Source organism: Pseudorasbora parva, chromosome 13, assembly GCF_024679245.1.
Source record: "Pseudorasbora parva isolate DD20220531a chromosome 13, ASM2467924v1, whole genome shotgun sequence".
NCBI classification, from domain to species: domain Eukaryota; kingdom Metazoa; phylum Chordata; class Actinopteri; order Cypriniformes; family Gobionidae; genus Pseudorasbora; species Pseudorasbora parva.
Window position 1 is genome coordinate 32,497,151 of NC_090184.1, and position 123,774 is coordinate 32,620,924.

The 123,774-nt window shown below is 37.8% G+C and overlaps 6 protein-coding genes across 11 annotated transcripts; 3 read left to right on the forward strand and 3 right to left on the reverse strand.

The window, feature by feature from the left end:
• Positions 1–6,282: 6,282 nt before the first annotated feature.
• sec22bb (SEC22 homolog B, vesicle trafficking protein b) lies at positions 6,283–17,875 on the reverse strand. 2 transcript variants are annotated; one of them, XM_067412713.1, is made up of 5 exons: positions 17,645–17,875; positions 9,579–9,688; positions 9,306–9,466; positions 9,071–9,217; positions 6,283–7,514 (listed from the first exon to the last, which is right to left on the reverse strand). In XM_067412713.1, the coding sequence occupies exons 1-5, from the start codon at positions 17,717–17,719 to the stop codon at positions 7,360–7,362; spliced, it is 648 nt and encodes a 215-aa protein (XP_067268814.1). In that variant the 5' UTR covers positions 17,720–17,875; the 3' UTR covers positions 6,283–7,359. The 2 variants fall into 2 exon arrangements, with proteins under 2 accessions (XP_067268814.1, XP_067268815.1); XM_067412714.1 differs by lacking the exon at positions 17,645–17,875 and adding an exon at positions 9,797–9,829.
• A 2,977-nt stretch (positions 17,876–20,852) lies between these two features.
• Positions 20,853–26,443, reverse strand: npl (N-acetylneuraminate pyruvate lyase (dihydrodipicolinate synthase)). Its single transcript, XM_067413985.1, has 12 exons — positions 26,305–26,443; positions 26,061–26,130; positions 25,896–25,969; positions 25,718–25,805; positions 24,075–24,132; positions 23,768–23,843; positions 23,565–23,657; positions 23,263–23,411; positions 23,112–23,158; positions 21,725–21,809; positions 21,599–21,638; positions 20,853–21,047 (listed from the first exon to the last, which is right to left on the reverse strand). Exons 2-12 carry the CDS (start codon positions 26,126–26,128, stop codon positions 20,902–20,904), a joined length of 924 nt encoding a protein of 307 aa, XP_067270086.1. The 5' UTR covers positions 26,129–26,130; positions 26,305–26,443; the 3' UTR covers positions 20,853–20,901.
• A 637-nt stretch (positions 26,444–27,080) lies between these two features.
• edem3 (ER degradation enhancer, mannosidase alpha-like 3) lies at positions 27,081–43,315 on the forward strand. Of its 3 annotated transcripts, XM_067413987.1 has the most exons (21): positions 27,081–28,280; positions 28,367–28,412; positions 29,599–29,699; positions 29,782–29,821; positions 29,923–30,035; positions 30,150–30,300; positions 32,459–32,593; positions 34,819–34,924; positions 35,043–35,140; positions 35,452–35,577; positions 35,651–35,734; positions 35,836–35,919; positions 36,108–36,232; positions 36,396–36,570; positions 38,729–38,874; positions 39,438–39,582; positions 39,679–39,870; positions 40,019–40,184; positions 41,151–41,336; positions 41,523–41,570; positions 42,140–43,315. In XM_067413987.1, the coding sequence occupies exons 1-21, from the start codon at positions 28,168–28,170 to the stop codon at positions 42,436–42,438; spliced, it is 2,679 nt and encodes an 892-aa protein (XP_067270088.1). In that variant the 5' UTR covers positions 27,081–28,167; the 3' UTR covers positions 42,439–43,315. The 3 variants fall into 3 exon arrangements, with proteins under 3 accessions (XP_067270088.1, XP_067270090.1, XP_067270089.1); XM_067413989.1 differs by lacking the exon at positions 41,523–41,570 and having other exon boundaries at positions 42,146–43,315; XM_067413988.1 differs by lacking the exon at positions 41,523–41,570 and having other exon boundaries at positions 27,082–28,280.
• A 614-nt stretch (positions 43,316–43,929) lies between these two features.
• zgc:92140 (uncharacterized protein LOC447854 homolog) lies at positions 43,930–83,845 on the forward strand. Of its 2 annotated transcripts, none has more exons than XM_067413990.1 (6): positions 43,930–44,119; positions 59,461–59,584; positions 77,152–77,237; positions 79,027–79,097; positions 81,199–81,259; positions 82,298–83,845. In XM_067413990.1, the coding sequence occupies exons 2-6, from the start codon at positions 59,494–59,496 to the stop codon at positions 82,337–82,339; spliced, it is 351 nt and encodes a 116-aa protein (XP_067270091.1). In that variant the 5' UTR covers positions 43,930–44,119; positions 59,461–59,493; the 3' UTR covers positions 82,340–83,845. The 2 variants fall into 2 exon arrangements, with proteins under 2 accessions (XP_067270091.1, XP_067270092.1); XM_067413991.1 differs by lacking the exon at positions 43,930–44,119 and adding an exon at positions 49,925–50,043.
• Positions 83,846–88,347: 4,502 nt separating this feature from the next.
• On the forward strand, positions 88,348–115,840 carry colgalt2b (collagen beta(1-O)galactosyltransferase 2b). 2 transcript variants are annotated; one of them, XM_067413993.1, is made up of 13 exons: positions 88,348–88,486; positions 91,196–91,483; positions 103,375–103,485; positions 104,487–104,604; positions 104,762–104,896; positions 105,370–105,574; positions 106,400–106,519; positions 107,317–107,390; positions 107,550–107,656; positions 107,784–107,916; positions 109,702–109,829; positions 109,929–110,135; positions 113,450–115,840. In XM_067413993.1, the coding sequence occupies exons 2-13, from the start codon at positions 91,254–91,256 to the stop codon at positions 113,721–113,723; spliced, it is 1,842 nt and encodes a 613-aa protein (XP_067270094.1). In that variant the 5' UTR covers positions 88,348–88,486; positions 91,196–91,253; the 3' UTR covers positions 113,724–115,840. The 2 variants fall into 2 exon arrangements, with proteins under 2 accessions (XP_067270094.1, XP_067270093.1); XM_067413992.1 differs by lacking the exon at positions 88,348–88,486 and having other exon boundaries at positions 91,056–91,483.
• A 535-nt stretch (positions 115,841–116,375) lies between these two features.
• mpeg1.2 (macrophage expressed 1, tandem duplicate 2) lies at positions 116,376–120,654 on the reverse strand. Its single transcript, XM_067413994.1, has 3 exons — positions 120,172–120,654; positions 118,013–119,545; positions 116,376–116,901 (listed from the first exon to the last, which is right to left on the reverse strand). The coding sequence occupies exons 1-3, from the start codon at positions 120,610–120,612 to the stop codon at positions 116,737–116,739; spliced, it is 2,139 nt and encodes a 712-aa protein (XP_067270095.1). The 5' UTR covers positions 120,613–120,654; the 3' UTR covers positions 116,376–116,736.
• Between the last annotated feature and the right edge of the window lie 3,120 nt (positions 120,655–123,774).

Below are 123,774 nucleotides of genomic sequence, written 5' to 3' on the forward strand. Positions count from 1 at the left end.
TTTTGTCTAAAGATGCACACTAGTAATGTTATTTTCTAAAGCACGTTTATAAAAATAAAGAAAAGTCCTAATTGAGCTAAGGCCTTATCCTGGCTTGATCTAAGCCCTGTCTGTGAAACCGGACCCATGTGTGTTAGTATGAGAGAACTCCCTGTAATGTTTGAACCAATTTAACTGCACAAATAAAACGATTTCAACAAAGAATTAATGTAACAAGCTTCTCAGCTTTTAAACTTTCAAAGTGCAGCACCAGTTGACTTCTACTATAAGTGCCTTAGTACATTTGCACAATATGCTTTTTTTATGTTTAAAAATGCTTTTAAAAAAAAATAAAAATTTCTGTGGCAATCAACATTATGCACACACGTTGTTCGAACCCTAGTTAATCAGACAGATGAAATACCCCTACATATCTAACCCATTACTGTATGTTCCCATACGGCTGATGAGTTGAACATACAAGGTTTAGTGTGACCTCGGTACGAGGGTCACTCCCTTTAGTGTGTGTAATGGAGATTGTGTACACACAGGGTGAAGGGGCATCAAGCTTCAGCCGTCAGTCTTGTTTCAGGCTCGGTGAGGGTGGAGGGCAGTTCCCAGGCCCCCATGTGTACGTTGGGGGGCAATAACTCACAAGCTCCCTCAGAACTTCCTCTTTCGTCCCGGGTTTTTACGACCCCTGTAGACTGGAGTACAGCTGCTCGGGCTCTGCGGTGCGAATCGAGGGAGCGTGAGAGAGGAGAAACAGGAGGAGAGACAAGACAGCAGGAGAGCTGATGGAGAAAGGTGAAATCACAGTGTCAATTTGAACAGTGAGCAAGAGAAAGAGGAAGCCTTAAGATGCAAGCTATTTTCTGAGAAATATAGCAACCAGAACCAGAACTACAATATGGTTACAAAACAAGGCACATCGTGTGAGAATGGCACTATAATGATGCGGTGTGATTTATGATGGTTAAAGTGTCACCATAACAAATGAGAATGGCTTGACAAACAATTCTCATGCGAATGAGTTATTAGATGTGATATTACAACCTTTATCAATTCAATAAAATGGACCCCTTATAAGTTTTCCACCATATTTATACAAGAAATAACATACAATGCAACTTATCATATGCCACTGTCATCATAAAAAAGAAAGATATCCAACAAAAACCCTCACCACCGCCATGATGCTTTTTTTTTTCAGAAGGTATTGTCCATTGGTGAAAGTCAAAAAAGCCTTGAACTCTCCTTCAAAGAAAGTCAAACCGATATTTAATAAAATATAATTTAAAATATATTAAAATAGAAAATGCTTAAATTGTAATAATATTTCTCAATATTAATATTTGTACTGTATCTCTTATCAAATAAATACAGCCTTGGTGAGCATAAGAGGTGTCTTTCAAAATAAAAATGGTACAATATCTCATTTATTTACACTAGTTAATGCAAATAACCATGTACTAACAATTAACTACATTTATTAACCTTTGTTAAATGAATATTTCACCCCAAAATTAAGATGATGTCATCGATTACTCCCCCACTTGTTGTTCCAAACCTTTATGGGTCTTTTTCCTCTGTTGAACACAAAATTATATTTTAACAAATGTTGGTAAACAAACAGTTGACGGTATAGCCATTGACTTCCATAGTATGGGAAAAAAATACTATGGAAATCAATGGCTGTCAACTGTCAGAAAGTTAACTGCATAATTATATCAACTTGTTAACGGATGCAACTTTACGTAAAATATATTACCAAATGCTAAATTTAACATGAACTAAGAATATTAAGTATTGTTCATTGTTAGGTAATGTAAACTAATGTAGTTATGTAATTACCAAAAATCCTACCAACCCTAAAACCTTTGAATGATTGATTGATTGATTGTGTGTGTGTGTGTGTGTGTGTGTGTGTGTGGCCTAGACCAACAAAAGTAATAACTACAATGGTATTTTGACAGAAAGTTCAGATAACATGGTACATTTTCATAACACCAAGGCCTGGTTTCACAAACAGGGCTTAGGCTAAGCCAGTATTAGGGCTTGTCTGTGAAGTGGTTTAAGTATGTAAATACAGAACCATCTACTATAATTTACTCTCTATGTTTTCTTTCATTTTGTACCTAGTCTTGTTTATTTGCCATTCCTCAATAAAACTATTTCAGTGACTTGTTTACAAATGTCACTAACTTTCCCTGCAAACCGCTCTGAGACAGTGTGTGTATATGTTTTTCTAGCCTAGTGGGGACTTCAACTAGCTAGACTTCAACACTGAACTTTAAAAAAAAATGAGAAAAAAATGAACTTTATTCAAGCAATTCATCTTGATTTAACACCATTATATCAGGTTTCTGGTTCAAATGTAATTGATTCATGTTAAACTGACTTAAAACCGTTACTCTTTGACATAACTTGATGTGTTTATTTTGAAATAACATGATTCAATCAAGTAAGCAGAACAAACAGGACTTTCCCTTCCCATCATGCTTTGCAAATGGGCTGAATTTGGAGAGTAAATGTTTAAATGAAGTGCTATTTTATGCATTTCTAACGAGATGAGAAAATGGAGAGACTTTTTAATGCTTAATGTTTTGTTTTGTTGTTATTTAAAAGTTTGTGTTATATTAGTGTTTTTGGACGTTACCATTGTGGTGAAGTGTAGAGCATGTGCTTGGGCTGAGGATCTGCTAATAACAATTAAAGTTGTTTTAATAATTAAAAACAACTACTTTGGGCATGTCATGGGTGTAACAAAACCATCTAGCCAATACAATCTTGTAATGTAAAAGGTTTTGTAAATATTGTAAAAAATAGCATTTCACAAAAAAAAAATAAAAATAATAATAAATCTATTAAACTGGATTACTTGTTTTTTTTTTATATTCATTTCAGAGTAATCAAATGTAATAGTTTTGGACAAAATTAAGAATGTTAATCTGATTTAACTTAATTTATCTGTTCATGTTATGCTGGTTGAACATCATCCATTGTTGTTAAGATAATGTGGTGTAATCACATGGAACCACTGTCCACGATTAAATCATGTTCAAACCAATGTGCTATTTTTTTTGAGAGCACAGACTCAGGTCACTGTGGGGACCTAAAATGATATGGGTATAAAAGCTTATAAATCATACAGAATGAGTTATTTTGAGAATGTAAAAATGCAGAAAGTTTTGTGTGATGGGAGGTAGGGGCAGTGTAGGGGGATAGAATATATGGTTTGTACGGTAAAAACATTACATTTATGGCGAGGCCCCAGAAAGATAGAGCACCAGTCTCTCTTTCTCTCGCTTGTTTGTGACATATGAGGACACAAATGTGTATAATGACATGAGTATGACATAGGTATTACAAGGAGAGGGGGAAATATGAGGACATTGGCCATGTCCCCACTTTATAAAATGCTTATAAATCATACAGGATGAGTTTTTTTTTAGAAAGTAAAAATGCAAAATGTTTCCCTATTATGGGAAGGTTTAGGGGTAGGGGCAGTGTAAGGGGATAGAAAATACAGTTTGGACAGTATAAAAAGCATTACATTTATGGAATGTCCCCATGTCACAAAAACAAATGTGTGTGTGTGTGTGTGTGTAATCAGTTTATGGTGCCGTTAGGACGTGTGCAGTATGCACGACCCCTGATCACACCAAGTATTTTAATCCAATCGGCTTCGTTTTCACATGACTGTCATGCACCCCTGCCACCATGGCAACAGAAAAGAGAGAGACGAAAAGAAAGTAGAAAAGAGAGCAAGAGATAAGAGAGGCAAAATGTTCCCTCGCCTTCCTATCCCCTTCAATTGTAATAAGTCTGGACTTAATACAAGTATTAGTTCTGAACCTTACCATATGAAGCCCATCTTGTAAATGAGCGTTTGGCTCTTGTCCGGCCCCATCTGTAGTAGGCTATCTCTAGCTAATTTCAAGCAGCGTTGATAATCAACAGTATGCAAACACCTCCCGTCTCATACAACTTCCCTGCAGTGTCAGATAAGGATCTTCTACAAAGTTGAATGTGAGATAGAAAAACAGATACACCTTTTTCTCAGGTCACAATGGCACAGAGCGCATCCCAAGGTTTATAACATTTTCAATCAATCAATTCAACAAATGTCTGTCCGTATGGAAATTACTTTTACTATTAAAACAGAGCATGATATTTTCTGTGTAAAAAGTGTGTAGGAGGACAAATAAAATTGATGGTGACCGCAGGGTCGTGAACAAATCAGCTAAATCTGCTTGTGCCCAAAACGAGTGTTCTTGTGAAGAACATAGCTAAATGTGCATAACTGAGTAGGTCTGTCTGCAAACTTCAAGGAAAGCTGCTGCTATAAACGCACAAGTTTCTTATTTATTCATTCATTTCTGCGAAGAAAAACATTGCACAGTTCAAGGCCTGGCAGTGTTTATCAGCAGGTCAGACCAAGCAAACTCACACTTCCCCCTCTGTAAAGAGAAAGGGGTGAAGAGTTTAGAAGCATTCATAGGGTTGCATTGTGGTTGGTGATGCACGCTACCGTGGCAGCTTCTCTTTTCGACTAAATACCCACTTCCTGCACACACGGAGACATAACGGAGTAAGAACGTCAGCGTTTCGTAGTCTCTGCAAAAAAAATTGGTTAACACCTTTTTTGCAGCCAGACTCTAAAATCATCTCCCCCTCTCTTGGTTTCCTTCTTACTGAAAACTTTGCACAATAACGGAAATCATTTAGCGCTCGGGCCGAGAACAGGAAGGTTTTGCATAGTCAAACGTTTTTAAACTGCATTTGGGCGCGCTCTGGTGGTTGTGCAAAGACAGCGTATTTACAAAAATATGCACACTGTTTTAATTAATCAAAAGAAGCGAATATCACTATATAAAAACTAAATAAAAACATGAAAATAATGTAGCCTCACATGAAATCCAGTCATCCGCACACGAGTTCTGTCTAGGAATAGTACCGTATTGTCTTTAAAAGACACGTGACGCAACTCTCCGGTGTCCTGAACTCTCCTGGGGTTCTGGAAAGCATATATTTTGCACAGTGATCTGATAAAAATCTTTTTAAAGCAGTTTCCAAACCATTAACATCTTTTCCAAATGTCTAAGTAAAATTTGACAGAAACTACTTTTATTGGAAATGAGACATCTCCACAATAAGCATGCTACCACCCATGGCTGAGAACTTACCGGTAGTTGTAAAAATGTCCTTTTTCAGGGAATTTTATTATTATGATTTTATTTATTTATTATTATTTTTTAAGTTTTTACAACTGTAATGGTAACCAATAACGTCTGCTTCTGGCTTCTCCCCATCCTCCCTTTATAATTGGAAATTATAAACACATTACTTGTATAACTAAGGATGTCAAGTTAGAAATTTCCATCTGAGTTTATCAGGTCATGCATTTCAACCATAATTCTAGTGAACTAGTGTGAACATATGTAACATGTAAAATTACATAAAATGGCCTGGTTTGGCAGCGGAAACCAAAAAGCCACAAGCCAATGATACCATTTCTCTAGGTATGAGAAACTAGTCTAAAGATATATATATTTTTAAATGCCATCTGTAAAAACTAAAAGAAAAGCACCAAAATAATAATAATATATATATAAACATTTTTTGTTTAAATACTGTGAGATGGTTTGGTGAGCTGAACAAATGCTCTTCTGATGAGCATTTTAGCCTCATCCTTGACATGAACATCTTGTTGGTTATTTGGAAAGCACCTGTTGCGTGCAATCATCTCAAACATCTTAAAAACAGATTATTCCTTTGCCTCCCATTTTACTGTAAATGTTTAGTAGTAAAAATGTTCTATTTCAGGGAGGTTCTTACGTTTTTTTTTTTTTTTTTTAACTTCATCAGGGAGTTAAAAGTTTATCGGGGAACCGTTTTTTGTATTTTGCTTCTGGTAGATGATTAATACCATGAGAAATCCCTTGTCAAAGCGTCAAAATACTGCGTGTACCTTTAACTTGTCAATGTTTTCCCCCTGTTCATTAGTAATTACGACCATGCCATTTAACACAACATTTTTAAGAGTGTCATGTTAGAAATTACAATCCGAGTTCATGTTTTCCCATTGTAATTCTAAAGAACTAGTATGACCATACACATGAAATGACAAAACGAATGGCCTACTTTGGCAACAAAAACCCTAAAATACCGTACAACCATTTCATAAGGTACGATTGATGGAAACCTTGTATTCAGACTAGTGTATCTACTAGTCCAAAGATTCAAAAACACATGCAAATGCCAGAGGGAACTGTAAAACAAAGAAAATGAAATAAAAACTGATTTTGAATAATTTTATTTATACTGGTTTCGTGAGTTGAACACATACTCTTCTGATTAGCATTTTAGCCTCATCTGGTTCGTTATTGTGTTTAATTCATCAATGCACGCAAAATACAGACTAATGTAAACTCTGAAAGAAAAAGCAGTAGTAACCCAGGTCAGATATTGATAGCCATGCAATATCTCAGATCCAGATACACTGTATGTAGTTCTAAACTGCACTGGATTACATCTGACCCAAATCAAAGAACGTGGCAGGCCACCACTCTCCCCTGACACTAGTTTCAATTATCTGGTCTGTATTGAGTAACTGGAAATGACCGCAGTCTCCTCACAGTTCAAGCGATGTTTGTTGGGCAACTTTTGCACCAAAAAAAAAAAAAAAAAAGTTCCATGAAAGTATATTTGAAACCAATTCAAACTAAGACTTAATAAACATCTCCATTTCATCAGACTTTCAGAGATATGAGTTGAATTCTTGTATGTTTGGTTAATAGACAGGAGACTAACTGGGCAGTCAGAAATATTGTGCTGATAATTGGGGGACCGAAGCTCGTCTTACATTTACTCCCCTTGCTGGAAGGAAATTTTTCCGAATGTCCATAACATGAGGAGCATTAAGTGGTCAGTGGAACTAATTCTATCCTTTTTTCAACCCACAATGTGCTGAAACTTCAAAACTGAATGAATCCATTAATGAATCATTAATTCATTGGTTTGGGATGCACTGCTAATCTATGGTACTGTTGTACAGTATATAAGATTAATTTCCATGAATGGATGGAGTTCACAAAGACAAACAGGAAAGCACGTTTTCATTCTCTCTTTTTTTCATTCACACACTCCAAGCAAGCGCAGACAAACTTCTGTGTAGTTCATAAAACAGTTTACCAGTGAGGATCAGGCTAGGGACTCAACGGCCTGTTAAGAGGGAAAGTGCTGGATCTGACAGTCTTTAAGAACAGGCTGTGGCTTTTGAAACACAACGCAAGCTTGTTGTCATTTGAGAGTCCTTCTGCTTTTCACCTGTAACCTTCTCAAGAGCCCCTCTTCCCTCCGTATTTCCACGACACCTCACAGCCACCAGAAGCGTATGTATACGATCAGCATGATAAAGAAGACTCCACCCGCAGCTAGCTTAGCGTAAGTGGAGCGAGTGTTCAGGTACTTAGCGTCACTTCTGTATTTCTTGGACAGGCTGGACAAGTTGCTGGCCTTGCTGTCCAATGCTGAAAAAAAAAAACATGGAGAAGAAATCTCAGAAATACTGTACACAACTTTGCAGGTTTTGCTAAGGTATATTTAACCTTTTCAAGCCAATGATTATTTTAATCAACAAAATGACTACCATTTAAATAATTGTTTTTAACAGAAGTCTAATGCTTTATTTGACTAAAACTACAGATTTATTTAATTTGTATTACAATTTAAAGGGATAGTTCACTTTGAAATTAAATTTTTATATGTTTTAGCTTACCTCATGGGCATCCGAGATGTAGGAGTATTTGGTTCCCCAGTAGTTTCAATTTTGATCATTTTAGGTCAAACCGTTCTTGTCTGTGCCTCACATAATGCAGGTCTATGGTCACCACCTCAAAGAGCATACACAGAGAAGTCCAAATTAAACAATCCCCATCGTACTTACACACTGATGGCCTAAGACACGAAACGAGCGGTTTGTGTGAGAAAACGAACAGTATTTATATCGTTTTAAACACGGACGCGTGCCCTCGGATCAGTCGGACGTAGGGGTGTACAAGAGGTAAAAACGATATAAATACTGTTCGTTTTCTCACACAAACCGCTCGTTTCGTGTCTTAGGCCATCAGTGTGTAAGTACGATGGGGATTGTTTAATTTGGACTTCTCTGTGTATGCTCTTTGAGGTGGTGACCATAGACCTGCATTATGTGAGGCACAGACAAGAACGGTTTGACCTAAAATGATCAAAATTGAAACTACTGGGGAACCAAATATTCCTACATCTCGGATGCCCATGAGGTAAACTAAACCATATCAAAATTTAATTTCAAAGTGAACTATCCCTTTAAAATAACTGTTCTCATTTTAAAATGTGTTTTATTCCTCTGATGGCAAAGCTGAATATTCAATGTTGAATACAGTTGTGCTGATTATTTGTTTTTTTAAATTGAGTGTGACTGTGATTCACATTTTTTGTGGCATTCATTTTAAACAGAAATGTTTTGTAACATTGTAAACGTCACTTTGGATCAATTTAATGTGTCCATGGCATAAAAAAGTATTAATTAAAAATAAACTTTATTTTGAACTATAGTGTAGTGTTAGAGATAATATATTTGCATTTGAACCTATATGAGTTTTATATTCATGCAGTTACATTCTTTTTAAATTAAAATAAAATGTAAACATCATAAAGTCATTAAAAAATTATGGTTCTACAGCATCATATACTTGAAATATACATTTTTAATTCACAATTTTTTAAAGCAAGGACAGTAAATACTTAAGCTGGTTAACCTGGGTTGAAGTGACATGAATATTGTATTCGACATGCTATAAATATATATATATATATACTTTTTAAAATAATATATATATATATATATATATATATATATATATATATATATATATATATATATATATATATATATATATATATATAAAATAATAAAAGTCATATATATATATATATATATATGACTTTTATTATTTTAAAAAGTAAAAGTAATTTTATATGCCCTGAAACAAAACAAAAAAAAGTCTTATGAAAAAATAATCTAGCTTTCACCAGCATTATTTACCAGATAAGGCCTCTCCCCGCTGAAGAACTTCCTCTATGTTGGCCACCATGATTCTCTGTACATCCTGTAGCTCTGTGTTGATGTTACTCAGGTTCCTGCGTGCTCTGCTGTCGATATATGACTTTTTGGTCTTCTGAATATAAGTATCTTTGGACAGATAGGAAAAATTAATTAAAAGGTTGTCTCTTGATAGGAAGTTAATGAAACTCAGGCTATCGAGAGTTAGGGCTATTACCAAACTCTATGAAGGAGTAGGGCCTGGAGACTGTGGGCACTTTCTTGCCATGTTGTTCGTGGAACTCTGCCTGCAGATCTTCCAGATAACCGAAGGCTAGCTTTTTAGAAAACCCAGCCTCACAGAGAACCAGATAGCAAACGCCTTTCTCAATGACGTAGCTTTGAAAAGAGATGCAATTCATTAGCAATGGGTTACTGTGATCTTGAAATCAAAAAAGTTCCATACTTATGTTATTGGCTTTAGTGTAGTTTTAATATACTGTACACTTACTGAAAGGCCATTGATCCAGCCTCTAAGGTGCATCTGTTGGGACTCTGTTCATTTAGTTTGCGAAAGAGCTGTTTGGCTTGGCTCTGATATTGCTGAAGATCTCGACCCATCTAAGGACAAAAGTGCACATTTATTAGATAAGACATACTTAATCTTACACGGATACATTTTACTCAATCCTCTTAAGAGGGTTTTCACAAATCTAAAGGTGAACAAACCTTTTCACTTCCCTTCATGGCAGCATGAAAGGAGGAAACGTAAAGATGTTAGACCTTAATCGAATGACTGCTATAAAAGGTAATGAAACTGCTGGGCATACATTAAAACCCTTTGGAACCAATATTTTTTTCGTTATTTTTGCAAGCTAAAATTGATTAACATAAGAAATAATTTGGTTTGGAATTTATGTTGTGTTAGGCGTAAACAGTTTATGAGCCAAGAGTAGTAGCGAAAAATGAAGACCAGGAGTCAGGAGTGCAATTAATTAAAGAAAAATGTACTGAAGAATAGTTTGCAGTTTCATCAGCAGAAGCCAGCTTCAAGTATCACAAGGAGTTTGTCATGCTCCCTCTCTCCATGTCTCGTCACCCCGCCTGACATACGTACAATTGTCCCAACAGTTATACTGTTTTCAAGGTGTATCCATGTCATTACTGCAAGTTGAATTATTTTGATTTTCTTAGAGAAAATACACAATCATGGTAAATTTCGACACATTGGCTCTCATTTATCGAAAGTGGGTACACCAAATTTCCAGCGTACACCTTGCGTACACCCAAAACCACGGTGACTTTGAGATTTATCAATATGGACGTTGGCGTACGGCACGCTCAAATCCTACGCCAGCTCAGGAGGTGGTGTACGCACGTTTGGAGTTAGTGCGAAAATGCGCAGAAAAACAATTCCTAACACCACAAAACGCACTGACGATATGCTATATTATGACCTACTGTATAAGACAACAACAACATAGTAATTATAAAGTTCGGTGTTTATTTTTGTGCAACGTAGACTTCAATGTTTAACTTGTGTGACTATAGGCTACCAAAGCATTTGAGGCATTTATTCCTCCAGTTGCGACACGGACTGAATAATTCAGACTGACAAAATAATAAAAATTACATTCTTCTTCTTTTAAATAATAATAAAATAAGTAATAACAGGGAGTCAGCCCATTGATTTATGTCCTAATCACTGCCCTGACTAGCGGATTAGTGAGATGATTGAGACGCGCCTGATCTCCACGTTGGAGAAGTTTCGCTTCTTTGCCGTCTTCTGTGTATCCATGGTGTAAAATGAGGGCGTGGGGGAGGCGGAGACTTGAATATACAGGGGCGTGTTATTCTAATGACGATCGTTTTCAGCCGCGGCATTTATCAAGGGCAAGTATTGCGTACACCTGGATTTCAGAGGTGCGCACAGCTTCATAAATCAGGCGGTGAGAGGAGTGTAAGCATAATCTTAGGCCAACATATGCCTGTTTCCACGCAAGATTGATAAATGAGGGCCATTGTCAGTTAATCTGATTCACATCTCCATAGACGGGTCCCTTGTGGATGCTTTCACCCTGGAATTAGACCTGTAGTGACCTTCCAGATCAAGACCAGGCACCAGCATGCCCAGAACAACAAGTCCACTCATCTCTTAGGATGCCCTTTAGACACCTTCTCAACACTGATCTGTAAGACAGAGTATTGCGCACATACACAGATACACAATCCCTCCAAGGTTAGAGCTGATTAAGCTCCAGTTCTAACTACAATTTTCCCCAAAACATACTGATAACGTGTGCTTTCTCTCAGTGAGTGGTAGACAGTAGTTATACAATATTCATCTTGACTCTTTAGTGTTTCAGTAAAAGAAAATATAAAATATAATAAATTAAATGAAAGACAAATCCATATTTCATATCTGGAAGCCTGGGTAAGTGAGCAAACACTGTTTCTGCACTCCTGACTTGTTAGGGGTGTGTGATGCCTCCAAAATCCCAACACACGACACCTTGTTGCTATCAAGTGTTTAGTGACATCACACATCTCTAGGCCAGACCCTCAGTCACTCCTCAGAGACCAAATACACTATATAATTATCATTATAATAATATAGGAAGAAAGATATTGATTAAGGCTTTGATTAGGAATTTAATTAGGTATTTTTATTAATCCTATACCTATTCCTATTTTTCTTTATGGATTTGGTCGCAAAATGCACATACATAAAAGATGCATTGCATCAGTTTCTCCAAATATAGCAGTTCATGCTGCACACAGCATACATAAGACCGAATCACATACTCTTTGTGTTAAAGACAGGGATGCACCGATATCACTTTTTTTCAGACCAAGTACAAATACTTACATTTGAGTATTTGCCGATACCGAGTACCGATACAAGTACTTAATATACATATACACATATACCATACATACATAAATACATATACCTCAGGCTTTGCATGTGTTGGTTTTCTCTGACGCTTGCGGCGGCTTCAGATAAATGTCCACGAAGGTGAAGGTGGATTATGAAAGCTTACATAAAACGTTTCTGTTTTCTTACATGTTATGTCAAACAAGTATAACAATTAATGACAAGGTTTTTGTGATTTTGCCGTCCGTCATGTGTGCAGCTACTTTTCATACACGAGAAGCGCATATTCATCCCGGACACGCAAGTAGTTGCCATGGTAATAAACAAGTAGTTGCCGAGGTTAATTGTGGACTAACATTTATTTGAGGAAATCTGTTTATGATAGAGGCTATTAGATTTGACATATTAGTCCTGTGCTGTCCATTGAACGTTGTTGATTTGAATCAATATGTCTATAATGGCTGACGTTGCTTCAGTGAACATTCAAGTTTAATACAGTGATCATAATGCAAGGTGAGCATTAGCATTCCAATTAATCTATTTTTAGTGGCATTCAAGATGGCAATTGACTATTCATACTGTACTTTCAAATAGATCGCACATGCTTACTAAACAGACTTTTACTTTCAACACTGCTCACTACCGAGAGGTATCTGCGTGACGAGAGGTTCAGCTTGGTTTATAGCCTACTCGCCACCGCGTCCTCACCTCTATGGTCTACACTAGTGAGGAGTTGCGCGTGGCAAAAATGAACTCATCGCAGTCGTGCGTGTTGAAAGCGTGAGACCCCTTTTCACCTGGCGGTGTGTACAGCGAAGAACTCTCCACACGTCTCCGCATCCGAAGGTGCGTTAAAGTGGTATCGGGAGCGATTGTATTGGGGTAGTTTTACGAGTACGAGCACTTGAGCACAGTATCGGACCGACACCCGAGTACTGACTGGTATCGGTGCATCCCTAGTTGAAGAGGAATAGATCATTTTAATTTACACTTCTACAAGGTCATATATGCCTACATAGTTCTCTGGATTACAGAAACATCCCATAATATGCACATTACAGGGACAAAACAACCACAAAATTAATCTGGAAATTTCTGTCAGTTTGCTTGCCTCAAGTCATTCAAAACTAGGTAACATACAATACCATTAAGAGATGCATTTCACACTATGAGGTTGGTCTATACTATCTGCTCATACAGATGTAATGTATCGTATATAGATGATGACATGCAATATAAAGTATATCTGAATGATGCCTTTTTGACGCTTGACCTGGTCACTATACATTTTACAGAAAAATAGAGCATTCGACTAAACATAAAAACTCATTTTGTGTTGAAAACAATTTGGAACAATATGAAGATGAGTAAATGAAGACAGAACTTTTCAGTGAATTAACATTTTAAATAGGCCTACCGTTATTTGAAATCAACGCATTGAGTTATTGAATGAATATCTAAAATGGAGTACAATAAAAATTGGGGAAAAGCACCAGGGTTTATCCTAAAGCCCTTGACTATATACATATATACAAAATGTATATGGAAAAAAAAAAGAAAAACAAGAAAATGAGCCAGGGATTAACCAATTTTTTGGAAATACTGCACATTTAGTGATTATATATGACTTCTTTTACTGGCCTCATATGTTAAAGGCACAATACGCAGTTCTGTGCAGCTAGGTCACCTATTAAAAACAAAGGCATAGCTTGATGACAAGAGATTGACTGCGGATTCAAGGGAGTTGTCGTCTTTGTTTACAGCCGGTGGAAAAGAATATGGATGACACTCGTGCAGAAATCTTGTTCATGGATGAGATTATTAACATAGTAGTATGAAGCAGAGTAGGGACCATTTATAGGCGACACATGGACATGGTTCGTGTCGTGGTTAGAAAAAGAGGCTTATTTCTCTGAATTTAAACATTCTTGGAAACTCTGGGTCTGAGATAATGCAAATTCACAATTGAAAAAAAAAGACACTGTAGTGGTTTTTGGATATTTTAATCCAAAAATCTTACATATTGTGCCTTTACACATACTGCAAATACAATTAAATAACTAAAGTACTTTGAAAATGAAGTTCGAAGAATACACAGGGTTCGTACACCTTTTCAAAGGTCAAATTCAAGCACTTTTCAAGCACTTTCAAGGTCAATTTTAATGATTTTTCCAGGACCTAACACCGCTGTAAATTACATACCAATACATTGTCAAAATTATTATTTAGTACACTTTATCATCACATTAAAAAGATAATAATACTATAAACAGCCAAAATCGTGTTTCGTAAAGCAGCAGGATCAGATATTTAACCAAATCAAGTTTTATTTCTTTTAAATGTATCACTGTCTAAGTAGATTTTGCTTACTATCTGACCTGCCTTTGGGGTAATTGTAAAAACAATTACCCTAAACAAAATCACTCGACGGGTTCACTTAACTTTCAATTCATTTATTGAACATTTTAAAAATGAAAACATTCGTCTTTGAGGTAGACAGTCAATCACATGTACCTCATTGACCTTTTCTATTTTTAATTTAAAAAAATGTGTGTGTGTATGTCTATTAAAAGTCTAGGCAATCAAGTATTTCTTCTGAAGAGATCACTTTATATGATCAGTGAAGAGCAGCAGGTGATCTTTTGTCTTTTTGTAGTTTGAATAACTGCTGCCCCTTTAAGACCTGACGCGAGTGTGGAATCAAAACACTGTTCCTGTTACTCATTCTTCTGAACCGTTTACGGCTGTATTTAGGTTAATACACACCCAGATGAACAGTGTAACATTTTTTGTGTGTATTTGACCATTAATTAGCTGGGAAAAGGAGCTATTTTTTATTTTATTTACATGTATGTCAGAGGTCGGCTTTATAACGGTATGTGCCCACTTCAGATATGAGCGCAAAATCTGCAGGAATTTGTAGAATTATGTGTCTAATCCCGTGCAAAATTCAGACCGATCGAAAAATATATCAATATTTTTGACAGCACTAAGTTACTTGTTACAAAGCCATCTTTTCAGAAGTGAGTGGGACAGAATTTTTTTTTTTTTGGACCAATATAATTTATTGCATCTCTTGCTTTTAATTGGGCAAGATATCAAATACACTGCTGAACAATAACCACTAATTAATATCTATAATATTATTCTCCTATTTTTTGTGCCAATTTTATAATTGGTTTATATACTAGCCTACACACACTTGTGCATTAAGACTCCATAGACTTTATGCAATGTAAAAAAATATATATATTCTAATGTAAACCAGCTGTTCTCTGTGTGAATATATAGTAAAGTGTGATTTATTCCTGTGATCAAAGCTGAGTTTATCATCATTACTCCAGTCTTCAGAGTCACATGATCCTTCACTAATCATTCTCAGATGAGGATCTGATGATCAACACACATTTATGATTATTATCAGTTGTGCTGCTCAAAGTGATGCTTAATTTTTGTGGAAACCATCTAAACATTTGTGGTAAAATTAAAAAAGAGAGAAATTAATACTTTTGTTGATCAGACATGCATTAAATTGATCACAAGTGATATTTTTAATATTACAAAAGATGATAATTTTTAATGAATGCAAATAAATGCTGTCCATTGAACTTTCTATTCATTAAAGAATCCTGAAAAATAACATGTAGGCTATCATGGTTTCCAAAACATTTTTAAGCAGCACATCTGTTTTCAACACAGATAATAATCATAAATGTTTCTTGATTATTAAATCCTGATATGAGAATAATTAGTGAAGGATCATGTGACACTGAAGACTGGAGTAATGATAAATTCAGCTTTGATCACAGGAATAAATTACTATATATTCACATAGGAAAAAAGCTGTTTTAATTTGTAATAATATTTCAAAATATTACTGTTTGAACTATTTTTGATTACATAAATGCAGCCTTGGTGAGCAGAAGATACTAAACATTAAAAGCTGTATTATTCATATGATAGCCTATACTTTATTGTCATCAATACCCTACATTGAGATGGCTTGAAAAACACACATAAAGCATATATTGTCGCAATCGTCTGATTGTCGTCGTCACGTTTCATCATCATAACGATTGTTTTCCTTCAGCTGCAGCTCCAGCGTGACTGGATATTACGAATCCACTTTTGGACGTGAGAGAGCGCCTCCTCATATTTAGATGCGAATAAAATGACAGGTCATGCATAGATTATTTTTTGTCTCTGAATTTAAATCTTGATGTATTCACATTGGTTTCTATGTAAATACATTTGACCGTGACCTCAAGAAGCGCGCAATCAACCGAGATTAGAGAGAGCTGTTTTTAGCGTCCCTGTTAACTTGCCCGCCCCCGCGCAGGTAACGCCGGTTCGGATCCCGCTCGGAGCGGGTCGACTAGCATCGGTGAGACCCAGTAAAAGTGCGGGGGACGAAAATACATTTTATTAAAAGTGAGGGGGACACGTCCCCCCCGTAATCTACGCCCATGGTTACTTGTATGATCATCTGACACTATTTTTATGCACTGAGCTAATGTTTAGGTTTAAATTTGTGGCTACGTTCACTGCCTATTCCACAAATGAACATGCCATAACGGACATGCTAATCTTACATTATCACATTATACATATACTCTGTCACTAATGCGAATTCCTAGCTAGCAGTTAATAGCGCAAGTTAAACAAATAGGCGCTAATGTGTAGGCTATAGTAACGTTAAACTACTTTAGTTAGCTTACTTTAAAGTCTATGACTTAGCCTACCTTTCATGTGACTCGAAAGAGCAGACTCGCCCATATAGTGAAAAGCTGCATGTATTTTTGCAAACTTTACAGGAGACACTTCGTGGGGTTTGTGCCAGTTTGATCCAAAATTCGTATTTAGCATCTTTCAGCCAACGTTCAATGTCAATGAAACGACAACATGGGGGCGGAGTCACACGGAAATAGACAGGCAGATCGCGAGCACAGCAGGTTTCATTTTAGGCTCTCCAACATTTTATTTCTACATTTAATAAACGAACTATTTAGTCAGATAGGTATTTGTTGTAAAAGAAATAGTTACAATTTCAAGCATTTTTAAGCACCTTATCCAAAATTCAAGCACTTTTCAAACCTTGAAAACACAACATCAAAATTCAAGCACTTTCAAGGATTTCAAGCACCCGTACGAACCCTGAATACAATTATGAAAACAGTTATCAGTTAACAGTTATCTTTCGATTTTTATGATGTTGGTAACTTCTTGCTTGTTTTTTTGTGTTTTTAAACTTATTTACTTAGTGGTGTTTCAAATGGAGGGTGAAGACAAATGGAGTAAACCAGGTGTGAGTTCGAATCAAGACGGAAGAGGGCGCTGTTACTCATCATCAAGAGCACTCAAATCATACGATTCCATCTCTCTGTGTGACCAATTACAGCTTTCTGAGAATAAACGATGGAGATTAATATTATAGATAAATATTTACTACGCTGTTAGATTCCAAATAAAGTATCAAGTATAAAGTTTCAAACTAATGTAAACTCTACAACAGAGGACTAATTACTGCATTTTGAGCGAATAAAGGCCAGATTAAAACAAATATCTGATAACTAACGTTATACACTTTTAGAAGAAAACGTGATGTTTTCTAGGCATAGCTCTTTAATTTGTGACATCTACAGCACACATAGGCCTAGTGTAAATGATATATAATCAATGATAAATCTCTGAGCTCATACCTGCTCGTCCTCCTGCATTGAAGCGGCCAGCGGTAGTCCATCCGCCAGCCGAGCGATCATTGTCAGCAGCACCATTTTGCTGTAATGTCAGTTTTACACACAGCAGGTGTATGTGGACTGTGTAGTGCTTAACAGCTGTAAAATGTCTGAGTATGGATTACAGCTTCACAACACTCCTCCGTAAACTACGCTGAGCTGGCCGGAAATACGTGAATATTCGGCGCCACTGTATTATTGTCCCGCAGGGTTTTACTTTTTTTAAACCACTATCTTTAGTTCCGCGTAGTATTTGACTGACATTAAATGACATGGCATTAATTCAATCAAATGTAACACTTTTACACTGATATAATATTTTGTAATTTATCATTTAAATCTGACCATTATTACATTTATTTTGTATTAGGCCTATATGTTTCACCAAGAACACATTCATATGCAGATTAGATACATTGTAGAGGCCATAATGGGAAAACCCGCTTATGGCCATTTTACACACATATATTGCATATAGAAAAGCGATATATCTAATCATTCTGTTATATCTTTTATAACATTGTTGAGAATCATCTTTATACAAAGTTTGATAAACAAATTCTGAAACCTATGGATTGGTGCCTATTTGTGTTTATTCATGTCATTTTATAAAAATGAAAGAGTCCTAGTGTCCACTACAGAGGACATAGCATAACTTGAGTACAATATGATTTCAATATGATTCAATTTTGCATGTCTCCTCAATCGAACACACCTGATTCAAGACATCAGCTTATTAGTAGTGACTCCAAAATCTGGTGTGGGTGTGGGGTATGTCAGACAAGGATACACAATTTATATATATATATATATATATATATATATATATATATATATATATATATATATATATATATATATATATATATATATATATATATATATATATATATATATATATATATATATATATATATATATATATATATATATATATATATATATAATACAAAATACAATACAAAAATATTTTTCCTGGTTCTCAGGAGGATATGTTCAACATGGAATTTTACATAAGTATATTTACATAAAATAGCTTAAACAAAATAAATATTTAGTATTTGTGTGCTTACTGTGTTTCAGTCCCACAGCATTACATGGATTTTAGCCTAACCACAGATCTTTATTTAAGTTTAAGCAATATAGTTTAAAGGGATAGTTCACCCAAAAATGAAAATTCTGTCATCATTTACTCACCTTCATGTTGTTCCAAACCCGTATTATTTTCTTTCTTCCGCTGAACACAAAATAAGATATTTTGAAGAATTTTTGTTCCATCACTTGTTGTGTGCTTCCATCTGCTTGGTTTCAAACATTCTTCCAATTTTTTTTTCCAAATATCTCAGAATTTTCATTTTTGGGTGAACTATCCCTTTAAGCTTATTTCTGATTCCTCCTAAGATCACATCAGTTGTCCACAAATTACAGATATCAGCATCTCAAAAAGAGATGAATAAGGTGTTGTGTTATAAATCATAACCCAACAACACTATTTTGATATTAATCGGTTTTCTATTTCTTCACGTAATCTCTCAAATCTCACATCAAATCTCTCCTTAAATCAAAACCCCTAGAAGGAAGGGATGGGTCATTTATGAAGGCAATGGGTGGGAGAGAAAAATATGAAGGGGTTAAATTTGAGATGTTATAGATGTTACAAAAGCCATTTTAAAAGTATATTTCAAGATAGTATGTGTCCAGTTAAAGACAAACCGTCTCTAATTTGTATTCAGACAGCTTTTTCTAGAGGAAATGTGGTCATGACATGAATTTTAAATGTGCCCGTTGCAGACACTTTAGTTTCCTTTGTATTCTCCCTGGGAGGAAATTGTTAAATGTCGTTCCTGCTGCTGCATCTGATAGACGTTCAATATAGTCAGCACTAAAACCACTGATTAGGGCAGGGGTTTTCAAACTTCACGATGCCAAGGACCCCCAAATATGAGAAACCTTTATGGGGGACCCCCTTCCTAAAATACATCTATATATTTATAATAATAATTAAAAAAAACTTTTAAACTGTTAGATAAATAGTGTGACATTATAAATACAACATATTGTTTCCAATCTTAAATTGGTTATACTTATTGTATGTATTAACCTGAAGAAAAACATTTTCAATGAAAATGTACTTGTTTAAGCAACTTTTTAATAATGTAGTTCTTTGTAAGCAGCTTGTATACCATGTTAAGAACCCCAGTGAGCAAGATAAAGGGACTATAGTGAGAAAAACTCTCTAGAAAGATAAAAAAAACATACAAATCTTGAAAGTATGTATATGGCAAACAAGGAGAAACAGTTAGAAATGAAACCATTAGATTGTTCAATAGACTCCATTTTTGCTTTGTCTTTTAATTCTCTGAAATTTTCTGGGGACCCCTTAGAACCTTCTGGAGGACCCCTGGGGGTCCCCGGACCCCAGTTTGAAAACCCCTGGATTAGGTGATGATGCAGTCTAGGCCAGTGTGTCCTGAGCTGAATCCTGAGATAGTAGTAAACATGGAGCATAACCACTCCTACACCATTTCCACAGGTACATCATAAATGACTTACGACTTTCATACAGGTTTGGAAATTTAAAATAAAAAATGGCAGATTTCATTATGAGGGCAAATTAGAAATTCAAATGAACACCTTACATTGAATAATGAATAATAATCTTTTTTCAATTTCAAGGTACAGAAAAGGTCCCTTTTTGTATGTAAATCATGCAAAACTTACAAATTTACAAACATAAGAAACTTTTTTTTATCATGTTGGTCCATTTACAATTACAGTAATTAATACAGTACTAAAAAAACAGAAAATATAAAAAAAAAAAAATTATATGTGTGTGCTTTAACACATGTAAGCATAAGATAAGAAAAAACAAAAATGTACAAAAAACCTGAACATTTAGGTATAAAAGAAATCAGCAATGCTGTTGATTATTCTAAAAAAATTTGGGTAATTCAAGTAGGTTAATTTATATATATATATATACTTTCATTTAAATTTTATTAAGTATATAAAGTAAATGCTAAAGACTATATATGTTCACACATGTTAAAATGCTAATAAAGTATAACGTACAAAATGTAAAAACCATGCAAATATAAGATACAGTACATCAACATACTGTAGTGTAAAAAAGTGGCAGTTTACGGTTTGATAACAGTACAAACAATCCCCCCCCCCCATTTTCATGTAGGTTGTACTTTGCATTTGCAGTACTTTGTATTTTAATGTCTCTGAGAGAAGTCCTTGATTTTCTGTGCAATAGCCTGGGCCTTTGAGACGGGGCACGGAAGCAGCGGGAGTCGGGGAGGACCCAGCACTAACCCTGACACTTCACTCATCACCTGCTTATTCACAGCCACATCAAAACCTGCAGCACATAAATTATGAAATAAAGTTATTGAAAAGTGCCATTTAATATGCACATCAACAAAAGCAATGTCTTACCCTCACAGTTGTACTGGGAGTAAAATACACTCAACATTTTGGGGTCAGTATGATTTTATTTTAAAGGAAATGAATAATTGAAAATGAATAATAAAGAGACAGTCAAGACATTTATGTTACAAAATATTTCTATTTCAAATACATTCAAGTGTTTCTGAACTTTCTATTAATTAAAGAATCCTTAAAAAAATGTGTAATGTTAACTGTTTTGACATTGCTTAAAAGAAGAAAAAAAGCATATTACAAGGATCGTGTGACACTGGAGACTTGATTAATAGCTACTAAAAAAATCCAGCTGTGGCATCACAGGAATAAATTACATTTTAAAATATATTAAAAAAGAATCGTTATTTTAGATGGCAATATTTCACATTTTACAGTATTTTTGAACAAAAATATGCAGCCTTGGTGAGCATAAGAGCAAAAATCTTACCAACCCTAAACATTTAACAAGGCGCTGAACAGTCAACTCACCAAGGTTTTTAGCAAATGCGATGACATCCATAAATTCAAACTGTAAACAGAAGCAAATTCATTACACTGAACATTAATTCATTAAACTGAAAACATGCTGATGAAGTAAAACTGATGAAGATGTACCTGCAGGGCTCTGGACTGGATGAGGTTGCCGTTATCAAAAGCAGAAAGCATCTGGTTCACTATGTGTCCGAGGTAGTTATATGTGCTGGAGAGGAGAGATAAAATGTTACATGGTCTTCAGCAATGCATTATAGTTTTTTACGTGTTTCCATCCACCCATTTCTATGCAAATTTTGGGATATCGCCATAAAAATTCTGGATGGAAACAAAAACTCAAAAGTTGCAATAATTCCAAAAAAGTGCATTAAAAAAACACATGTGCTCACTAAAGGCAGATAATTTATTTAATCAGACAAGTAGACATGTGGATAAATTATTATGAAAACATATTTACAGAATAAATATCTCGATGCACAACAAAAACCTCACGTCATGACTTGCTTTAACAGAGGATCTGATTGGATAACTGGATTAACCAGTGAACCAATTTAATTGCACAGCATGTCAAAATTTGGTTTGATCATTCTGAAATGCCTGAGCCAAAGTCTGTCATTAGATTGATTTGGTATAATGACCTGCCAGAAGTGTCTCACACGATTGCTTTCCAAAACACCAGTCACCCGCCTCCGAATGCAAAATAACATGCCAGCGATTATAGCATTTTGTCTCTGTGCTCTGAGGTGCGAGTTATTTATGATGTAAAAAAAACATGTTGGTGCAACAACTTACATTTTTATTACAGATATTTTTCACCAGTTTCCCAGAAAGTGATCATTTTGCTCACTTGAATGGGATGAAGGTTTTAAAGAGACATTCCAATTTTGCGCATAAGTTACATTTGCAACTTTGTACAGAAACATAGCTAATGTATTGTCAGGAACCAGGGCGACATCCGAGAAATAAACGCATGTTGATGCATGTTGGTAACAAGCAGTAAACCTCCCCCAGTTTCTGTTGAAGCCAATACGGAAGTAACTTAAACTGAAACTCCTCAACTGGCCACAGGCTCCAGAAAGGAGCATAATGTCATTGAGCCCCATTTTAAAATTCTCAAATTTACAGCAGAAAAAAACATGTTAACAGCCTGGTACAAATTGTGATTTTGGTCTATACGGCCAATTTTGCCCTTTATGACAACTGTGAGGGGGGTGATTTTTTTTTAATAACTTATTCATTTACATTATATAAAGCCTTAAAGTTCTCCATAATTAAGAGCATGGTTACTTTGAGTGACAGGTGGACAGTCATTTATCCACTGTCTGTTAGTCTTTGCGTCATCTAAGCTCCGCCCACATCCCGCCTCTTTGCCCATTTTCTTTTATCTGGGCGTGACGCGCGATAACGTGCTGGCAAGATGGCAACGGCCAGCTCGTCTCTACTTTACACTCGTCACGTAACGGACACTACATCCATTTTTTTTTTTTTACAGTCTATGGTTGGCACTCACCTTCCTACTGCTCCATGAACACCTAGTACCAAAGCTCCCAAGAGTTGCTGTGTAACAAAGTGTGAAGCAAAACATGTCAACTCAAAAACTGCAATTATTTCAATTACACTAGCAGGAGAAATGCAGTAGAGGAATGAGTGAGATTTCATACCTCATCTATTCCATACAAGACAGACCAGTTAAGGGACTGACAGTAACAGACACACTGTCCGAGATCCCTCAGGTCAGCACCACTGTATTTCACTCCCTGAAATGAGGGGATCATCTGCTCTATCCCATTTAGCACATCAGCTGCCTCCACTGAAGAAAATAAATAAAGAGAAAACGGAGACTAGAAAGTCACTCATGCGAAGCTGACTTGTTTAAAAATGGAGTATTGTGCAATTCTAAAGAATGTACAAATGTTTAGTGTTTTGACTGTCAGTAATAATGATGGTGTGGGGCTGCACTTACATTCAACGCCTGTCATGCTTGGAATATGATAATAATACATTGGAAGACCTGGAGCAGAGTCGCTCACTTCCTTTATAAACAACCTCAATGCCTCTGTGAAAAGAAGAAGGCCATTTGTTTTATGCCAATTACACAAAAGCGCATTTGGTAATACATTTAACATAAGATTAATTAAGCAGAGTTTAGGAAAAGGGGATTAAAACCTGCATTAATGGGTTTGAAAAAGGAAGGAGAGATTACTGCTATGGCGTCGGCCCCAATACTGGCGGCATGCCGAGCCTGAAGGAAAGTAAAAAACATTCACTCAGCACTTTTTTAACAGTCACGAGGAGGGATATAGCTGTTTGTCTGCACATGCCTCAAACATTAATGGATAAACAGCAAATGGGAGTAAAGATGTATGTGGGGCTGCCATTATGAAAATAAAGTGCATTAAGAAAAGTGGTATATTCAGTCAAAAAATGCAGACAATGTACGTGAATAAAAGGGGATGTGAAGCAGTGTGCTCACCAGTTCTTGAGAGTCTTTTATGCTCATGCAGCCAACATGAACAACCACTTGCTCAAGCCTGAAAATATACATACAGTATAAAGAAATTAAACTTTGTCTTGCCAAGACAATTATATTTTTATACATTATATAGATATTTAGACATTATTACTTATTGGGCCAGTTTCACAGACAGGGCTTAGATTAAGCCAGGATTAGGCCTTAGTTCAATTATGATATTTAAGTAGCTTTTATAAACGTGCTTTAGAAAAAAACTGGTGTGCATCTTGAGACAACAAAACAATGGTTAACATCTAAAAATATGTCAGTGCAAGTTGCTTTTAGTTAAAACAGCTCAAACATGGATTTTAGTCCAGGACTATCTTAAACATATTCTATGAAACCAGGGGATTAGGAATAAAACTGCTGGTTGTGGTGGAAATGTAAAAATGATACAAATATTGACATTTGTTATGATTCCTCCTGGATTTGTCTATTTTAAAATGGAATGTCTTAGTCAGCAAAATCCATACAAGAAATAAAATAAATATGAGTAGTAGTAGAAGATATACGATGAGGGCACAGCAGACATAATGACTTTTGCATAATAATAATAAAACAGTTTTCTTTTAACATTGGGTGCATCCTAATCAGCTCCCTAGTTCAGTAATCAGGGCACTGATCAGAGAATCGCAGAATCCTTCCAGTGCACTGAATGGTTTGCTCCCTAAAAAGTCCCACAATGCACCGCAAAACCCAGAGTGCATCTATGCTCCCTTAACGGAAGTTCTGAAGCACGAAACACAAATCACGTGAGCTGACTCACTACACATAATGACAGATGAGGACACATGATATATCTTAGAAAGGTAATGAACACAATCTAGCTAACATATTTAATTTATTTACGGAATACTGCATGTGTATGTAATAAGCAAAGTATTTATCATAATGTATTATTTTAAATAACATTACAAGTAATGTCGGAAAGACACAAATACCAGTAATGATGTTGTACAATGAGGATGTTGTCACGTCGCCACGCAATGACAAAAATCGTAATTTATTGACAAAAATCGACGATTATTCCCATGAAATTGTAATTGCGATTATTATTTGCGATTATTACAATTTACTTTGAATGATGTTTTGAATAGCTGTATGCCATAGTTTGAAGCGACTTTGCCATATTGTTATATAAAAATAAACTTTTTAAAAACAGCATTAAGCCTCAAATGTCAAATATTGGTTTATTGGTTTCTTTAAAATAAATAATTAAATAAATCTTAAGATAACCTGTAGAAGAAAGAAAAAAAAAAACATCTTAAGCACACAAAATAATGTAATTGGGCTTTTTTTTTTTTGGTAATTGCGCCTTTGAACGATTACATAATTGTGACACCCTTATTTTTAATCACGATTTCAAATTTGATTAATTGTGCAGCCCTAATCTGTATCCCAATGTGTAGTGGGCCAGTGTCTTTACCATAGATATTTATACATATCTTTGGTCTTTACCGTCCTTACTAGTGCCCGAACTTGTGTACACGATATACTGAATCACGAGCTAGGGAACTGAATGAGACACCCATTGTGTCAAAATTCAGTTAATTTTCCAACAGCTGGGAGCCTGGGACATTGACCATAAACAAAATAACACTCACTTCCCCTTTCCATGTTGGCACCAAGCTGCAGCAAGCTGCTTCCTTTCGTCCACAGTTAGAGAACAACCCTCACCTGTTGTGCCGTTAACTACCAAAAATGTGGTTTAGATTACAAATTATAATGATAATGACATAGTGCCATATTCCCCAAAATCTTGAATTAACAGGGTTGACTTACCAAACACACTCTTGACATTCTGTTTTTCTATGAGGTAATCAATGTATGGTCCAATTGCAGAGAGATTGACCTCCCTAAAACAGCAAAAGTTCAATATGACTAAAGCATTGTAGGCAACATCAGTAAGATTGTGTAAAGCTTTTACTGAAGAATGAATTATTTCACCCTTCTGCTGTAAGTGGTGTGAATGTAGCCGCAACGAGACCAGTGAGCTTTTTTACGCTTCGAGACATCTCTGCATACACAACAACGAGAAAACCTACTGACCAATTCCACTGACATGACATTAATGTAATCAGATTGTCCCGAAAAGCTAGATTTTCTTTCGCCAAATGGCCACATAATCATATAAAACTTGCCCGACCAAATACATTTGAGTTCAGACCATATTTAAAAGACAATCGCTTACCTTTCTCTTTCGTTGGCTGAAAGCTTTAACTGTTAGCAGTATTTATTCGTCACTGTACTAGTAGCTACTTGACGTCACTGCACGGGGCTACCATGTGATGTATGAAGCAAGCGTGTTATGCCTTCACGTGCCATCGGAAATTTCATAATTCCCAATTCTGAAGTCGAGATTGCGAGCTCATCCCATTCAAATTTTGAAATGGGAGGGCATTCATATTTAATTTCTACCTAGAAAACTCGTATTTACGATAATTCCGAGACTATGTGAATGCGGCATTATGGTTATAACGTCTTAAAAAGATTTTTTTACAAGCAAAGATTTTTTTTTAAATACCTACTTTTATAGAATTCTTATGTGAAATAGAACATTTAACTAAATCACTAAGAATAATTAATAATCAAAATAATCAAAATGTACTTTTTTGAAGAGCTACGACGAGATCGTTCACGTACCGTAAATGTTATTCATTCATTCATTCATTCATTCATTCATTCATTCATTCATGTATTTATTTATTTATTAATTTAGTTTCGTTCCTAATTTTTTGATACGGGATTTTTTCTTGCAATAAAAACAACATTGAAAAGTAAAACATGTGGTGATAGACCTGCATTATGTTAAAAATGTGTTGTAATTAATTAAAACAATTTAAGTACTCTTACGTTTTTGTTTTTATTTTGTATCTATAATGTTGGGCATGCTGGGAATTGTAGTTTCTACACCACACCTTTGACGGGGCGTGTACTCGTGTACTCCGCGCTGCCCGGATGCGGATGTTGACGTCTGCCTGTGATCTAACGTAAAACTGGAGAGATGATCATTCAGTCAGCGACTCTGAGAGAGCCCTCTGGCCCTTTGTATTACACCTGATAGAAAATCATTCTTACAAGGAATATTTTTATTTGCCAGATTCTGGGAGCTGAATGGACCATCTAGTCACACATGGATGATCGAAGAACAGATTTAAGAGGTTCTTTCCGCTAGTTACAGCAGCGTTTCTGCCACAAAAACATATGCCCACTGGTGACGAGCCGAGCTGTCATCGACGGGTTAGCCGGCGAGCTAAACAACAAAGCGAGACGGGTTTATAAATCTTTTTTCCTCAAATCATATTGACAACATTTCGCTGTGTATTGTATTTTTGAATAACGCCGTAGGATTTTCTACATGGTTTAAACTTGTTTCTAGGATCACGAAGATGTGATTGGGACCCGCATACTATCTAACTTATTGCTATCAGTTGTAGTGGGATCAATGCGATGCGTTCTCTCTCCTTCTTTTTGGGCATGTAAACTGCTGATCGTGTCACCCATGGTGATGGTTGCTATTGGAGACAAATCATCTTTTTCCATGACCCCATCTGGAGCTCCTCTTGAGCCTGTCTCTGCTGGGGATCTACAGTGATGTAATTTTGTTGTTGTTTCATAGCTTATACTCAAAAGAGAGTAGCATGCAGATGTGTCACATGGGTGCCAACGTGCTATCTAGGTGACAGGCAGGTGTGACAACTGCAGCTGACTGACCAACACTAATGAAACGTGTCTTGATCGGTCTTTCTTAGTCATTTTGTAACAGACGCTAAAAACATCTCAGAAATGCACCGGAGCTGCATTCATCCAAGAGAGACGTTTAGATAAGAACAGGAACTATAAAGTTATTGAGCTGGAACAGTGAATGCATTCAAATGCTGTGGGTGTTACTGAATCTGGCCTGCATCGTATTTTCTTTACATTCAATTTGAAAATGATGGATCAGAGGTGGCGGAACTCTAACTTGGTGCTAAGTAAACACATCTAAGACAGGAAAGTTTTGCCTTGGGTGTCTTCATCTACACAAAGGTTGAGAAACCAGTGGATTAGAGCCATGCGGACGCTTCATTCTTCAACAATGTTGCCTGCTTGTTGGCTGCTGTTTTTTATGGGAACCTCTATCAGGTTGTCAGAGACCATGAGCAGAGATGAGAGGAACAAATTGAGGTATGTGAGGACACATGAAATTATATGATTCAACAAAATGATTCAGAACTGTTTTTCTTAATTCAATAAATGCCTTTGCTTCTCAGGAACCAAGTGGTGGAAATGTTTGACCACGCTTATCAGAACTACATGGTATGTACACAGTGACACTTGTTGACAGCTGGGTACATACACAGAAGTTTTAATACTACTTTTCCATCAGCCTCCAAAGTTCTGTGTAGTTTTTCTATGTACAGCCTCTCATACTCACCAAGGTGGCATTCATTAAAATTAATTAAAATACAGTATAACAGTAATATTGCGAAATAATATTACATTTGTTTAATGCATTATAGAATATTGTATTTTTTCTTGTGATTACGAAGCGAGTTTTCAGCATCATTACCCCAGTCTTCGGTGTCACATAATCCTTTTAGAAATCAATCTAATATGCTTCTTATTATCAATGTTCAAAACAGTTGTGCTGCTTAATATTTTTATGGAAACAAAATGCATATGCATTTCTGGTCACACTTAATTTTTTTATGTGCCGTCGTAACAGTGTAATTACTTAACTAAGTTATGAGTAATAGTAATCAACAACATGTATCAACATGCAACAAAACATCTTTATAGGTGTAGGGTTAAGATTTAATTGCATGTGATTATGTATAATTATGCATCATTTACTTTTATTACTACATTAAAATCATTTCACGTCTGTAATTTGTGATTACAGCATATTAAATGAACATTTCTTTCTGGTTTGGATGTTTTTGTCCATACATTGAAAGTCAGTAGGGTCCAGTGTTTGTTTTCTTCGGACCCCACTAGCTTTCAGAGTATGGACAAAACAAATTTTGTATCATCAAAAACCGTTTCTGAAACATTTTCCAAAATATATTCATGTCTCCCAGAAGAAAGAAAGTGATACAGACATGGAGTGTTAAGCAAATGATGCCTGTTTTTTTTTATTTATGGATGAACTATGGTTTAAACATCGCTAGTTTGCCATCCTTTCGAATGGAATGCAAAAACTTTGAAGCTTATTATCTCAAAACCGTTCAGAATGCAGATAGAAACTTATAATTCCAATGTGGCGAATTGTGAAATACTTCCCAGAAGCCTCTGGTATGCCTAGAAGTGTCTCTAAGTAGGTTGGAAATGTAAAATGTATAAAATGTAAATGCAATAGTCTGCTGTTTATACCCCCTTCTCCAAAAAAAAACAGGAGTGTTGTAAGGATAGAGGAGGCAGATTAATATTTGAGGGAACGGCATTATAATTAAAATCTGTCTGGTTTTATTTCATTTCATCTCTGTTCTTTTCATTTTGACAGGACCATGCCTACCCCGCAGATGAGCTGATGCCTTTGACTTGCCGTGGGCGAGTGCGTGGACTAGAGCCCAGTCGAGGGGATATAGATGACGCCCTGGGGAAGTAAGTCAGTTGGAGATGTTTAATTAATTTTTTAAGGAAATGTTGAAAACCGAGATGAAAACGCGTTTTCCTTTTCCGTCAGGTTCTCCCTCACCCTCATCGACACTCTTGACACTCTTGCAGTGAGTAACATCTCAAACAGAACTTGACACCTCTTGCAAACACTCATATGTACATTTAAACCCAAGGTTGTTTGCTCATGACCCGTTCTGACATCTCACAGCTGTTAAATAAGACGGTGGAGTTTGAGGAGGCGGTGAGGAGAGTGGTGGCGGATGTACGGTTGGATAATGACATTGTGGTGTCTGTATTTGAGACCAACATCCGGGTGCTGGGGTAAGACATCTCTGTCAGAGTTTCAAAATGGACTGATGTATTAAAAGACTACATTTTAAATCTATATAGTAAATTGTGGCTATTTTGCTTGTTTAATACGTTGCTTGTTTTTAGTGGACTCCTGGGAGGCCATTCCATGGCCGTCATGATGAAAGAAAGTGGGCGAATGCTCTGGTACCAGAATGAGCTGCTGCACATGGCCAAAGACCTTGGACTCAGACTGCTGCCTGCATTTAACACCAGCAGTGGCCTACCTTACCCTAGAGTGAGTGAACGCACGCATGACCTTGCAATGCATATGCAAGACGAATGATTCAAATGTCACCACTGGATTGAAAATATGTTGCTTTTTTGTTGATTCGGATGCTGTGGTTTGTTGAATGTCTGCCTCAGGAAAATGCGCTCTTTAACTGCACGTCTCATCAACAGACCATTCTTAACTTTTTACACATCTGTCTTGAATACCTGATTCTGATTGGTCTATTAAGGCATACTGCAATCAATGGAAAAAAACGCTGCTAAATTAGGTTTTATTGACAAAGTTCGGGATGAGCATGTTCAGATAATCAACTTAATTAGCACAGGAGGAGCACATTCGGTTAATCAACCTAATTAATGAGATAAGAGGTATATATACAGCAGACTTTTTTCTCCAGCGTCCCTCCACTACCCCATCTTCTCACTTCTATCAATTCCTATATCAACCTGCGATGGAGGGAGTTCTCTGGGTTCAGGCCAAACTCCAAGCTCAGAGCCCTCAGACAGCATGCCAAATACGCATTACCTTCATATGTGTGAACTCGTGAAACTGAATGTTGTCTAAAGCCCAATGTATACTTTTTACGAGTACGCGAGGGTCAGCGTACAATGCGTGTGATGTGAATGTTCTCATCAGAAGAATATGTGCATACTGAACGCACACCGCCTGATTTTTGTAACCGGTACGCCCAGGTCGCATATGCACATTTAATTTGTTTTGCTGTATTTACATGGGTTGCAACTCAGAGAGAGATTGCTTAAAACATTGCATGCTTCAAATGCCTGTGTACACGTACGAGTCAAAAGAAGTATACTTTGCAAGGCTGTGCGTTCGACTGTGCGCATATGCTTGCGTACACAAAAAAAAACGAAGTAAACTTTCGGCTTAAGAAAACATTTCCTGCATAGAGCCTTGCTAATTTCATGACTTGTGATACTCTTGTGCAATACAATAAGGTTTCATTTGTTGACATTAGTTAACTACATTAGTTAACATGAACTAACAATTAACAATACTTCTATAACATTTATTAATCTTTATTAATGTTAATCTCAAAATGTATTAGTCATTTTTTTAAAGATCAAAAGTTGTATTTGTTGACATTAGTTAATGCACTGTTAGATAACGTGAACATTTTTATTATCTAACTTTAACAAAGGTTAATGTTAGTTAATAAAATGCTGTAAAACTGTATATGGCTTATTGTTAATTCATGTTAGTTACTGCATTAAGTAATGTTAACAAATGAGACCTTATTGTAAAGTGTTGCCTATAATTCTTATATAATAAATGAAATAACCTACTTTAATGTAATTCTATTAACGCTAATGTCCACTTTAATATTAATCCCCCATTGTTTATTTGTTTGGAATAAATTTATACTTTTATTTAGCAAGGACACAAAAATGATCAAAAGTTACAATAAAGATATTTGTAATGTTACAAAAGAGTTCTATTTCAAATAAAGTTCTTTTGAACTCTCAGAAGTATCCAGAAAAGTTGTACATATCAAAAATATCAAACAGCCCAACTGTTCTCAATGTTGGTAATAAAAATAAATTATACTTGAGCACCAAATCAGCATTAATGTGCCATCACAGGAATAAATAACTTTTTAATATATATTAAAATAAATAACATTTATTTTAAATTGTAATAATATGTCACAATAATCCCAGCCTGATCTGCCGCCGATTTGTTTTTGCCCTGCAACTCAGTCTGGAAAACCTTACATTAATTTCTACTACTACTGTTACACTTTTGCGGGAACCAATCACAGACTGGCTCATCCACCTGGCACGCCATTGCAAGGTTTAACACTATGACGGATAGATAAGCGATGGATCGTACCTGTTATTCACGCCTCTTGTGGTCTTATTGGTTGAAGGACTAAACAATTACATAAAGTCATTTGAAAGTCATTTCAATGTCTAATCTTAAATTGAGCTTGTTCTGGTGATAGCCAGACAACAATATTACTACTGTATTTTGAAATGTCGCCTTGGTGAGCATAAGAGCTTTCTTTCAAAAACAGAAGAAAAAAAAAATCACTGACCCCACACTTTTGAACGGTAAGTATATATTAATATAAACCCTGCTGTGGATTCTTCGGTGATAAATCACCTCGATTATGACTCTTATTAATGATTGGTTACATTTAAAGGTGAACCTGCGTTATGGAGTCCGTGGACCCGAGACCCGTACAGGCACTGAGACGGACACCTGCACCGCCTGTGCCGGGACAATCATCCTTGAATTTGCAGCCTTGAGCCGCTTTACTGGGGACCCCATATTTGAGGTAAAATAGCACAATTTGTTGCAAATGTTGAGTTTCTGAAGGTATAACATATAGAAATGTCCTTAAATGACCTCCAGATTAATATGTATTTCTTATGGCCCTTATTAACCTCCAAAGAAATGTTTGAAAACCTTGCTTTCTGTATAATTCATGAAATGTTTAATCTGTATCTGCAATGTAATAGCCAGAGATGCTGGTATGGCAATACACTTATGCACTTAGTTCACCCTCACTTCTTCCTAGTGTATATGAAATTCTTCAGACAAATAAAATAATCTACTTATTTTTAAAATGTCCTGGCTCTTCCAAGCTTTATAATGGCAGTGACTTCTTGTGTAATTTTTGAAGTCCATAAAAATGTATCAGTTCATCATATTACTGCTCCACACGGCTCCGGGGGGTTAATAAAGGCCTTCTGAAGCAAAGTGGGGCATTTGTGTAAGAAAAATATACATATTTAAAACTTTATAGAAATATAAAATATATTTTATATATCTTTATAAAATATCTACTAGTTTCCGGCGGTCAGCGGAACGCAAGTTGAGTTACGGTGAAAGAGTAACCCTTGACCCTTGAAACTTTGATGCATGCACATTAATGAATGCAAAAGGGCAGATGATAGAGCAAAGCACCGGTCATGAATTAGAAGTCTAAAACGAGAATTTTTAAAGAGGAATGGCGGAGGATTGCGATTATAAGAGAAGAGGGGCTTGAGTTTGTTGTCCAGCCTATCTGTAAGAGGCGTCAAAGCTTGCTATGCTTTTGTAAGTCCCACTGACCGCCGGAAGCTAGTTATTGTAGTCTATAAAGTTTTAAATATGGATATTTTTCTTACACAAACATGCTACTTCGCTTCAGAAGGCCTTTATTAACCCCTCGGAACCATGTGTAGCAGTTATATGATGGACAGATGCACTTTTACGGACTTCATAAATGAAAACAAGAAGTCACTGCCATTATAATGTTTGGAAGAACCAGGACATTTTTAATATAACTCCAATTTTATCCAAGTTTATAGAACTATCCCTTTAAATACTACTACTACTACTACGGTATTATTCATGTTGACTTAAGCCTAGTTCAGACTGCACGATTTTCAAACTCGTCGGGTCACTGCTCTATTCACACTGCATGACTATCTGGGGTATCATTCAGTCACTGCTGTGTTCACACTGCACGATGGTTTGACGACAGAGGAGTTCACACTGCATGACTGAACAAGAGGAAAAATCGCCGACAACTCTCTCTCTCTCCGGTGCGCAAACTACGTTTCCCAAACACACGTGCGATGTGCCGAGTAAACAACGCGAGATCACACGTGCATCAGACCGGAGTTCTCGCGCGAGACTTTGAATTGTTGTTTAAAATGATAAACTGCACAACGTTTGCTTCAAACTGTATGTGCGCTGATTTGTGGAGAAAAAGAAAAAAAAGATTATGGCGGAGGAAATTGTTGGAGAGACAGAGGGAGCCAGGATTGTGTTCTGCAAAGACAGTTTGAGGTAAATAAACAATTTTGTAATGCGCTGCTGCTGTGGCTGGATGTGCAAATGTTTTGCCTTTGTTTCTGTTTGATAGAATTGTAAATATATCTATTAAAATACTGAAATTCTGCTCTATAACTCCTCCCTGAACGTCCTGCTGCCCTGTATCTCGCTCTTTCATTGGCTGTCGGTCATCGCCGATGTAATTTTCAGTCAGAACGCTGTTCACACAGCAGGAGTTTGAATCGCCGACAGCTCCAGATATTTAGCATGCCAAATATCTCACCGGCGTCGGCGACTCGTCTGCGATTCTCTCTGATCGCGTCTTTGATTATTCACACTGCGTGATTGTCACTCGCGTGCACGAGCACCGATTTGCCTGTGATCTCGGGCATTTGTCGGCGATTTCGCAAAACCTGTCGGCGACTCAAAATCGGGGCAAAAATCGGGCAGTGTGAACTAGGCTTTAAGCATTTAAGATCACCAAGCTAGTAGAAATACTGTTGTTATTGTTTTGTAACAGCGTAACTAACGTAATTTCAGCCAAAAGTGATGATTCCTGGAATGTTTGTATTCATTCAGTCTACAGAATGACAGCATATATCTCAGCCACCATTAGCATTACCCTTTGGTGTTGTGTATTATGAGGCCAGGAATGTTCTCATTTTGTGAGGTGACGATGACTAAATCTATTATATAAGCCAGTATTTAGGGGTTGGTGTTTCGTTGTATTGTTCGCAGGCTCATGCGAGAAGAGCTCTTGACTTCCTTTGGGAAAAACGACAGAGGAACAGTAACCTAGTGGGAACAACCATCAACATCCACTCAGGAGAGTGGGTCCGCAGGGGTGAGGCTAATCCATACCAAACAACCCAAAACATAAAACAGCTGTGCTCATATACAGACAAGTTCGACTAAAGTCAAGTCGGAAACATGAGGTTTGTTTGTAACTGTTCTTTTAACAGACAGTGGAGTTGGAGCAGGCATAGATTCCTATTATGAGTACTTGATGAAGGCGTATATATTACTGGGAGATGACCAATTTCTGCAGCGCTTTAACACTGTGAGTATAATTCATTCTTTTCTTAAAGTCATCATAATCACCTTTTCGGCTTGTCACCATGCAGTCTTATTTTTCAAGCCCTTTTATCATTTTGAATGATTATTTTATATTTATTTTATTGCTTTATTTTTTTGTATTTATTCAGAATAGTTTATTCAGAATAGAAGCCCTGGAGCATGTCGCCTGTAATTGTAATTGTTCATACTTAAGTCGTATTGACTTGCATTTTAGTTTTGTCTGCCATGAAAAAATGGTTCTCTTTGTCTTGTGTCTGTATTCATGAATTGTGATCGTTTGGCATATTTTTTTAGCACTATGCATCCATTATGAAGTACATCAGCCAACCTCCTCTGCTACTGGACGTCCACATCCACAAACCCCTGCTGCCAGCCCGCACCTGGATGGACTCCTTGCTTGCCTTTTTCCCAGGATTGCAGGTGAGAAATCAGTGTTGTCTTTGTCTCTCTGAGTTTCTTCCTGTCCATTATGATTGAGTTTTGCTGTTTGCAGGTGTTAAAAGGAGATATCCGGCCAGCCATAGAGACACATGAAATGCTTTATCAGGTTACCAAGAAACACAACTTCCTTCCTGAGGTAGATCCTCTTTTCAGCTGTCTGTCTTTTGAATATCATCACGGTCTGTGGTTTATAAACTCTTCCTGACTGCCCTGCTCCCCCACGTACTGTCTCGCCAGGCATTCACCACTGATTTCAGGGTTCACTGGGCTCAGCACCCCCTGCGGCCAGAGTTTGCAGAAAGCACTTACTTCCTTTATAAGGTACAAACTGAGTTCTCAAACAAATCTCAATGCAACATCTCATTTACTGTCCATCATTTTCCTTATCAACCTGCAAATGTGACCCCCTTCACGCTGCATTGCTTCCGCGGAAGTGCATTCAACCGTGTATTTTCATTTAGTGAACCATGGGGACATTGAGAAATGTAAACTGTGAATTTCCTCTGAAGGCAACCAGAGATCCATATTACCTGGAGGTGGGCCGCACCGTACTGGAGAACCTTAACCGATTTGCTCGAGTTCCCTGTGGCTTCGCTGCTATGAAGGACGTGAGGACAGGAAGTCACGAGGACCGGTAAAAATCTGTGGATAGTTAAAGAGGATGTTGGTTAATGTGGTATATTTTTGTACAAATAGTATGAGTGGATTTTGTAAATTGAGAATTTACGAGTAAAGAGTGGGTGGCAAGCTGTCTCATGGCATATTTATTTCTCTTCATCACCGCCCACCTGTTTCAGCATGGACTCGTTTTTCCTGGCGGAGATGTTTAAGTACCTGTTCCTGCTGTTTGCTGAGGAGGAGGATTTGCCTTTTAATGTGGAGGACTACATCTTTACGACAGAAGCTCATTTGCTGCCTCTCTCCCTCTCCACTGCCTCAAACTCACAGGCGCCCCCTGTCGTCAACAATATGGTACTGCACACAATCACAATAGAAGTTCTGCTTGCCTCTTTATATGTTGTAACACTGGTCAGAGTTGACTTTATTCACAAGGATGCTTCTAGGGTTTCTGGGACCCGTGGTTAATTTGTAATCCGGGCCCCAACCCCCAATTATCTTATCTTTTTGCCACGTGTAACAACAATCATTATCTATAAGCATAGCAATTTTTGCATATTCAATTAGAGAAAATGAACTAAATTGGAAAGTTTATTACATTTTTAACTATATACAAATAATTACATAGTGTACACAGTACAACACCATTTTACCGTCTCATACACAGACGCTATTTAAAACCTCTTTCTGGATGTCTTATAAGCCGTCTTATAAAATAAACTGTCAACTTCAAATTGAAATCAAGCCGTCTTGCTAGTTGCTATTTACCATTTAGTCTTTGAGAAATTGAGGTAGTTTTTCACTTGATTAAGCTTTCTGAAGACTCTCTTTTCACTTGCAACAGGCAAAGTGCAAAATATCCGCAGTGCACACTACACTGAAAATCTGAAACTACATCTTGTAGATTTGATTGAACAGCTCAAATATTATTATTATTAATATTATTATTATTATTATTATTATTATTATAAATAATTCACTGTAGGGCTGTCACTTTTTATTCGATATTTGAATATGCATTCGAACATGACGTGAAATATCCGTAATCGAACTAAATAAATAAATAAATAAATAAATATAAAATAATAAATAAATTAAAATAATAAATAAAATAAACTGTTCGGTTCTTAAAGTGTCATGTAGTGCAATTTTTTTTTACAGTCTATAGGTGCATTTAATCAGTTTAAAAGTCCAATCCGAATGAAAATGCTCCATATAAACACCTCGGAATAAAAATGCCCTAACCGACTGAAATTGTAATCGGTTTGAGAGGGGTGGGATAAACCTTTTTTTATGAACCGACCACATGAAAAATGTAATTATAATAGTAAACGACCTGACCTGATTATTTTCAGTGTGTGTCCTTATATGACGTGCTGACACCAGGCTATAATGATGACAAGAGAGGAAAGTACATTTTTCTGAGGGGTAAACTTTTTATTTCGTAAGAAGTTATGAAGATAATGTTGGAATAATGACACAGACACAGACTGGCTCTCATTTTGACAGCATTTGTCCCAGGCACTTTTTACTTCAACTGCACCTGACAGAAGAATACATTTTTGAGATGATTATTACACTTTACTAGCCACTTTACAACAAATAAATAGCTTTTATAAAACAGTTTAAGTTCTGATGGTCATTGAGAGTTGCATCCGTGAACACATTGTAGCTGCTGGAAAGGACAGCGTGAGAGCCACACTTGATCCAGATCAAGGTGATAGATTAGTGTTTCTAGCAAACAATATAAAGAAATGAATTAGGCTAGGCTATAGGCTATATTCTCTGCTGCTGTTTAAGTTGTCACATAGCTATTAGAATATATTCGAATACATTGCTTGATATTTGATATCCGTTCGAATTCGATTTTTCTAAAAAATGACAGCCCTAATTCACTGAGTGAATATTAAGTTTAACACACCAGCAGCTCCAGAAAGAAACAAGAATCATCAAATAAGTGGTCTGTTCTGAACTAGAGAAATAAATAAGTTCTATTCATGAATGAATCATTCAGACTTGTTTGAATCAGCAAGTTTCTTCTTTTCATTGAATCAAATGATTCAATTACAAATCAGACATCAATACAACGCTTATTTTATAAACTCTACCGGGACAATTAAAGCATATTTATAGGACACAACATCGTAAATTTCGATCAATTCCTCACAGAGAGTGGTTCGGAAAGCCTGAGTATACATCACTGAACTAGTTTTATTGTCGTTTGGTGATTATTTTTTTCCCCCCGATTTTATTTTTTAAAGCTCAGTGCACCAATTACTATGGCTCGATTGCATGGAAAAACATGCATAATTGGAAATATTGTTAAACTTCCAGTGGATAAAAACAGGGTGAGTAATTAATAGAATTTCTTTTAATTAAAACAGCCTTGGGCTAGTTGCCCATGTTTACTCATCCAACTCTTAACATTATGCAAATAACTAAACACATTTGCACTGGTTGTCTACTGTTTTTGTTATAAAATGTTGATCCAATATCTTTCTTTCACCCCCAGGCTGGAGAGGAACTTGATGACTCAAATTTTGAGTGGACTTGCCCTAACACCCGCCTACTCTTCCCTGATCCCGCCTACCCACGCAATCTCCGTGAGCCAATCAGGAGCGCAGTGGATAAGAGTTGTCCTCGCCCAACCACTCATCGGTGAGAAACTGATATAACCATCTGGTCTGTTCAAATAGCATTTTACATAATTATATACGTTATTGTGTGTGTGTGTTTTTGTGTGTTTTTGTGTGTGTGTGTGTGTTTGTGTGTGTTTTTGTGTGTGTGTGCGTTTGTGTGTGTGTGTGTGTGTGTGTGTGTGTGTGAATGTATTATATTGGTCAAAAGTTTAAAATTAAGATTTTACTGTTATGTTTACTAATACTTTTATTCAGCAAGCATTAAATTGTGTGACAGTAAAGACACAATGTTACAAAATATTTCTATTTTGAAATAATACTGTTCTCTAAACTTTTTTTTTTAATCAAACAATCCTGAAAAAATATCATGGTTTCCACCAAAAAGCAGCAAAAACACGTTTCATTCATATGATTATGAACCATTAATAATAATTAAGCACCAATATTAATTGATAATAATTGAACACTGAATCAGAATATTAGAATGAGGGTAATAAATAAAATAAATAAATACAATTAGTAAATTGTTATATTTTAATATAAAAGATTTTCAAGATGTCATTGAATCTTTTCGTCTCTCAGAGAGCCTGGTATGGGCCGTCCTCCTCTTAGGGCTCAAGACTTCATGGCCAATAACCCTGAACATCTGGAGCTGCTGAGGCGGATGGGTGTGAGTCTCATCCACCTAAAGGATGGCAGAGTACAACTCGTTCAGCACGCAACACAGGTACTATACAGAGTCAGACCAAGAGATATAAGTAAAACTATATCACTTGTATTTTGTATCTGTAGTTTGAAACTTAATTCCTTCTCCCTCCTACAGGCGGTGAGTGCAGTCGCTGCAGAGGACGGCATGCGTTTTATGCAGGAAATGATGGAGCTCTCCAGCCAGCAGCAGAAAGAACAGCTTCCTCCACGAGCTGTTCAAATAGTGTCGCACCCCTTTTTTGGTAGAGTGGTACTGACCGCAGGCCCTGCGCAGTTTGGATTGGATCTTTCCAAAAGCAGTTCTGGAGTGAGTATGATTAACTCTGACCTTTTATTTTCTTTCTCACTTTTTTGTGGCTATTTCTGTGCCGTTCTGGGTTAGTTCTTGCTAAAGGGTATACCTTTTTTAGTCATGCTGCATAGTGTATTCTGTTCTCTTTTTCCCTCTTCCTCAGGTACGTGGGTTCGTAACCATAGCGGAGCCCTATAATGGCTGTTCTGAGTTGAGTAACGGTGAGATTGTGGCAGGCCGCATCGCTCTGCTGCAGAGAGGCCAGTGCATGTTTGCAGAGAAGGCTAGGCACATTCAGAAAGCTGGGGCCATCGGAGGCATCGTCATCGGTGAGAAACGTTTTAGGGAGTCAGTCATTTACTCGACCTCAAGTTGTTCCAAACCATTGTGAATTTCTATTGAAAACTAAAGAAGATATTTTGAAGAATGTCGGACCGTAGATGGACCCCATTGACTTCCATAGTATTTTGTTCCCCATACTATGCAAGCCAATGGGATGCATTAACTGTCTGGTTAGCGACATTCTTTAAAGTATTTTATTTTGTGTTCAGCAGAAAAAAATCATACAGGTTTGGAACAACTTGAGGACGAGTAAATGATGACAGAATTTTCATTTTTGTGCGTACTATCCCCTTAAAGGAATCTATTTCAGGAGTTTTTAATACTTGTTGATGACAAGGACCCCCACATGTGATCATTTCCTTACAAAGGCCCCACTCCTTAAAAAAACTAAATGGTAGCTCAAGCTAATTATTAAAACATTATCTGGAAATGTATTTTGTATTAAGTTGTGTAAGCAGTGTATTGTTTCCCCTCCTTAATGTTACATGTGCTATACAAATTAATCTGAATTTAAAAGTTTTACTTCTCACACTGAATATTGTTCCAAATCACTTTTGCAGTTACGTTGACAGCCCTAAAATTACATTTTGTATTTTTCCTCTCAATTTTTTTTACGGCCCCCCCAGAGCCTTTTTATGGGCCCAGAGAGTCCATCTGGACCTCAGTTTTTAATGTGTATTGTATTATATTTTATGTGTCTTGTATTTTCATTTATGCATTTGTACAGTTATGCGATTTAATGCGTTTTTGGTTATTACTGTTTAGCTTTATAATTTTTTTTTCCTGGTTTAGTAATTTTAGTACTTGAATTTCAGATCTGTAATTTATAGATTTATCTTAGCTTTATTTCAAGTACTAATTCATAACAATAACAACTGTTTTACTGTACTGTACAGAATGAATTAATGTTAGTATTTATGTCTCGCTCTTCTTGTTTTATCTCTTTTGTTTAGATGATAATGAAGGCAGCAGCAGTGATACGGCCCCATTGTTCCAGATGGCGGGAGATGGTCGGAACACTGACGATGTCACTTTACCACTCCTCTTCCTGTTCCACAAAGAGGGCAACATCCTGTTGGAGGCTCTAAAGGAGTACAAGGAGGTGGAGGTGCTGCTCAGTGACAAAGCTAGAGACAGAGGTGAGACAATAAATGTGAAAAGAGGGTTAATATGTGAGGAAACCCTATGAGGTTGTGCACGATGTATCTTCAGCTTTCATTCCTTTCTAATTACTCTTCCTTCATTACTCTTCCCCTCTGTGTTTGTAACTGTTTTCTCTTTCCACTACTTCTCTTTTTTCACTACTTTCCTACTTGGATGAGCAGAAGCCATATTTAAGGGGAAAGCCCTCCCGGGCTCCCTGTTGGATGGCAGTAAGTACCCCTCCTCCATGGGTTTCCCTTTATGCAGCGAACCCAATTGTTTTTAATGGTGCGTTCTAGTCTTGTCAGAATGATTGTATTTATGAGTTGAACACACATGAACGCTTTCACAAAGTAATTCTGAGCTCACAGTTGTGGGTGTTTCAGTGAGAAAATATGGCAGACGCAATAGATGAAGCGTCTTTATTGACAGTACTTCTTTTTCATTTGTAATAAAAGCTAAGTTACATGTGCAAATAATATATTTGTATAATGTATACCAATTCAATTTACAGCACCAAAATGGAGCTAATTTTGTAGAAGTAGAGTTAAAAAAATCTTGCTGCCTTTTTTGTGGAAAAGGTTCATCGCTATCGACCAAATTGAACTTCCCAACTCGTGAATACAAAATTCTCAGGAACTTGAACACGCCATAAAATTATAGAGTTCTATTAGTGCAAAATCTGCATGTTCCTTTTAGCTGACAACATCAAATTTTTTGATGACGATATCATCATGTGCCACACATCCATCATACTGGTGGATTTCTTGTGGTTCATTCAATTGATTTCTTTTTCAAGGTACAGTTGGAGCAGTAGAAGAGGACTGCTCCACAGAGGAGAAAGACCACAGTTCCTCCACCTCCTCAGAACCTGTCGACCGATCACAAGTCTCTACTCAGGAACAGACAGTAAAAGACTCAGTCGCGGGGCAAGATTCGGTTCAGCCGGTGGAGGGACTCGGCAGTTATGTCCCCGTGGACGTAGGGGAGGAGCCTGCTGTGGACAGCGACTCCGGCAGCCAATCGGTGGACTCGCTGATGGCTGATTGGCAGGAGGACTTGGAAGCGTTTAAGCAGATGGAAAAGGATGAGCTTTGACATTGCCCTCCATCTTGGACTTCGCTAGCATGTCCCAGCCATAACACAGACTGAGAAATCAGTTCTGTCGAACAGGGACAATAGTTGAGATAGGCGTGATTAAGAACTCTGACTCAGAGAGCTCATTTTCTATGGCCAGTTCTCAGGGGCTTCATTTTGATTCAAATACATCCTGTTTTCTTCATCTGAACGCTGGCAACTCTATTCCAGATTTCACCCACACATAACAACTTATCTCTTTCTCTACATGACTAGGGTACACAATCACTCCTGTTTTTGTCTTCCTCCTAACAAATGGATTCTCTGATTATTGAAGTGCAGGCTTAATTCATCAGTGCTGATTAATCTTCTGAAGGACTGATTAATGTAATGCCTGATTTAACTGTGATGAATTGCTTTTTGCAGTAGGACTCATTTTTGGTTATTGTCTCAGTTTGCAGGGTCTGAAAAAAAAGAAGATTTGAGATCCTTTATGGAATGATATATGTGTATGTTTGAGTGTTTGTATGTATGATTATTGTTTTTAATTAGTAAGAGAATCAGCCTGGGGCTCTCATAGGAATGGGACCCAAAGTTCCAAAAACGCTCCTTTCATCCTTCCACCAAGTATTTAATGGTCTTATACATTCAGTCCAGCTAATGACTTTACAATGAGGTCGATGTTTCAAAGAGAAGCATTAAAGGACCACGGATGATAACTTTGCATGTCAGTGACAGAATTTTTTTCCAAGGATGGAGACATGTGAAGCATCCTAAAGGATCCGCCAGAGGACGCTATTGCTCCGTTGCTTCCCCAGTAGCTAATTAATTGACTGGGAGACCGTGCCAGAGGGCATGACACGTGATAAGCTCAATAAAATCGATTTGACAATTTTAATATATGACTCCTTTTTTATTGGATAGACTTTCTATCACGTGTGATATTTATGACGGGAGCAGGGACCTGATTCAATTTTAGCTTAATGAACTTGCGCATGTAATAAATGAAAGCAGTAGGTTTAAAAGGTTGTATCAAAGTGTAGGCTACAGTAAAACACTCAACTTGGCTGCTGAAAATTACGCTTTGCCATCATAAAATTACATGATAAAATATTAATAATAATTATAATTTTTTTATTATTTAAAAAAGGAACATTATTTTAGAAGACATTTAAAGTTGTAATAATATTTAACACTGTTTTACTACGGATAAATTGACCCCAAACCATTGAACAGTATAGTATTAATAAATGTAGAAGAGCAATAAATACAAAAACTATATATATATATATATATATATATATATATATATATATATATATATATATATAGTATGATAAATAAATTATATGAACAGAAGATCCATATATAAAGAGCTAGGTTTATTAAATATTATTGGTCAAAAAACTCAAAATCATAGTTTCTTGAGACTTTTTTTAAGACATACAACTGGAGGTGATGAGGGGGAAATGTTAAGGATAATTCGAGTAGTTCCTCCCCTCCTACGTCTAGGCATGTGGTTGGTTTGCCACACGGGCTTCAGCAAGATGGCTGCAGTTCCTCGAACAAATCAGGAGTGTAGGCTGTAAGCCAGCGGTCCACATCACATCACTACACCAGCGCTTATTCCTGTGTCCGTCAGTGTGTGTGTATATGTGTGTGTGAGCCGCCGCCAGTGGACCGAGCGGGTCACTTCTAACAAGTGAGTGTTTCCCTGTCATATTTATGCATTTTTGCGCTGATTCGGGAAGTGTTTGTGTTAATTGTTACATGCAGACCGTTTGCTTCTCTTTGTTTATTGTCTTTGGTGAGTCGAATCCGGGTTCAGCTATTGACTGGTTCTTCTCTTTTGCATTATCAGTTCTATCTGATCTTTGAACAGGCTGCATTGTGGTTTGGGCTGTGTATCAAAACCTAGTGTGCTGCCTGTCTACACAGCATTTTTGGCATCTTAGGAATCATTTTTGGGCGCCTATGATACCCGAAATCCTGCCTAGGTAGGCAGTTCACAAGGTTTTCAGACACAGCCATGATTAAGACAGGAATAGGTGAGATCAATGGTTGGTTAATGTCATGTGTCTGTCACATCGAATGGTTTATTTACACATGTATTAGTTTTGTTTATCCCCCTTTTTTTTACTAGTAGCTACAGCTGAAATGGAAGTAATGAAAACAAAAGACACCTGGGTTGGCATGCATGCACACGTACACACGTACACGTGTGTCCACACTGTCCAGCGGGCAGACAATGCGCCCTCTGTCTCTGCCGTGGCGCAGCTGTGTGTGCCCTTCTGTCAATGTGCTTTCATATGCAGTATTTTCTCTATAGCGCGATTTCAATGACGGTGTGTTTTGAGTGTCAGACTAGGGGGGATCTATGGGGGATAAGCGATGTTTGATTGTTAAATTAATCATTCCTCTTAGTGTTATTTTTTTAATGAATCGGTTTAGAGAATCGTTAATGAATCGGTCCGAGCCTTTGTCGAGTCAACTGAATGACTCAACCGAGAATGTGATTTAGCCACCCATGTCTGTTCTTTTGTGTTCTTTTGCGATCTTTTGTGATGTCTGATTCATAAACTAATCGTTCTCTAGTCGATTAATCGGATGAAGGATTCATTAATAAATTTGACTCGGTTCAAGCTTTTTTCAATGAGCTTGACTCATTGATATGAGAATTGCCTCTTTCAAATAGGTTCAACTTGCTGCTATCTGTCTTAAAAACTTTCTGACTTTCTGGAACCGATCTAAGAGTCCCTTACTCATACTGAGAACTGACTCTTTCGGTTTAGCCTAGGATCATTCAGAGTAGGACATTTCTCAAAAGCATCATAACATTACCCATGACTCTGCAAAGAGATCTCTACCAAAATCAAAATATTGAATAGCAGAATTCTATAGGACCCTAGAGACGATTCTTATGTTCTCCAAAGGCAAACTGATTTTTAATGTCAACATACACATTTAACTGACTTGCTGTAAGCTACATGGGTTGTTAATCGGTTAGTGCTTTTGTTGAAGATTTAAATCCACATTATTTTAACTTCTTCTTTGAATTATTTAAGTTTAAAATAGGTTTAAGAGTGGTATTGCTGGTAATATAATGACATTACCCTCTGCAAAGAGATCTCTACCAAAATCAAAATATTGAAACGAGCAAATCATGCCAAATTAACTCTTAGTGGCCACCAGTTTTGAAATGTCATGTTCTGCGACGGGACATTTGCATATTGCCTTCAGAGCAAGACAATAATGAATAGTTATACATTATTCCGTCATAGGCCCCGCCCGCTGGCATTCAGTTACTTAACGCTGGCGTTTGCGTACACTGGATCTTGTCGCATCAAAACCAAATAGAACCCATTACAATCACTGCCGCTGTATACGCTTGATACAGTATACAGATGTGCATTCAGTTTCTGACATGCATCTGTTGACAACTGGACAAATGGAAGAGTGAAAGAATGTTTGCTTAAACAGCTCTTTTCATCTCTAAAGATTTCAGAAGGATCCCAGTGTTGGAAATTATAATTTTAGATAGAAGATCATAGTGAATGTTGAAAATAGTTTTCCCATTAATTTTTTTTTAAACATTTGTTGTGCAAAAAAAACTTATGCACATTATAAGTGAACCTCAAGGAGAATATTCAGTTTCCTTTAAATATAGGTAGATCTTACACAATACAGGTTTTTTTTAACATATTTGATTTACAATGAACCAAGAACTGAGTGGATTTTCAGTACAGTTTAATGTAAAGGAAAATTAGATTTAGACTTAAGCTGCTTTGTTTTTATAGGCTGATACATGGCCGCAACAAAGTGACACAAAACCAGAATAAACGGCCTTAATCAACACTGTAATTAACAACAAAATATGCTTATAGGAGTAGGACAGGAATGTTGTAGAGTAATATGCCAGATTGGGATGACAGGAATCACATGAAGATGTAAAAGAACTGCCATTTTTATATCTGAAACAAACTGAAAGAACCAATTTACAAAAACGATACGTACTTTGCTATGGGGGGGACACGGCCAGCTCTGTAGCTCTCCTTCTCTTGATCTCTCATCAGTCTGACACCTCCATCTGTCTCTCTCTCATCCATAAGCAGTGTGTGTGTGTTGCTTTGCGCACATATGGCTTTTGTTCTGGTGACTGAAGAGGATGAATGGCTATTAATAGCAACTGTGGGTTCTCCTCTTGGTCAGTCAGTTTCAAGCCTCTCCACCGCCACCGCCACAGCTCCCATCTCCCTCTCGGTCTGTTTTATTCAGTTTCTCCTGCTCGCTTCACAGGACCTGAGAAAAGCGACCCAATTAGCCCATGGGGTTATGATGCAATATCAGGGTGACATCACTCAGAGAGGAGGTTTCCATAGCTACCAGAAGTCTATATGTGGGAGGTTCCTGTTGCAGTGTTAGAGCTCTGTGTGGTGTGGTTCTGAAGACCAAGGAATTACATCTTACTTTTATTTTAGTATGTTGACAGCACTACCTGATCCGAAGGACTCTTTTACAGTGTGGGGTGGTTTGGTTGTGTGGTTAAAGGAAAATTTTCATCATTTACTCAACCTCATGTACTTCCAAACCTCTGTGACTTTCTTTATTACGTGGAACAACACAAATGGAGATGTTTAGCAAAATTGTTTAGCAAAATCTTCTTTTCTTTCCATATGAAAGTGAAATTATATAAAAAGTCCATATGACTCATTCTGCATGTTTCATGCTTTCTCAAGCTATGTGCCTTGTTTTGTTTGAGGAACGCATAACTCAGTTACCCTCTTAATTAACTTCCATTCTCCTGCAGATGTCAAGAATATTCTTCATTGCTTACAAAATATTTTATATAAACAATACAAGAAATATATAACAATGTGTCTTATGACTGACCTGAGTGAGTTGGTAAGAAAAATATAGTTTTGAATAGATATGTACCGAAGTCAATAATCAATATATTGGCTAATAAATCTAAATACATTTTTATATAATTTGAGATCCTGATTACAAAAACAAGTCACCATTAAAAACAAACAATTATAATGTTACCATTTTCATTTTTTGTAGACTATATGACTGACTTGTGCTGCACGTTGCACCTGTATTTTCCTTTTTTGAAGTGATTCCGATCACATTTCAAGCAATTCAAAACCATCATGGCAAAGTGCATATCAGAAGTGTTCCAGCCAAAGGAAATAATTCATTATTTATCTGCATTAATATATTGGCCAAATTTTCTTATCGGGCCAATAATATAAATTTAACATCAGCTGATTCCGATATGGTGTTCGATATATCCCTAGTGCATCACTAGTTTTGAATGCCAGCTGCTGGTGTTTATTATTATTATTATTATTATTATTATTATTATTATTTGTATTAATTAATATTGTATAAGTGTAACTTATATTTGTGGTTAGTTTTCATCTATATAATAGATTCTTTTATTAATTTATATTTAATATGTAACCCCAACCCCACACTTTTCGTACTGTATTTTAGGGTTGTACGATATATCGGCCACCATATCGGTAAAGGGCGATATATTAAAGCAGATAAGTAATGGATTATTTCCTTCACCCGTGGCGTTTCAGATGTGCACATCATGGCCATCATAGCCATCATGGTTTTGAATAGGCATTAAATTACTTTAAAAAATGGAACATATGGTAAGTACATGTGCAGCGCAATCTGACATATAGTCTACATAAAATAATAATGAGAACGATATAATTGTGTGCTTTGGACATGGCTTTTAATGGTGAGACTTTTGTTTTTGTAATCAGGTTCTCTAGCCTAGAAATCTAGACGCACCTTAGCGGCAGCAAATATAATCTGCCCGCGAGGGTCGTCTAGCAACTCTCAATACTCTTCTGAGCTGTAAACGCCAAACTCTGGTCGCGCCAATCACATCGTGTATAGAGTCGGTGGGCGGGGCTTAACATAATGACGACGGCCGAGTTGCTTGCTTCTAGTAAACACAGAAACTGGCGAACGACGGTCTTTCGATTCAGCTTTGACCGCGACTCTGTAAGACTTGGAGTTAAGCTTTTCTCTGAGAAAAGAACAAAGAACGGCACTGAAGTCATACTTAAGAAGGGAAGATGTGTTCGAAGTTTTGCCGACCGGATACGGCGAATGTTTAATTTATCAACAAGCTCCGTTTCACCTTCGTTGCTCTTGTTGGTTGTAGCGCTATCCTATCGCATGCAGAGGGAGTTTGAAAGACAACCGTTTATCCCGCCCTTCGGATTGAGCCCTGTCAATGGTGAGTTTCCAGACCAAACATCTTGATGTGGGTCTGGCTTGTCAGGCTACAGGTTCTCAATAATTATATAACAATTTGGAATTTAGATTTATTGGGCAATATATCGGTTATCGGCTTTCAAATGTAAAGCGTTATCGGTTGTCGTATCGGCCAAAATGTTCATGTCGGTGCATCCTTAGTATATTTATACTGAAAACAATAGTGTTGTTGTTTTTCCCCACATTCATTTAGACAAAATTATACAGAATTTTAATACTAGTAATTTATCGGTTATTGCCATAACATGAAAATTAAAAAATCTGGCCAATAAATATTAACTTGTTAAGCCTCATATATTATTTATGTCCAGTGAATTGCGACGACTGCTATATACTATATAGCTGCATACTCTTTGAGCCTTCCTGCCTTAAAGCATTGATGGAGTCAATTACAAATCCGATAATCTAAAGATGGCGCAGCGTGGTTAAGAGGGGACTGTTTGAGGTTGAGTATTGTAACACCTTTTGTTCCACGGGGTGGAGGTCAGGCTGAAGGCTGCGTGTGACTAACCCTTGACACAGGTAAAACTTCCTCCTCTGCTATTGTCAAACATGGACGTCCTCCTCCCTGCATCAGGGCACTGCTGTCCCAAATGTACGTGCTGAGATGGATGATCACACTCTTATGAATGTTTAAATAACAGTGTCGTCTACTACCTGTGTCATTTAGATGACATTTTTAAACCTTATTCAAATTTTGCTGAATTAGTAAACATTTTGTAAAGGGATGTAAATGAGTTTCGCACAGTGGGAGGAAATTTTCATTTGGAGACTTTCAAGAGCTCATTAGAAAGCTGTGTGTATACTTACAGGAAACCGGCAGACCAATTATGCAGCAGCAGGCAACAGAATTGGTATATAATAGATGGTTTTCTAATTTCAAATGAATATTTATAGGCAGAATTAGGGGGCGCTTGTCAGCTTTATAGAGATGGATACGGAAAAATTAGAGACCTGACCCCGGAGTATATTTCCTCGAAGCTGTAGCCCCGTGTGTGTTTGCTGGAAGAGAAATTGTACTTATTAGTAATTGCAGAAAAGAAATATGCGTTGATTTGAAGATGGTGATATATTAAGATTCTGTTTCGCTCGTCATACTAGTGAGAGGTGTAAGAGGTATGCGCTTATGAGTCATTAGGTTTTTTTCTGAGAGTAGTGGCACAGACGCAAAGCTTTATACGAATGCGCATTGAGGTGACAGGCTCAAATCGGTTGCTGAGGGGTGAAGTCAGTGTTTGAGTCAGTCAGATATAGGCGGTGTTGGGACGGCCCTGAGTGGTACGGTGTGACAGTGGATGGACAGATTGATTCAGACTTCTGCAAGTAAGATTTCCACTCCGTCTTGGCTGCGTACACTGGCACTTATTCATGAAATACGAGTAGAAGGAGTTTTTGTGTGAGTAGTATGTGACACCATTCTTCAGTAAATTGTCTCATTTCTGCTCAATGGGACGGTTTAAGAATGGATTTATGAACAATTTCTGCAATGTGTATTTAAGGGCGAGCTTATTTTTTGACCTTAAAACAGCTGTGCTTATGTTTGCTAGCTTAAACTGTCAACACAAATTGAAATTATTGATCGCTTGAGTTCCCTCAAAAGTTGGAGGTAGTGTTTGGAAAACCTCTATGGAAACTGCTTTTTACGGAAAATTGGTTTTCTTGTGTGTATTTCAAACTTATAATTTAACCACAGCTATTAAACACGTTTTGTTAATTGAAATAAAGGTAAATAATAAAATATAAATTACTTTCAGTTCATCAAAAATTCTAAAACAAATTTTTCACCCAAAACATTTCTGTTCTTTGGAACTTTCTATTCATCAAAGAATCCTGAAAAAAAGGTTTTTACACAACTGTTTTCAACATTGATAATAATCATAAATGTTTTTTTGAACAGCAAATCATCATATTAGAAGGATCATGTGATTTTGTTTTACAGAAATAAATTGCATTTTAAAATATATTCAAATAGAAAAAATATTTTAAATAATAATATTTCAGTGTTTTTTAATAATATTTCACAGTATTGCTGTTTTTTTATTTTAATAAAATAAATGCAGCCTTGGTGAGCATAAGAAACTTCTTCTAAAAACATTACAAATCTTAATCAAAAACTTTTGAATGGTATTGTACAAATTGACAAATATATAGCTCTATAGTTGACTATTCAGTTGATCAAGTGATTAATCACAGGATTACACAATTATTATTAGAATGGAAGATTACACAATTAATCACAACAATTATTAATAATTATGACGTAGATAATTTTTAGGTAGTTGGGGTTTTCTTACATTTTTTTGGCTGTTAGATTGTATGCTAGTGGTCTGCCGGGTGAAGAATCTGAGAACCACTGCTTTATTTTTAACTGATGTTCTGGGTATAAACAGTTACAAACTGCCAGCTTGACCATCTTTGACACCTTTATCTTCCCATCTGTTTTTCGGTCTCTTTACTTCCTCTAACTTGATCTCTCTGTCTCTCTCTCGGTTGCTCGTCCCCCACTCTTCTCATGGCTAAAGAGTTTCCTTTTTAAACAGTAGGTCTATTATTTTAACATCTATCCACCCCCAAACCACCGCTCACCCTGCTTAAGACATAAAGAAGGAATGAAAGAGAAAGAGGCTTTAGTCTTAAGATAATCATGACAGCACTGAGACATTTTCACTGTGTGTCTCGGCAGGCTGTTTAAAGTGGAACAGAGTTAATGCTCTAGCCGTTGTGGGTGAGTAAATGTTATGGTGGGGACTGCTGTCCTGCTCGGTCGGTCACAGGCGGAGATGAATGAATGGGGTCTCCACTGGTTCCTCGGAGATGGGGTTTGGTGTTTGTGTTGTCCCGTCTCAGCTGAGCTTCTGTGCACTTGTTTTGTTCTTCCCATGATTCTTGTTCTCTCCCGATCAGCCTGTTTTTCAGGGTGAGCGGTGGCTCAGGCAGCTCTCAGCCCTGCGGCCTGTTGGAGGGTGTGTGTGTGTTGTAGTAGTAGTGGTGTGATGCTTACTTGACTTCATCTTTAAGGCTGTTGCTTAGAAAGTAGGTTACTCATTTGTCCTCCACACATTTTCATGCTATTTTTTTTATAATTTCCAAAATTAGGCCTGTCTCGATAGTCGATAAATCAATTAATCGCACGATAAAATATAATTTGATAATTGATAATTGCCATTTGCATGCCTTTTTGTTTTCCTCGTCTCTCTCGTTGACTGCGCGCGCCTCGTCCATTTGGGGAGATGTTTATACTCGACGCGCAGACCGGGTGCGGCGTGATGAGACGTAATTCTCGGCCAGCAGATTCGTCTGGAACTCATGAGTCATGGCTCTTCGGTTGCGGAGCCACACATTAAGTTACGAAATTTTACGTGTACAACGGCAAGTGAAATGGGGTCTCGCGCACTCTGCGGCGACGTCATTTTTGCCGCGCGCACCCTCGCGCTCGAGCGGACGCGTCGTGTATAAACGAGGCTTAAAGCTACACTGAAGTTTGATAAACGCAAATTAATTCTTCAGTTCGATCTCTGTGTGCTAAAAAGGCACATAAGTTCCTGTAGAGATGGCAATACACATTCTCCTTTTTTTGCCAAATAAATGAAAAGCATGTCAAGAGACTAGCTTTCCTCAGAGATGGTCAAGTTCAGTTTGTGCATGATTAGGCTATGATATAATTTTTTTTTTGTAATACTGTAACCTAAATTGTGGATAATTAATATATCATATGCTGAAGTACATTTCTGGATTTTGAAAAAAACAAAAAAACAAGAACCGTACAGAATGGAAAACCGTGACCCTAAAACCGTGATAGAAACCGAACCGTGGGTTTTGTGAACCGTGCCGCCCCTAATATGCTCCTAAAACACAATCATCCGTTGAGGTTTTCATCCATTTTATTTATTGTTTTTGGTACTTATTTAAATATTATCATTTATCGCAATCATTTCTTGGTCAATTTATCGTCCAGCAAAATTTATCGTGACAGGCCTATCCAAAATATGCACAAAATCTACAATAGGCTTTTGCATTCTGACGTCTTCAAATTTATCCATCTGACTTTTTTTTATTTAAAATTATGATTTTTGTCTGGTTTCTATGTATAGGATAAGTACAAGTACTAAAACAATGTTAAAGTACTGTCACTCTTGATCAATGTCCAACATAACACTAAATGTATTCTTTAATAAATCTCAAAATGAAAATCTATTTTTCTGTACATGAAAATGGCATATTAATGCATTTTTTAGTCTTATTTGAATTTTAACAAAATAGTTTAGAATTTTTATATCAGCCATTTATCAGTTTAACTTGAAAAATTATTATCGGCCTATTTTGTCAGTCAGAATTTTAATAAATGCACCCGATATCAAAATGTAAGGCCATCCTTTCATCCTTTTTTTCCAAGTTTCAATGTAAAAAAAAGTAACATTTTGGTGATGATTATGTAGGTATGAATTTAAACTAATTAGCATATCGTGTTAGACGTCACTGACTGGTCTTCAACCCGTGTCTTCGGGCGCATCATTGCAAACCTCATTTTGATGCAGAATATATAGACCACAAACAAACTGAAATCTTTGTCAAAAACATGCATGAATTTCAGGTGCATTCATTAAGTAAAGGTTCCAACCAATAGCTGTCATTGTAAGCCTATAGCACAACTCCATGAATTGCCTACACCTTGGTAAATGACCATTAATAATTTTTAATAATGCGCACGAATAATAACGTTCATAAGCATATCTCAAAATTCTCCATACACTATTGAAGTGCTAACGTTGACAGGGTTAACGTTAGCATGCTTTAAATAAAAAAAACTGCTCTGCTACTCAGGAATGCAAACTCACCATTATTGCAGGAATGAAAGATCGGGTCCTTCGATGGATTATGGTGCCCGAACCCATATGACTTTGAACGGTGACCGTGAACATTTTGTTTACTTTGGCCACAGCTATCATTACCAAGTGCGAACCGCCGACTCTAAAAAAGTTTTTTTTTTTTTTAAACCACACCAGCGGCGGCATTTGGCGCAGGCTATAGTGTGACATCTGTTAACCAAAAGTGTAAACATAGATAAGGTCACAGGTTTTTATTTAAAAAAAGAACGTAGCCTTCATTTGTATGTAGGCCTAGACAATTTATATATTTGCAATACTTAGTAAAATATACAAAAGCAATGAAATAATATTAATTATAAGTTGTTTGAGGAGTAAAAAAGGACATTGGTCAGTCTTAATGTAAATTTACAACCGGCAAGTCGGTCTGACTAAAAAAAAATTTGAGTCGGTACTAAATTGACAGGGTCGGTCGGGTTACGCAAACAAGAATATTTTTAAGGATGACCTAATGTGTCTGAATAATTCTCCCATTCTCTTGAACACTTGGCATGAAACACCCTTTTCCCCCCATAAAACTGTTGCTGCTGCTGCTGTTGTTGTTGTTGTTGTTGTTGTTGTTGTTGTTTTTGCCTTGGAATCATAGCTTTTGTTTGCATCTGATTAGAGTGTTAGTGTGTTTTAGTCATCAGGAAGGGTTTAAGCCATGTCCTATTGACACAGATTTGACCATTCCTTGACACCACATGACCTGTAAAGCAACACACGCAGCTGGGATTTGATCTTGGTACATATACGCATTACGCACGGCTTAAAAGTTACAGAACACAGACGTCAACGATCTTTCTGTCTGCGTAAGAGAAAGTGAACCTGACACAAGTGCCCAGATGGTTTCTTGTTTAAGTGGAAAAGAATTTGACGGGACTCGGGTAGAAATCGTATTAATTTAATGTTTCATTATTGTAGTATGATGCAGGGTGGGGCTGAAAGCCATTGGAGCGGAACGAGGCCGCTGGAGCGATTGCATGAGGCTTGCGCGACAAACGGCTCGAGAGCATTGGAGCTTTTGTTATGGAGATGACCATTTCCGCTTTGTATTGGATACATTTGAGTGTGTTGAAAGCTATAATGCTACTCTGTGCTTTCACTTGCACACTGACTGCTGTAAGCTATATTAGGCATGGTAAAAACATGGTACACGTAGTAAATTTAAACTGATAAGACTAACTGTGTTGAGCTATATAACAATGATTCGTTTTCTGTTGATGAATATATCCAAACAGTTGTTCATCTGTCTAATAAAACACGTAATAGATTAAGCATGTTTTCTATGGTTTCTACTGAAAGGTGCCACAAAGACTGTGTCCTGGATAATATAGCTTATTCCTCTGGATACAGCATTCTTGGAAACATTTGGTATAATGTAAGTACACAATTCAACCAAATATATAACATTGTTCTAGTTTTTTTTTTTTCTTACATATTTTGCCTTCCAAAGTTTCCAAAAAAACATTTTCACAGCAATGCTGTTAACTATTTTCGGTTCCCTAAAGAACCTTTTCTGTGATTAGTTTTTAAAAGAATAATTTATTTCTGTGTAGAAGTTTTTTTATAAACAACCTTTTGTGGAATGGAAAGTTTCCATAGATGCTAAGGTTCTTCATGGAATGCCAATAAAGAACCTTTATTTTTAAGAGTGTAACATACAATTCTTCATGCTTTTCTAATTTATTTGAAGGGGACAATTTATTAAAACATGATTTAAAAACTGTTAAACTGAGCTGAGGGGACTACTCTTATTGGTGGCTGAAATCATTATTAATTTAGCCAATATGTATTTGATCAGCACTTATGCAAGTACCTGAACATATTTAGACCTTCGCAAATAAAGGCTGTTCCAATACTGAGCCACTTGAATGGATAACACTGCTTTCAGACCCGAGATGGTGTAAATCTAAACACTTCCTCGTCGAAACCCCCTACTGTGGGTGATTTTTATACTTTCACAGGCTTTTTTGGGATGGCGTATCAAACCTCCGCAGCCTTCATGGGTAGATCTTGTTTACTCGAGACTCGCAGCAGAGAGCGGTCGGGCTCATGGGTGCGCACATACGCGCTCACTTTTCTCTCGCCTGTACACCTGGTGCTTTGTCCTGTGCCCCGTGCTGCTAAAGGCAGAGCTAAACACTGCCCCTCCTGACAACTTCAAACGAGGAGAGAGAGGGGAGGAGGAGTAGCCGGCTCTTTTGATCTTTCACTCTTCTGTTTTGTCTTCTCTCAATTTGTCTCCCTCATTTCTGAGTCACTGATTCTGGAGGTGTTTTTATATGGAATGGCTGCAAAACATAGTGTGCTGTGATGTATTTTTGTAGGCCAAAACGGAGGTTAGAATCACATGGGTCCATCACAAAGGGATTTCGCTTTTGGATTATTGCATAAGGTCTGTGACCAAAAAAAGTATAGTTTAAAAGAGTTTAAAAGTTTCCTAAATGTTTTGTTCATCATGAATATCTTCACAAATTAACACAACTTTTATGAATACATTTTTTATAAATTACAATCACCAAAAGTAAAACCTAAACGTTGGCTATGACTTTAATCTCCTGACAGCTCTAAAAAATGTTTTCCCTGAAAGTTTGAGTTTGAATAGTATGCAAGAGTGATTATATAAACTCAGAGAGCCTGAGAAAAGGACTAGTGAATAGATGAGTTCTTCTGTTCAGCATGGTGATGTTTAATTTTCCAGAAAACCTCTAGTCTAACTTTTTTGAAGTAAAAGGTTTAATAAAGTCACAGTGGGGAAACTACTGAGGAATTTTATTATGTAGAATAAAACATGAGTTTATGTTAACCACAGACATTATTTCATTTAACTAAAGGCCTGTTCAAAAAACCCATTGACTTTTAACAGTGATAGTTGATTCTGTTCAGGGGCCTTGAAGTTGAATCCTCTCAACTTCAGAGGGGACTCAGTTGACCAAGGAAACTCGTTCAGATTTGTTTACTCGTTCATTCTGGGATTTATACAGTAGGTGCAATAGTGGGTGGTGACAAGTGACTAATTGTTGTCTCAAGATGGACTTCAGTTATGTTTTTTTAATAAGGCATATTTATAAAATGTACTTGCATGCCATATTTGACCTAAATCCTGGCTTAATAAGCTCTGGCTGTAAAACCGGGCCTAAATGTAATAGTTATTATACAGTACTTTTAGGACCAAATATCATTAAGGCCTCATTGTAATAAAGATGGGAAATGTAGCAACTTTCTAATTGGTAGTTTTAAGTTGTTCTGTTCTTTCTGTTCTATAGCTTCTATAAAGTATAACGTATTTCATCCATCTATCCATTCTGCACACTACTTACAGAGATTTTCAGATTTTTGAAAGTCTTAAAAGTCGTCATACCCATCCGAAGAGTGCTAAAAGAATGAAGAAAACAGTACAATGCTGAGCCAAATAAACTTTTTTTTGAATGTACATGGCATATCAGTAACAACTTGGACATTTGCACCATATGGGATTCACAACGCATCACCTAAAAGACATGAGTTCACCCAGCTGCTGAGGTTCAGCAGTTCAAGTGAGAATGAACTCAAAATGTATTTTGTGTATAAATCCACAACATGTTATATTTAATAAGTTCAGATTAGATCATTCAAGAAACTTCTGCACCATTTCTGGCCACAGGACCTCTTGCGGTCTGGGCATATCCCACACCGGACTCAAACCCATGACCTGAAAAGTGCGCTATTCAGTTGAAGGCAGTACCCAGGCTGCCGAGGAGAGCTTCCAATGCAAGAATGAGCACAAAAAGCATTAGTTAATACTAACCAATTTTAGATAACTTGGCCACTTATGTAAATTGTTTAACCTATAGCCAAAATCCACTTTAGAAAGCAACTGAAAATGACAAACGCGTGCATGGAAAACTTCGGAGAGGTATCTCTCGGGAACGGTAGTGAATATCAAAAATATTTTCTCAGTCATTTTTGTACGGCTCAGTCCAAATCTGATCATATTTTGGACAAAATTAGACATAGTTTGTAGGAGTAGCGGGGAAAAAAACTGTTTTGCAATTACTTCAATGTGGCAGGCATGCAAAATGATGGAAAATGTTTTTAAAAGCTATGAACCTTATCTCTGGAACACAGGTGGCGCTGTGTTTAAACTTTTATGACTACATTAAGGACATGCTGTCAATGAACCCTACCATTTTGTCTATGTTAAGGTGTTTAAAATATCACAGTTTTTTGTCCAATCCTGGTAAAATTGGTATACACGGATTCAATCTGACCCAAGCAATCCGCAGATCATGATTTTGACAAAAATGTCAAAAGTTGTTTAGCAAAAATAGCCCTTTTTCTCATTTCATGACCCATAGGTGGTGCATTTACATTAAGCAGACAGAGTTTCGTTTTGATCAATCAAAGTTCGGTAGAGATATAACATCTAATCTAGCCTGACAAACCAGACCCACATCAAGATGTTTGATCTGGAAACTCACCATTGACAGGACTCAATCCGAGGGGCGGGATAAACGGCTGTCTTTCAAACTCCCTCTGCACGGCGTGCACGCATTGGATAGCGCTACAACCAACCAGAGCAACGAAGGTGAAGCAGAGCTCGTTGAGAGATTGAACATTCGCCGTATCCAGTCGGCAAACCTCAGAACACATCTTGCCTTCTTAAGAATGACTTCAGTGCCGTTCTTTGTTCTTTTCTCAGAGAAAAGCTTAACTCCAAGTCTTCCAGAGTCGCGGTCAAAGCTGATTCGAAAGATCGCCGTTCGACAGCTTCTGTGTTTACTAAAAGCTCGCAAGCACAACTCGGCCGTCTTTATGTTAAGCCCCGCCCACCGACTCTATACACGATGTGATTGGCCTGACCAGAGTTTGGTGTTTACAGCTCAGAAGTGTATTGAGAGTTGCTAGACGACACTCGCGGCAGATTAGATTTGCTGCCGCTAGGGTGCGTCTAGATTTCTAGGCTACATCTAATCAGCTTTTGGGTCAAAATCCTTAACCATTTTATCATACCTTTTGATTAAAAAGTTATATCAGAATTTACTGTAATTGTTGTGTGTTTTTTGTTTTATCTTTGTTTGTTTTTATCTAAAAAGTTATAACCGTTTGAAAAGAGAAGCTAAAGAGTTAGTCCTCGAGACCCCAAAGTTAGTCAGATTACTATTAATTACCACCAGTACAAGTGTGCCAAATTTCTTAATTTTTTAATGTACCATTCATAGGGCTGTCATAGACTCCCATTAGGGCGGAAGAGCTACAGCCCCTTCTAAATACAGATTTTAAAAAGCAGCTTTTGACATTTGTTCTGTCAGACATAAATGGGGTGAAACTTATTTTATATTTCACTGACTGTTTATAAGATATCACTTCTGTTTGGATCGACTCCCTAGCGGACATTTTCCACTTATGCTTGACAACTAGAAAGAGACAAATTACTTTTTGTCTTGAATTTTCATCTGTTTGTTTTATCCTTAAAAGCTTAACAGACTCCTTTAATTACATTTGTGCTGAAAGTGTGCTTGTGCTATATTTCTTTCTGTGTAAATGCCATTGCTTTGTTAATTCGTTTTATAATGCAGTGACATTCATACTTTAAGTGTGTCTAAATACTTTTTGGGGCTGCTGTGTGTGTCTTGTGTTGGTTTTGGCCTTGGCCTTGGTTCAATTTAAAGACACGTGTTCGTAACTAAAGAGGGAAAAAGATGAATATGTAACTCTGGCTTCGGAGTGTGATAGAAAGCATGTCTGGATCTGTTCAGGCTCAACTCGGATGTGTTTTCTTTTCCTGATGATCGGTAGTACGTAACCCAGCAGAGACTCTAATGGAGCTAATCATGTGTGCTGTCAGGCTCCTGAATGTGAATGTTGAATGTGTTCTTTCTCTCTCTCTCAGGTGAGATGGTGAGAGGGGGGAGGGAGTGAGGCCATGGGCTGCACCTCGGCTAAGCAGGTGTCGGCTGTGCCCACCGACGAAGAGGGCCGGGGCAAAGCCTACAGCAATGGAGATCTCTTCACTGGTCAGTCTTAAACACACACACACACACACACTCACTTAACTTTATGAGGGAAGTACAAATTCAATTACTGTGGAACAAATAGCCATTTAATCACTAATACAGTACCTACAAATAACAAAGGGAATTGCTTTGTCATGAGCAAGTATACCTAACATTTAAAGATATAGACTGGTAACCAAACTATTGTAGGTTTAAATCCTACAGTAGGCGAGGCATGAGCTATGACTGTTGTGGCTTTAAACCATGCACTTAAAGGGACAGTTCAATTTGTGTTATATGTTATATGTTAAATGTTATATGTCATCTTATACCAGATTTAAATATGCTTAATAATATGTCTAATTTTGAGAGGTCATTTGCTGTTCAGTAAGTGATTGAGGGGCTGTATTCACAAAGCATTTTATCTTACCACTAAGAATTTTCCTGAATAGCAAGAAAAGTTCTTAGGTAAGAGTTTCCTCTTAACCTGTTCAAAAGGCTGCTGAAACCAACTTTTATTAAGTAAAAGAGAGAAATCTTAAGTTTAGAGAGAGGATGGGGTTGACCTCGTTGCTATGGATGATGTCACAAAATGCTTACCACAGTGATTGGCTGATCGGGGAGGGGTCACTTTTAGGGATTTAATCATAGAAATATTGTATAGCAAGTTACCATGTTGCAATATTCAAATACAGATTTTAAAATGTAGTCTAAGTTTCACTAATTAAATAAGTATATTTTCAGCTAATTGTCAGCCTCTTACATGTCTGCATCTTGAGAGATTGTAGAATTCAAGTGACATTGTTTTATAAACAGTTCAGGAGGAGCCTGTTTAAATTATCTACTCAGCTTTAGATGAGGTGATGTGTGTACACACACACATTTATACTTGCAGCCGACTCACCTAGTTACCTTGACAATCCCTCCGCCACCCCGACGACTCACTCTCGGCTGGTTCCTATTCCCAACCGGGGATACGGGGGAGTACTCTTTGGACTAATTCCAACCTCCGTGCCTAATACACTTGTTTTATTCCATTTATGAAGAAAGGCTCAGCACCCAAGGCTCTATCACCTATTTCCTCAATAGTGAACAGTGCGTATTGCTGAGGCAGATTGCCGGCAACAGCCATTTTAGAATTTTTGTGGTTTGTTCTTAGTAACTTAGGGGTCCTCTAGACTACACCTAACTTTATACATATTTACAAGCTGTTTTTAGTGCTAAATTCTTTGTGAAGTACAAATTTAGGAGTTCTAAAATTAGAACTGACACAGTCATTATTTTTAAGCGTTTTCTCACTTTTAGCCTTAAGATGTTTTGTGAATACAGCCCAAGATGTTGATTCACTGAGTCAGCGAATGGTTCGTCAGACTGACTCAAACTGATAACTTGTGAGTAGAGTTGTCTTTTTGAACGATGCATTAAATGAATCCACTCACAGAGTCATTTTCTTGTGAATTGGGCTACACTACTCACGCTGTATGTTTTTGATTTATTAAAAAACTCTTAAAGGTCATTTGGCAGTAGTCGTTTTATTGCTTGCCAAACCTATGCTTGAAACATATTGTCTAGAAAAAATGATAAAGGGGAAGTAATTAAAAAATATGGGACCAAAAGAAATCATGTTGTTTTAGTGGCAAGTGGCATTGACATTTGCTGTTTTTTGTTTTTTTTTACCAATCATCCAAGACTCAAGATTAAACTTAGTAGAATGAACAGCCAGTTAAATGATTATGTCCAAGCTGTGAATAATGTTTTACAATGTTTTAAAGAGATGATTACATTCTGGGAATTCTTGGATGCATCCTTCTAGGCAGTCATACTGTGTTTGTCTATGTAAAGACTGTCAGCTACATCTGTGCCAACAGGCGTGTGTTTGAGGATAACATTATCAGCTGAAGTGAGTGACTCATGTGTTCGCTGAGGTGTGTGTGTGTTTGTGTGTGTGTGTGTGTGTGTGTGGGGGGGGGGGGGGTGTAAATATGTTTTAAAGAGTTTAGATGACAGCAGCGCTTAGTGTGTGACCTGTGAGAGAGTGACAGAGATTATAGCAGATTAAGAATTAGGGGCAAAACAGCAGAAAATCCTCACAGGAAACACTCAATGACCAGCCGTAGGAGGCTGCCACCTACCCACTTTCCCTCTCTTCTCTTGCTCTCTCTTTCCTTCTTCCTGCCATGTTCTTTTCTCTGTCTCTACGGATTCAGAGTGTGTGAGATTGAGGGAAATGGTCAAATGAGAACGAGGGAGAGGGTGAGTGACGTGGGATCGGACTCCCATTTTTTCCTCCCCTGACATTTATCCCTCCCTTTGCATATCTGTCGTTCTTCTCAAGGCCACACTTTCCTTGTTTCCTTCCTGTCTTTGCAATAGGCTGTCTCCTTTTCATTATTCTGCCTACTTTTCTGCTGCCTTCCCATTGCCTAAGCTATTTTACTTTATTCTCTCTACTTTTTAACCTCAGTCTCCCTTCCTCTTTCTCATACAATGTTTCTAGCCTATATTCTTTTTGCGGTGTGCAAAACGATGCAGTAAAGTACTTCCAAACTACTCATACTATTTTAACTGTGTATTATGTACATAACCATTCAGTAAGTGGTACATTTATTCAATAAGGATGCGTTCAATAAAAATAAATAAAAAAGACCTGTCTGTAACATAAGCACCTTTTATTTTGCATTATATATCCATATTTTGCAGTATGTATCTATCATGTTGTGTCAATTTAAATGTTGCTCACCATGGGACCCTAAAAGACGCTTTTTACCCCTCTATATACTTTGTTATATCACTGGCATGACGATAGTGCTCTCTTCATCTTGAATTCTGAACCAAAAGTAATATCAGCCACAGTTTTTATACCTTGACTTGTTACTTGATCAGACAAGATACTGTTTGAAACATTTGTTGTTGCATAATTTCTCGCATATTTAAATTAGTTGGCAATATACAAATGTATGCGGCACAATAAGCTAGTGTAAATCACTTGTATATTACTATAGTATTAATATTTTGAATTGGCTTATTATTTACAGTTTGAGTAGTACTTTTTAACTTCAAAAATTTAAGTTAGTTGCAGAGGTAATTAAGTATATTTAAGTATTTCCTCTTTTGTTTAAATTTAATTTCAGCTTTATTTCAATTAATGTAAATTCGATTTTTTTATAGTTTTAGTTAACAATAACAACACAAGCTAGTATTCCAGTTGATCATTAGTATTTGCTGCATTTAATGAAGAACTTATTGATTAATAATAATGTCCATATAAGAAGGCATGCATAGTGTCAATACGATATGGCCATTCTACATTCACCATGTTAAGGCTGTGACACACCAAGCTGGCATCAAAGAACTAGCAGTGATGAAAGCTGATTGTGTTGTTGTTCCCCACGGCGTCGGCTGTAAACACACTGTAAAGACTGCAGCGGACTGTTAACTAGCATGTGTGTTCTTCGCCTGCGTGTACGGAGATAATTGTGTATATCAGCAGAAGGGAGGTGATGGAGGAAATTTCCCACTGGTTAATCAACGTGACAATACCAGTATCGCCAATAGTGGTTTAATTCTAAACCGAAAGTAAAATGTGCATGTGACCAGTGGACACGCACCGTGAATGACAGTGCGGCCGTGCACATTTTACTTTCAGTTTAGATGGTGGGTTCATTAGACTATTATTCTTAAAGGGGGGGTGAAATGCTGTTTCATGCATACTGATCTTTTTACACTGTTAAAGACTTGGAATCCCATACTAAACATAGACAAAGTTTCAAAAGTTAAGGTGGACGTTTGATGGGAGTATTTCTTTGTCAAAAATACTACTTCCGGTTAGTCATAAGTTTCGGCAAGTTTTTTGAGATCATGCGTCCCCTTTGACGTTAGTGGGGGCGGAATTTCCTTGTATGGGCCTTACGGACAATTCTACCGGAAGCGCGTGAGAGAGAGAGAGAGAGGGAGAGAGAGAGCAACAGCCTACGCCCATCAAAGCCCTGGCTTGTAGGATGCTAAACAGGTGATATAACCAGTAGCTACTGACTTACCCACTGATAGGCCGGCGGTCGATCTGTATTAGCACTTTCCTCACGCGACGGGCGAATCACTTTCCTCACAGAGCGACTCACTTTCCTCACGCGGCAGGCGAATCACTTTCCTCACTGAGCGAATCACTTTCCTCACAGAGCGACTCACTTTCCTCACGCGGCGGGCGAATCACTTTCCTCACTGAGCGAATCACTTTCCTCACAGAGCGAATCACTTTCCTCACGCGGCGGGCGAATCACTTTCCTCACTGAGCGAATCACTTTCCTCACAGAGCGAATCACTTTCCTCACGCGACGGGCGAATCACTTTCCTCACAGAGCGACTCACTTTCCTCACGCGGCGGGCGAATCACTTTCCTCACTGAGCGAATCACTTTCCTCACAGAGCGAATCACTTTCCTCACGCGGCGGGCGAATCACTTTCCTCACGCGGCGGGCGAATCACTTTCCTCACTGAGCGAATCACTTTCCTCACAGAGCGAATCACTTTCCTCACGCGGCGGGCGAATCACTTTCCTCACAGAGCGAATCACTTTCCTCACTGCAGCGCGCTGCTGCACACGTCATTATTTAGCTCCGCTCACATGACACGCCCCCACCCGCTCGGCTTTTTTCGGAAAGACTCGGAACAGCGCATCTTTCTTATATAATTATAAAAAAAATAAAGACTTTTCGGAGATATGCAGGATGCAATGCTACTCTATAGGTACTCAAGATTGACATGACACTGACTGAAACTGAGTGTTTCACCCCCCCTTTAATGAAAAACATAACAACAAAACAGTATAATGACAAACTCAACTCAAAAATGGGCGCTTTTACATTTCGCTGACTGAAATCTGACTCCTGCTGCTGATCTGTGCTGTGACTCGTTCAGCTCTTGCTTTATTAAGCAGACACATTCAGTTTTTGTAGTTTCTATTCTCTAACTGAACTAAATTATTTTATTACTATAAAAGAACATCAAAACTATGATTCGAATAGTCCTCTGTATGTGCTATCTATCCTAGTGCACTGACTTGTTAGTTGAACTGAACAGCCAATCAAAGCAATCTCGCTCACCAACAGCCCAGAAGGCAGTTCAGCATGCTGAATCGGGCGAGCTCCTGCCAACGTGTGGAACCCACTGCAAAAACTAACCCAACAGATGCTCACCAACTGCATGACGTTGGCTGGCGGCTTGGTGCGTCACTGCCCTTAGCTCAGTCATTTGGCTTCTACGATATCAGCCTTATTGCAGTTCTTCACTATTAACAAATTATAATTACTACGGTCTCATGACCTTATACTAGGATAGAGTCGTCATTTACATACACTTTTGACGTAATGTTTCACATCATGTATCTTTGGGAAATAGCTGTCATATTCATATTGGTTCTGTTTCTCACAGTTCTGCATTTCCTCTTGTGAGATTTTGTGGATGTGACAGTTTATACTGTATCTTCTGGTTCTCGTTCGCTCTGCGTGTGAGATCTGTAGGCTCATGTGGCATGTTAATCTGAAAGAACTGTAACGCACAACAGCAGATTGATAAGTATTATATTCAACAGCGCGAACAGAGCAGTGACCTGGTTACAGTGGATTATTGCTAACTCCCCCCTTCTTCTTGCTATCTCTGTCTATCTTTCTGTCTCTCACTCGCTCTTTTTCTCTCTTTCTACTGCCAACCCAATGTCCTTCTTTCCACTGCCCTTCCCAGCTGTCAGTCAAACGGCTCTATCAATAGAACAGAGGGAGACGGCTTTCGCTTCTCTCCATTTCTCTCTCTCAGCTCTCACCCTGACTTGATTAGTGCCAACAGACTGTTTACTAGTCAAACTGTGTCAGTGTTCAGGCAGCGAGAGTGCGCGCGCATTCGTGTGTCCTCATCTGTGATTCAGTGCTTAGTCAATCCCAGCAACACACACGATCTCCGGCACGCACAATGACAGGAAAGGCCGAGCTGCCCTAAAACAAACAAGAAGGGCAACAGGCGGAGAATATGCTGTCTGGTTACATGTGAGCTGTTGAGATTGGTGTGTGCGTGTTTGCAGTCAGTCTATAACGGGGCGTTCACACTGATGCTGATTTGCACCGACAAATTTACCAGAAGGCATTTGATTTTCAATGAGAGCTGGCCATGTATGACATAAGCGACAGTTCAACCGTTCGCGACGTAATGTAGGCGTGTTCAGTGTTGCGAGAAAAGTAGTACTTTTACATTTAGAGCTGGGCATCAGGTTAATGGAGCAGAGTTTGGGGGATCACAGTCACCGAGGTGGCCAGGCCAGGCCCCCTCGAGGCACAGATGCTGCTTAAAGGTGCCCTAGAATGATTTGAAACAATATGTTAAATTGTTCTCTGATATCTACATAGAGGGTATGTGGCTTATTTAAGGGCAAAAATTGTCCAGATACAGTTTTACAGGTCCATTTACAACCCTAGAAATTGTCCCTAGGATGTAATGCTCTGTTTTTGCCTTATTTGGAAGGGTCATGAATATTAATGCTGAGCTCTGCTCTGATTGGCTTATTTCAGCAGCTCACAGCAGTTCAGTGAAGCGGCGTTCTGACCGCTCTGACACATAGACCGTAAAAAAATATGGACGACTCGACATCATCCGTTTCCGCTTGCCATATTTGAAGCTTTCAGGCAGCCTTGCACGGCGCGGACATCTTGGGACCGAGTCTGCGCAGTAGCGATTTCGGGACCGGAGTTGCGCAGTAGAGCGCAGGAAGTAGAGCAGGAAGTACAGTCGCGATATCAAAAGCCCGCCCACACACTCGCAGATGCAGAACAATTAATTATGTTGGTGTGAAATAAACAGTTATGGAAATGTAGAAATTAAAGCTAAAGCTCTAATCTGCTCCCAAAAATTTCGAAAAAAGTCCGTTAGTGCCTCAGTGACAACTTCACTCAGAGAAGCCGTCAGTCTCAGCTGTCAATCATGACGTCACACCCCCGTTTTTATAGCATCAAATAACTAACTCAAACTAAACTTATTTTTAAAACGAACACCTGAAATGAAATCATCGTGATGATAACTGCCTTCAGTGACATATACTAACTTTGGGGAAACATTTTTGAAGTGTAATTTTATTATTTAGTTTGCCTCGTGTCCATTAGAAATCACAGAGGGGCGGCTATACTGGGACCGGTCACCGGGGGGCGATCGAGGCGCGAAAGCTTCAGTAAATGAGAGGGAGACTGCAGGCTTGCTCTGACAGAACACAGACCGGCTAAATGAAACTTTAAGCGAAACATCTCAAATGGAGATTGATAAAATGCAGCTTACTTGTTTATTGGTGTTTTCAGATCATCTGTGCACGAGAAAGAGCTCGCGTTCGTGCGGTTGCCAGATTTCAGTAATTAAATCCCCCAAACAGAGCTTTTCTGTAAAAAGAAACCTGTATACTCTCCGGTTTTTACCTAACCATGTCCAATCTGGCAACCATATGCACGCGAGCTCTCTCTCGCGCACGGACGATGTGAAAACACCAATAAACAACAAAGCTGCATTTTATCAATCTCCATTGATTATCGTTTTAACTTATATGGTGGAAAAGGTGACGTCTGCTAGAAGGATCGCGTGAACGATCTAGTAAGCAAAGTATTTTGTAATACAAAATAATATTGTCATTAGACACACTATTTAGTTTTGTATGGTAACCTTACTTGGAGTTTCTTATTGTTACTGTACTATCTATATACTATCTATATATTTATATGTACTGTACTATCTTGCGTCTAGCATCTAGACAATGCTGTCTCTCTAAGAAACTTTCAGTTTAATCAGAAATTGTTTAAACAGCTAGTCAATAAGTGGATAAATTACTTACTGCTTGCAGAAATATAGTTGCCCCTTTCTTCAGTTTAAGACGCTGAGTGAAGCTTGCTTGAAATGGGCCGAACAAACGAACGATTTGTTGTGGTATCCGATTATAATAAACCTCAACCATGTCATGAGAGCCGATATCTTCGAGTGTTTACCATCAGTAGATTCGGCTTGTTTGGACAGATGCAAATGTTGAGGGCGTGCATATTAATGATCCCCAACGCTTACATCATGGTGGGGTTTATGTTGAGAAGCACTTTTTTCAGTTGAGTGTTTGATTGCCGAGATTTACATAAGAAGGAGGAGGCAATGGTGTTTGAGACTCACAGTATGTGATGTCCATGTACTGAACTCTTATTATTTCACCATGGCAAGGTTAATTCAATTTTTCATTCTAGGGCACCTTTAACAATAACAACTCTCTAGCCCCTGTATTTTTGTTTTCGTTTGCACCACATGAGGACAATGCAATAGAGAGCTGTTTCTTGCGATTATTTCATGGTACACAGTCTTCTTATTTGATACTCGATAGATTAGTTGTGAAAAATCACATTCACAAATACTCACAGCAGAGTAAAAGATCCATCTTTATATGTTAACAATATATATCAGGATCAGTGTTAAAGGGGTGATGAATTGAGAAATCAACTTTCCTTTGGTCTATAAAAGGTCATGGTAATAGAATATCCTGTATGTTTCGGAGCTGAAAAGTTCCTTGTTCGTAAAAGAAAAGCTTTTATAGACACCAGGCCCAGAAAATGAGAGCTCTCAAATCAATGACGTGTTAGAACGGGGAAACACCGCCTCTACAGATAAATGTGTACGCCGGCTTCTGTAGCCCCGGCCATCGGCTTGAGGAGCTAAACGAGCAATAAACATGACGAAGATAGCAAGATAATCGTTTGTAAACAAGACACACTGTCGGCCACTGGTCGCTTGGTCGTCACTTAAAAATGCTTTAAACCTTTTTTTAAAATTAACTTAACAAATAAACGAAACAAATATAACTAGTTTGACATTAAAAACAAAACTGAAGTATTTTAATGGCTACAATAATGTAAAAAAAAAAAAAAAAAAAAAAAAACAAGGTCTCCAGTCGGACTCTGGCCGAGATTTGTGATAAGCTGTCAGACAAAACCACACTACGAAAAGCATTAAACAAGGCTTCAGATGGCACTGATGCCCGGGTAATACAGAGACTTCTCTGGAAACGACGTTCATTTGCTTTCCTACTCCAGTCAGGAGCTTGTACTACTATTCTGTATATAACCGCATAGCTTATTTTGCATGAAACTTCGTCACCCTTTCTGTCGAAATGGTCCCAATGTATGCTTCTTTCCCATTGCTTCATTTTGCGAAGTCTGTGTCAGCACGTGTGGTTTGTTGCATGTGTCGAAGCGCCCCGTGAGTAAAAAAAAAAACCCACCTTTAAACTGTTTAACTGATAGTGTTAATCGGTCTAAATTCTTACTATCGGTTAACGGTTAAATGGTCAATATGAGCATCCCTATTACAAATCGTGTTGATTATGTGTACGTGTCTAACAGAACATACCATAGCACGCTGTCACAGGCTGGAGAATCCCTTATTTGTTGGTTCATTACGATTCGGGTCAGAATGGATCAGATCGGACATGTAATGTTATGGGCCAGAGTGCTTGCAAAGCCCAACGTCCCAGGGCTATGTGTTTTTCAGACAGGGTACCAAAACGTAAGCACGTTGGCAGGCCGGTGAATTTTTAATAGTGAAATAACTAATTTCTTGATCTGTTTTTCAGTCTCTTGACTTGATATTTGAAGAGCGCACGTGTGCGGTTCATATCCAGCGATCGGGTGCCGGGCCAAGTAATAAAAAAATTAATTAATCACGGATGGATGACAGATAAATCATTGTGTTTTTTTGATAGATATGTTTTGAGAGCCCTGTCAGAGAATTATTCCGGTTGCCGCTTTCAAAACAATCCCTCCCGTGAACTGACCAGGGGAGTTAAATTAAATATGAAATCTTATCCAATCCTAGCCATGGGCATTCTGGAGAGAGCCTCAAAACCAGTGTAGAAAATAACCTATTACTTATTAGTAATGATGATAAAAATAAAATTAAAAAAAACATGTAAATGTTATAAGTTGACCTCAGACAACAGTTAAATAAAAAAGAAAAAAGAAAAGCCATTTCATGACACCAATTTCGACAGATACTTTTATCCAGTGTGACTGACATTTAAGGTTTACATTTGCCTTCATGTTTTTTCTAGAACTCAAGCGCATGACATTGAGGTTTCTAACTCTTGTTCTACCAACTGAGCTTCAAGAAATTTCAGCAGTGATTTCTTTCTGCCCACAAAAAAAAAAAAAATGCATGGATTACTGTCAAATATTGTGAGAAGTGCCAAGCTTTCATGCTTTGATGTGATGTGCATTATGCTTTTAAGCAATGTTACTATAGCTTTCCCCTCTTGTTTTTTGTCTACAGACAAAAAAAAAATGATAATTGCAACAATTGTGATTTGGATTTTCAGACACTGAGTAGTTATGAAAGTTAACAATAACAGGCTACCCAGCAGTAGGAATCTCCAATATGGCCCAATAATAACAAAGAAACTTGAACTTCAATGATAAAAACACTGCTTGAAGTGTGTGTGTGTGTGTGTGTGTGTGTGTGTGTGTGTGTGTGTGTGTGTGTGTGTGTGTGCGTGCGTGCGTGCGTGCGTGCGTGCGTGCGTGCGTGCGTGCGTGCGTGCGTGCGTGCGTGCGTGCGTGCGTGCGTGCGTGCGTGCGTGCGTGCGTGCGTGCGTGCGTGCGTGCGTGCGTGCGTGCGTGCGTGTGTGTGGCCATGTTTTTGTGACATATGCGGATGTGTATAATGACATGGGTATTACAAGGAGAGGGTGTAATATGAAGACATTGGCCATGTCCTCACTTCAAAATGCTTATAAATCATACAGTATGAGTTTTTTTGTGAAAGTAAAAAAATGCAGAATGTTTCCTGTGATGGGTAGGTTTAGGGGTAGGGGCAGTGTAGGGGGATAGAAAATACGGTTTGTACGGTATAAAGACCATTACGCCTATGGAATGTCCCCATATGTCACAAAAACAAACGTGTGTGTACATTACATGCAGCTTACTTTCAGGCTGCGGTAAATACTTTTCACACAGCAGTTTTTCAAAGTCACCAACTGACTGTCTTCACAAAGCAACTGTTTAGCTAATGTTTTTAACAGCAACGGTGTACAGTAGCGCAACAGATCATTTCTGTGACACTGTCTTCTGAGGTTTAGACTTTAGATGTTTAACGACGGATCTTTAACCAAAGGCGCAGCATCGGCCGTGTCTAAAAGGTAGTGCAACGCGTGTCTCTCGTTTTGTTTGATTTTGTAACTCCTCTCTGTTCTGCCATAACGATAGTGAGTTCTCTTCCACCTACTATCAAAGAGAGCGTAAGATTGACAAACTCCCCTCCCTTGCAGTGGACTCACTGTCTTAACAGACACCCACTTATAGAATAGCTTCAGGGCAAAGCTTCTCCACACTGATTCTAAAAGTAAAGCAGCCCACTCATGTTCCTCAGACACGCCACTCACAGCACTGAACACATCTGAAATTAGGCCAGAAGGTAAATGTGAGAGGAAGACAAGGTTGTGTAGCTGTCGTGTCGTCTGATTTGTTTCGTGTTAGCCGAACGAGTAGATAGACAGCTAAATTACCTGGTCGTCAGAAGGCATCTTGTCACAAACGCAGAAAAAAAAAAAAACATACAAGAGGAGGCCTAGTGATTAGTGTGCATTTTCAGATTTTTCAAGCTTTTTGAAAGAACAGTGTGTGTGTATATGTGAGAAGTTAAAGGGTTACTTCAGCGATTAGCATATGGCTTTCTATCAGTATAAACCCTGGAGTATATTCAAATGATCGTGCAAAAGGTGGTCTGGGCTGATGAATCGCGTTTTCTTTTACATCACATGGGTGGCCAGGTGCGTGTGCGTCGCTTACCTGGGGGGTACCTGGGTCCTGCCATCCATGTGAATGTTACTTTGACACACCACCTACCTAAGCATTGTTGCAGACCATGTACACTCTTTCATGAAAACTGTATTCCCTGGTGCCTGTTGCCTCTTTCGGTAGGATAATGTGCCCTGCCACAAGGCAGAAATGGTTCAGGAAACACAACAACAGAGGAGCACAACAACGAGTTTGAGGTGTTGACTTAGCCTCCAAATTCCCCAGATCTCAATCCAATCGAGCATCTGTGGGGTGTGCTGAACAAACAAGTCCGATCCATGGAGGCGCCACCTTGCAATTTACAGGACTTAAAGGATAACCTTCTAACATCTGGGTGCCAGATACCACAGCACACCTTCAGGGGTCTAATGAAGTCCTTGCCATGACAGATCAGCAAAAGGGGGCATAAAAAACATGCATAAAAAAATGTTTTTTAAAAGTCTCCAAAAAAATATTTAGCAAAAATACAGTAAATGAGTAATATTGTGAAATATTATATTAACATATTAAAATAATTGTTTTCTATGTAAATATATTTTAAAATGTCATTTATTCATGTGATGGCAAATGACAACAAGACAATTTTTATGTATATATATATATTTATATATTTATTTATATATATCACATACACACACACACAAGTGCTGGTCATATAATTAGAATATCATCAAAAAAAATTGATTTATTTCACCAATTCCATTTAAAAAAGTGAAACTTGTATATTATATTAATTCATTACACACAGACTGATATATTTCAAATATTTATTTTAATTTTGATGATTATAACTGACAACTAAGGAAAATCCCAAATTCAGTATCTCAGAAATGTATAATATTACTTAAGACCAATACAAAGATTTTTAGAAATCTTGAAAAGTATGAACATAAAAAGTATGCGCATGTATAGCACTCAGTGTGCTCCTTTTGCCTGAATTATTGCAGCAATGCGGCGTGGCATGGAGTCGATCAGTCTATGGCACTGCTCAGGTGTTATGAGAGCCCAGGTTTGTCTGATAGTGGCCTTCAGCTCTTCTGCAATGTTGGGTCTGGCATATCACATCTTCATCTTCACAATACCCCATAGATTTTCTATGCGGTTATGGTCAGGGGACTTTGCTGGCCAATTAAGAACAGGGATACCATGGTCATTAAACCAGGTCCTGGTTGCTTTGGCACATTGTGCAGGTCCTGTTGGAAAATGAAATCTGCATCTCTATAAAGTTGGTCAGCAGCAGGAAGCATGAAGTGCTCTAAAATTTCCTGGGGTACGGCTACATTGACCTTGGACCTCAGAAAACACAGTGGCCCAACACCAGCAGATGACATGGTACCCCAAACCATCACTGACTGTGAAAACTTTACACTGGACCTCAAGCAATGTGGATTGTGTGCCTCTCCTCTCTTCCGCCAGACTCTGGGACCCTGATTTCCAAAGGAAATGCAAAATTTACTTTCATCAGAGATCATAACTGTGGACCACTCAGCAGTCCTTTTTATCTGTAGCCCAGGCGAGGTGCTTCTGACGCTGTCTGTTGTTCAAGAGTGGCTTGACACAAGGAAGGCGACAGCTGAAACCAATGTCTTGCATACGTCTGTGCATAGTGGTTCTTGAAGCACTGACTCCAGCTGCAGTCCACATCATACTTCAGTTCTCAAAAATATTAATATATTTTTTTTACAAAATGAATAGAAGCCTTGTTAAATGACTATCGTTTTAACTTATATGGTGGAGGTGACGTTTGCTAGAAGGATCGAGTGAGCGATCTGTAAGCAACTAAAATAACGTAGTAAGTTATGAGACGTATCTACGGTTGTATTTTGTAATACAAAATAATATTACCTATTGTCATTAGACACACTATTTAGTTGTGTATTGTACTTGGAGTTTCCTATTGTTACTGTACTAGGATCTTGCGTCTAGCATCTAGACAATGCTGTCTCTTTCAATTTAATCAGAAATTGTTTAGACAGTCAATAAGTGTCACTAATCACTACTTACTGCTTGCAGGAATATAGTTGGAAATTTTCCTTTCTTCAGTTTTAGATGCTGAGCGAATCTTGCTTGATATTGTCCCAGCCCAGATTAGAAAAACTATGAAAAAACTATCCGCTGTGAAAAGGGCTGAGGAAACAAACAATTTTTAATCAAATTGTTGCGGTATCCGATTATAATAAACATCAACCATGACTGTTGACATTTTTTATCTGTGGGAAGGGTATGAAAAGTCTTCACGTCCCCTGCACAGTCTGGTACATGACACTTGTTTCCATGAGCTGCTGTTTTCACTATCCTTGCGTGACGCTTGTTTATCTGCAGAACCCCCAATGATTCCGCCTGGCTATAAACATGGGCTGGCATATGCAAATGTTGGGGGTGGACATATTAATGATCCCAGCGATTGCGTCAAAGTTGGTATTATGTTGAGATTCACCTATTTTTTTCATGGTGTTTTTCATGCTCGAGATTTACATAAGAAGGAGGAGGCAGTGGTGTTTGAGACTCACAGGATGTGATGTCCATGTACTGAACTCTTATTATTTCACTATGCCAAGGTTAATTCAATTTGTCATTCTAGGGCACCTCTAATGTGCTTGGACACAGAGCTCTGTGAACAGCCAGCCTCTTTTGCATTGACCTTTTGTGTCTTACCCTCCTTGTGCAAGGTGTCAATGGTCGTCTTTTGGAAAACTGTCAAGTCAGCAGTCTTCCCCATGATTGTGTAGCCTACAGAACTAGACGGAGAGACTATTTAAAGGCCTTTGCAGGTGTTTTGGGTAAATCAGCTAATTACACATCAGATGTGTCACATCAGATGTTCAATATTGAACCTTTTCACAATATTCAAATCTTCTGAGATACTGAATTTGGGAGTTGTCAGTTATAATCATCAAAATTATTTGAAATATATCAGTCTGCGTGGAATGAATGAATATAATATACAAGTTTCACTTTTTGAATGGAATTAGTTAAATAAATCTACTTTTTGATGTTATTCTAATTATACGACCAGCACCTGTGTGTGTATGTATGTATGTTTGTATGTATGTTTATACTCTTGTACAATTTTTTTGGCCTACATAGCATAGCATTGGCAAGTAACTGTCAGTTGGCTGGTAACAATTTTTTTTTTTTCTAACAATGCAATGTTGTGACAACATGAACAACGCTGTACTGTTGACAGGTCAGTGCTGCATCGTCACAAAAACTTTAGCCATTACAATGTAAATATTCAAGCGCTGGAACACTCTATAGGAAATGTGTTACTCATCCGCTGTGTGGGAAGTTTTAACATCCAAAGTGCACACCCTGAAAGCCACTTCTCAGACAGTGTGCAAAGTTGAGCTTTCTTTCATGGAATTTCCTTTTTGGCTGGTAAATTTTCTTAAGTCACCGACCATTGGAAGGCAGAAAAGTTAGTTTAAGGCACACAGATGTATTCTTTTATTGAGCCCCCTTAAAATTATTCTTAATCATCAGAAGATCTAGCAATAATAGTGTAAAATGTAGAAAAGATTGGCACTTTGAGCTGTGTTTGGCTGTGTAGCACCTGTCGCTCTAGATATCCATCTGAAGGATGCCAACATTAAGAGAGAGTGAGTTACAGAAGTTTATTTTTAACAACATGCTTGATCACTTCTGTGACCTCAACCATGTTTTTATGCATGTCACAAAGTGATGCCTTTGTGATGTTGCAAAGAGGTTGTTATTGAAGAATAGGGCAGCAAAAAACAAAATAATCCCAACAAATTCACTGATCGTGTGTGAGGCTGTGTTTATAATATATTTTCTTACCTGAATGTCTTTCTCATTTAGTGAAAAAAAGAGAATTCATTTATAATGCAAACTTATACACTCACACATTTTAGTGATGCCATGACTTAATTAGTGTTTGTATTGCTTTAATGAAAAGTTGTCTATTGATTTAAGAGATGCTGTAAAAATATCTTGGCCTTGGTGCTGTCATAATCCTGAGTCATGACACAAGAAGCAGACACAAAGCTGCCTACAGTCACAGCCTTTAGGAAATATAATGGCCTAATAAAAATCAACTCTAGGTTCACAATGTTTTTAAATTATGAATAGAATAAATCAGAATATATTATAAATATGCAGTATTACCCAACTATTCTCTAAAACATCCCATGATGCTCATGAAGCCAGCTTGCAACATTTCTCATTCTCCTCCTAATTTCCTTTCTTCTTCTTTTTTTACTGTACTAATAAAGTACAAAATAATAGAAGTAGCATAAAAGCCCACCTTTTTTCATTTCTGTCTGAGAAAGCAAGCTTCCATTACATCATAAAGGTCGGCGTCATGCTGTTATCCCCAATTAGCCAATCGAAATATCCCTACATAAGAGAACATGTAATCTTCCCACCCAAAATAGCCCGTCTGGAACATACTAAACTGACAAAATGTCACTCTCTCACGGCGAGCAACGGTTTCTCTGAGATGCATGTTTCCTAAATGGTTGTCTCCCTGAAAAGATGGATTAGGAATATGTTCTCCTTTTTTAGTAATGTTATCACCCTACTTGCATTTTATGCGAGCGTTAGAGAGATGTATTCCTATGTACGCATGTATATGAATTTATGCGTCTGGCTCTTTGGGGTCCTGGAGGCCTGTTTTGTGTAACACACCTCAGCCAAATCAGTTAAAGTTTGATTTCTAATTTGTGTGTGACATTTCTCTTTGGTTTCGGCGTGTGTGTGTGTGTTTGTCAGCATGTCGGAGCGTGGTCTTTTGTGCAGAGACATGTTTACATTCCTCAAGCTGTGAAAGACTGGCGGCGTTGCTCCCTCTCTCTTTATCTTTCCTTTTATACTTCTATTTCCCCCCCCCCTTTTCTCGCTTTTTTGTGTTTGTGCGGATGGACTGGACTGAGTCACATTCACAGGCTGCCCACTCCAGCTGTCATGATGGTAACTGACAGGGAGTTCACAGCGCGAAAAGGAGAGAACTGCGGATAGAGGCGAAGATAAACTGAGATTGAGTGGGCTGCGAATGCCTCGTGCTGATTTGTAGACAGAGTAAATGACAGATTTATGTATGTGTGTGGGTGTTTGTATGTGTTATGAGGAAGTGAATGCATGGACATGCAAACACGGACATGGCTGCTGGTAATAACTGATGGCTGGGAAAGGGCAAAATTCTAAAGGTTCTGTTGGCTGGTTTGAAGGCTTTTCAAATGTGAATTGTCACTGTTTACTCACTCACATTGTTCCAAACCTGTAATCTCCTTTTCTGTGAAAAACTCAAGCTATTTTGATATTATGGTCACACTAAGGCTGACAAGCTCTAAAATTACAAAAAGTACCATAAAAGTATCACATAAGTAGTCCATATGACTCATGGGCTGTGTGGCTTCTGAATCTGAAGCATACAATAGATTTGTGTGGAGAACAAACTGAAATGGCTGAGAAATGGCTCTCCATGGAGTATTATTGAGAGAAGTATCAGTGTCTATATAATGAATGAATTTTTTGTTTAAATCAGATTTTTTTGGGGGGAATCTGTTGTTCATAAATCGACCTGATTTCCTTCCTCCTCCTCCATCCCCCCCCCACCCCCCCAGCAGGAAACTATGGTGCTTTTGAGGAAGACGCTTTACCAGAAAAAAATACCAGTATATGTTTTGAAATGTCTATCTTTGAGTTACACGGAAGAAGGAAAAAGTGTCATTTCTTTAACAGCCCTAGAATGAAAATCGAACCTGTCTTTTTCTTTCTCTGTAGATGAATATAAGAATAAGGGAGTGGAGGAGGTGAAATATATGCGTGGAGAAGAGGACAGAGTAAACGCACGCAACCAGGAGAACCTGGTGAGATACAAAACATGCTCTCTCACAAACACACACACACGCACACACTCCTGGGAAATTCTTCTTGTGCAATGCTATCCTTCATCTTTTGTTTTTTTTATTTGCAAAGACAATGTTTGAGACACATGTGCCTGATTTTTGCTTATACAATGAGAAGGTGAATTAAGTGAATGCAGCACACACGTGTGCCGACAAGTTTGGAATGTGTGAGAGGGAAATTCTGGCATATTTTCCCTGTTTGTCACAGACTCTTATACGTAGAAACTCACATTACCAGACAAAATATTATTGAATTTTTACTGAATCTTTTCCTATACTCACACACTTATATAGTAATTACAATAGCTGGGTAATAACTAGGTACTAAACCTAATCTTAATTAATGTAGTTACCTTGTATTACTCTGTACTTTCTTAGGTAAGTTCACTGTAAGTGCACATACTGTAAAACAATGTGCAACTCAAATATTCTTAAACGTCAGGACTGATTCTTTGCCTAATCAGGATGTTTTATCAACCATAATATTAATAATAATCATAAAAACATAAATAGTACAATAAAATATATTATTGTATTAATATTATTAATAATGTATTTTAAAAAAAATCAATTCAGTATACACATGCATATTAACACCCCCCCCCCCCAATAACTAATAATGTTTTTATTTTTATTTATTTATTTATTTTGTTTATTTGAATAGGGACAAGTATGTCACATAAACACGTTACATACTACAACATTTTAGCCGAAGCTAATTCTCAATGTCCGTCCCGTCCCTAGTGAGCCTTTACAAAATGAAACGATACACAGTAAAATTAAACAAAATAATACAATATAAACCAATATCAACAAAGCTGACAATCAGTGTCAAGGTGACATTTAGAATTAAGCCATGTGTTTAGCTACTTTACTTTTAAGACTTTATGTAAATTACCTTTTATGATTGGCTAACCTTTTCACCTGTTAAAGGAGTAATAATGTCACTGCCAAGATGTTAAATACTGGTATTGATATGCAAATGTAGGTTGTCATATGTTAATGTTAAATGTAAATGTTCTCTCTTGGGGTGTACGATGCATAATTACTTTTTCATTTCAAATCCAAAATACAGTTCTCAACCTATCCTAGGGAAATGTAAAAATACCTCCTAAAAATGTTATAATTATATAATAATATATCAAAACAAATAAATAAAACTCCAAATGTGACCAATTTCAAATCATAATAAAATAGATGTCATAATTCTACCCTTAATACTCACTACCCTTAAATGAATATTTTCATCATTATAACCAAGAATAAGAAGTTAATAATTGTGTTTTTGCATCTTAGTTTCCATAAATGGTCTGGTTGTATTGTGAACGAGGATGTCTACGTGCATAGTACACTGAAGAATTTTATGTCAAATAGAGCCTAAGTCCTATTTTTGATTATATGTACCCTTTAAACTGGCCTGCTTAATGAAGCTGTACAGACAGAGCAGGTGTTCGGATTCCCATGTTTTCCGACAAGGGGGGTTAGAGGAGAATAAAGACGCAGTGAAAGCGAGGGCAGCCCTCTTTCTTGCTGTCTCTCAGCAGGGCAGCATTCTCATTAGCAGTGGCCAGAGTAAGGTCACTCCCAGGGCCTCTCTATCATGCTGTGTTCCAGACAGAGGAGCCGGTTCTGGCCCGTGTCCAGGAGCCGACAGGGCCGCCGCACCGGAGGGCCGCCAGAGACAGTCGGCATTTGGCTTTGTTGTGAATAGTAGTAAGTTAAAACGTGTTCTTTCCGTGTGTGTTTGCAGGAGAAGAGCTCTGCTCTGCACAGGACCAAACAGCACAAAGAGGTGCCTGGGCCCAGTGCCAACAAGACGAAGTAAGTGGGTTTATACATGTCTTTCCGTTTACGGTGTGCGTGTGTTTCTGTTTGTTTTGTGTGGGTGTGGGCATTAGAGTTCTTGCTCTGGTGAAAACGTGCCAAATGTCTGTAAATTGCGTGTGGTTTGTTTTGATATGTAGCCTGTCTTATCCCCTCTGGATCTCATTTGCATGTTCCGTTTGGGCGTAACGTGCCATATGGTTCGCAACTTATTGTATGTAAACATGATGTGTTTATTGCCGTCGGATGTAATTATCGATTTCAAAGCATAATTATTTCTAGTGCATTTCCATCCGTAACAATAACACAATTGTGATGTAATACAATAAACAAATGAAAATAGGCTAACAGTTTACAATGGTTTTCTCTGTGAAAAGTATTTTAATAAGCAATTTCTGAAAGAAAGAAAAAACTGTTGATGTTTGAAATCAACCCAAACAAACACTACAATGACATTTAAACCTGTCCTGTTACTATAGCTAACATTACAACAGCATCTATTGGTTTTGTGAAACCGCAAAACCAGCGTTGCTCATTTATGGAGCAGAAACAACGCACCCTCAGAGTCTTATTTTTTAGGCCTCCCCTCTTAGGTCTCTCCAGTGCTGGAAAGCTTTTCTAATATTTACACGGATCCTAAAGCTTGCCTGATCATGATAACCCTTCTTTTCCACTGATAGTCCTCTGACCTTTTCTCTTTTGTAATATGTCTCTCAGCCATATCTCTTTCTTCAATCTTTCCTCAAATCTCCCTCTTGCTCACCTACTCTCTTCCCCCATCATGAGTGGACACGCCTCCTACAGCTGATTGGTTAGCTTGGTCCAATCCACTTTCAACAGTGTTTCTCAGAAATCACTTACTGCACGTTTAAAGGAATAGTTCAACCATAGATGTACATTTTGTCTTCTTTTTTTCAACCTTCAAATTAGGCGTGTAACCAATATACCAGTATTTATAACCATAATATTTAAAAAATGAAAGTGTTCTCATTTAACTGTTATGTGTGTGACAGCGCTTCATGTTTTGCACTTCATAATCAATGATTCAGCATCACTGCACACGGAGACATAATGGGCCCAAAACACCACCATAACCGATCGGGAGGGAAGAAATGTATAGACTGATAGCATTATTTATTCATTTATTTAGTCCAAATTTCTATAGCTGTCACAATAATATAATATATAATAATAATATTGTCAACATGAAAATTGCGACTGCCGTATTTGATTTAATTTGCGTTTGTATGGATAAAAGCTTAAAAACTTAAAATGAAAAATATATTTTTGTTCAATGGAATAAGAAATATTATTTACAATCACAACATCAGGTTAAATGAAGAATAAAATCATGGCATAATTTTTGGGTGATCTAGCTCTTTATTAAACATTTAGTGCTTAACTGAGCAGTAGTTGAAAAAATAAGTTTCAAATTATAACTCTTTAAGTGTAAATGAATTTATGATCTGTTCACCATTAATATTTAATTTGTTTATGACTTAAATGGACTTTACTTTTTACTAGGCTTTGATGAACATTACAAACACATTACACGGAAAACTAATACATATGGTGTTCAAAATGTCTGGATGAAAAGAAATTATGTTCGGGGGCATGTTCATTAAGAATGAACAGTTCATTATTGTTTTATGTGTGTGTCGATGGAGTAATGCTCAGTTAATGTGGTGTGTGTGTGTGTGTGGGGAAGCAAGGGTTTATGGCCCCTGCTGTAATGTGTCTATAAAAATGATTCCTGCCCAGCCACTCTGGATCCTACAGGAGCTGGTAGCTTTGTATGTGTGTGTGTGTGTGTGTGTGTGTGTGTGTGTGTGTGTGTGTGTGTGTGTGTGTGTGTGTGTGTGTGTGTGTGTGTGTGTGTGTACGTGTGTGTGTGTGTGTATGTGTTCTTTATACTTGTTGTAATGGAAAATTCGAGTGTATTTGTTGCTTCCCTTCTTCTACCCCCACTAACTTGAACTTCCTCTCCCTCTCTCCCTCTCTCCCTCTCTCCCTCTCCCTCTCTCTCTCTCTCTCTCTCTCTCTCTCTCTCTCTCTCTCTCTCTCTCTCTCTCTCTCTCTCTCTCTCTCTCTCTCTCAGCATACATACATCAGAGAGCCAGCAGGAGTTCTTCAGAATGCTGGATGAGAAGATTGAGAAGGTGAGGGCGGGAGGAAAAAACGAGGCAGGGAGCAGATGGGTTAGAGATTTTAAAGAGACCATGTACACGAATCCTGCTCGTTTATCTAGATTGTGACATTTAAAAGATGGTCTTGTCATTTTGCCATGTGCGCAGACTGTCTGGTACTTCCTGTAGACCTCTGGAGATAAAATGATATATTTATGGCTCTGCTTTTTTCCATTACTTCCTTCTTTCTCTCTCCCTCTCTTATCTATCTTTGTGTCTCTCTTGAGGTCCAAGATCAATTGGTCTAAAATGGATTAAATCTAAAACATTTTAGGTTTTGTTTAAAATCAATTGAAACAGGGTTACATAAAGACTGCAGAAGAAAGGTTTTCGAACCATTTAGGACCAAATAGCTGCGCTCATTTCATAAATGATTCAAAATCAAATCTGTTCTTCAGTCGTCAACATTCCTTATATCTACATTGGAATAAAATGCATTTACATATACATACAACTACATATAGATGTGGTTTGGATCAGGTTTGTCACAAAATATATTTATTTAAAAAAATGTAGATTTTTTGTCTAAACAAAGTTGAAGATGGTTAGGTAGCCTTATAAAATGTATTTTTTCCATTGAGATGTTAATTTAACATCTAACCTGACAAGACATGATTCCAGTGATTGAAGCAGTTCGTCTTTTCACATTGACATGAAAATGTCCAATGCCATGACAATTGATCGGCCAATCAGAACCGTTTGCAAACAGAGCCCTCATCCAATGCACTGTGCTGCTTAAAATATATATGTTTATATTTTCATGGTTTTCCATTGGGAATATGATCAACTTGCACTACAATATCCAATGCTTCTCAGCTTCCACAATCAGTCTTTTTTCATCCATTTTTGGTGTTTAATATTCATGAGGAGAGGGATTTTGGTCCAATGAGGTTTTTGTTATGAGTGGCATTACTCGGCAACTGACAAAATGAAGTGTTTTTTCTTTGCTGCTAGTTTGGACAAACTGGAATTCACTTATTTTCTTTATCTGTCTCTTTCAATATTCTCCAGGGGCGGGACTATAGCTCGGAGGAGGAGGACGATGTGACATAGCAGAGAGGTGCCAGATCTTGCCAGAGATGGAAATGGAGAGAGAGTGTGATCTCAAAAATCAGTGTTTCCTATGTCTGTAACACTGTCGGTCTGAGAGCGAGTGTGCGTGCGAGTGCGTGAGAGAGTGTGCTTGTGAGAGCGAAAGAACGCAGGACTTTTCCTCATAGGCTGTTTGCACCCTTGACCCCTTCTCCTCTCTTGGGGTTGCCTTGCTTTTGAGATCTAGATGGTTTTGGGTGAAGAAATAACAGCTTGATTGATGTATTATCAACACGGACTCACTCTGATGTGAAATCTGGACCCCCACCCCACCCCCCAATCCTCTCCGCTCTTGTCCTCCTACGGCCAGCATTGAAATGGCCCCTTCCTCCGCCTGGCTGTGACGGAGCCATCTGAGAAATAGAGAGATTATGACGGGGGGAAAGCGAGAGTCCCCTCCCAGTCCTTGATTTAAGTGGCAGGACAGAGGAAAAAAACGGACATACGGAGGAACGAGAAGAGAGCTGATGAACATTCTCTGGAGATAGTGGGGAGTGAATGTAAAGATGGAGTGATGTGGGTTTTGGAGGGGTGCATTGAACAAGAGAGATATTTTATTAAGAGCGACTATATGAACGAACTGTCTGATTATTTTGATAAGAGCGATGTGGAACGTTTTTGAACATTTGATCTGGACTCCTGCCTTTTGAAGGACTTTATTTTTTATTTGTCAAGATTTATTTTATTTGTTCCATAAATGTGGTGTTTTTTTGTTGTTGTTTGTTTCCGTATTGCATAGATCAGATCTCCTCAAGCTTGTGCTATAAAGGTCAGGGCTGTGCAGTGACCCCATACCACACTCGCGCGCTCTCGCTCTCTCACACACACACATACACATGCAGGGAAAGAATTTAAGCTAAAATAATCACCACACCCTCTTTCCACACAAACGACTTTCAATTTGTATATCCTGCTATTATTTGTAAAGTTCTCAGAAATTGGATTGAAATAGTCACACTAGTTACCAGCAGTTACCCACACATCCAAATATATCCCTTACAGCCACCCGTAAACGGGCAGCATTTAACTTAAAGATCTGTATTGACTGTTTATGCTGCTCTTTAATACAGGTAATGGACTGTGAAAGAACTTGGGTTGTCTGTTTTTTTTGTGTGTGTGTGTTTGTGTTAATCGGTGTCAGAAAGCCAGGTCTGACTGTGTTAATCGTTGTCAAACGAATGAAATGTTTGTCGTAGACCTGTGTATGTTTAACTACAGTGTTTACCTCTGTTCCTCACCCTGCCTTTCTCACTCAGTAGTATTTAGTCGTGTTGGCTAAAATGCATCTGGTTGTCAGCCTGTACACTTACAATTCATGGAGACCACCAAACCAGTATGAGGTGAGGTGGGGTCACTCTTGAGTACACAGCGTTGGTCGAGCATCTGTCATTTATAATTACTGGATTGAATCCTTTTTAATTTTTATTTTCAATGTTTTCTTTTTCTATTAAAATATACGACACAGGAGCTATGGTTTTTGTTTGTGTGCTGTCTCACTGATTTAATTGGTTGGTGTAGGATGTGTGTAGGTACGTACGTACTGCTTTGCTGACATCATTAATCCATTCTAGCGTCATATTTCCTGTTGGTGGTCTGAGTCATAACGTTAAAAATACTTAATGGTTTCTGGGGTAGAGTTTCAAATGCAAGAATGTTCAGATTGCATTGCCACCATATGTTAAATTGTACACCTTACAAATATTTAACTATATTATTCAAATAGCTGTACAACGTCACGTGCTTTCTGAGAATCAATACAGAGACGGAGATATTAGGAGATGTTGACAAACCAACGGAAAGCATGTGCTTTATTTTCACTCACTTGTTGTGGTTTGTCTCCATCTGGAGGTTGAAGAGCGGAAATGCATTAAAAATGTCTAGCTAATACATGCCAATAAGGACGATACAGTTTTGTTTATATTGAATCATGATTTTAATATTTTAGATGCTGTGATTATTTCGATTGTGATTTTAGATTACTGTGGGTTCCTTTTAATCATTTGTTTTCCCTTTACTAGTACTTTTCAGTGGTTCTGTAAATTATTTATCAGTAATTGTCTCCATATTACGAAGTGAGAACTGTGCACAATATTTTATAATGCAATATGTAGTTTTAGATGTTTTAACATTTTACAACACTGGACACTTCAACCAGGGCATTACAATATTCTGACTAGCAACAGGATCCCAAAAAGATTGATAAATTACATTTTACAATAATTACATTATTACATTATATATATATATATATATATATATATATATATATATATATATATATATATATATATATATATATATATATATATATATCATAAAAGTACTCCCAAGTTTTAAGTTCTCCCACTTAAAAATCATGGAGGGGTCTGAAATTGTCATCATAGGTAATGTCCACTGTGAGAGATATAATCTGGAGGGGAAAAAATCCAGAAATCACAACGTATGATTTTTTTTAAACAATTTTTTTGTACGATACAGCTGCAAATAAGTATTTAAACACCTGTCTATCAGCTAGAATTCTGACCCTCAAATACCTGTTAGTCTGCTTTTAAAATGTCCACCATAACTAAATGTATTATCCTTAATTAGATGCACCTGTTTGAGGTCGTTGGTCGTTATCTGCATAAAGACACCTGTCCACCCCATACAATCAGTAAGAATCTAACTACTAACTTGACCAAGACCAAAGAGCTATCCAAAGACACTAGAGACTAAATTGTACACCTCCACAAGGCTGGAAAGGGCTATGGGGAAATTACCAAGCATCTTGGTGAAAAAAGTCCACTGTTGGAACAATCATTCATTAGAAAATGAAAGAAGCTAAACATGACTGTCAATCTCCATCGGACTGGGGCTCCATGCAGGATCTCACCTTGTGGGGTCTCAATGATCCCAAGAAAGGTGAGAAATCAACCCACACGGGAGGAGCGGGTCAATGACCTGAAAAGAGCTGGGACCACCTTTTCCAAGGTTACTGTTGGTAAAACACTAAGACGTCATGGTTTGAAATCCTGCATGGCACGGAAGGTTCCCCTGCTTAAACCAGCAAATGTCCAGACCTGTCTTAAGTTTGCCAATGACCATTTGGATGATCCAGAGGAGTCATGGGAGAAAGTCATGTGGTATTTTGGATGAGACCAAAATAGAACTTTTTGGTCATAATTCCACTAAATGTGTTTGTAGGAAGAACAATGATGAGTACCATCCCAAGAACACCATGCCTACTGTGAAGCATGGGGCTGGTAGCATCATGCTTTAGGGGTGTTTTTCTGCAAATGAGACAGGGCGACTGCACTGTATTAAGGAGAGGATGACCAGGGCCATGTATTGCGAGATTTTGGGGAACAACCTCAGTTAGAGCCTTGAAGCTGGGTCGAGACTGGGTCTTCCAACATGACAATGACCCGAAACACAGCCAGCATAACCAAGGAGTGGCTCTGTAAGAAGCATATCAAGGTTCAGGTGTGGCCTAGCCAGTCTCCAGACCTAAACCTAATAGAGAAACTTTGGAGGGAGCTCAAACTCAGCAACAGGCCAGAAACCTGACAGATCTAGAGAAGATCTGTGTGGAGGAGTGGGCCAAAATCCATCCTGCAGTGTGTGCAAACCTGGTGAAACTACAGGAAATGATTGACCTCTGTAATTGCAAACAAAGGCTACTGTACCAAATATTAACATTGATTTTCTCAGGTGTTCAAATACTTATTTGCAGCTGTATCATCAAATAAATTGTTAAAAAATCATACATTGTGAAAATGATATTGTAAAAAACATACATACATTTTTTTTTTAGATTATGTTTCTCACAGTGGCCATGCACATACGATGGCAATTTCAAACCCCTCCATGATTTCTAAGAGGGAGAACGTGCAGCAAAATTGCAGGGTGTTCAAATACTTATTTTCCTCACTATATATATATATATATATATATATATATATATATATATATATATATATATATATATATATATATATATATATATATATAATAGTCAAAGGACAGTTTGTACTGTATTTTTCACAGAATTAAATATGTTCTGCTCATCTGTGTGATAAAAATGTAAGAGAAAAAAAATGCTTGCTCTTCTTATTGACAACAGTAAATGTCATGTATGGGGCCTACTGTCCATCTATATTTTCAACATTGTCACACATACATGCATGACCTGTTGTTAATTCATCCAAAGGGTTTTTCGGCCTTCTTGTACAGCTCTAACAGTATCTGCAGAGAAGAGGAAACCCGTATACGGTCAGGAATATGGGCAAAGAATATTCTTTCCACGGTGAGGTAAAACCCAATAAATTCCTTCTCATGTGAATGCTGCCTCATTAAGGAACAACATGTTCTGGAAGTTTGGCCGTGTTCTCTCTGTCTCACGTGGTGTTGGTTTCACACACATTTAAGTGAGTTAAAACTGGTTGTTATGCTCTAGTCTAAAGGACAGCGGTGTGGGGAATGGAGCAGAGAGTGCTCCATCCTTTTGAAGTGGATCTGAATGATAATGTTGTGTGAGTGTGTGTGTGAGACACTGAGCTCCATTTGGTGTGTGTAGGAGAAGTGGAGGAATGGAAGATCTGATATGAGAGGGAGAGAGAGTTGGGTTTAGCCCTGTGAGAGCTCTGGCTTGCTTGTCACTCTACATTGCCAACATGAGCTCACAGCAATTACATCTAACTCAATACAGCGGGCCTCTCTTATACCCTCATTCCTCTTTTCTGTTTTCTCTTTCCTCGTTCTGCACATATCTCTGTTTTCCCTTCCCATCCCCCTCTTCTCCTCCATTATACACTTCCTACATGCCTGATTTTGCTTTTAACTGGAACACTTTATAAATGGGATCCATTACTGTCTTCTAATTATAAACACTCTGCCAGTCACTCGTCTTTTAAAAAAAAAATTCCACCAGAACTTCAACTAGCCTCTTTAAAATCTCGCTTTTAACACTGAATTCAATGTACTATATTAGTCAACTTTCCTCACTGACAGAAACCACAGCCGCTCTCCTTTAATTATGAAGTAACATTTGGCTAATCTGGTGCTGGCCTGTGCATAAGGCCTACACCAGCAGCCTAATCCAAACTTCTTGTGTTTTTGTTGCCGTAAAATATTGTGGTAACTGTCAGAATAATTTATCTGATGTGAAGATTTGTGCAGACATCGACATAGCAGACGGAAAACATGCACCAGCCAGAGATTTTTTGACAGAGTTTTTCTGTCAGCTAAATGAAAACGTACATTTCATCACCCTATCTAATGTCAAATATGGTTTTGAAGGAAAACCTGGCTTACAGGTTTCTAATAGCTTTCCTCTATTAACCATATGTGAACAATGCTGCGTTCCAGACAGCTTGAAATGTGGATTTTTCCAACATCATTCTTGGAAATAACTTCTGGAACATGACTCAAAGACAGATATTTGACCTGAACTTGGATGGCAACCCCAACCTCAACAAAATTCGTCATTTGACGTCACTTCCAGTTACTATAAACATAAAACAAAAACTTTAAAATTAGTAATATACATTAGTTTTTGCTTTTCTTCAGCTGTTTTCAAAGCGATTTTATGCAGTTTTTATTCAGTTTTGCCATGATTGCCCTATATAGGTGGTTGGTCACAGTAGCCTACAGGTCATAAACCTTACCAGCTTGCCTTCCATAATCATGTTGTCAATGTTGTCATGATTGCCTGAAACTGGACGGTCTGAGGGACATTTTATTTTGGATATTTCCAACCAGATCTCACGGCAATTCGTACATATTTTACAAGGTGGCTAATTCGTACGAATTTGTACGACTTCATTCGTACACATTTCATACGCTTTTATCTAAATAGAACGTAGGCTATTTGACCAGTTGCCAAATTCGTAAGACCTAGGCTACCTCAAACCCCGCCCATGCAAGTAACGCAGTATCTTAATTTTTAGTTTTCATTGCCTGCATGTGCTCTTGCACCTTTTCACTGCTTAACCCTGTTGGAAAACAGCTAACTGTATCATCTGCTTATTTTGAAAAATCAAGATAGGCCTACGTGCTTACTGAATTGAGCAGAGTAAACGAATTCCAGCAGGTTAACCTCTCAAATCCAAATGATAATTGGACTTAATGGTAAGACTTTATATACTTTGTTCTTTCACTTCTAAACACATGGGGTCGCCCTACGATCAAATGTAGGCCTACTCGTTTTAAACAGTGCAACGAAATGCAGAAGGCAAGTCAAATGTCCCAAGAGTGGGGTAAAAAACTAAATACCTCATCTAAGAATAAGCATTAGCCTGTACGCTAACCATATTCCGCGCCCAAATGCCATATGTAGCACATTATGTAGCTAGGCCTACAGTTATTAACAAACAAACAAAAAATACTTAATGCCTGATATTCGCCAAAAATGAAATTTAGAATGTCAGGCCTGAACTCCCGGAAGAAGCGAATGGAGATCGAACACCCGATGGAGAAGTTAAATGAGCAATGAGGAAAGAATGGGGGAGAGGGGGTCAGGGGGATATAAAGAGCTCCGGGTATAATTGTAAATAAACAATTAGCCCATAGGCTATTTTTCTTTCATTGTTGTTTGGAAAAAGATACTATTTTGAATGATTTTGAAAGAAGTCTCTTATTTTCAAACCTTCATTTGATAAAAAAAAAAAAGATATAGCCTATATTAAAATAATAATAATAATAATAATAATAATAATAATAATAATAAAGCCTACAAATAAAGCAAACTTGATGAACAGAGACCTGAGACTGTGTGTGTGCGTGTATGTTTGTGTTCGTTTGTGGTCCAGGTAAACCCTATACATATGAGGAGAACATGGCACATATCCCCACAAAGATGGCAATCTAAATTTATGGGGGTTTTTTTAATGTAAAAATGCAGAACATTTTCTGTGATGGGTGGGTTTAGCCAAGGCAAGTATATATGTATAGCACATTTCATACACAATGGTAATTCAAAGGGCAGGAATAAAAATAACAATAAAAGGTTAGAATAAAAAAACGATATACAATATATATTAAAACCGTGTGCAAAGGCCTTAATTCTTGCACTATTTTTGAATTTTTGATGTACGTCACAGGGTTGCCAACTTTTAAGTTCAGGTTGGAGTGAGATTTTTTTTGGGGGGGGGGGTTGATCATCATATCATGAATAAATATTTATTAGAATGCAAAGACTGCAATATATTTTTGAGCAACTAGATTACATACATGTATATTAATTAAAGAGCCATAAGGCACCTACTGGGTAATGGCATTACAAATAAACATTATTATTTTTTTGCCACAAAATTACTATAATTTGCCTCTTTGAATTTTCTTATTTGTAATTTGCCTCTTACTACACTAATTGTAATATAAATATTAGAAGACATATCTACAAATATTAGAAGAAAAATATTTTAAGTGGTCATTTATTGACAATAATTATTGCACAAATAGTATTTAGTACCAAAAGATCTCCTCAAAATATTCGATAAATATAATTTAACTAAAATATATAACTTTTATTTAATTGAAAAATAGTTACGGTGTATGGTCACATTTGACCATCAATGAAATTAAGGTCTGAAAAATCACACCAAGATTCCTGACTTGATTTTTAGTTTACGGTATGTGTTCACCTTGAGAATTTCATCTTTGTTTCCAAATTAAATTGCATCAGTTTTGTCTTTGTATATATAGACAAATTTGCATAAATTACATTTTTTTAGACATGGGACCATTGGTCCAAACATGTCAAGAATCTGTCATAAATATTTGAATCTTGGGAGCACAGACTTAAGTTTGGTCTCATTTTAACTCTAGAGGTTTATGTACATGATGTTTTAACATTATTTTATAAAAAAATATATATTTTATGAAACATGTTGAATTGTAAAACAGCTTGAAATTCAAAGCCATAAATCTAAACAAGTTGTGTTCTAAATTTGAGGTTGATATCTCAAAAAATTAGATTTCAGTAAGAACTTGTTTGGGTGCAGTACCACATTTTCCCCATTAGATGCCAGCAAAGCTTAACTGGTGCACAGAGTTTCAGTAGAGTTTTTCTCTCTAAAATATTACACATGCACACCCTCACACATTTTTTTACTACACATAAACCACACTCCGATATCCATATCAACACACTCATACAATTATATCAGCATTATATATCCTTTTGGCTTTATAATATGGATACGCAGAAAACAGGAATAAAGTGAGTATTGCTTTATAGGCCAAACCTGAGAAAATGGCAAAAACAAAAAAACAAAAACAAAAGTGAAGCCTTGCCAACAGATTGAAAGCCTATTAACAAAGATTGCGTCATTAAATGACCCTGGGATTCAAAATTGTTTCAATGGGGAGATTTTTGTTTGAAAGGAATAAGAGAAACTATTTTGTGTAGCCTTGTGTAAAATGGAAAATGGGAGTGAAATAGTAATTCCAATAAAAATGTGTCAATAAGGTAGCAAGTGAAGTTTTCTGAAGAAAGTTTAGTAGTATGTTTAGGGTAAGGGAATAGAATACAGTTTGTACTGTATAAAAACTGTGTGTGTGTGTGTGTGTGTGTGTGTGTGTGTGTGTGTGTGTGTGTGTGTGTGTGTGTGTGTGTGTGTGTGTGTGTGTGTGTGTGTGTGTGTGTGTGTGTGTGTGTGTGTGTGTGTGTGTGTGTGTGTGAGTGTGTGTGTGATCTAACTTTGATCTAACTCCTAGCTGATATGTGCGAGTGAAGGGCGTGAAAATCTGGAGGAGGCAACCCACTTTCTCAAAGGTGACCACCCTAAACCTCTCCACCTCTCTCTACTCCTTACCCACACTTTCTCTGTCTTTCAGCCTCCCTTCACTTCCATACCCCGCTCAGGTTGTGACAGCGGTGTCCATCAAGGCAGAGATGCCGGCGGAGGGATTCGTAATTATAGCTTTAATTTGCGCTCTGATGGCGCAAAACTGCCGCGGGGAGCTTGTGGCTCACGTGCAGGACCTGAATCCCGTGCCCGAATCCTCCCTGCTCAAACCCAAAGTCATGATCGCGATTTTGGCTCGGAACTCGGCGCACAGCCTGCCGTACTACTTTGGGTGCATCGACCGCCTGGACTACCCGAAGGACCGGATTGCGATATGGTGAGAATCTCCGAAACGGTTGTGGAGTTCTGCTGCAGAGGACGTGTGTGTGTGTATGAGAGAGAGAGAGATTAGATGGTTTGCTTTTGCAGCAAGTGTGGTGGTTGAAAACTGAGAAGGTCTTGTACATAGTGGAGTTATTGTGGAGCGCGCTCAGGTAAGGTTTGGTTAATGAAACCCTTCTGGCAGATAGAGGAACAGAGACGCCGCTGTCTGCGTGAGGCAGACCTGTTAAAGCTGGTTTACTGCACTGTCCACGCGTGTGAGCAAGGATTTAACTACATGTTAAAAGAAGATGAAAGACATTTGCTGAATAAGCAACATGCCCTGACGGTTCTCTTCATTATTAGTGCAACTTTTGATCACGTTTTAAGAGAATTTCTGTAAGAATTATTTTTTGGGGGCGCAGTTAACGATATCGAGCAACCGCATTTACCGTGTGAGAACTTAAAACTAGCCTATGCGTATCCTATGCGACATACATGTAATATGGAACGGTAGGAATGCTTTATAATCAATTAATTAAATGTGGAAAGTAATAGAAGTATTTAGCCCGTCTGACACATAGACTAAATCAAAACATAAACGTTTGTTGTTACTGAATGTTATTTGAATTATTTGCCTACAAACCTATTCCTATTTACAGAGACGTGTTTGTAAATGTTTGCCTCTCTCTTTCCTGCTTAGTTTCCAACCATATTCTACTACACAGATGAGCATCATCTGAACTGTCCTCACTTCCCTTCAGCTTTCCCTACACTGATTTACATTTCTATCCAAGTGAATGGAGGCTCATGACATGCACAACTTGAATGAATTACAGATCCCTCTCTTTAATGAATTTCTGCTCCACCATCCGAGTGCTGCTTTGATTTTGAGCTGGTGGGAGACTCCTCTGTTATGCCCTATGTTTTACCATACATTAGGATTCCTTTTGTAAATAGTTTGAACTTAGCCAATCGCCTATAAAAATGGTTCTGGCAGTTTTTTAATTATTCAGTATTGAATTTAAAATCATGATGAAACAGAAGTAGGACAGATCTTTTCTTCCATATTGTGATGTATAGGGCTGGGAAGAGAAGGGGATTTATATGCATTGGTTATTGACTGGAGCTTGATGGGCGTTGCACTCAAAGGTAAATGCAGATCAATGGGAAGTTTGCAGGGTTTAAGCGGGCTAAGTGATTGTAGAAGTTCTGCTTGTGTCACCAGAGAGAAGCCTGATGTTTTCACCGGAAGTTCCAGTTATGACATTTTCAGTAACATTACTCAAAAATTAAGCATTAATTAATTAATTGTTCACAGTAAAATATATAACATGCATTTAGAATATAAATAGGGTGAATTTTCCTTTCATGACCACCTAAAATCAATTAGCGGTCTTTGGTCATTTATGTGTGTATGTGCACTATCAGGGAGACCTTCAGAAGTTTACTGAACAAACGGAACAGTCAAATGACAGGCTGAAATTCTTTGCGAAAGAATGCGGGGAATTAGGGGGAAGAAAGGATGGAGAGAGAGAGAGAGAGGAAAGGGCAAGGGAGGGGCACTGTTGAAAATTACACAGGGGCACCACGAGCGGTCTAACAATCCACATTCCATCTCTATTGACCACAGGTCACCCACTATGACATCTCTCTCCCACTTTCTCTTCTCCTATTTGTTATGGAAGTGTCTTAGAGACAGTATAAGGAGGAGACGTGTTTACACTAGAATTTGCATGTGCATTAACTCAGCTATAGCCTGAAAAGTACTATAGTATGATTTGAACAGAACTAGCAACATTTAAGATACTTGCTCTAATCCTGACTAACGGCTTTGGAGATTTCCTGTCCTTTTTTGTTCAAGTGAATAATTGCTGTACTTGTATGCCCATTAAGGTAGATGGCCACCAAGTGTGCTGAATTCTCTGAAAGTGGGTATATTGTTTAAATGCATGTTATTAATCTTACTGTGAACAGTTCCCTTCATGTTTAATTTTTTTGACCTCATAATTCCTAATCAATATGTCAACTTGATCTTCAAATGACAGACTTATTTCTGCTGATCTGTGCAGGACTTCTCCAATCAATGAATCCACTCAAACCCTGCCCCTTTATTACAAGCTCTCAACCAGATCTGCCTCCATCCATCCAATCAAAAAACCAATGACTAAAAACAAATCCCAGCCCTTCAAATTTTTCTTTTTCAGTAATTTGTTTCACTCGGATGTACGTCACAATATGGAAGGAAAGATCTGACGCTACTTCTGTTGCATCACAGTTTTAAAGGGACCTTGATTTCAGTGAGTTTCTTTAGCATGAGCAGTGCTACTGAAGAGGATTGTGAGCGCAAACAGGAGAGACAGAGAGGAAAATTTCATCTGACAGTGTCTTGATTAATAATGACTCAGACATTCTTATGTAATACAGAGGGAAGTGTGAAAGAGTGTGAATCCAGCGTCTTGTTCCCTAGAGGCACAGTCCTGTAATTAATGAAATGGTGTTTAGGCTAATGGCGCTAACACAGCTTTTGACATTAGCTCGACATGACTGATCAAGTTACAGTCAGATTTATTGAACACATCATTTATGAGAGCTGACTGCTCTTTTGTGTCTGTCTACTGGTCTTATGGGTACGATATGATTTTCTTGACAACTATGCAAGAAGTTTCCCTTTAGACTCAGGTGTTCGTTCCAGCAGTTATGATGTTGTTGTTGAGGTATGCTGGGCATTTTGGAAAGTTAAATAAATAAAGCCTGATGAATAAAACAAATGACTTTATAAAAGGAGAGATATGCTGGGGATTGAGCTGAAGGAGATCTGTAAATGATTATGTTTATTTCATTACAGCTGTAAGTGTTTTTGTGGTTTTATTAGGTTTGCATTAGCGTTGCTGTAACCACAACCCTGGAACAGTGTCAGTTTAGTGGGGTCTAATGCCTAACTCAAACTTTTCTGCCCCTCTACTTTGGTATTGTTTTTTTCAACATTTCCAGAACCAGTTTTCCTCGTTCCAACCAAAGTTACGTCCATTCAGTTGTCCATCCCATCCACTCAAACCTCAGAAGGCCTTAACCAGACTAGGGTTCAAGAGTAGAGAAAGAGTGTGGAAGTCCAGACGGCAGGGTGATTGCTGGCTTTAGTCATGGCTGTCTAGAGTCGCGCTGGAGCAGTATTTTACTGGTGTGCAGTGTGCTGAGTGTTGAAAAATTCAGGTCTCCAATTGAATATCTTCAAGTGACTGATCACATCTAAATTTTTCAGTTGGCCGAATTGAATTTCTGTTAATTAAATTGCATCAATTCACAGAATTTAAATTCGGCCAACTGAAAAATTTAGATGTGATCAGTCACTAGAACATTTTCATTTAGAGAAATTTTCATTTCAGAGATTTCTTTTTTTTTTTTTTTTTTTTTTACAGTGCATGATGTTATGTAATGGTTAAAAAAAACTGCGTCAGGGCTGAATAAATTAATAATTTAACTTGGAAAGTCTCTTGTCATATAATAATAATAATAATATATTTTATTTATAATGCACTTTTAATTACGAAGAATCTCAAAGTGCAACAAAGAAAAAAAAAGAAAAAAAGAATATAGAATAATACAAACAATCAACCAACACAGAAAACTGAACAGAAGCAGAGCTGATGATATATAGGCTGTATATCACAGACACAAAAATAATCTCTACTGATATCTATTAAACATGAGCAGTGTATTCTGAATTTTTAAAAAAAAAAATGTTTAAAAACACATATTTTAGAAAATTGTATGTTTAAATATATACATTTGATATATAAGATTATATATTTTTTTATTACATGATTTTTGGCTGTATAAATATGATTAATTATGTGATCAAAAAATAACTGAAATGTAATATTGTGAAATATTATCACAATTTAAAAATAACTGTTGGCTGTTTTAATATATTTTAGAATGTAATTTATTCCTGTGATGCAAAGATGATTTTTAACAGACATTGATCCAGTCTTCAGTCACATAATCCTTTAGAAATCATTTCAGTGTGCTTATTTGCTGATCAAGAAACATTTATTTTTATTATCAATGTCGATAATAGTTTTACTGCTTAACATTTGATTAATATAAATATCATTTTATTTGAAATATATATCTTTTTGTTACATTATAAATGTCTTTACTGTCACTTTTGATCAAATAAATGTGTCCTTATTGAAGAAAAAAAAAGTGCAATGAAAACAGCCACAGTTGCTGATATGGCAAGAAAAATAAACTAAACTAAAATGTTTGAATGGTAGTGCATATATAATGTTATCATTCGTTTTTGCAACAAAATCATGCATATAGTCTAATATTTCATCATACTCTGGTGTGATCAGTCCCATTTGGCTCAGTATGGTCTTGTAGTCCAATGCAGCTGATATTGAGATATTTGGGAATGCTAATGCATATCTCCCTTCAGGTATTACACTGTAAAAAAATTATATATTCAATAAGTTATGACAAGTGTTTTTACATTGCTGTTACTCATCAAAATCAGTTTAGAAATGTTAAACTTTTTTATAAGTTAGAAGAGATGTGACTATTTTTTTAAAAGTCAGTTTATCATAATCTAAGTTGAAATAACTTAAACATCCAAGTTGATTGTACTTAAAAATGTCAGGCTGTGACTTTTTTTTTATTTATTTTTTTATTTACAGTGTATAGCCTTCTTTTTTTGTCACTGTCCTAGTTGTTTTAGGTTGTCCTAAATGGCACACCTACCTCAAGACCTGAGGAGAAAAGACAGGCATGCGTGAAGCAAGCAGCTGTGCATGGACATATTTTAGTGAAAAGCGATGAATTTCAAGGTGACTGTTGTTGCAGTTTTAGTATGCTGGATTCATCCTTCTGGTAAACTGCTGGGAGGTCTAACATTGTCTACACAGAAAGCAATTAATCTGTCAGCCCCTCACTCTTTCAATCTTTTCCTAACACACCACTTTTCTCATTTTTTTCTATGTCTATCTATCTTGTTCTTTGCATAAACCACATACTTTTTCACAGTGTAGCTGATGTGTTTATATACTCAGGAAGGTGGAGGGAGGGAGAGTCTCTGAGTTCTGAATGTTTGATAAACTCTGTCAGTGCATCAGGTGAATCTCTCCTGCTCTAGGCTATTCTATGATCCTGTGCTTTAAGCAAAAAATTTCTGTCTTTACCAATGTGTTTGTTTTGTGATTTCCTAATTTGGCAGTTTTTGTTGCTTCAACAAATCAACAGAGCCAGTTTTGTAACTCCAAAACAGATGCATAAGAGAACAAAGAACCATTGAAAAGCTCATAAAACTATAGTGCTGTGGATGGATCTGATACAGCCTCCGAGGCTGTATCCAGCTGTATCAAATTAATTATATTGGTACTTTTAATGTGAATGTGATTATGTACTTAAATGTCATGAAGCTGTTACTTGCCATTAATATGTTGACAGCAGGAAGGTATGAACTGTCATCATACTCTACAGAATGCGTGTTTGTGCGACATGGCAGTGTGTGTTGACAGTATGGCTGGAGGAATTTGAGTACAGCAGAGGTTTCACGAGCCCTTTTGCCCCCTCCTCAATCTACAGGGCCAGGGAGCCACGTCAGCCCTTGCATGGGGGCAGAGCCACTGGAAAGCAAACACACACATATGCACACGTTGGGCTTTTGTGTTTTATGGAGATTTCCAAAGACACAATGCTTTTTATACTGTGCAACTTTACATTCTGACCCCTAACCCTACCTACCCCTTACAAAAACATTCTGCATTTTTACATAAAAAGCCATATTGTAGAATAATTTATAAGCTGTTTTCCTCATGGGGACCAACATTGCATGCATGTCAACAGTGTCACGCACACACACACACACATAGTGTTTCCATGTTTTATGGGGACTTTCCATAGGCGTAATGGATTTTATACTGTACAAACCGTATTTTCTGTCCGCCTACACTACCCCTGCCCCTAAACCTACCCATCACAGGAAACATTCCGTGTTTTTACTTTCTCAAAAAAACTGTATGTTTTATAAGATGTTTTCCCCATGGGGACCAAAAAAATATCCCACAAGGACAAGGATTTCGGATATTGCCATCTTTGTGGGGACATTTTGTCCTCATAACATAGGGATTACCAGCCCACACACAGAGAGAGAGAGAGAGAGAGAGAGAGAGAGAGAGAGAGTATCTGTTTTTTTTAACTAATGGAAATTTTCCTTGATATTTACATTTGGTAACTTTTGTTTCAATTCCATTTAATGTAATATTTTTTCACAATAAATTATTTTCCAAAGCAGCAAACTTGGTATTGTGTACAGTGTTTTGCAGAAGAGAATAAGTCCGACAGTTTTGGAATGATATGAGTGTGAGTAAATAACCCTTAAAGTTATGAGTGTGGGTCCGCTGGGTCACATCAGCACAGATGATGTTATAAGGCATCAGAGCATCTAAAAGAAAACTCTGTGCTATTATATAAAAAAAAAAATACTTATGTGTTATTCAAGACAGTGCTTTGTCATTATGAATGCACATGCTTATCTGAATACAGCAGACAATGTCATTGTTGTGGTTGAAACTGGTAATAATCGGCCTAGAAGGATGTTTGTTGCTGTGTTGTCTGAGCAGGTTTGGATAGTAAAAGATTGTACAATATCTTTTTTTTAATCTATGTGCATTATCCAATATAAGATTTCTTTCATGAAATTATTGTTTTTTCCTCTTTATCTGGGATGGCTGTACTGTGCAGGTGGAGAGAGAATATGTGGCCGTGAGTAGCATGTGGTGCCCAGATGCTGTAAATAAGGACATATGGAGGAGAAATGGAGAAACAAAAAGAGAGAGTGAGCCTCGGGCCGTTAGATAATGAGCTGAAGACTTACAATAAACTTCAAAAGCAGTGAAAGAAAATCAGGTTTTTATAAGCAAAGTCCTGCTTCCTCCAAGAGCAGCAGGAGCGCACACATACATACAAATCTAGAGTTGAATATCCTGCCATGCGCACACACACACACACACACACACACACACACACACACACACACACACACACACACACACACACACACACACACACACACAGCCCTAAAAACTTTATCACCTTTATCATGAGGTCCACTTAAAGAATAGTGCACATGGAATAACATTCAGTAAAGGCTGTTCAACATTACTTGCTGTCTGAACTAAGGATTTGTGTTAAAAAATATACTGTATAAATACATACACAGATAGGGGAAAGTACCTAAATAATTGCACATACACCTGGACCATATTCAGAAAATTAAGTGTATGCAGTGTCAGAAGTCTGTGGTTGCCCTTAGGTGTGGAAATTTGTTGGCGATCGAAAGGTGAAAGGTGTCTGCCCCGATATATAACTGACTGAACCTTCAGAAACCAGAAGTTTGAGTCATTCATATACGCAGAATACGCAGACAGGTTTGAATTCTTCAGGCTGTTTGCTTGTCCAGTCATGAATATGAGTGTTGCCTTCTGCAGCCAGACCTAAGGCACAGGCTCAAAGATTTCAAACAGGCAGAAATTCACTTAAAAATTGGCTTAATTTTAGTTATCTTTTAATTTTTGGGGAGAAATATGATCCAGATATTTTATTTACTCCTCATAAAAAGTCAGACATAATGGAATCATATAGGAATGTAGCATAGAGTAATGCATAAATCATAAATATCCATATTCACTAGAGATTGTGTGTATACTTGCACACTTCAGCATGTGTATGTGCAGTTTTCTTTGTCATGGAGCAGCATAATCCGAAATACATTGTGTGGGTCTCTCCCCAGGAGACTTGGAGAACACATGTGAAATCATTAGCCATTAGAGAGGCTTTTAAAGAGATGTAGCGTATTCCAGATGTTTATATCGGTTGCAGTGTTATGGAACCACGATAATACAAAACCGATTCCAAAAAAGTTGGGACACTGTACAAATTTTGAATAAAAAAAGGCATACAATAATTTACAAATCTCAAACTTATATTTTATTCACAATACAATATATATAACATCAAATTTTGAAAGTAAGACATTTTGAAATGTCATGCCAAATGGCTCATGGCTCGTTTTGGATTTCATGAGAGTTACACATTCCAAAAAAGTTGGGACTGGTAGCAATAAGAGGCCGGAAAAGTTAAAGGAACACTTTTCTGAGCTTATAAAATAGAGCTTATTTAACTTCTTTCCTACATTTATGTGGACAAATGCATTTTTGTCTCAGTGCATGCCTTGTTTTAGTTTGGCAGGGTCGCTGCTAGCTTAGCTTAGCATAATGAATGGAATCCTATGTTGCCAGCTAGCATGTCCCGAGTAAAATTGATTAAAAAAAAAACCCACCAAATTACTTCTTGTGGCCTGCATATTCACAACGAGTACAAATAGCAATGCAGAATAAGACTAGTCGATTTCCTAGGCAGATATTGACTTGGGACTATATTATGGGGAAGCAAAGGCGAAGCACTGCTACTTAGGCACAGAGATATCACGCAACACATTGTGATCGCTCAGCAGCCAGAGTACTAAAGGATGAGAGCCGTGATATCTCTGCTCCCAAGTAGCAGTGCCTAGGAAATCTGCACCACTATTTGTACTCTTTGTAAATATGCAGGTCACAAGAAGTAATTAGGTAGGTGTTCTTTTTTTTTTTTGGAACACTTACATGGGACATGCTAGCTGGCAACATAGTATTCTCTGTGCGTAAGGGTCAAGGCCGGAATACTGGATGCTCGTGATCTTCGGGCCCTTAGACGGCACTGCATCACATACAGGAATGATACTGTAATGGAAATCACAACATGGGCTCAGGAATACTTCCAGAAATCATTGTCGGTGACACAATCCACCTCGCTATTTCCAACTAAAACTCTATTGGTCAAAAAAGAAGCGATATCTAACATGATCCAGAAGTGCAGCCGTTTTCTCTGGGTCAAGGCATATTTAAAATGGACTGTGGCAAATTGGAAAATTGTTCTGTGGTCAGACGAATCAAATTTGAAGTTCTTGTTGGAAAACTGGGACACCATATCATCTGGACTAAACCCACAAGTTGTTATCAGTGCTCAGTTCAGAAGCCTGCATCTCTGATGGTATGGGGTTGCATGAGTGTGTGTGGCATGGGCAGCTTACACATCTGGAAAGGCACCAGCAATACTGAAAGGTATATCCAAGTTCTGGAACAATATGCTCCCATCCAGATGTCGTCTCTTCCAGGATAGACCTTGAATTTTTCAACATGACAATGCCAGACCACATGCTGCATCAATTACAACATCATGGCTGCATAGAAGAAGGATCCGGCCACTGAAATGGCCAGCCTGCAGTCCAGATCTTTCACCCATAGAAAACATTTGGAGCATTATAAAGAGGAAGATGCGACAAAGAAGACCTAAGACAGTTGAGCAACTAGAAGCCTGTATTAGACAAGAATGGGACAACATTCCTATTCCTAAACTTGAGAAACTTGTCTCACATTTAACTTGTCCAGATGTTTGCAGACTTATAAAAGGAAGAGGGGATGACTTAAATCAACTTATTTTCCCCTTAAAATTATAATTTTTCTCAGTTTAAAACATTTGATATGTAATCTGTGTTGTATTCTGAATAAAATATTGAAATTTGAAACTTGCACATCATTGCATTCTGTTTTTATTCACAATTTGTACAGTGTCCCAACTTTTCTGGATTCGTGTTTGTAAATACCTCATATAAATGCTAGAATGAACAGAGAACTGATGAATGTTAGCATGCAAAGAAAAGCTGTATTTATCTTTACATAATAACATGCACATGCATTGCTTTTTTGCATCATTGTTCTTTCGGATTTTGATGGATTTTCCACAGATGTTCTTGAAAAATGATTGCAGCTTGAAGGGCTGTTTTCCTTTAAAACTTTGGCACACTTACATTCGCTGAAGTCATCAGAAAAGCAGCGTGTGTCTGAAACCAGTGATCTTTTTGACACTGCATTACCTGTCATTACCTGTGTGTCAGGTGTTTCGAACCTGTGATAAAGAACCAGACTGCTTATCAAGCTCAGTGCTGTCTGTTCCCTCTGCTGTTATGCACTCATAAAACCTTGGACACCCATAAAGCATACTTAAAACACATATTCAACATCTTGGCCTATATTTTCGGAACTCTGTGTCTGGGTATTTTGTTAAGAGCGAGCCTGACTGAGTATTTGTCTATGTTTGTGTTAGTGACAAAATAGCAGTCGTGGTGTTGAGTAGCTGGCCCATCGCTTGTTATTTAAAGACAAAGTGTTTATTAACATGAGTATACCAAGAGTATACCACAACGCATACACTGTTTTCTGTTGTCTGACAATGTTTGCTTGTGGTTGGTGTATGTGTATTTGCTGGTTTACACTAGTATTATTATTCACTGCAGATGTTCATGGCAGATGTGTAGATATGGGAGGAGGCACTGGGAATAATTTTGGACACCCAAAATAAAAATATATATATATACAGGGGCTGCGGGTAAAAATCAGTGTTGGTAAGTATATGTGAATCACCAGTTGGCATATGTGAAATGAATCCTAACAACGCAATATTGTGAGATCATTTAACGTGAACAAACATGAACGACACTCGGGACAGTTGACGGGCCAGAGCTGCATCACCACGAAGGTTTACGCTTAAATATTCAAGCGTAAGAATGCAAAAGGGAACTCAATAGGTTACTTGCAGTGCACGATACTGAATTCAGTTCTCTTTCACATCGCCTTGCACTTGAACATACATATTCCAACAAAATTATGTCAGAATGCCATGTGGGGAAGTATACTCCTTGTAAGCATATGTCAGAAACGAACATAAACAGTCGAGAAAGAAAACGTGTTAGCTCTTAAAGTGACAGCAGCCTAATATTCCTGATGCTGTCTGTGCTTGTTTTTAATGTTAATCAAACAACAAAAGACAAAGAAAAAACACTAACTGCTCCGACTGAATAACTTTTGTAATGTTTTTGTTAAAAAAATATTTATGGCCGGTTTATATTTTATTGTTTTTATACATCCTGCTACCGCTGCAGCAAGCCTGCAATGCTCCGTATAACTGTATAAATATGAATTTACGCACCAGTTGGATTTTATTTCTGGTAAAGGTGGGGTGAGGAAATGTGCATGTGTGTGTGAATGTGACGACTGAGGTGATGTCAATATTTGTTGGTTCTTTCCCACACGGTTTTACTGCAGAGTCCCTGTGCAGTGGAGGTTTCCATTGCCACAGCCAAACAGCCAAAACTCAACTGAGGACACTGTGTGTGTTTGTGTGCTTGTGTGAGTGTTTACATGTGACTTCCAAAACCCACAGTATAGTAATACTGGGGAAAAAGTGTTATGTCACAGCGTTTGTACATTTGCTGCTTTTAATGTACTCAAAACATGGATTAGTTCTGTTGTTGCAAATGATGGTGTCATTATGTCATTGTTATGTCAAGTCTATAATTGCTCATATTTTCCATACTTAAATCTGAACTTTATCTCTCATATTTAATTATGCTATGCTAGGCATTTGAAATGCTAGTATGAAACTTAGACAATGCATCTCACAAGCTGGTGTTGGCAAGCGGTTGTTAAGTCCCTCACTTTCTTGCAAGCCCATTAACCGCTCCTGAGGAATTTATCAGGCCTGGGAATACAGCGCTAGCTGCTTGCTAGCACTGTCAAATAGCACCTTTGACATCTTCATGTGAATCTTAAAAGTCTCATCAAGCTCTGCCACAAGTCTTTAAGTCTAGGAGAAGGATATACTAACTCAAAACACATTGTCTGTTCCACCCTAGCCTGAGGGATGCATATCTCTTTCACTGCTCCTGATGATGAGCAGCTGTTTTTGGAGATTGTCGTGTTTGTTTATATTAAAATGAAATAAACTTGCCTTTGTCGTTTCTTGAAGGGCTGCAACGGACCATAATGTGGACAACACCACAGCCATGCTGAGAGAATGGCTGAAGAACAGGCAGAGCAGATATCATTACGTGGAGTGGAGACCCATGGATGAGCCACGGTTGGTGAAAAACATCTTGTTTCAGAACAGATGGTTTCAAAGTCAATTAGCAATAATGGCTGTTTATGTCGAGAATTTGCAACAGTATACTAATCTCTTTTCCGTGTAAATCTAATGATTTCCAGAACAAGGATTCAGGAGTTCTGTAGACCTATGAACTTCTTTCATGGAACACAAACGGAAGTGTTTTGAAGAATTCTAGGTTTAAGGTGTTATTATTACAGTGTGATTATATATTTAAGTACTGTGTAATATTAATTAACAACTTGTACTTACAATATGGTTAGGGTAGGATAATGATTTGATTGAGTGTGAGTAGCATGCAATTATGCATAATTTAATGTTATAACTATAAGTACATGTAATTTATGTAACAAGGACACTGTAAAATAAAGTGTTACTGAATTATATATATACTCGTTTTATATATATATTAATATATATATATATATACTCGTTTTCATGTACCTATGAATGAGCACATATGCTTTTATTTTAAGCTTCAAAAATCATACAAAATCACCATCACAACATATCTTTTGAATAAAATCTATAAAGACAAGCCTGAATCATTCTTTCTTTGCAATGCATATATTTTGTTTTGAAGTTTACTCAGGTTGCTGAAGGTATAAACTGAGAACTGCAACAAAAGAATAATACTGGTGATACACAAAATACTTGTACAAATACACAAAAGTACTGGTGTTGTCAGAACTTTTCCCGAGTGGTTAGTGCACTTGCTCCAGCACATTATGCCATGGTGCTCATGCAGAGGATGTGAGTTTGAGTTTGTTTCCTCATCCCAATATTATTATAAAAAATATTATCATTTTTTTTTTTACTCAAATATGAATAAAATTAACATAAAGGCCAAAAAATTCAGAAGTGCCGTAGACAACTGTATAACAAGATAAGATTAAGTTTGTTTATTATAGGAGTAGAATGAGTTTTCAACAAATAATTTTATTAGTTATTATTAAGCATCTTTTTTCTGATGTAAGGTCATACACAGATGAGTGGGGGCCGAAACACTGGGCTCCGTCTCGTTTCAATCATCTAATGAAGCTCAGGCAGGCGGCACTGAAGGCTGCACGAGAACGCTGGGCTGATTATATACTGGTAAAATGCTGCAATTCTTGTAATAACTGACTTATTTATGTTTCATCTGTGCTACTACTCCAGCTATATTCAATATATGCCTCTCTCTCTCTCTCTCTCTCTCTCTCTCTCTCTCTCTCTCTCTCTCTCTCTCTCTCTCTCTCTCTCTCTCTCTCAGTTTGTTGACAGTGATAACCTCTTGACAAACCCAAGAGTGCTGGATCTCATGATGGCAGAGAATTTCACACTGGTGGCGCCTATGCTGGATTCCCGATCCCTCTACTCAAACTTCTGGTGTGGCATCACACCTCAGGTACAGCTCTTGCCAGCTCAGAAAACAGACTAAAAGTAGTAGTGTGTCTTACTACTTAGTAAAAGTAAAAGTAGTGTCTTAAAGGTATATTTCACCCAAAAATACAATTCTGACATCATTTATTCACCCTAATGCTGTTCCAATCCTGTGTGACTTTCTTTCTTCTGAGGAACATAAGAAAATATTCAGAGATATTTTATTTTGTCCATACGATTATTGTCAGTGGTCACCAAAACTCTTTTTCACTCTCTTTTGTGATTTTGCACAAGAAAAAAAGACATACATGTTTGGAACGACATGAGGGTGAATAAATGGCGACTGAAATTTCACTTTTGGGTGAACTATCCCTTGGGCAAGATTTATTTCTGTTCTTCAGGAATTTACAAAATACAATTTTTTACATTGCAACATTCACAATGAAATTTAATTATGAGTGGTACTTCAATAGCCTGGTTTCTCTGCCATCGTCTCAGGGTTATTACAAGCGCACCCCAGACTACCAGCCTATCCGTGAATGGAAGCGTTTGGGCTGTTTCTCAGTTCCCATGGTGCACTCCACCTTCCTGTTAGATCTGAGACGCAGCGCCACGCTTGACATGGCCTTCTACCCACCTCACCCTGACTATAGCTGGGCGTTTGACGACATCATGGTCTTTGCATTCTCTGCGCGACAAGCTGGTGAGAGATCTTCACTGGGTTGCTTTATAATTTATAATATTATAATTATATTACAGCATTATGACCAAACATCAAAAATGTGGCATTGCATGTAATTGTTTAGCAGTTTGAATCAATATATTAAAACCAGCTCAAACATGCATTTTTTACTCTGGGACTAGGAATAAGCCTTGTCTGAAACAAGGGGGAATGTTAGAAATGTCTATTAACATTAAGCTAGATTAATAAATGCTGCTGAAGCATTTTTCATTGTTAGTTCATAAAGACCTAATACATTACCCATTGTTCAAACATTATTGCATGTGTTACCATTGTATTATTTAAGTGCAAGAATTGTCTTTGAAATAAGTTTTTTAAGCACAGAATTTTTTCAGAGCAAACAGATGAAAGCAGTTAATGTGGCGTTCCTCTGTTTTTGGGACCCAGAACAGACACGGATCAGATAATAACACATAATTCACAGCACCTCCAGCTGTTCAGCTCCAGTATATGTTGCTGAGGAGGGTTTGCGTTAGTGTAGCTTTAATGTCAGATAATCTTGTGGGTTAATATAACCAGCTCCAGCTGGTCATTTTTATAGCCTCTTTGGGTGTTTGTGGATATTCCATTGAGGAAATAATGTGTGAGACAGAGAGCATGCAGTGGAGTTACAGTAAACCCACAGAAAGCCTGCAAATCAGGATTCCAAACACACCCATGAACCACACAAACACACATTAATGATGTAATTCTCATGTTTCTAGTTGTATTGGGTGGGCTATACAGTGTTTTCTTGCAGATCATTTTCAAGAGGTGTATGTATTATGCTGTTGTTTTTCTCTGTAGGTGTTCAGATGTACGTGTGTAACAGAGAACATTACGGTTTTCTGCCTGTTCCTCTGAAGGCCCAGCAGAGTGTAGAAGATGAGAAGGAGAGTTTCACACACACCATCACTGAGGCCATGAGTAAGTATTTTCACTCACAAACTAACACATAATATACAATAGAATATGCAATGTTATATACAATATTAAAGCATAGATGTTCATTCAATCACTACAATTCAAAAGTTTGGGGTCAGTAAGATTGTTTTAAATGTTTTTTGATAGATGTCTTGTATGCTCACCAAGTCTGCATTTATTAAATCAAAGAACCTAGCGAAACAACAATATTGTGACACGTTATTACGTTTACGTATATTATATATCTATACATATAAATTATAAATGCATATATTTATTCATGTGATGCGAAGCTGAATTTTCAGCATCATGCATAAGTCTTCATTTTCTAAAAAGAAAAAAGGAAAAAAGCACACACTTTTGAACAGTATTGTCTATAATTATATACATACATGGACATATGCATTTTTGGTTGTTTTTTTATTTATTTTTTTGTCATGGAGGGGGTTTTCCTTTGACTTTAGTTTTTATACTGAGCTTTTGTTGCTTTCTTTTCCTTTACCCTATCCCCAACACTAACTCAAACCTTTGTGCATTGTTATGTTTTTATTACGACATATAGTTTATAAAGGCATTTTCTTCTTGGGGACTGTTGCCTGGTCCCCACAATGTAGATCAAAACACACACACCCATAATAAAGCACACCCATGGCCACCACCCCTAATAAACCACCCTTTTTCCAGCACTTGAAATCTTTTACACTACATTTTCAACTTCCATTATTTAAAATGTATTATTTACATTTTATGTTTAATTGCCAGATGTGCATTTAACCTGCGTCAAACGCCTTTTCTTACAGTCGATCATAACATAAAACCCTCTGAGTTCCTCTTCACTCCACCCAAACCCCAAGACAAGATGGGCTTTGACGAGGTGAGAGAGCAGAATCTCTGGAATGTCTTGCTTGACTGGACACTCATGATAGTTATTCTGCAGAGAAACTTCAGCTAATTTAAGGTTCTTTGAAGTGACATTTTCTTATTTTGTCCTGCTTAATTCCTCAGACTCTCTCGTTCTCTCTTTTCCCCTCAGATCTTTCTGATTAATCTGAAGCGGAGGTTGGACCGGAGGGAACGGATGTTGAACACAATGGCTGTGCTAGGTATTGAGGCTACGCTGGTTGATGCTGTAGATGGAAAGTAAGTCATCGAGGGGTTGTTCTGTGGCATCACATTCATGGTATTTGGGATATTTTTGAATTGTGGCAGAACAATTCAAGTGAAAGTGCTTAAAATTTGTTGATCTACCTTTCGTGCTCTCCCTCAGGTCACTGAATACCTCTCAGCTTCAGGCTCTAGGTATAGAGATGATGCCGGATTATAAAGATCCGTACTCCGGTAGAGTTCTGACGCGCGGAGAGATTGGCTGCTTTCTCAGCCACCACTTCACCTGGAAACAGGTAAAGGAACACTCACTTAAAAAAAAAATATGTGGCACTTTCAATAAACAGGGAACAGGGCATATTTTTCTTGTTCAATAAACATTTAGTGGAAGGTTAAGCAAATGCTGAGCATCAACCTCAGGATGTCGAACTAAATATCATAAGAGTGACTTTATTTCATTTAATTTTATATATGGTTTGTGATTTTGGCACAATTTGGGATGCGTCCAAATAGAAAAACAAAAAAAAATGTCTCTCTCTTTTTTTTTTTTTTTTTTTTTTTTTTTTTTTTTTTGCGTAACATCAAATAAATATCAAAACTAAAAAAAAAAAAGATTAGGGAGGGAAGATATAAACAAGAAACTAATACTTTCCATAAATTAAAGAATAATACTGGTTTAATACATTAATTCTAATAACTTATGTAAATGAGTTTAATGGTTGAGATTGACATTCTTTCAAGACTATGATTTGTTTAAAAAAAAAATATATATATATATACACTCACCTAAAGGATTATTAGGAACACCATACTAATACTGCGTTTGACCCTTTCGCCTTCAGAACTGCCTTAATTCTACATGGCATTGATTCAACAACGTGCTGAAAGCATTCTTTAGAAATGTTGGCCCATATTGATAGGATAGCATCTTGAAGTTGATGGAGATTCATGGGATGCACATTCAGGACATGAAGCTCCTTGTGAACTTATGATTCGAGCTTTGTGACATGGTGCATTATCCTGCTGGAAGTAGCCATCAGAGGATGGGAACATGGTGGTCATAAAGGGATGGACATGGTCAGAAACAATGCTCAGGTAGGCCGTGGCATTTAAAAGATGCCCAAATGGCACTAAGGGGCCTAAAGTGTGCCAAGAAAACATCCCCCACACCATTACACCACCTCCACCAGCCTGCACAGTGGTAACAAGGCATGATGGATCCATGCTCTCCTTCTGTTTACGCCAAATTCTGACTTTACCATCTGAATGACTCAACAGAAATCGAGACTCATCAGATAAGGCAACATTTTTCCTGTCTTCAACTGTTCAATTTTGCTTTGTGCAAATTGTAGACTCCTTTCCTATTTGTAGTGGAGATGAGTGGTACCCGGTGGGGTCTTCTGCTGTTGTAGCCCATCTGCCTTAAGGTTGTGCGTGTTGTGGTTTCACAAATGCTTTGCTGTTCACCTCGGTTGTAACGAGTCGTTATTTCAGTCAAAGTTGCTCTTCTATCAGCTTGAATCAGTCGGCCCATTCTCCTCTGACCTCTAACATCAACAAGGCATTTTTGCCCAGAGGACTGCCCGCATACTGGATGCTTTTCCCTTTTCACACCATTCTTTGTAAACCCTAGAAATGGTTGTGCGTGAAAATCACAGTAACTGAGCAGATTGTGAAATACTCAGACCGGTCCGTCTGGCACCAACAATCATGCCACACTCAAAACACATTTAATAATTATCACAACAAAACATAGAATTTGTGCTTCGACTATAAAACAAAGAAGACCATGTTGGCTGTATGTACCCATTCACGGGGGACATTGGAGTTCCTGTGTCTTTGTTGGGACTTTAATGACCTCCTTTAAGCTTTTTGCTGTTACTAGTGTTTTACATATTTTATAAATACATTTTTTATTTTATACATTTTTACCGAATTTATAGCATAGTATAAGTGTACAGTTACTTTAAGCTGGACAAGCAGCACTCCAGTAAATGTTACCATTTGCTTTAACAATCTTTTCAAACTATTTTCTGTTTAGTCCCAGTAGTTTACAGGTGCACGATGTGTGTATGTAATAGGTGGTGGAGAGGGGTCTGCAACATGTGCTAGTGTTGGAGGATGACGTGAGGTTTGAGCCTCGGTTTAAGAGGAGGTTACAGACCATCATGGAGGATGTAGAAAAAGCTCAGCTGAACTGGGATCTCATGTAAGAAGAACACCAGCTTATAACAAACACACGATGGCACCTTTTCCCTGCTTACAAAAGTAGATTTCTACATCTCTCTTTCTTTATCTTTCCCCATAGATATGTGGGCCGTAAACGGATGCAAGTAGCTCAGCCGGAGGTGTCTGTCGAGGGCGTGAATAACTTGGTGAAGGCCGATTACTCATACTGGACTTTAGGTTATGCTCTTTCACAGCAGGGGGCCAAGAAACTCCTCGCTGCTCAGCCGCTTGGCAAGATGCTCCCTGTAGATGAGTTCCTGCCAGTCATGTTCAACAAACACCCTAAGTAAGTTTCTGTCTCACAGTAATTCAAATGATCAGAGATGCACTGATGTCTACATTAGTGATCAAAATAGAGTAAATCACCTTTTGAAAGTAACTTGATGCTTCAAATAAAGATTGTCTCATTTACATTGTTACACGAGTAGGTGGCACCAAGTGAATGTTAAAAAATATTTTTGCCGTTGAATCATTCATTCAAGAGATTCATTCAAAAATGCTAATTCATCCAGTAATGAAACAAGTGTGGCATTTATGAGTGAGTCACTGAATCATTAATTCAAACTATTTAAAAAATAATTATTCAAATTACATGTTATTCTGATTCTCAATGTATCCAGAATCATGCAGCTCTACAATGCAGCTTTAGACTGAGGTTGTATTGCTGAGTGGCACAGACACAGTGCTAGATTGTTCAGAGTGTTAAAATAATTACGGTATCCCTGCTGGGTCACACAATGACTGCCTTTCTACCTCATTTCCTCCATTGGGAGAGCTGCTCAGCACTGGCTGTGCCCCCAATATGTGTCGCCTTTACTGGCCCTTCTCTTTCTCTCCTTCAGTACCCTGCGCTCCTTCTCCCCTGTTGTCTTGCATTCTCTGGGTTCCCCTGTCTCTCTCCCTGCTCTTTCTTTATGGAATTTAGGGAAGGGCCAGTTCTTCCTGTTGCTGGCATTAGAGGGACAAAATTCCCATTGATAGTTTGGGGGAAGGGACATTGGTATAGGACAGATGGATTACTGTATAAATATACTCCACTTTCTGTGTGTTTTGGTATATATGTGTGTGCGTACGTGCGTGCGTGCGTGCGTGTGTGTGTGTGTGTGAGAGAGAGAGAGAGAGAGAGAGATAAAGTCTCATTGTGTACCCCAAGTGTGTAAATTTACTGCTGTATTAGCGCAAAGTGTAGTGAATAATATAGTGTTTTTATGTTCTATGTAGATTAGCAATAGCCATAATATAATCACTGAATATTTTTTAAATATTATGTTATAAAAAGGAACATTTTGTAAATATTAATTTTAATATTTATATACACTACTTTTTAAAGGTTTGGGGTCAATATGATTTTTTTTTAATTAATACTTGTGGTTCTTTTGTTTAAAATGTATAAGTTTCCGTAACGATATTATACAGCTCAACTGCCGTCAACATTGATAATAATAAGAAATGTTTCTTTAGGATGAGATTAGTATATTAGAATGATTTATGACGGATCATGTGATACTGATTGGTCAATGATGCTGAAAATTCAGCTTTCCCATCAAATCGTTTTAATGCTAATTAATTATTTATATAGCCTAGTTTTTTTGATTTTTTGATGTTATATATATACACACACAGGTCCTTCTCAAAAAATTAGCACATTGTGATAAAGTTCATTATTTTCCATAATGTAATGATAAAAATTTAACTTTCATATATTTTAGATTCATTGCACACCAACTGAAATATTTCAGGTCTTTTATTGTTTTAATACTAATGATTTTGGCATACAGCTCATGAAAACCCAAAATTCCTATCTCAAAAATTTTTGCATTTCATGAAAAGGTTCTCTAAACGAGCTATTAACCTAATCATCTGAATCAACTAATTAACTCTAAACACCTGAAAAGAGTCCTGAGGCTTTTAAAAACTCCCAGCCTGGTTCATTACTCAAAAGCGTAATCATGGGTAAGACTGCCGACCCGACCCTGTCTAGAAGGCCATCATTGACACCCTCAAGCAAGAGGGTAAGACACAGAAAGAAATTTCTGAAAGAATAGGCTGTTCCCAGAGTGCTGTATCAAGGCACCTCAGTGGGAAGTCTGTGGGAAGGAAAAAGTGTGGCAAAAAAACACTGCACAACGAGAAGAGGTGACCGGACCCTGAGGAAGATTGTGGAGAAAGACCGATTCCAGACCTTGGGGGACCTGCGGAAGCAGTGGACTGAGTCTGGAGTAGAAACATCCAGAGCCACCGTGCACAGGCGTGTGCAGGAAATGGGCTACAGGTGCCGCATTCCCCAGGTCAAGCCACTTTTGGACTACAGAGAAGCAGCACTGGACTGTTGCTCAGTGGTCAAAAGTACTTTTTTCGGATGAAAGCAAATTTTGCATGTCATTCGGAAATCAAGGTGCCAGAGTCTGGAGGAAGACTGGGGAGAAGGAAATGCCAAAATGCCTGAAGTCCAGTGTCAAGTACCCACAGTCAGTGATGGTCTGGGGTGCCATGTCAGCTGCTGGTGTTGGTCCACTGTGTTTTATCAAGGGCAGGGTCAATGCAGCTAGCTATCAGAAGATTTTGGAGCACTTAATGCTTCCATCTGCTGAAAAGCTTTATGGAGATGAAGATTTCGTTTTTCAGCACGACCTGGCACCGGCTCAGTGCCAAACCCACTGGTAAATGGTTTACTGACCATGGTATTACTGTGCTCAATTGGCCTGCCAACTCTCCTGACCTGAACCCCTATAGAGAATCTGTGGGATATTGTGAAGAGAAAGTTGAGAGACGCAAGACCCAACACTCTGGATGAGCTTAAGGCCGCTATCGAAGCATCCTGGGCCTCCATAACACCTCAGCAGTGCCACAGGCTGATCGCCTCCATGCCACGCCGCATTGAAGCAGTCATTTCTGCAAAAGGATTTCAGACCATGTATTGAGTGCATAACTGAACATAATTATTTGAAGGTTGACTTTTTTTGTATTAAAAACACTTTTCTTTTATTGGTCGGATGAAATATACTAATTTTTTTAGAGAATTTTGGGTTTTCATGAGCTATATGCCAAAATCATCAGTATTAAAGGTGCCGTTCTTTGCGATTCCATCTTTCAAACTTTAGTTAGTGTGAAATGTTGCTGTTGGAGCATAAATAATACCTGTAAAATTATAAAGCTCAAAGTTCAATGCCAAGCGAGATATTTTATTTAACAGAAGTTCCCTTTCAAAGCTTACAGCGAACAGCCGCTTTGAAAACACGCAAAGAATGGGACCTTTAAAACAATAAAAGACCTGAAATATTTCAGTTGGTGTGCAATAAATCATTTATCATTACATTATGTAAAATGAACTTTATCACAATATGCTTATTTTTTTAGAAGGACCTGTGTGTGTGTGTGTGTGTGTGTGTGTGTGTGTGTGTGTGTGTGTATGTATGTATATATATATATATATATATATATATATATATATATATATATATATATATATATATATATAAAACATAAAAAATAAAAAAACAAATAATTCATCCACTAAAAAAAATGTCCTTCCTGTTTGTAATTTTTCTCACGACCTTGCTTTTCTTCCCCCACCATCCTCTTTCTTTCTTTCTCTCTCAGTGCGGCATACATGTCTCACTTTGATCCCAGGGATCTGCGTGCGTTCTCTGTTGAGCCATTGCTGTTGTACCCAACACACTATACAGGCGAGCCAGGTTACTTCAGCGACACTGAGACGTCTACTATTTGGGATGATGAGGCTGTAAGTACAGACTGGGACAGACAATATGCCCAAAAAACTTCCCAACAGGCACAAATTCACTCCGTCGCCCAGAACAGCGTCACCGGGGACACACCACCGCCTGCGTCCCGAGCCTCGCGAGACGAACTCTGAGTTCTCTGTGTCCTCAAACTACACAACTGACTGATAAAACACAGTGACTCACAGACAGCTCACTTCTCAATGTCCAGCAGTCCCCTCCTCCTTGGCAAAACATCAGCAAATAGCATGACAGCTGGCTGGGATGCTCGAACACCATTGGCTGGCTGGTTGATTTTGCACAAAGACACACAAGCTCTTTTTATTTCCACTTTATTTATTTTATCTTGCCTTTCAGAGACATTGAGGGACCAAACGGTCCCCAATGGACACTTCAAAGTGTTTGAAGGTTGAGGACACTGTGGAAGGACTGGATGGAGAAACAGACATGGGAGTTAGATTTGGTTTTTCTGGTCAATGAACAAGATGGATGAATCTTTATTTTAAAGTTTTCTTTTATATTGTATTATAAAAACAGATACAGATTATGCCGTGGTAAATAATGCTACAGCCTGTCCACATTTCTACTGTATGTTATCAGGAAGGAAATTATATTTAAAGTTGATGTATTTTAATAGAATCTCCAAATCACTTTTACATGTCATTCATGTGTCAAGTAGCCTAGGCCTATATTTTAGAGCCAAAAAGTAAGAGCATTGGTTACTTTGGTTTGTTTGTCAGTTGTTCAAAAATGCTGTTTTCACATCTTTTTAAGTTGTACTGGATTTAAAATCCTGCTTAGAACACGTTAAATTACCATAGAAGGAGAACACGTGACTTCATGTAATGCATTTTTCACTGGTCCTTAAGTATGGGATTTTTTTTACTGAATGAGAAAAGCTGTACAAATACTAGTTTAAAGTGTGTGTGTGTGATACAAGTGGTGCTTTTGTGTTATTGTTAACATGCTATTGCCTAATTCCTTCCAAAATATTTCTGGAAGCTCAAAGAGATATATATTCCATGATTTACTGGGCATTATGTCATGTATCCTAATTTTGAAATAGCTACCATTTTTCCAAACACACTTTTTCCACTTAGCAGGCTGGCTCCTGTTCTCTTACTACTTCATTACCTTCTTTGATGAACTGAAGATGTCACGGTGCTGGTGGTGGGCTGATTCAATAAAACTGACCAATCGATAATATAATGCGTCTAATGGTGTTTGTTAAAGCTATCAAACTACCCTCCACATCAGATTAATTTTGGTACATCAGCAACCTTTTTGTGCTTGGGTAGTTAACTCATCTTGAATAGCATGTAGGCCTACTTCCAACTGCCTCTGGCTGTTTCAGTGCTAAACTCTGATGGATGTGTTTGAAACTTCCATTCAGTGTGAACTGTGAAGGGTTGTGTACTTGCTGGGTTATTGTTCAAATGGGCTGCTACGGCATTTGGCAAACAAAATATGGGACATTAAGCTTGCCATTTCAGAATTTGCTGCCAATTTTATGTTTATGGACCAGTGAGTAAATAAGAGACAAAGCAGCTCACATTTTTGCTTCTGCTAAAATGTCTTAAGTCTGTGTCATGTTTGTGTTGGGTTGGTACTAGATTAAACCATTAATTAATTTAACAGATAGGCCCTACATTTAGCCTAATTCGCTTGCCATTACCAAAATAAAAAGAGAGTGGGGCCTTCCGGGAAGCCCTTTGGGTTTTTACGAATCAATATGGGAACCATAGCATGACACAAATATAGTACAGTGGATATCTTTCTAAATTCTATATTATTTCGGAGGTGTACGTTATGGCGAACATTAAACGTTCAAAGCAATCAGTATCGTAAGTGACAACATGCAGCTTGGTTGTGCCTTCGTACTGTAATATTAGGAGACACTGACATCTACTGGAGTATGGTGGTATTGCAGTTTGCCTGTGAGGTGTCGTTCAAAGGGATGATGGGTAATGGTGACCCAAAACATCACTTTCATATCAGTGTCCTTGGGATGTGGAATGTTATCTGTCCCCTAGAAACATTGGAATCAGCATTATGATAGTATAACAATGCATTACACAAATCAAACATGCTGATTAATGCTCTACTGTGAAGTACTTTCTTGTTCTAACCTGCCTATCATGGGCATGTTACATCTTAGGTGATGTTTTTAATACATAACCAAACATGTCCCTCACAAACAAGCCACTGTGACTAATGCTGTTACTATGTGAGGCATGAAGGAAGAAGGAAGTACTTTTTGTGTGTTTGCCATTAAGACCATGTGTTTAATAGAATTGTCTGGATCATAAAGTGCTATGCTTCTATTCAGAATAGACTATGCCTGAATACAGATCGTTTTTTAACCTTATTTTTAACCCTTAAGTCTTAATTGTTAAAAGAAAGAAATAAAAATGGAAAAAGTAAAATGTGCTTGCTTATATGGTGTGAATTATTTAATGACTTTCTGGGGAATCAGAAAAAATATTTTATTTCTAGCTATTTCTAAGTTTTTGTCTCACGGTTTTGATGATATATTTGGAGTATAAGTCTATACTGATGTGATGAATAGCCTATATTTTGTTTCTGTACAGCCGTATCCCCTTCAAAGCCAGTTAAAGTCACCATTAAATCAAAAATGATCAATTCTTTCTTTTTTTTATGGAATATGCTGTTCTTATTCCATCAAAAATTCATAATTGTCAATTTTGATTTCACCATGACTTTCAGACCACCCAAAATTCACACACTGATTTCAACAGAACAATTTACAAAACACACAAGTCAAGTCCACTTTAACTCAGATGTTTTTTTTATTAAAGTATAAAAAAGAACAATAACAAAACACATGCTAAACACAAAAACACAATGTGACTTGATCTGACTTACATTCTTAAAACCAGTTTTTAAAAAAATGAAAACAACACAAGCATGTAAATGCACAGAATGCTGAACACATATGATTACACATCTATATTCTCATTAAAACAGTGGACCAGAATAATGTATAAAAATACAAAATACTGATCATGATTCATACAAGCTGTAGGTCTGTTGTAAATACCACCACATCAATATTCCTGATCATTTGATTACAATGCTGATCAAAATTACTCTTAGAATAGTTAACAAATCTGTACTCCTTTACAACTAAGCTAACAGAGCTTGAGAGGGGTTTTCATTTGTATTCTGCTCTCTCTCAATCTCTACAACATTTTGTCCTTCATTGTGAATCTCTTCATACCCCCTGCTTGACCTGAAATGAGAAAACCTCCTTCTCCGTTTCATGAAGAGGACAATTCCTGCCAGGGCCGGCTCTAGCTCTTTGGTTGCCCTAGGCGAGATGGACTTTTGCGCCCCCCACCCCTCCCCACCCCACTCACTTTTATCGTCTCTATTCTAATTCAGCACGTCTGTTTTCCTAGGCCTACCCGTAACCGAGTTAAACACGTTTGCCGCTTTATTTCCACTTTTCAAACATTTTCTCACTTTTTATTGAAAATATATGCCTTTCCGATCTGATATGTGATGGGAAAAGGGAATAGAGCGAGTTGGCAAAAGGCAGGATCGAACCTCTGATCGATCTGCATCAAATCTTGATGCCATGCGTCTTACCACTACACTACAGTCACTGTAAAGAACTTGGTGAACACAGCATATTTGTCTTTAATGTAAATAATATGGCATCTATCGTTAGGCTGCTCCAGTAAAAAAAAAAAAAAAAAACGAGAGGCCGTATTTATTTCCTTCCGACGCCCACGTAGAGAGTTTTTGTACTTTTCATAAATAACATGCATACGTTATCCATATTCATAACGAACTGGACTTTTGATATTTAAATGACATCCATTTAGGTTATTGTAGATTATTGTCAGTGAAGTTATGTTTGCAATACGTATAGTAATTATGTAGAAAACTAGCAAGTGATAGCTTAGTGACAATATTAATAATATTTATAAAATAAATATTAGTTGATAAGATTGATACTAAGTAATTTTATTTAGTTTGACAACTTATTGGCTGAGATAAGAAGACTAACCTCTATACTGGGCTTTCTTTCGATTTTCTTCCTTTCTTTTTTTCTCTTTTTCCGTCCCTGTGCATCCGCGGGTTTAGACGCCTCATTTTTGATGAACGCGCAAGATGAGCACTTGCCTGACCTAACGCCTGAACTAATAATCAATAATCACCATCAATTCAATCTAATAATCAGGTTGATAAGTAATTAAACGTGTGGCTGAGGGGGCGCCCTATGATGATCATGTTTAATGATTATTATATTGTATTTCGCTTGTTTCGATTCTATGCTTAATGGGAAGTAATGGGCGGCACTAGAGCGCGCTCGCGCCCCTAACACAATTGTCGCCCTAGGCAACCGCCTAGCTCGCCTATAGCAAACGCCGGCCCTGATTCCTGCCACCACAACAGCGAGCAAAGTCATTACGCCACAGGCCACACCAGCCTTTTCACCTCCTGACATCCGGGTAGATGACGCATTGAACATTCCGGCCATTTGATTGACTTCACCGAGCTTTGCTAGTCTCCATTTTTTGGTTGCTCCAACCCTCAGCCAGGCCCGATCACCTTCGCTCATCACAGCTACAGTGTTTGTTGCCATTATGTTGACCAGAGGTGGTTTTGTAAATGGTGGGAGGCGAATAGGTTTTAACTGGCCACCAGTAAATTCGCCTGATTGGACACAGTACAATACCTGACAGCCATCACTAATGGTAGCAATGTGTTGGCTGTACTGAGGTGGACAACGGTATTCACCCCTTGCAAGAGGGTTGCCAGATTGACAGCTAAAGAAACCCCCAAAAGGCACAGAAGATATTGTTCCTGCCTCATAGTCATTGCTCAAACAAATCATCATGCCATTAGTCAAAAATACTTGTGCAAAGTAATTTGGAGGACAGTCATGAGATTTGGTCAATGGGTTTTGTAAAGATGGTCCGAATAGACCCCCAAAGAGGTATCCAGAGTATTGGGGGACTGCCTGATTGGTGGAGCACCAGTAAGTGTCAATTTTTGCACTACGGACATAGTAAGCATTTCCACATACATGTTCACAGCAATCGAAAAATACCCAGCATGAATGACATTTCTTATGGCACTCGTATTTATTGTAACTCTGGTCTACTGTCTCTGAGTGTAACAAAGAGGAAGCGTATGGTTGGTGGCAAGAATAGTCGCCAGTATTTGGATTTTTTTGCGCGAGCTCGTCGCAGATGACATTTCCATCTGCCAACATTGGAGTGCATTTTTGGTAAACTCCACCAAAGGTCAAATTGGTGACTGGACCTTCACAGGATTTGTCATTTACATTGGCCTGAAAGTTAAAGTTTGGGGAATTTTGATCCACACATCCTGGAATGGTGTTTATGTTGTAGTACCGCTCTGCAGCCTTTTGGACTGACAATGCCAGTTTGTGTAAAGTTGGAACTGGAAGATCAGGAAATGTGGATGGATTGAGGAAATAGTGCAGTGGCATACCAGAACGGTCAATAGCCACAAGGTTATTTTGGGTGCTCTCTTGCCACTTCTGCAGAGTGATGCCTTGGTAGAATAAAGCCCCACCGTGGCTCTGAACTAGAGAATATGTAATGTTTTGCTGGTACTTGAGGGTGTCAGAGGTTTCCTCGGTTGACTTGCTACCAAAGTTAAAGTTAACCTTGTTAAAAAAATTCAAGCCTGCTGATGCAGAGACAGAAGACTTGTCTAACTCACTGTTAGAGACATAAGACCTTTTTATATAGTCCTCTTGGACCAAAGTAGCACCAGCGTCAATGCTTGTGATGACATGGGTACCATAATCAAGTATGAGTTTCTCTGACAGATAATTTGCTTGACGCGTTTGATTGTTCTCCACAGCATCTGCGATTTCCACTATCTGCTCAGCAAAGCGGGAGTCCAGAGTAAAGTCAGGATATGCATTAACAGTGTAGAGATGGTTGCGTACCTGAGAAAATATAGAAGAAAAGACAAAACATTCTTAAATCCTTTTCCTGGTCAATTTTTTCTTCTTTTTTTTTCTTCTATTTTCTACTGAAAAAAAACTATAGGCTACCCATTGTTTTACACCCATTGTTTTCTCATTAATTTAGAGAAAATATCATCTTTGAAATGAAAGCAGTAATTATCATTGTTAATTAAGTTAATAAATTAAAGTAGATTCAAAGGCTGCCTGATATAGGCTATACTTTTTTTAGAGTGCAAACAACAGTAAATTAAAAAGCTGTTTATGTAAAAAGGCTGTATAGTTTTTGTTCACATTAATATTAGTCAATATCCTTGAGCAGACACGTCCTCAGATTATGAAGTGAACATAACCAGTCCAGATTTCCACTGTTGACTTTAACGTGAAATGAAACTTGAAGCGAGCGTAGCGCTTGCGATGGTCAACTTCGCTTACGCATATTACGTGCGCTCTGTGAGTGCGCTCCTTTTTGCAAATCATTCTGTGTTCATTTTATTGCTCCCTTATGAATGTGAAAAAATGCTGTCTGTATAATAAAAAAATAAAAGGTGAAACAATTAAGAAAGGCATTCTCTTTTTAAATAGTATACAACCCTGCTGTTACTTACTTGAACTCGTGTCGTTACAGAATTGCCTCTCACTTGATGTGTTTTCATGCGCGTATTTTCTTCAGAGAATTTTCCGTTTAGTAAAGGAGGGAAGGAAATATCTGCATTGATGGATCCTGATGTGGCGCTTTTCTGTTCCAGCCATGACATTATGGTCTCAGAGTGAGTTTCCACTCCGCTTGTTTTCCTTGGAATAACAAAGACTTCATCTGGGATGAGATAAAGTCCATCCTCTGTGGTCTGGCACTGTAAATAGCTCAAGTTCATCACCCGTCCCATGTCTATGTTGCGCAGGTTATCCCACCCTCCACCTGGGAGCACCTCTAGTGCGGTTAATGTTGAGTTTATGCGACATTCGCGGAGGCCATTACTGGGTCGGATAAACGCATTAGACTTGCAGACAACGACGAAAGTCATCAGTACAATACATAATAGCTTCATGGTGATGTTGGGCACTGACTAGACTGCTTCTCCCCTCGGGAATTTTTGCCCGGCTTTATATCTTACTAATAGGTGTGGCCGTGGGAAATTTAGCTCATATGAGTTCAAGTAACTTTTAGTTTCAATTTGTTGGGAATCTCCGAGGTTCTGCGCATTTTTCAACTGTCAGAGATGTTTTATCTTTTGAATTACTTTGGGTTGATTACTTTGGGTTGATTACTTTGGGTTGTCATCAGTAGGAATTTTTTAAGGGACATTTGTAAAACAAACAAAAAACAAACAAAGGAAGAAAGAAAGAAAGAAAGAAAGAAAGAAAGAAAGAAAGAAAGAAAGAAAGAAATATATAACATATATATGTTTTATTTGTTCATGGTATAGTGCAATATGTCTGTTGTGTGCTTATTATTCTCTAAAAAAAAAAAAAACACTGTCCAATCCATTGTCCAGAAACACTTAGGCTGCATTTGAAAACCCAGGCATCTGACTTGCAATGACTTGTAAGGTAGGCCTAGCATAAGCGGGTGAAAGTATTTACTTCACAAAACTCCGTACGTCTCCGTTCCCTCCTTCAGGGAACGAGGGTTACATACGTAACCGAGACGTTTAATGATACAGCAAAATAAAACAAGCTTTGGTGAGAACTTGACAATTATTCAGTGACTGCAGTCGTAATTTCTCACTAGAAATGACACCAGAAGTGGAAAACGTTGGTCAAAAATTTACATTAAAGGGGGTCGCACACCGGACGCGGAGCTCGGCGGCGCTCGGCGGCGCGCCACGTCTTTAAAATTCGAACACATTGTTTTCAATGAGTGTACGCACACCGGTGGCGGCATTCGGCGCCTGTCCGCGGCGACTCAGGAAGTTGTTCTAAATCCTGCCGCGCCACAGAGCGCCATTTCAAGGCTTTATATTAAAAGTATATTATCGTTAAGGTATACTGATTTCAACCTTTGCTACAAGACACATTTGTTTTACATTCTGAGTTCAACAGCTTGAATAAAGTCTAAACATATTTTGGGGAAATGTATAATAAACGTAGCCTTTTAAAATGTGCGCGTCCGGTGTGCGATACCTGAGACGCTGCGTGGCGCGCCGCCGAGCGCCGCCGAGCTCCGCGTCCGGTGTGCGACCCCCTTTACACTGAAACTGACCACCAGCAACTTTCAAGTGCCATTTTTCCTTTTGAAGCTCAGCTGTCACCAAATGGAAGGCATGGGATTGTGGGATATCAAAGGCAGCAAAGGATAGCCTACATCTATGCTGCTTTCAAAAATCGATCAGATGAAGGTCTCTCAAGAGACAGGAAGTGAGGCAAACACTGAATTCAGATGTGCCTTGATGCTTTCCTACCTTGAAATGTGTTCTCCAAAGGCAGCGTTTTCCAGTTTTCAGATACAGCCCATTGTTTTAAATGTTATCAAATTCACATGTGTGCTACACCTGATGATAATTAAAGGGTTAGTTTATCCAAAAATCTTAATTCTGTCATTTACTCAACCTCATGTCGATCCAATTCCTTAAGACTTTTGTTCATGTTCGGAACAAAAATAAAATGTGTTTATCTTTTTGATGATTTCTGTTCCTCCACAGCTACGCAACTACCACTTTGGTGCTTGAAAAAGTTCAGAAACAGACCGTAAAACTAATCCATAATAAAAACATGATCTACATTTTCTGAAGAGATATGATTGCTTTATATGATGAACAGTGTAACAAAGTTAAGGCTCAGGGAAGAAAGAGGCAGGAACAGGGAAATGATCAATGTCATAAACTTTAATACCAAAATAAACAAATAACAAAATTAACGTATGACTGCTGCATATAAGAAATAAAAACAACAACATAAAGTCTCAGGCCTGGTCCTCTCTTGTCTTGCACTGTCGTCACTCCATACTCTTTTTATTCTCAAGGAGCTCTTCCGTGAGACTCATTAGCACTCGCGCCACCGGACTTGTTCCGTTTCCATGGCTCTCAGCCTCACCCTGCTTGCCACAGATTTAACTTAGGCTTTTATTCCCATTTAAACATTGATCACTGATCATAAACAGGAACTCAACTGTATTCGCTTAACGAACAAGGTTCATTGGTTCTTGCAGAAGTTAAAATGTATTGCGTAACTCACACACAACACACAAGATTTATCTAATTTATTCTCTTGTGTCAGGCATGCTTGAGCTTTCATTTACCACAACTGATGTGGATCTGATGTTAATATGTGAATAAAAGCCCAAATTCAATCTGTTCATCATATAAAGCAATCGCGTCTCCTCCGAAAATTTGGACTAAACAACTCAATTCATATGGATTATGAACTTTTTGAAATGTCCAAGTAGGCCTAGTTGTGTGGTTTGTGAACGAAAGGACAATTATCTCTCTGATTCAATAAAAAAATATTAATCTGTGTTCTGAAGATGATTGAAAGTCTCACCATTTTGGAATGACAAGAGAGTATAAATGATGACAGAATTTTTGGGGGGAACTAACACTCTCAAATACTACAAAAGCTGTCACCACATACCCTTTAAATAGGTAATGCATATACCTTTTATGAACTGATATACACTTCTGGTACCAATATGTACTTTTAAGGTATAACATGCACCTTTTGGAAGGGCACTGCCCTATAGTGACATGCTTTTGTATTTTTTTACTATTGTCACCAACAACGTAACCTACATACTTGACTTAACTGCACTCCAACACTGAAATAATTTATTATTAAACAAAAAAAAAGTAATTTAATAATGGCATTAAATCTTTTCAACCTTTCTACTGAAACATAAAATTTAATTTTACAGTCACAGATCATGAGAATGCTGAATGTCTCCAGCTCTCTTATCCAGGAATGGATCAACTGTGAAAACTGTCCCAACTGGTTTCAAATGTTTTTTACGCATACAAAAACAACATCACATATTACAGGAAACCACCGACTAATATTCTTCATAATCCTGCATTTCTATTTCTATTGATAAAGTTTCTTTAAAATAAGTAAATATATCTGAAACTTTGTGAACAAGAACTCCAATCACTGACAGGTCCTAATTTTGAATTCACAGACACATAAAACCAAGTCATGTTTACAAGGAACATGGACAACAATACTCCGATATTAATCTGATTAAGACAATACTCTGATTAAGAGGCTACCGCGTAGAC

Excerpts from the sequence above, each read along its gene's own strand:
- sec22bb (XM_067412713.1), bottom strand. The coding sequence starts at position 17,719 with ATGGTGCTGCTGACAATGATCGCTCGGCTGGCGGATGGACTACCGCTG. Across the intron at positions 9,467-9,578 it reads GCTGGATCAATGGCCTTTCA|CTACGTCATTGAGAAAGGCG; the intron begins GTAAGTGTACAG and ends CTCTTTTCAAAG. Across the intron at positions 7,515-9,070 it reads GCGGGGAGAGGCCTTATCTG|CATTGGACAGCAAGGCCAGC; the intron begins GTAAATAATGCT and ends TTTTTTTTTCAG.
- npl (XM_067413985.1), bottom strand. The coding sequence starts at position 26,128 with ATGTCTCGAAGCGTAAAAAAGCTCACTGGTCTCGTTGCGGCTACATTC. Across the intron at positions 25,970-26,060 it reads ACACCACTTACAGCAGAAGG|GGAGGTCAATCTCTCTGCAA; the intron begins GTGAAATAATTC and ends TTGCTGTTTTAG. Across the intron at positions 24,133-25,717 it reads TGCCAACATGGAAAGGGGAA|GCTTGAGCAAGTGGTTGTTC; the intron begins GTGAGTGTTATT and ends GTATATTTTCAG.
- edem3 (XM_067413987.1), top strand. The coding sequence starts at position 28,168 with ATGCGGACGCTTCATTCTTCAACAATGTTGCCTGCTTGTTGGCTGCTG. Across the intron at positions 30,036-30,149 it reads ACCAACATCCGGGTGCTGGG|TGGACTCCTGGGAGGCCATT; the intron begins GTAAGACATCTC and ends GCTTGTTTTTAG. Across the intron at positions 36,233-36,395 it reads ACAGGAAGTCACGAGGACCG|CATGGACTCGTTTTTCCTGG; the intron begins GTAAAAATCTGT and ends CACCTGTTTCAG.
- zgc:92140 (XM_067413990.1), top strand. The coding sequence starts at position 59,494 with ATGGGCTGCACCTCGGCTAAGCAGGTGTCGGCTGTGCCCACCGACGAA. Across the intron at positions 59,585-77,151 it reads CAATGGAGATCTCTTCACTG|ATGAATATAAGAATAAGGGA; the intron begins GTCAGTCTTAAA and ends CTTTCTCTGTAG. Across the intron at positions 79,098-81,198 it reads CCCAGTGCCAACAAGACGAA|CATACATACATCAGAGAGCC; the intron begins GTAAGTGGGTTT and ends TCTCTCTCTCAG.
- colgalt2b (XM_067413993.1), top strand. The coding sequence starts at position 91,254 with ATGCCGGCGGAGGGATTCGTAATTATAGCTTTAATTTGCGCTCTGATG. Across the intron at positions 103,486-104,486 it reads AGACCCATGGATGAGCCACG|GTCATACACAGATGAGTGGG; the intron begins GTTGGTGAAAAA and ends TTCTGATGTAAG. Across the intron at positions 107,391-107,549 it reads ACAAGATGGGCTTTGACGAG|ATCTTTCTGATTAATCTGAA; the intron begins GTGAGAGAGCAG and ends TTTTCCCCTCAG.
- mpeg1.2 (XM_067413994.1), bottom strand. The coding sequence starts at position 120,612 with ATGAAGCTATTATGTATTGTACTGATGACTTTCGTCGTTGTCTGCAAG. Across the intron at positions 119,546-120,171 it reads CTGTAACGACACGAGTTCAA|GTACGCAACCATCTCTACAC; the intron begins GTAAGTAACAGC and ends ATATTTTCTCAG. Across the intron at positions 116,902-118,012 it reads GCGTAATGACTTTGCTCGCT|CCGGCCCTGGCAGGAATTGT; the intron begins GTTGTGGTGGCA and ends AAAGAGCTAGAG.